The 121,896-nt window shown below is 43.6% G+C and overlaps 8 protein-coding genes across 8 annotated transcripts in view; all 8 read right to left on the reverse strand.

Annotated features, from left to right (window-relative positions):
- The window catches only part of LOC310776460 (extracellular calcium-sensing receptor-like), a gene marked incomplete at both ends in the record, with an annotated part of 10,474 nt that extends 1,272 nt beyond the window's left edge, over positions 1-9,202 (reverse strand). The window contains 4 exons of the mRNA XM_083636650.1: positions 7,254-7,377; positions 7,486-7,704; positions 7,897-8,694; positions 8,939-9,202. Coding sequence (XP_083492776.1) covers positions 7,254-7,377; positions 7,486-7,704; positions 7,897-8,694; positions 8,939-9,202 — 1,405 coding nt within the window. The remainder of the gene's footprint in view (positions 1-7,253; positions 7,378-7,485; positions 7,705-7,896; positions 8,695-8,938) is intronic.
- Positions 9,203-15,607: 6,405 nt separating this feature from the next.
- On the reverse strand, positions 15,608-21,136 carry LOC310777430 (extracellular calcium-sensing receptor-like; the record flags this gene model as incomplete). Its single annotated transcript, XM_083637760.1, has 6 exons — positions 15,608-16,509; positions 18,235-18,358; positions 18,941-19,168; positions 19,352-20,143; positions 20,416-20,713; positions 20,904-21,136. The coding sequence occupies 6 exons, from the start codon at positions 21,134-21,136 to the stop codon at positions 15,608-15,610; spliced, it is 2,577 nt and encodes an 858-aa protein (XP_083493886.1).
- Positions 21,137-38,706: 17,570 nt separating this feature from the next.
- Positions 38,707-43,800, reverse strand: LOC310777431 (extracellular calcium-sensing receptor-like; the record flags this gene model as incomplete). The annotated part of the gene is made up of 6 exons (XM_083637761.1): positions 43,682-43,800; positions 43,200-43,497; positions 42,136-42,930; positions 41,504-41,731; positions 40,784-40,907; positions 38,707-39,608 (listed from the first exon to the last, which is right to left on the reverse strand). Exons 1-6 carry the CDS (start codon positions 43,711-43,713, stop codon positions 38,707-38,709), a joined length of 2,379 nt encoding a protein of 792 aa, XP_083493887.1. The 5' UTR covers positions 43,714-43,800.
- A 9,445-nt stretch (positions 43,801-53,245) lies between these two features.
- LOC310776461 (extracellular calcium-sensing receptor-like) lies at positions 53,246-58,441 on the reverse strand (the record flags this gene model as incomplete). Its single annotated transcript, XM_083636651.1, has 6 exons — positions 53,246-54,159; positions 55,496-55,619; positions 56,199-56,426; positions 56,606-57,400; positions 57,722-58,019; positions 58,209-58,441. The coding sequence occupies 6 exons, from the start codon at positions 58,439-58,441 to the stop codon at positions 53,246-53,248; spliced, it is 2,592 nt and encodes an 863-aa protein (XP_083492777.1).
- Positions 58,442-61,482: 3,041 nt separating this feature from the next.
- Positions 61,483-74,462, reverse strand: LOC310776462 (extracellular calcium-sensing receptor-like; the record flags this gene model as incomplete). The annotated part of the gene is made up of 6 exons (XM_083636652.1): positions 61,483-62,396; positions 65,841-65,964; positions 72,173-72,400; positions 72,578-73,372; positions 73,738-74,035; positions 74,233-74,462. 6 exons carry the CDS (start codon positions 74,460-74,462, stop codon positions 61,483-61,485), a joined length of 2,589 nt encoding a protein of 862 aa, XP_083492778.1.
- Positions 74,463-80,234: 5,772 nt separating this feature from the next.
- On the reverse strand, positions 80,235-86,934 carry LOC310776463 (extracellular calcium-sensing receptor-like; the record flags this gene model as incomplete). Its single annotated transcript, XM_083636653.1, has 6 exons — positions 80,235-81,148; positions 83,592-83,715; positions 84,617-84,844; positions 85,026-85,820; positions 86,207-86,504; positions 86,702-86,934. The coding sequence occupies 6 exons, from the start codon at positions 86,932-86,934 to the stop codon at positions 80,235-80,237; spliced, it is 2,592 nt and encodes an 863-aa protein (XP_083492779.1).
- A 5,741-nt stretch (positions 86,935-92,675) lies between these two features.
- Positions 92,676-99,266, reverse strand: LOC310776464 (extracellular calcium-sensing receptor-like; the record flags this gene model as incomplete). The annotated part of the gene is made up of 6 exons (XM_083636654.1): positions 99,046-99,266; positions 98,552-98,849; positions 97,466-98,260; positions 97,057-97,284; positions 96,033-96,156; positions 92,676-93,589 (listed from the first exon to the last, which is right to left on the reverse strand). The coding sequence occupies exons 1-6, from the start codon at positions 99,075-99,077 to the stop codon at positions 92,676-92,678; spliced, it is 2,391 nt and encodes a 796-aa protein (XP_083492780.1). The 5' UTR covers positions 99,078-99,266.
- A 3,321-nt stretch (positions 99,267-102,587) lies between these two features.
- Positions 102,588-116,613, reverse strand: LOC310776465 (extracellular calcium-sensing receptor-like; the record flags this gene model as incomplete). Its single annotated transcript, XM_083636655.1, has 6 exons — positions 102,588-103,501; positions 113,093-113,216; positions 113,345-113,572; positions 114,846-115,640; positions 115,879-116,176; positions 116,381-116,613. The coding sequence occupies 6 exons, from the start codon at positions 116,611-116,613 to the stop codon at positions 102,588-102,590; spliced, it is 2,592 nt and encodes an 863-aa protein (XP_083492781.1).
- Positions 116,614-121,896: the final 5,283 nt, after the last annotated feature.

Here is a 121,896-nt window from a genome sequence, read left to right on the forward strand (position 1 = left end):
GGGAGGCGGTGTGGTGAGGGAAGGGGGCAATGCTAGGGAAAAGGGAATGTAGGAAGGTTGTAGAGAGTTGGAGTTTGAGTAGTCTCTTAAAATAGATGCATTGGCTCCCACAATTTGCAAATGCTTCCGCCTACTCGTCTGTGCTTCATAGAGGAGTTGGTCAAAATGGAAATAAGGCGGGACATCCACTGAAAGCGGGCACATCCGCTATAATTTCTCCAATCACCTGCATCAGTTTTGTTCCTGGAGTATTTGAAGATTGTGGAAAAGATAAGCTTGAGAGACTATGGTTTGAGGGGTGGCTAGGGGGGTGTGGGTGGTGGGAGGCGGTGGAGAGGGGTAAGGAAGGGGGCAGGGCAGGGGGAAAGGGGCCCTAGCCAGGGATAGGAAGGTCATAGAGAGTTGGGGATCAAGGGGTGGGTGAGGGGACTGGCTGTGGGGATGTGGGTGGGTTAGGCTTAGGCTAGGCTTAGGGGTAGGACCATTTGAAAACGAGCAGTGATGTTGAGGTACCCCAAAATATTGCCTAAAGAACCATAAGGGTGGGCTTCAAGCCAAGGTATTTGCACGTGTTAATTTCTTCTAGGCAGATAGATGGTTCAGTAACACTACATAACCACCAGTTAGCTATAGAAAGGAACCATGACCATGCCATGAGAGCTACATTGAACATTATTTTGTGAATACTGCTGATTCAATCCCGGAACCCCCGGCCGCCTTATCAGGGCCGGTTCCAGAACAAGATGACTAGGGGTGCATCCTAGATAGGAAGGGGTGCAGATGCCCCGCCCCTTCATAAATGTCTATGAGTGTGTGAGTGAGTGAGTGTACTGACTTTGTGGGCCGGGCCCACAAATTTGACATGCTATTTTACTAAAAATAATGCATTTGACCATCATTTCAAGTAGAATGATACCACCCAAGCAAGAGTATTTCAAGTGTTTCAAGTGCTTTACTGAAATATTTGGACCATATAATGATAATACAATTATCTCAACCTTAAAAGGTTACATATAGGTGCCAAAAAGCGATAAAATCACATCAAAGAACAAAGAAAAACAACAACTATAATTCAAGTTTAAGTAAGTGTGCAGCTGTAGCATTTATAATTTTTTTTTTTTTTTTTTACTTTTCAACTGAGCATGCAGACAATTAAAATGAGGGTGCAATGCATGCTTTTGCACCCCCGTAGAACCGGGCCTGCGCCTTATTATAGTAGTGAGATTATCCAACCAGAGAGCCTTAACCCAGCAGCAGTGTTGGGAAAGTTACTGAAAATTAGTAATTAGTTACAGTTACTAGTTACTTCCCTAAAAGTAATATAATTACTTTAAAGTTACTAGTTACTTCAAAGTAATTAGTTATGAGGGAAAGTAACTTTTGCATTTCTTTTAAAAGTCTGCTTTGATTGTCATATCCATTTAATCCCGAATTTTTCACACACATGAAAATATCTGAATCATGTGTCATTAGTAACCATTTGAAATAATCAATCATTTTTTGAAATTTTCATGGAAAAGTATGTGGGAAAAGTGAGTTGTATGGTCGGTCACAATTGTGACCGGTGGGATAACACAGGGCATTCAATGTGTATACTGAATTTACATATTTTTCCTATGCAGTCATCAAAAATGTTATATCCCAGCCTAGTTATTAACACATTAGGGGGTGGAGCCTCTGTGTTGGAGGGTGGGTCCTCCATGCTGGAGGGTGGAGCCTCTGTACTAGAGGGCAGAGCCTCCACGATGGACTGTACCGGCCCCTCCTCTTCTTCCTCCACTTCCTCCTCAGCAATGGGGGATTGGAAGCCGCTGTCGTCATGGGACGGTGGGGGGAAGTCCGGCGTGGCCTCTGGGGGCTCTATGGTATTGACGTGGGGCCCTGCTCCATTTCTGTGGCAGCGGCTGCAACACCTCTGAAGCTGCCGATGCCTCCTGGTTGGTGGGTGGGAGTTCGTCCAGCACCGCTGGCTTTCCTCTCCCTGCACGGCGTCATCTATTTCCTCTAGTGTGCTTCTTGTAGCACATTCACCCACTGATGGGACTTCTCTGGCTTCCTTCTCCTTCAGGATTCAATTGAACTGTTTGTCAGGGCTGGAGGGAGGGGACTGCTGGTTCTGTTCTCTCTGGCTTGGCTTGTCGGCTTGGCTGTCCTCATCCTCCCCTTCCTCCTCTTCCTCCTCCCCATCCTCCACGACTCACCGAGAAGAACCAGAGAATCCTCCACCTGGATCATGGACACCACTTGCTTCATCGTCCTCCTCTTCTGGGACTCCTCGCTCTTACCCTCGCCCTTGCCATCCTCCCCAGCTCCGTCCACCTCCTCCTGAGCTCCATACTCCCCGTCCCAGTCGATGGTAAGGTTTTCGCCCAGAAGGTGCAGGTTGGGGTCACAGGTTGTCTCCAGTGGACCACTGCCTCCTTCACAGCCATCATGATGTCCTTCATGATGGAGTGCAGCACCACCTCCTCGAAGATGTTCTCCAAGAAATTGGAGAATTTCTCAAAGATCAGTTCTTGGAAGCATGGCAGCTGGTAAGCGCAGCAGGGGCTGAGCTGCTCAGCATGTAGGTATGTAGAAGATCTGCAGGACAGCCCCGTAGAAGAAATGCTTCCGCACCGTGCTACTGTCATAGTCAAATTTCTTGATGGCTCGGTCCTGGCAGCACTGGATGGTCTTACAGAGCCCCTCCATATCGCGAGACTCCAAAATCTGGTGAAGGATCTGCTCAAAGGTTTATACTGCATCATCCATTTGATCTCTCATGACGATCTGGCCCATCTGGATGAACATAGTCTCGCTTGCCAGCCTCCGCTCCCTTCCGTGAGAGGAGTCTGGCTGCATGGAAACAGGCTGCTGGCATAAGCCCTCCCCTGTTCTACTGCTGCTCTCCCATTGGAGGTGACCATTTCAGTCGCTGCCGGATTTCCGCTCCCCGCTTACAAGCTCTGTGGTGGCGAAAGTGAAAACAACAATGCTAACTAGCTAGCAAGCTAACGGCAGAAACCTAGCTTGTTGCTACATGCTGAAAATGGCAAGTTTTGACGAAGATTTGGATTGTTGGAAACTATTTTCCAAGGGCACTGCCCTGGTTAAACCAAACAGGTCTTTTTTTTTGCAATTCCAGAATGTAGACCAGCGCTGCCAGCAGGGGCGGTTCTAGGCCTTTTTTGGGTGGGCTTTAGCCCACCCAAAAATAGTCTCAGCCCACCCAAAAAAATAGAGGCAATTTTATTTTTAATTTTAATTTTTTCAAATCCATGGTGCAAGGCAGATATTTAAACAGCCTTGTTTGTGTACAGTACCAGTGGCATGGTAGTAATAAAAAGGGATTAAGGACCAGGACCCCTGGTGGTCAGTAAGATGGGCTGGTTGAGCCAATGTTAAAATTATCTTTATTTATTATTTATTTTTGCTTTAAAACTATTTTTTAATTTTCTGCTTAAAGTTCATGAAAAAAAGTGGCATTCTTGTTTTTTCCCACAATAATTTCATAATACCATTTGTAATGCCACCGTTGTAGTGCTGTTGTTCAAAATTAAAGTACATTTTCTCAGATTTATTGGTGTCTTTCTAGTCACACAATTTAATAGTCAGTGTTTCCCATACACTGATCTATTTGTGGTGGTACACCCTACATAGATTTTGACCCCCACAAATACTGCCACATATTAAGTTCAACTAGTTGACTGCAAACTCCTGCTTTAGTGCTTACAGTATATTATTATCTTGTCGGAATATTATTCCAGCCAATAAGTTCGGAAGTTCCCTTTTGATTTAATTTTACTTTTGTTTTGTCTACAAAGCAAAATGTTACTTTACTTGAAACTCCCCTGAAGTGATTTTGGTAGCCTATTATTTATGCAAGCATAATTCTACCATATAGTAACCTGTATGCAGAATATATATAGTATATATAGGGAAACAATTATTTTTTAATCGCTGTAAAACCACAGAACGGTAAAGAAGATATTGATGTGTATAGTTCTTCATAGATCTAGTCTCTTCATTTTGATCTCAAAGTGCGCCAGTTTGATCCATTTTTACTTCAAACTGTACAAAATTATCTTGTCAGGGCGTCCAGGATGGAGCTGATCTAGGGCTGGGTGCCACCTTTAGCAGCTTCTCTGCCTTTGGGAGGACCACCACTCGCATCTGGTTGGTGACATGCTCCTTGGAGGTGATGATCTGGTCCATGTCTGTTCATATTGATGCGACGTCGCACCTCACACCGCTGCTCCACAGCCTTGTACTGGGCTTGGCACTGATGCTGCACCAGGCTGTATACACATCACTGATCAGCATCCAGTTCCTCTGTCTCTCATCTTTGAGTCGAGATGAGATGAGCTCCCTCAATTTGAGGAGGAGGCCCTCCATCACCAGGTTAGACAGAATCTGCGATGGTACACATCCGCCACATAACATGTCACAGGTGCCGTAGTGCCCATGAGCCTGGCAGTAGAGTCACACTGCATCGGTGAAGGCCGGCATCTAGACCTTGTTCTCCTCTGACAAACCATTGTTGGCCTGACTGACACAGATTCTAAAATCGGGAGCGTACCTATGTTCCCCGGGTCCTATATTCCCCGGGTCCTATGTTCCCCGTTTTTGTGGGACCGGGGAACATAGAACCCTTTCTATGAAAAAGGGTCCTATGTTCCCCGCTTTTCCCAAATAGGGTCCTATGTTCCCCGCTATGTTCCCTGGTCCGATGTGTCTCCCGAAATGCCAAAAACAGCCTACCTCATATGATCGCGTGATTCAATCAATGCATATGGGCTGCCTTAGCCTTCTGCGAGGCACATTCATTTACCCACTGGGATCAATAAAGTAGCCATTGATATATTGATGTATTGATTCATTGATTCATTCATTGATTGAAATCCGTTGTGGGGGAATCTCACGGAGGAGCAGGCTGCTCGCTCATCCATTCGACCACTGCTTCAGCCTGATGCGCTGAAAATAAGTCTGAAGTTTATTGCACAGGCCATGAGAACTGATTTGAAAAATACTCTTTCCATAAGGACACTGTGAAACGCGCCTTGCAGACAGCGGGAGCAGACTCGTTCCCTTATTTAGGCTACTAGGACTAGTTGAGTGAATAAAGTGGATTCGCTCAGTAGCAGCATCTCACCTACTCCTCATCTATTACGTGCCAGCGCCCAGCATACGTGTTTATTCTACCAGACAAACAATGGCTGCAAATGGCTGTATTATTTGAGCCACCTGTAGCCTAGTAGGCTATTGCACTGGCTGCCTGTGCGCTCCCGCATTGATTTTAAATTAGCCCTCACTGTTTTTAAAGCACTTAACGGCACGGCCCCATGCTTGTAAGCCCCGCTGTTGCGGGCATGTAGGCTATGTTAAAGCATATACAATGTCAAGCTTTATTGGGTTTAAAGGCCCGCTCATGTGCTCCGCCCCATAGAGGCATGTCGTAATAGGGATGAAGGCGCAGACAACACTCACATAATATTTAAAAAAGGCCTGGTAATCCCCGAGACAGAACTCAAAAATGATGGTGGGAAAAAAATTACCTAGTCGGCAGGCCCTTTCCAAATGTTACGGAGAGTGTTGTCTTTTGATTGAATCACGCGATCATATGAGGTAGGCTGTTTTTGGCATTTCGGGAGACACATCGGACCAGGGAACATAGCGGGGAACATAGGACCCTATTTGGGAAAAGCGGGGAACATAGGACTCTTTTTCATAGAAAGGGTTCTATGTTCCCCGGTCCCACAAAAACGGGGAACATAGGACCCGGGGAACATAGGACCCGGGGAACATAGGGATGACCCCCTAAAATCATTACCATCCTTCATGTAGCTATGTGTATAACTAGATGCACTGTGTTATCCCACCGGGCACTATTGTTGCCGTCGATATGTTTACTCATTCTATGACCACACTGAACAACCTTGAGTAATTGCAAATTCATACATCAATAGTAGACACCTTGAAGATGATGTGTACCAAAAATCATTGTCCTATCTTTATGTTGAAATAAACAAATAAAGGCCGCACACTGTAGCTCCCGTTTGCTTTTGTTTTATTCTTTTCTTTTTTTCTCTTTTCTTTTTTTTTCACTGTAGCAAACGGGAGCTACAGTGTTTATTTGTTTATTTCACTGTGTTTTCTATTAGGTCCAGCACCTGCCTTTTAAACTGGTTGGGATGTGCATATCTTTTTTCACTGTCCTATCTTTAAGTTAACATACTTTTAACCTTTTGTTTGGGAGCTTTGATGCTAATGAGCCTCTGGGGCTCTACTGTAGCTGCAGCTGTGGCCAGGAAGGGCCACATCTCTCCCTGGACTAGGTCTGAGGATCAGAAACCGGATAATCCTCTGAAGTTGTCCACCATTTTCATGACCTAAAGTAACTAGTAACTAGCCCACTGAAATTGAAAAAGAAATTAGTTCGATTACTAGTTAGGCTGCTATAAAAAGTAGTTAAGTTCCAGTAACTAGTAAGTAGGGGGACTGCCCCCTAGTCCGATACCTCACGAGTCCGATACCTCACGAGTCCGACACCTCATGGTTTTGGGTTAGGGTCTGGGGGAGGTTAGGTTTAGGCGTGGGGGTGGGAGAGGTTAGGTTTTGGGTTAGGGTCTGGGGGAGGTTAGGTTTAGGCGTGGGGGTGGGAGAGGTTAGGTTTTGGGTTAGGGTCTGGGGGAAGTTAGCCTCTTTTTTCGGACTCGTGAGGTGTCGGACTCGTGAGGTATCGGACTCGTGCCATGGCACCGTAAGTAGTTACTCCCAACTCAGCCTAGCAGTAGCTATGAATTTGTTTCCCCGCGCCCACCCCACAAAAGGGAGGGACTGAGGATTGTTCTCGGTCTGTCCATTACTTCATCTGCCCATTAGTCTAACTAGGGGGCAGCATTAACAATTAATGGGGACTGGAATGTCTCTCCTGATTCAAAATATAGCTGAATTGCTGGTTTGATGAAGTAAAATTATTTTTACAAGCATTCTACGAAATGTCTATAGTAAAATAAATATCATGGATTTGCATTTATTATGCTATGGGCACAGCTCTTTTGGGTGGAACCAAACTCATGGCAAAATTCGGCATTGCACTCTATTGGGTCCCCAGCGATAAACCATTTTTGTGTGGCGGTATGTCTATGCAAGTCTCCGAATTGCACAGAATTTGACACTTAAATACTGGTATTATATTTGAATATTTATGTCATTGCTCATATAGAATTTACAGGCGTTATACTCTGATCCATTACATGATACTAGAGTACCTGTGGTGTTGCTGATTTCTCCCTCTGCACATGGTATACAGTCATAGCAGCAGGCTGGCTTTCCTTTCTGGAGGACCTTACGTGTTCCTGGGGGACATGTCTCACTGCACACTGACACGGGCACCTGCATGAACAAAAAAGCAGTATGAGATACACTTTGATATGCTGTTGTCTTTACAAACCAACATTTGGAGTTCTGATTAAATCAACATACGATAGCTTACTATCTAACCTGTTCTGAGTTCTGTGCCCAAATTAAGGACTCAGTGTGTAGATTTAGTTGTTTTTCTGCAGGTAAAGATGCATCATAAAGACCAACGGTGACAAACTCCACAGTGCCATTTTCATTCGGCTGCCAGTTTATGATGTCATACTTTGCGGCTGGGTCTCCATTCTCATCAAAGTAAACGTCCTCCCCCTCCTTTGTCTTGAACTGAATCTTTTTTATGTGCTGCAAAATCTAAGTAGATAGATATTACTTTACGTATTCCATTAAATGTAAACCACCTCATATTCTGCAGAATGATGGAAATGCAACAATTTATTAAGTAGCTAATACAATTAAATTTTTTAAAAGCAAACAAAAAATCCTCATTTGAAGCACATAAGGTTGAACATGTTCAGTGTTCAGTGTTCAGCTCACCGTGAATGGATCTGGCTGTACCTTATTGCCACATGTGTCTTCTTTACAGCCAAGAATACTATGTAGTGCGTGAGCCACAGCATACACTCCTTTATAGACATTGTTAAAGATGGGCATGAGTGACATATCAGTGAAACTGTTTTGCTGCCCAGACACATCTTCAGAGCCTGTACAGTATCTCTGATTCCCTTCTGAGCCCTTCATCTGCTTGAACCTACAATCAAACATTGTCTCCCAGAATTCTGTGAACAATTCATTACTAGATGAATTGAGTGACTTTACATCCAACATGAACTCTCTCATCCCTGTGACATGGGCCCTGGTGATGGACAGCCCTATAGCACCATCCAGGATGTGGTGTCCATCCATAGTTGCAGTGTGGGAATCAATGATCCAGCCCTCACTGCCTACCCACTGGTACCCAGTCAGGTTGTGGGGGGCCATCTCATGTATTAGTACTTCTAAATCCATGTGGGAGATGAAAGCGACAATCACCTGGGAAGTAGAAGCTTTGATAATGTCAATTATTGCCTGTAATTTTTCTGGTGGATCTGTTCTGAAGAAGGATACAGAGTATTCTAGACAGATGCCCAGCTGTTGGGCGGTCTCTGTGAATATGGCCATACCGTTATTGCCATAATCATCATTGTTCCTAATTGCCCCGACCCAAGTCCAGCCAAAGTGCTTGACCAACTGGGCCAGAGCTCTGCTCTGGTAGAAGTCACTGGGTACTGTTCTGACGAAGGAAGGGTACCGGACTTTGTCACTGAGACAGGCACAGGTGGCAAAGTGGCTGATCTAGGGAGTAGAAAGGAATGATATTCCCAAGATGAGGACGCAAATTAAATGTACACTGGAAAACATAGAGCACATTAGAAATTATTTTAACTTTACTGTAAGCATTCAGATGAATTGCAGCATAATAAGTACTCATCATCAAGAAAGTAAAACTAAATAAATAAATCAAACTGTGGCCAAGGTCCGTTACACTATGTGATTATACATTTGTAAAAATAATAATAATAAAAGGAAAACTACCCACCAAAGGGATATGAAAGGGTCCAATGACAGTGGATATAGCCATGCAAGGAGAGGAGGAGGTCTCTCCTAGAATGGCCTGCACTTGGGCCGGTCTGGTGCAGGGTGCCTCAGAGGCTGTGGATATATCCTCATTACCGTTAGCCAAGGCCAGTGCCACCCTGACTCCCCTTGCAAGTGAGCCACATGCATCATAGATCTTGTAGCCCAGAAAGATGCCAGGCAGCAAGTCTGTGCTGTTGTTAATCTCCTCAATGGCAAAGAGCATAGCCTGAGCAAACTGGAACGCTCTGAAATTCAAACTTCACCCAAACACTTATAAATAGTTGGAGGCATAGCCAGTATGTCCTTAAAATGATACAAAATTAAAAGTGAATCTATATGAGCAAACATTTCTTAATAACAGTTTTTTTAATCCATTTGTATATCTACCCAGTTCTCATCTTCTGTCTTATGTTAAACAGCTACAGTGTGATTTACCTTGTGCACTGCAGTGGTGGTGGTCTGTACATGTAGGCATCCTGTCTGCCTTTCCAGCTGCTGTGGAAAGAGAAAATTCCACCCAAAATAATGTCCCCATTCTTAGACAGCTGGGGGATCTCCGGCTCACCTATCTGCCGACACACCGGCTCCTCGGCCCCAGAGAGAGATGCCACCAGCAGCAGCTGCAGAAGGGCACAACCCTGCTCTGTCCACCTATGGGTGGACATCATACTAAGAGACAAAAAAATGAAGACTAACCCTAAGAGACAAACTGCGGGGCAGCAGCAAATGCAGACAAGAGGCCCATGGTAGAGCTTGCATCAGTATTTATAGATATTAAAGCATGACAAATCGTTACGGAACAGTGGCTCCACAGGGAGGACAGGACAGAGGACGGAGGTGCAAAACTGGAAAGTTCTTAATGAGTTTTGGCTGTATCATCTTATAATAATAATAATCATAGGGTTAGGCTGTTATGTAGTGATTGTGATGTTAGGACCGCATTGAAAAGGAGATGGGGTTTTTCCTAATAAATTTGAACATACAACTGCATTCGATAACATTCAGTCTTCCAAGAGATATTTTACCTCTACTACAAGTCATAGATATTCTTGATTCAGGCATTAAAATAAATCCACAATGATGAGGTGTGAACATGATACAGTCATGTCAGTCAGTCAGTGTCGAATCTGATACTGTATCTGACCTTATGGATAAATCAGGGGCCTGATTTGTGATCAAATTTGAACTGAATGTAGCCATGTATGACAAAATAGTTATCTATAAATGTTGGCATTGGGATGGAAAATGTCCATGATGATTAAACTATTTGGTATTTTGAGGAATGCCATCATCATGCAGTCAGGACTGCAACAGTATGAATCAACAGCAATGTGAACTCTCTCAGCAAGCAAAATTACATCATAATGATGTTGACATGACGTCTTTCAGTGACTTGCAATACTAGGCTAGTCTTGCCAGACTATCTCCGTTTCGCGCTGTACCAGCACAGGAGAGAGTCTGGCTCCTCTTACTCTAACTCTGGTATAGCGGAAAGCTCCACCGAAAGTACCCTACCAAGCAGGCCTGCTTTATTGCACTGTTACGTCCCTTAAAAGATGTCTAGGGTGTAAAGGTGCAACATAAGAAAAGTCTAGGAAAAATGGAGTGAAACGGAATTAAAGTGCCCAGTATGAAGGGGCCCTTTTTTTGTATTATTATTTTTTGTCGGGCTCGACAGAACTATGACTCAAATCTAAGACCAATCAGAAAAGATTTAATTTGTTTCCAGGAAGATTAAAGTCTCCTGATTAAGTGGCATTGGATGGCTGTGGGCAAGTGGTGACCAGGGGCACAGGAAGTGGGGGTGCTTATGGTGCTGCAGCACCCTCTGTATATATATATATATATATATATATATATATATATATATATATATATATATATACATACAGAGGGTGCTGCAGCACCATAAACTCTATTGCAGCTGATTGGGCGTGATCAACAATTCCGCGGGCAACGTTGCAGACAGAGTAGGAAGGCTGATCCGTGAGCGGCTGCTTCTGGGACGCGGGTCGGGGTCGTAATCGGCCTCAGCTGGGTCTACTGGGCGAGGGTGTATGATGTTGACAGACCCGAAACACCCCACGACCCCAGTTAACATCACTGATGATGTGTCCCAGCGCATGCAATAGTATGTATACTTGAACCGAAACCCCTGGCTCCCCCTGGCCAGTGACACTTGGGAATAGACGAGGTGACAACCAAGTATAGTTTGGTGACAAGCTGGAGAGACAGTTGACGGTCGGAGAGACGGCGGTACGAGATGGGTTTTAGCACCCAGCCTGGCTCTCTCGTGAGGGAGAAATCCACAAACGCTACGGATCAGCCTCCTGAAAATCTGCGTAAACATCGGCGCGGCCTGTGGTCCTTCAGGCTAGAGCGAGGTGCTCGACGCAGGTGAATGACGTGCAGCGCACAGGCCTCCTTGAGGCATGCTCCCTGCCCATGGTACGGCATGGTAGGATTGCCTTTTTCCGCGGGAGGTTCTGGTGAGACGAAGGAGGTGCCCGGCCTGGAATCACCCCATAGGGCCTTAGACCTCCATGCACCGAAGGTCTCTCAATACTGCGGTGTAGCACTAAACTCTATTGCAGCGGATTGGGCGTGATCAACCCTTCGGCGGGCAACGTTGCAGACAGAGTAGGAAGGCTGATCCGTGAGCGGCTGCTTCTGGGACGCGGGTCGGGGTCGTAATCGGCCTCGGCTGGGTCTACTGGGTGAGGGTGTATGATGTTGACAGACCCGAAACACCCCACGACCCCAGTTAACATCACTGATGACGCGTCCCAGCGCATGCAATAGTATGTATACTTGAACCGTATGTATGTATGTATGTATGTATATATATATATATATATATAGATTGAAATGTTTATTTCTATAGGGACAGATACATAAACATAGAGCATTCACAGGAAACAGTCTTTGTTATATATCCTAACATTTATAGCCTAAGCTAGTTTGCAATGTTTGTCCCTAGATGTTATAAGGCAAATATAAAAACAGGGTACAGAATACAGACTATAGAATAGAGCTGTTAGGTTACACAAAATATAAAACATAAAACAAATATACATCTGTTATGTACAGTATACAAGATATGTAGTAAAAATACATTAGTGTGTTAATGTAATACATTAACGACATCAAGGATAACAACATAAGATTAGCAACTTAAAATGGGGAGTTTTATCCACACTCACACCCATCCACTCTCACACTTAGGCCTACTCAAATACACTCACTCACTTACTTACTTACTTACTTACTTACTCTTATATCCCGCCGGATCATAAAAATAAACATTCTGATTAGTGGATGGGTGTGAAATGATGTATCATTAATGAAGAACATTAATATCAATTACGTTATGTAGTCTATGAACGTATTTTAAGCTTAGTTTTTCATCATGCAGATGTTAGCCGCCTATGTTAGCCACCTATTGTTAGATGGCAAGGACCCCCAAAGATGCAAGGCAGAAGTAAACAAATAGCCACGCGATGGGATGCCTTCTTTCTTAACTCCTTATATGGTCAATGATGTCACCCGAACGTCAAACAGGAATCTCCACTGAAGACACGTTGGAAGAGAAGACGCAACGCGCCAGTATTATTTTCCCATACAGGTCAATCCAGTCTTAAAGCTATAGCGTTAGCCTAGTATGCTACATGGGCAAGTACTGGACTGGATTATAACACAGCATGGAAGTTTATTTGGAGTGGACTGCAGCGATTGCACCGACGGCAGCAGAAACAGTAAGTTAATCTACCCAAATCGCTCATAGCGTTGTGAAATGTGGGTGCACAGCGGCCCGGATCTATCAATAGTACGAAATAATTTGCGCGGATCTATGGCGGGTGGATGAATCATGCATACATGCAAGTAGGGTGGCATAAAAGCTCATCCGCGCATCTCAAATATATATATATAAATATATAATTTAGTTGTTTTATACTGCTGTATTTAGGGTTTAGTTGAAGACTATGAGCAAAGCAAAGAGGGTGATGTTATTTTTGATGTTTGGTTTATAATAATAAGATAATAAAATATAATACTAAATAAGTTCAGTGTTTTTGCCTGTGTTGCTTGCTGTCTGTTGTAGCTAGTGTAAAACGACCTAAAGGGAGAGCAGGTGGTGACATGAAAGTGAGTGAGAAAAGGAGAAAATACTGAATAATGCCATCACAACAGTAAACCTAATGTTAATTTAAAATTAGATATTCCTCTAAATATGTCTAAAAAACATCCAAACGTCCAAAAAACGTAAATTTTCTTTCCGGCGGCACCCACCGAGATGTCCCTTCCTTGCAGCACCCCCTACTTTAAAACTGTTCCAGCGTCCCTGGACATTTTGTAAAATGCTTATAAAAAATTAGATTTGCTTGGTCAAACTAAGCGATTCAGTTATATTTAGAATCCATGAGAGAATAACATTTTACTCTGACAAAAAAAAATGTTTTTTGTTAGCTTGTTTTCCCCCTTCTTGTGTCTGAGTGTAAAGGTAAGGTAAGGTAAAGTCCCAATGATTGTCACACACCTGAGTGTGTGAAATTTGTTCTCCGCATTTGACCCATCCCCTGGTGGAGCGGTGAGCAGCAGCAGTGCCGAGCTCGGGAATCATATGGTGATCTAACCCCCCAATTCCAACCCTTTTGATGCTGAGTGCCAAGCAGGGAGGCAATGGGTCCCATTTTTATAGTCTTTGGTATGACTCGGCCGGGGATCGAACTCACAACCTCCCAGTCTCAGGGCGGACACTCAAACCACAAGGCCACTGAGCTGGTAAAGCTGGTAAAGTTTGGGGAGGGGGGGACCCTGGGTGCTTCAGTGAACAGGGGCCCCTGGGGGTGTTCATTTGGCTTTGCGGCCAAGCCTAGGAATCTAGCGCATGTAGTGCGCGGGATTTCTAGTAAACAAGAAGACAATACTACTCCTCCTTAACCTAAAAAAAAAGCAGGAGAAAAGGGGGGAACAACAAAAAGGGTGACAGACCCCTACAGGGCTTCCTTAATTAACATTAAACAAGAATTAACAGGACTCAATAAATCAATAAACATAGTAGCAAAGTAGGCCAGCAAGAGAATACAGGCGTAACGTTAGGAGGGTACAACTAACAAAAAGCTGACGGCCTTGAGTACTGTATAAGCCAAGGCCAATAGGAAAGCTAAGTCAGCTACAGTAAAACAGCAAAGAGCCTGCAAATAGCCTGACAGCTATTTGAAGTAGCTGTAGCTTCAGTGCACACACAAATAAATAGTGCTGGCTGTGAAGTGGCCAAAAGGCCATCTAAGAAAAAAGGAGACATAAATGTATGTGTTATTCATTCTAACCTTTATTTAGAATCTCAAAGGATCATTGAGGTTTACCCTCATTTACAAGTGTAGCGTGCACAGCCTGCAGTAGGGCAGGGTTAACGTTCATCTCGAGCCTACGTTAACTTTACCTGCCACCCCCTGCACACCACAACACAGGCTAAATGACGAGACACGAATATATGTAATTGTAACGTTATGGCATAAACGTGTTTTTATATGTTCACAACAATTTCACTAATAAATTGTCAATCAAATGTCATATATTCAACTAAAACAAAGGCACATGCATAAGAATGGACCAGACAGAAAAATATGTGATTTGACCTCCATTACAACCATTTAGTTAATCTCGTGGAGATTTCATTGGCACAGTATTTATCTCTATGATTTATGTTTGCTGAAATAGGATTATCTTCTGGGCCAAATCTGACTAGTCATGATATGACTTGATCTGGACCCTATCAGGCTCTCATTGAGATCCGTGCTTGCTGGGATGCCATTGCTGATGCTGCTCCTCTTGGTCCTAGCTCTGCTCTGCTGTGCAGCCCAGGCTAAACAGCTCTACAGCTCAGAGCATGGCTCTTATGAATCTTCAAAAACAAGGGGGTTTAAACTCTCAAAACCTCAGGAGACTATAGACACCAGAGTTGTTTTTGTCATATAAAATAGTACAATACAATAAATACAATAATTTATTGTCCCAAAGAAACTTCAATTTCAGAATGAATTTGCGAATGAACAAACTATAGTAATGGCTCAATGGCTGACATTCCGATTCAAGTGTCAGATCATTGTTCTTCAATAAAATGAAGAAGAAGAAAAAAAGGCATTGGGTTTGCAAGAGCTAGTTTGCCAGTCTGAGAAATTAACCTCAACAACAACCTGTACAGAGGGGCGTTGGTGGGCGAGGTGGGTGGGGGGTGAAGGTTTGGGGTGACACAAACCACCACCGTCACATACCCCACCCGTTTAGCAAATAGGAAGAGTGAGAAATTCTAAATTTTAACTGCTACATTCAATTCCCCCTTTGTTTACCCAGACAGAATCAAACCCAGACCCCTAAATTCCTCAAATTTGCACTAAATGTCAGGATTTTGACCTGGATTAGTCAACAACACTACTAAATTCCCATATACATTGATTACGTGGGGAAAGTGCTGACTATCTCTTTAATGATTGGAATTCATGTCAATGACAGTAACTACCATTATTTATAATAGTACCCTATTGCAATTATGAATGAAATGTGTTTTTATTGAAACAGGTTCTTGTCATTCTAGGATGCCTATTATATTCACTCGTCATGATGATTTTTATGGCATTTTACTCATCATGTTCTTTTTTGTATTCTTTTCTGGCTTCATTAAGATTATGTAACATTTTGGAATAAAAATACAGATTAGCAGTGCAAAACTGGAGGCCAGAATTGCAAATATCTCCACAGCAACACTGAACTTCCCTGGAGAGCTGACATAGGCAGGGATAAAGGTGATCCAGACCGCACAGAATATCAGCATGCTGAAGGTGATAAATTTGGCTTCATTGAAATTATCAGGCAGTTTCCGAGCCAAAAAAGCTAGAAAGAAACATAACATAGCCAGGACTCCTATATACCCCAACACAGCCCAGAAGCCTAAAGTTGAGCCTAATGCACATTCTAGGATGATTTTGTCTTTAAAGTGTTTAAAATTCTTGAAAGGAAAAGGAGGAGAGATAGTTAGCCAAAGTATGCAAATCAAGACCTGTATGAGAGTGAAAGCCAGAACACTGAGTCTCTGCTGAGCAGGGCCGAACCACTTCATGATATTACTGCCTGGAAGTGTAGCCCTGAAGGCCAGTAACACCACCATAGTTTTCCCCAGCACACAAGACATGCAGAGGACAAAGGTGATTCCAAATGCTGTGTGTCGCAGCATGCAGGACCACTCAGAGGGCCGGCCGATGAAGGTCAGAGAACACAGGAAACACAGAGCCAGGGAGAAGAGCAGCAGGAAGCTCAGCTCAGAGTTATTGGCCTTGACTATGGGGCTGTTCCTGTATCTGAAGAAAATAAAAGCCACAATAGCAGTCATGCAAGTTCCTAACAGGGACGCTGTCGTGAGCACTGCCCCCATAACCTCTTCATATGATAGAAACTCTGTGTCCTTCTTTTCACAGTCATCTCTTTTCTCGTTTGACCAGAATTCAGGATGGCATCGCACACAGGTGATGGAATCTACAAGTTAAAATCAAAACAAATGTTAGATTTCCTGAGTCGCTCCCTAAATTTCCCACGGTGGTGGCAGCAGGCCAAGCCGGGGTAAGAAGATGCCAAAGTCAGTACACTCACTCAGTCACTCATAGACATTTAGCGAAGGGGTGGGGCTAGGGAATAGGGGGCGTCGCGAGGGATAGGTAGGTCGTCGAGTCGGGGTTCGACGGGTGGGTAGGGGCAGTGGCTATGGGGATGTGGGTGGTGGGAGGTAAGGCGCGTGGCTAGGGAAAAGGGACCATAGCTAGGGATAGGAAGGTCGTAGACAGTCAGGATTTTGAGTAGTGTCTTAAAACAGATGTGTTGGCTCCCGCAATTTGCAAATGCTTCCGAATATACCCATCTGTACTTCATAGAATAGCATCAAACTTCCTCCGGTCTCTCAAAACAGAATAACATGGGACATCCGCTGAAGACAGGCACATCCGCAAATTTCTCCAATCACCAGCATTGGTTTTGTCACATGTATCAGACTGTCTCTGGAGTAGAGCTGCAACGATTAATCGATTAATCGATTTGTCGATCGACAGAAAATTAATCGACAACTATTTTGATAATCGATTAAGCATTTTGAGTACAATTTTAAGAGAAAAGGTCTAAATTCTCTGATTCCAGCTTCGTAAATGTGAATATTTTCTGGTTTCTTTACTCCTGTATGACAGTAAACTGATATTATCTTTGAGTTGTGGACAAAACAAGACATTTGAGGGCGTCATCTTGGGCTTTGGGAAACACTGATCGTCATTTTCCACCATTTTCTGTCATTTTATAGACCAAACAACTAATCGATTAATCAAGAAAAGAATCGACAGATTAATCGATTATGAAAATAATCGTTAGTTGCAGCCCTACTCTGGAGTATTCGAAGATTGTGGAAGAGATAGACTGGCTTGAGAAACTAGGGTTCGAGGGGTGGCTGGGGGGATGTGAAGATGGGGAGGGGATGTGGAGGGGGTGGAGAGGGGTCACGTAAGGGTGTGGGGCTGCAGAAAAGACACCGTAGCCAGACAGTGGTGGCTGGTGTTTTTTTTTGTCCAGGGAGGGCTAACAAAAATAGGGCAGGACGATAATATGGTTGAAATCAATACCATGATAATCATAAGGACTTTTCTTGTTATCAATCCCCCTTTCCTGATTGACTGGTTCTTGATAATCTATTGATTCTGAAGCCACAACAACTGTAAAAGACAACTATTACAGAGATTATTACAGAAATTAGCGCATGCTTCTCGTGCTCATTTCTAGGGTGGAGTCTCTGGAGACGTTGCACTATGGGTGCACTTTTTTTGGGTGCGACCAAACTGATCCCGGAATTCGGCACTGCACTCTGTTGGGCCCCCAGCAGCACACCCCCCAAATTTGAAGTCGATTGGACAAACGGTTCTCGAGAAACGTGAAAGCCATATTCTGATTGGTCGAAATGCACAAAATTCTACACTGCACTTTCTTGGTTCCCCAGCGGCAGGTTCTCGAGGTAAACCAATTTTTGTGTTGCCAGTAGCAGTAGGTGACGGTATCACTGAGACTTCTACTCCCAAATTTGATATTCAAATGCCCTGATGATGTACTAATTTTTTTTTACTAGGAATTGTACACATAAATACTGGTATCATTTCAATATTTATTTGATTGCTGAAATTGAATTTACAGGCATTGTACTCTGATCCATTAATAATAATAATAGAGTACCTGTGGTGTTGCTGATTTCTCCTTCTGCACATGGTATACAATCATAGCAGCAGACCGGCTTTCCTTTCTGGAGAACTTTACGTGTTCCTGGGGGACAGGTCTCACTGCACACTGACACAGGCACCTGCATGAAGAAAAAAGCAGTATGAGATACATTTTGATATGCTGTTGTCATTACAAGCCACCATTTGGAATTCTTTCTTTCCAAGGTTTGTTTATTGGATGACAATGTGTAGAACATTCCAAATACAGTATGCATCCCCCCCATGTTAACCCACCCCCAGGCATCCCACTGGCAGGCACACAACATAAATCACAGACACATGGCCACATACAAAAGACATTGACCAGGAAGGTTGAATATACAGTGTGGAAATTACACACAGAGAGATAAACAAATAAATTAATAGATAAAACCCCACAGACCTAAGACAAAACAAAGATATACAAAACAAAAACAGAAAAAAGAACAAATAAATAAAAAAGATAATAAATAAGAATAAAGTAAATATTTAAAATTATGTTACGAGCGGTTACTCAGAGATGACAGTCTCAGGTTTCTCAAAAAAGGAAAGGAAAGGAAAGGACCCCATAGACAAGATGAGTGTATCTTGTTAAGGGCCAATTCCCAAACCATTTGGAATTCTGATCAAATCAACATTACGATACAATAATCCTGTAAGTTAACAATCCATATGGTATTAACCTGTTCTGAGTTCTGTGCCCAAATTAAGGACACAGTGTGCATATTTAGTTGTTTTTCTGCGGGTAAAGATGCGTCGTAAAGACCAACTGTGACAAACTCCACACTGTCATTTTCGTTCGGCTGCCAGTTTATGATGTCATACTTTGCTGCTGGGTCTCCATTCTCATCAAAGTAAACGTCCTCCCCCTCCTTTGTCTTGAACTGAACCTTTTTTATGTGCTGCAAAATCTAAGTAGATAGATATATTACTTTACTTCATATCCCTAAATGTAAACCTTGCATTCTGCAGAATGATGGACATGCAACAATTTATTAAACAATACTGTGAAAAGCAAAAAAAGCAAAACAAACAATTGTTCATGTGACGCACATAATGATGAACTATCATTCAGCCTTCAGTGTTCAACTCACCGTGAATGGATCTGGCTGTATCTTATTGCCACATACGTCTTTACAGCCAAGAATACTATGTAGTGCGTGAGCCACAGCATACACTCCTTTATAGACATTGTTAAAGATGGGCATGAGTGACATATCAGTGAAAATGTTTTGCTGCCCAGACACATCTTCAGAGCCTGTACAGTATCTCTGATTCCCTTCTGAGCCCTTCATCTGCTTGAACTTACAATCAAACATTGTCTCCCAGAATTCTGTGAACAATTCATTAGATGATTTGTGTGACTTTACATCCAACATGAACTCTCTCATGCCTGTGACATGGGCCCTGGTGATGGACAGCCCTATAGCACCATCCAGGATGTGGTGTCCATTCATAGTTGCAGTGTGGGAATCAATGATCCAGCTCTCACTGCCTACCCACTGGTACCCAGTCAGGTTGTGGGGGGCCATCTCATGTATTAGTACTTCCAAATCCATGTGGCAGAGGAAAGCGACAATCACCTGGGAAGTAGAAGCTTTGATAATGTCAATTATTGCCTGTAATTTTTCTGGTGGATCTGTTCTAAAGAAGGATACAGAGTATTCTAGACAGATGCCCAGCTGTTGGGCTCTCTCTGTGAATATGGCCATACCATTATTGCCATAATCATCATTGCCTCTAATTGCCCCAACCCAAGTCCAGCCAAAGTGCTTGACCAACTGGGCCAGAGCTCTGCTCTGGTAGAAGTCACTGGGTATTGTTCTGAGGAAGGAAGGGTACCGGACTTTGTCACTGAGACAAGCACAGGTGGCAAAGTGGCTGATCTAGGGAGTAGAAAGGAATGATATTCCAAAGATGAGGATGCAAATTAAATATACACAGGAAAACATAGAGCACATTTAGCAGTAATTCTAACTGTCTTTACTGTGAGCAGTCAGACAAATTGCAGTATACTGTAATAATTACTGTATTATCGAGAGGAAGAAATTGATCAAACTGGCCAAGGTTCAGTAGAGTACATGATTATATATTTGTAAAAAAATAAAAAATAAAAAAATAAAAGCAAAAAGAAAGAAAATGAAAAAAGCCTACCCACCAATGGGATATGAAAAGGTCCAATGACAGTGGATATCGCCATGGAAGGAGAGGAGGAGGTCTCTCCTATAATGGCCTGCACTTGGGCCGGTCTGGTGCAGGGTGCCTTGGAGGCTGTGGATATATCCTCATTACCGTTAGCCAAAGCCAGTGCCACACTTACTCCCCTTGCAATGGAGCCACATTCATCATAGATCTTGTAGCCCAGAAAGATGCCAGGCAGCAAGTCTGTGCTGTTGTTAATCTCCTCAATGGCAAAGAGCATAGCCTGAGCAAACTGGAACGCTCTGAAATTCAAACTTTAAACAGTTTTAAATCATTGGTGTTATAGCCAATATGTCCTTAAAATAATAAAAAATTAAAATGTGAAACTATATGAGCAAACATTTTTTAAGAACCCTTTTTTAATCCATTTATATATCTACCCAGCTCTTCTAATCTTCTATCTTACAGTACTTATGTCAAGCAGCTTGCTACATTGTGATTTACCTTGTGCACTGCAGTGGCGGTGGTCTGTACATGTAGGTGTCCTGTCTGCCTTTCCAGCTGCTGTGGAAAGAGAAGATTCCACCCAAAATAATGTCCCCATTCTTAGACAGCTGGGGGATCTCCGGCTCCCCTATCTGCTGACACACCGGCTCCTCAGCCCCAGAGAGAGATGCCACCAGCAGCAACTGCAGAAGGGCCCAACCCTGCTCTGTCCACCTTTGGGTGGACAGCATACTAAGAGACAAACTGTGCGGCAGCAGCAGATTGTGCCTAACAGGATCATGGTAGAGCTTGCATCAGTATTTATAGATATTAAAGCATGACAAATCAGGACATAGGAGGGAGGTGCAAAACTGGAAAGTTCCTAATGAGTTTTGGCTGTATCTTATGAGTAGTAGCAGCCTTTTCAGTCACATACATTTGTAGTGTTTTTGCATTCAGTCTGATTTGCAGTCATTAAGAAAATTATTGCAAATCAGACGTTCATTGGTTTCTTTCTGTAGAAATCGAGCGGGCTAACCGGGTTTCACACACATCAACACTGTACCTTACCAACTGAGTTTGTATGATTGTTAAGGCAAATGGCACCTTGAACGTTTAACGTAGGGGGCAAGCCGAATAATAATATAAGTTCAGTGTGCAATAAAGACAATTGGCACGTAAAGCTGGGCTCAGACTACAGGATTCTGACAATCCTAGCCGATTTTGAAATCTGGCTGTGACACGCACTACAGGAGAATCTTCCCAGATTATCTTCCCTAGAATCTCAAACATGCACACACTACAAGATTTGTAAATGTGGCGCACCACGCACTACAGGATATTATTAAGATTATCGGCAGGATAATCACATGATGCCCGGCCATACTCCGAACCTGTTTCGTTTTTGGGGTTCCAGCAGTGACCAAAGCGCTCCGCCCCCACCTCACCTCTCTCTCTTTCCTCATTTTCATGCCCGTCTCGCCAAACAAATGAATCTCACGGTAGTTAGCATGCGTGTAAACAACGCGACTCTATTGTCTGAAAGGCAGAGGAACCCCCACAAACACATGCGCTACCAAAATATATTCCCCTGCTGCATGTCATGAGATCGGCAAAAGTTTGGATAGACTGGATTGCTTCCCGCAGCAGAAATGCCTTTTTTCCCCACACTGCTCGATAGGAGATTACAGCCTCTGACTGGCAGGGGCTCAAAACTACGATATAACAACTTTTTATTCATTGGTCATTCATCGTGATATAAATTAGTGACATTTTCCCCCAAATCCTCATGGTTCTGTGCTGTTGGTATTTGGTAGCCTATCTGATGCCTGCAGCGCGCATCAAATGAGCCGCGTCAATTAACGATAATGACAGGAGTCTCCCGCAGCAGCAGAATGATGTATTCGCGCAGATTTTCAGTCCTAAATATCAAAACATGTTTGATATGATCGGGACGGCCCCGATGAGGCTTTGAGCAGATCGGGAGGCTTAAGATTGGATCTGCAAACAGCTCACACTACAAGATAATCGGTGCCGAAAATCGGGCCCGACCAAGCTTGGCAAGCTGCCAGGCCAGATTTCTCCTCCGATTCTCGGGAGGGGTGAATCGGGCATAAATCGGCCCGAAAATCCTGTAGTGTGAGCCAGCCTTAAGGTATACTTACTCTACGTATTTGCTTACTTAGACGTACTCCACTATTTTGCTCCTACCGCATTTAATACTGTTTACTATTTGTGTAGTCATAGACTGAATTTCAATCATGGAAGACCAAATAAGGCATTACTAGAGCACCCCATGCTGTCATAACCCTCAGCCCAAATGACGTCACTAAATGACGTCACCATCTCCGACGTCACCTTCTCCATGACGTCACCTTTGCAGTGTGACGTCAGTTGCCCAAATGACGTCAGTTATGACATCATAAATGCCCTTCTCCCGGTACTATATAAAGCCCCCATCACCACAGCTTAAATCACACTTGTGCAGTCATCACTCACCTCGTGTCAGCATCACGCATTCATCCAGCATCTCCAGAGCAAGAAGCTTCATTCAGTCCAGCACCATGTCCGAGTCCGAAAACGAGCAGCAAGGTTTCAGCTCCACCGTGGACGCTTTCCTCCAGAGCACATTCAACGCCCCGGCCAGCCTCGGGCAAATCCCCAATCCCCAGGCTTCATCTCCGGGCGTCACAGCGTCTCATGGGACGCTCCCCTCACCAGGGGCCGCGGCCGCAAAAGAAGATCCAACGTCACGGAGGTCCTCGTCTCGCCTGGATCTCAGTCCGCACAGCACTCCGGAGGCCGTGGCCGCGGCAAAAAGAGCCCAGAAGTCCACTTCCCCCGGATCTCAGTCCGCACAGCACTCCGGAGGCCGTGGCCGCAGCAAAAGAGCCCAGAAGTCCACCTCCAAGAAAGGCCCAGCGAAGCGCACCACGACCGCCGGCTCCTCGGCGGACCGCGCCAAGGCTTCCAGCCCCTCCAGGCCTCCAAGATCCCCTGATCGCAACGATGTCTTCACTGGTCGGGTCCCTCATCGACATCGATGCCCGGCTGAGGACGCTCGCGAGCCCCACGCTCCCCACGGCAGCAGCCCAAACAGCACCCAGGTTTCAGGCTTGTATCCCCCCTTTTCAGCCGGCATCTCTTCCGGCGGCCGCACTCATTGCAGGCCGGGTGCCAATCCCCGAGCAACTCTGCCCTGTTGCATACGGCCGCTTCCCTCTCCCGTGTCCGATCGGCTATTATCAAACATGCATTTAGTCCCTGGTTTCAGTCAACGTTGCGGCATTGCTGCTGCACTCATTTCAGGCCGGGTGCCAATCCCTGAGCAACTCTGTCCCTGCTGCATACGGCCGCTTCCCTCTCCCGTGTCCATTTGGGTTTTTAACAACATGCCTCTAGTCCCAGTTCCAGTCAACCTTTTCTTTTTCATAGCATGTTTCCTCTCTTACGCATCCAATCCATCGATCCAATCCCAGTCATTTAGATAAAGTTTTTTGTTTGTTTGTTTATTTGGATCCACCATTAGATACAGCAAATATGCAGTAGCTATTCTTCCTGGGGTCCTCATATCATACTTTTAAACAATTTTTTCATCTTAAACACAATACAGACAATACAACTTCCATAACATTCATACCTACATACATACATACAGTAGCTCTATTATTTACTTCTTAGTTGAAGAAAACTTAGTAAATAAATACAAAACAATACAGAAAGAAAAGTGGAGAGACAAAAAACATAACTCTCCTTACCTTTGTGATCATAGGATAGCTCAATTCACCAGTGAAAAACACAATTGTTTTCAGGGTATCCCATATGTAAACAGATACATCTTTAATTTTTTGTTAAAGCAACTTCTGTTACTATTTAATACTAAAAAGCTTGGTAATGAATTCCATGCCACCATTGCTCTGTAGTGAACCGTTCCTTTTATTAAATTTGTTCTGCATGGAGGCAGCCTAAATCGACCCTCTGATGCCTGCCGCGTACAGTGCTGATGTTCATCTGAAAAGAATGTTAGTTTATTATAGAGTACTTCTGGGATTTTATGTAAAATAATCTTTTTAATGAAAGACACAAGTGAGTAATGTAACTTACTTTTGACATTTAACCAGGCGAGTTGATTATGCATTTCCATGCCAGCTGTTCTATATGAACAATTCAGAGCTATACGAGCTGCTTTATTTTGGGCTACTTGTAGCTTGTTCAAATTACTTTGTGTTGTATTGGACCAGATGACTGCACCGTAATCTAGATGTGACAGAACTAGCGCCTGAATTAATTGTTTGATCAGGTATCTGGGCATACATTTTTTACAGTGTCTTACTACTGCCATGCCTCTGCCCATTTTTTTCACCTTCTGATCAATGTAGCTGTTCCACGACATTCTGTTATCAATAATTAATCCCAATAACTTCACCTCTGTCTTTTGTTCTATATGTTTATCTCCTATAATTAAGTTCAAAGCTGGTGCATATTTCAACTTGTATTTTGAGCCCAAAAGCATTGATTTCGTTTTCTCAATATTAAGAGCTAGTCTATTTCCTGTTACCCATTCCATAATTAACTTTAATTCTTTATTTAACACCTCCTCCAGCTCTTCTACTGTGTTTGCTGAAGCATATACTGTGGAATCGTCAGCATACATAACCATGGTGGCAGAATTCAGAACCAACGGCAAATCATTTGTGAAAATAGAAAATAAAAGTGGCCCAAGACAGCTTCCTTGCGGCACCCCAATATCCACAGCTCTCATCTCAGAGTAACTACCATTCAAATAAACAGAGCATTTCCTGTTGGTTAGATAACTCTTAATCCATTTCTTTGCAGAATCTTCAAATCCATAACAGCTTAATTTATTCAATAAGAGTGTATGATCCAATATATCAAAAGCTGCACTAAAATCTAATAATACAGTACCAATTAAATTTTGTTTATCTATATCTCTCAACCAATCATCCGTCATTTGAGTTAATGCTGTAGTTGTGGAGTGTCCCTTTTTATATGCATGTTGAAATACAGTGTTTAAATTATTATTACAGAAATACCCTTGGATTTGTTCATATACGATTCTTTCCCTTACAAGTATAACCCTTGTAAACTTTTCCGGCCATGCTGAGTAGCGCGCTAGCTACCTGGCTAGCCACCTGGCTAGCCACCGGCCTTCCATGCTATACTGCGCATGCGCGTGGCTGGTTTAGTGCTGCCAAAGATGCGCATTGCAAATGCAAGATGCGACACTATTAGGTCGGTCCGTCTCCCGTCGCATGCTTTCAGGCAAATGGCGATAATCATCAGTTCTGCGTTGCCTGTCCTTCAAAATATAAGAAAGTGTATAGCTCAGGGCGTAGAGTGGACTGGCTTGAATGTGGGAAAGCGGGGTTCGAATCCCGTGTGCGCGCTGATATTTTAATTTAAGATCCTGGTGAAATATGGGCTAAATCTGAACGTTCAATAAACGTCTGCAAATAGTGGGTGAAAAAACTTTCACTCTCAAACCTTCCTTGCACGTTTTTTTTTTTTTTTTTCTCAACGTTGACCCTAAACGTTTTTTAAACGTCTCGCGGGTGGTTCTGGCTTCAGCATATGCTTGAATTAAGTTTTTTGGGGGGTATTCTAGAGGTGAATGGTTGCAGAAAAGAGGCACCATGAGTTCCCTACTTTCTCCCAGTAGGGAATCGATCTTCCTCTACGAGATTTACTCTGGTATTGCAAATGCATACGAAGCTTCAGTCTCGATCATAAACAAAAGGTGCTCCTCCCAGTCCACCATGGCTTTAATGTGCAGTGCAGCATCACCCGGCTTTCCGTTATGCATAACTCGTCAGGTCAGCAGAGCTCACTCCCCGGTCACGGCGCAGTAGATTCAGCAGAGCACATCCCTGGTCACAGCACAGTGGCTACAGCAGAGCATATCCCGGCAGCGTTGCCAGACGTACGATAATTATCGTACCTGTACGATAATTTTGACCTCTGTACGATGTACGATCAATAATCCCCAAATCCCCCAAATGTATGATAATCTCATCATTTCGTGACACTTAGACGAATCCTACGTCTATCACTCTATCTGTTTATACAATCATCTCTTCAAACAAACATATTTGCAGCTAATACGTGCAGGGTGTTTCGTTGTTGTTGCAACGCAGGCTGAGACCACAGTGTTGAAAAATCATGCCAAGTCCAAAAAGTAGCCTGTGATCAGCCGCAGCCCCCCGACATAGGTGCGCCGAAGGCACGCCGCGCTGGGGAGGGGGCGTACGATAATTTCACTCCAAAAACGATAATTTTGACCCTCTGGTATGATAATTCAACATTTGCCATCTGGCAACACTGTATCCCGGTCACAGCAGTGGCTCAGCAGAGCATATCCCTGGTCACAGCTCAGTGGCTTCAGCAGAGCTCCTCCCCGGTCACAGCACAGTGGCTTCAGCAAAGCATATCCCTGGTCACAGCACAGTGGTTTCAGCAGAGCTCCTCCCTGGTCACAGCACAGTGGCTTCAGCAAAGCATATCCCCGGTCACAGCACAGTGGCTTCAGCAGAGCTCCTCCCTGGTCACAGCACAGTGGCTTCAGCAAAGCATATCCCCGGGCACAGCACAGTGGCTTCAGCAAAGCATACCCCCGGTCACAGCACAGTGGCTTCAGCAAAGCTTATCCCCGGTCACAGCACAGTGGCTTCAGCAAAGCATATTCCCGGTCACAGCACAGTGGCTTCAGCAAAGCATATCCCCGGTCACAGCACGTTGGCTTCAGCAGAGCACCACCCTGCCTCATCCAAACAGTACACGAGAGTCGCCATAGTTCCTGCCTCAATTCAGAGAGGTCATGGCACGGAAACCGTGCGTCTCCACAGCCAGTCTCTGCCTCAACTGAACTAAATCCACCGTACAACAGCTCAGCCGAGGGTGCGGGTGCAACTCTCCCGAAGTGACAGTACACGACTGTCAAAACAAATGAAAAAGGCCCATAATAGACATACTGTAGACACGCAACTTAGTCAAATCCAAGGGGAAAACGTACTTATTAACAATGGTCAGCCCACCTTTAATATTCCAAATGTCAAAATGCACAAATCAGAACGTGCATCTATTAGGAATAGAACAGATAGATAGGAAAACTATGAGAAAAATATCAAGCCCATCTTTGCCTCATACAATTTGGGATAAAGTAAGTGCACAACTAAAGAATATAACATTATGTCTACTCATTTTTAGACATTTTCATGCCATAATAATATAATGCTAAAGGTTAAATATTGCCTTTAAGCCATTGCTGGCTATGCTCATGCAGGTTGTTGCGACCTTGGTCATTACTGACCTTAAAAATGCAGGTCATCGCTGACCTTTTGGGGGGGGTGGTCCCCTCCCGGGGGGGTCCTCCCTTCAACAACTGGGCTGCTGTCCTCATCAGCCATGCGTCCTACATCCATCCAGAGCAAGCCGCTATATTATCAGCCCAAAGATGCCTCCTTCCATGATTGGTAGGAAGCATTAATGCATTTCGTTGGTGGCGGTCTTCTCTCCCAATCCCCGTTTGGTGCCCATGCCCGGGCAATTTGCATATAACCCCATAAGTGTCCTTGCCATTGCTTAACCTCAGTCAGCCCACGTCCTGACAATTTGCACAACCCATCATCCCTGCCTTCTGCTTAAACATCAGTCAGCCCATGTCCTGACAAGTCAGCCCCCGTCCTGACAATTTGCTCAACCCATTATCTCTGTATTCTGCTTAAACCTGTCAGCCCACGTCCTGAGAAGTCAGTCCACATCCTGACAACTTGCTCAACCCATTATCCCTGCATCCTGCTTAAACTTCAGTCAGCCCACGTCCTGACAAGTCAGCCAATGTCCCGACAATCTGCATAACCCATCATTCCGGCATTTGCATAAACCTCAATCAGCCCTTGGCCCCCTTTTCCTCTTTTCCTCATCTCTCCCCATCATCACATGACAGGATCCTGGTTCATCCTTCACTTCAAGACCACACTCCAGAAATGCAACATCCCTGCAGAGAACTATTCCAGTCACTCCTTCAGGATCGGAGCAGCCACATCAGCAGCCATGCAGGGGGCGTCCTCCGCCTCCCTTCAACAACTGGGGCGCTGGTCCTCATCCGCCTATGCATCTTTCATTCGACCAGAGCAAGACACCATATTATCAGCCCAAAGATCCCTCCTTCCATGACTAAAGAGGCAACAAGCACTTCGTTGGTGGTGATCAAACTCTCCTTTTCCTCATCAATGCGCCCATGCCCGGGCTATCCACATCCACTCCCTTGCATCCCCGCTTTGCCTTAAAAAACCCCGGTCAGCCCCTCATCTCCCGACATGCCTAAATTCTCCCCCCGTCAGCCCACGACCTGACTAAAGCATACCCCAGGCGAGCTCCATGACCCCCGTTTTCACTCTCACAGTTCCTGAAATAACTTTAAATTCCTTTGGGGGATGTCCTATCTCATACAGCACTGACGCCCCTCTCTCATAAGCAAGAGGAGCGTCACATCATGGAGTCATACGCCATACTCAAACTGTCTATTCTGATTCAATAAAGTTTGTTAAAATTATATTACGAGTCTCTCATGATTGAAGTGTAGTCATAGACTGAATTTCAATCATGGAAGACCAAATAAGGCATTACTAGAGCACCCCATGCTGTCATAACCCTCAGCCCAAATGACGTCACTAAATGACGTCTCCATCTCCGACGTCACCTTCTCCATGACGTCACCTTTGCAGTGTGACGTCAGTTGCCCAAATGACGTCAGTTATGACATCATAAATGCCCTTCTCCCGGTACTATATAAAGCCCCCATCACCACAGCTTAAATCACACTTGTGCAGTCATCACTCACCTCGTGTCAGCATCACGCATTCATCCAGCATCTCCAGAGCAAGAAGCTTCATCCCACCACCTCCCCAGATCACCACCAATGTTATGACTCCTGTTGGAAACAGATCCCCTTAAGGGGGATGTCCTATCTCATACAGCACTGACGCCCCTCTCTCATAAGCAAGAGGAGCGTCACATCATGGGGGGGGGGGGGGGTCCCCTCCCGGGGGGGTCCTCCCTTCAACAACTGGGCTGCTGTCTTCATCAGACATGCGTCCTACATCCATCCAGAGCAAGCTGCTATATTATCAGCCCAAAGATGCCTCCTTCCATGATTGGTAGGAAGTATTAATGCATTTCGTTGGTGGTGGTCTTCTCTCCCAATCCCCGTTTGGTGCCCATGCCCGGGCAATTTGCATATAACCCCATAAGGGTCCTTGCCATTGCTTAACCTCAGTCAGCCCACGTCCTGACAATTTGCACAACCCATTATCCCTGCATTCTGCTTAAACATCAGTCAGCCCTTGTCCCGACAAGTCAGCCCCGTCCTGACAATTTGCTCAACCCACTATCTCTGCATTCTGCTTAAACCTGTCAGCCCACGTCCTGAGAAGTCAGTCCACATCCCGACAACTTGCTCAACCCATTATCCCTGCATCCTGCTTAAACTTCAGTCAGCCCACGTCCTGACAAGTCAGCCAATGTCCTGACAATCTGCATAACCCATCATTCCGGCATTTGCATAAACCTCAATCAGCCCTTGGCCCCCTTTTCCTCATCTCTCCCCATCATCACATGACAAGATCCTGGTTCATCCTTCACTTCAAGACCACACTCCAGAAATGCAACATCCCTGCAGAGAACTATTCCAGTCACTCCTTCAGGATCGGAGCAGCCACATGAGCAGCCATGCAGGGGGCGTCCTCCGCCTCCCTTCAACAACTTGGGCGCTGGTCCTCATCCGCCTATGCATCTTACATTCGACCAGAGCAAGACACCATATTATCAGCCCAAAGATCCCTCCTTCCATGAGTAAAGAGGCAACAAGCACTTCGTTGGTGGTGATCAAACTCTCCTTTTCCTCATCAATGCGCCCATGCCCGGGCTATCCACATCCACTCCCTTGCATCCCCGCTTTGCCTTAAAAAACCCCGGTCAGCCCCTCATCTCCCGACATGCCTAAATTCTCCCCCTGTCAGCCCACGACCTGACTAAAGCATACCCCAGGCGAGCTCCATGACCCCCGTTTTCACTCTCCCAGTTCCTGAAATAACTTTAAATTCCTTTGTGTCCTATCTCATACAGCACTGACGCCCCTCTCTCATAAGCAAGAGGAGCGTCACATCATGGAGTCATACGCCATACTCAAACCGTCTACTCTGATTCAATAAAGTTTGTTAAAATTATACTACGAGTCTCTCATGATTGAAGTGTAGTCATAGACTGAATTTCAATCATGGAAGACCAAATAAGGCATTACTAGAGCACCCCATGCTGTCATAACCCTCAGCCCAAATGACGTCACTAAATGACGTCACCATCTCCGACGTCACCTTCTCCATGACGTCACCTTTGCAGTGTGACGTCAGTTGCCCAAATGACGTCAGTTATGACATCATAAATGCCCTTCTCCCGGTACTATATAAAGCCCCCATCACCACAGCTTAAATCACACTTGTGCAGTCATCACTCACCTCGTGTCAGCATCACGCATTCATCCAGCATCTCCAGAGCAAGAAGCTTCATCCTTCTACTCTGATTCAATAAAGTTTGTTAAAATTATACTACGAGTCTCTCATGATTGAAATACTGTTTATACTGTTTATTCCATGCTATGTTGTGTTCTTTCTTCTTATTCTGCTTATTTTACTATCGCATTACTGTATTTTATTTTATGCTATGTGTGTTATGTGAACGAGCAACTGTAACTTGTCCCAATTTCCCCCCGGGGATCATTAAAGTCTTTCTGATTCTGATTCTGATTCTGATTCTGAACTAATATTCAAAACATGGACTGCTGTTTACTTGTTCTTTTTAACAGTTTTTTCACATCCAATCTCTGAGTCGGGACAGTTTAAAAAACGAGACGTAAATGTATGCAGTAATCATTCTAACCTTTATTTAGAATCTCAAAACATCATTGACGTTTCCCTCATTTACAAGTGTTGCGTGCACAGCCAGCAGTAGGGCAGGGGTAATGTTAATCTCTAGCCTATGTTAACTTTACCTGCCGCCCCCTGCACAGCACACCACACAGGCTACATGACACCACGGATATACGTAACGTTATGGCATAGGCTAAACATGTTTTCATGCCTCCACCGGCGATAGCCAGGCCGGAGGCATTATGGATCCGGGTTGTCCGTACGTACGGACGTATGTACGTAACGTAGGTTCGTAACGTAGGATCGTTAACGCGATATCTGAGGAACGCCTTGACGGAATTTCATCAAATTTGGCTTAAACATCCACTTAGACTCAAGGATGATCGGATTAGATTTTGGTGGTCAAAGGTCAAGGTCACTGTGACCTCTCGAACGGCATTTTCAAGCTTGTTAACGCGATATCTCAGGAATGCCTTGACGGAATTTTATCAAATTTGCCTCAAACATCGACTTGGACTCAAGGATGAACTGATTAGATGTTGTCGTCTCCAGGCAGGTCGGTGTGTAGGCAGTGTTTCAAAAAATATGAAAAAGAAGCAATCTCGAGGCAGATGTTTCAGGTCTCAATCGAACAGGTTTTATTCGAAATGAAAACTTCAGCATACAAAAAGGACAAGGTGACTTCTAGCAGGTTGAATCACCGAGAGAAAATAAACTAAGTCTTGAGAGAGTTTTAGAAAGCCTAAGAAGATCTGAGAATCTCTAAAAATCTAAAAAAAATCAGGTTTAAGCTCTAGCCTTTCCTGCTCTGCGCTGAGTTAAATAACCTCTCACTTTCTTCAGCCCCTCCTATCTGACTCCACCTCTCCCTTCTACCTGACCACTCACTGTTCTCCCTTCTCTCCCCCTATCCAATCAAAAGTTTACTGAAAAATGTGTGTGCGTTTGCTCCGGGTGTGTTTTAGAGTGTGAGTTCCTTTGTTTCTCTTCCTCCCAATCTTTCTCTCCCATCCTGTCCTCTGCCTTTGATCCTTGCCTTAACAAAAGTTGAACATTTGCCTATCACATTCAGCTCTCTCTCACCCCAAAGACCCCCCTTTCTCTAACCTTTCAAGTTCCTTGCCCAGAGACCCCCCTTTCTCTCCCCTCTGGCCCTAGAACAATACAGCTGCTGTTTTTGGGTGTATGTGCTCTGCCTTCCTGCAGTTCTGTGTGTAAAATGTGTGACCTACACCCTCTTAGCAATCAAGTCTTTTGTTCTAACCTTAAGTGTCCCTGCATTTACTACCCTCTCTTCCTCCCCTAAAGGAGTCGGAATGTCTACATCTGCCCCCCTCTGCTCCTAGTTAGTTAAAAGGTTAAATGCTAGTCTGTTCTTTATACATCCTAACTTAATATTTAAGAATAAAAGACAACTACAAGATACTATAAGATAGTATAACTAATTATGATAGGCAGTGGGCAGACAGTGGGCCGATGATATACCACAATGTTGGTGGTCAAAGGTCAAGGTCACTGTGACCTCTCGAATGCCATTTTCAAGCTTGTTAACGCGATATCTCAGGAATGCCTTGACGGAATTTCTTCCAATTTGTCTCAACCATCGACTTGGACTCAAGGATGAACTGATTACATTTTGGTGGTCAAACTTCAAGGTCACTATGACCTCATGAACGCCATTCCCAAGTTCATTAACGCAATATCTCAAGAACGGCTTGATAGAATTTATTCTGATTTGGCTCAAACATCGACGTGGACGCAAGGATGAACTGATTCCATTTTGGTTATCAAAGGTCAAAGGTCAAGGTCACTGTGACCTCTCGAATGCTGTTTTCAAGCTTGTTAACGCGATATCTCAGGAATGTCTTGATGGAATTTCTTCGAATTTGCCTCAAACGTCCACTTGGACTCAAGGACATGTTGGTGGTCAAAGTTCAAGGTCACATGTGACCTCACACACCCAATTTTCAAGCTCTGTAACGCAACATCTCAGGAGCGCCTTGATGGAATTTCTTCCAATTTGCCTCAAATGGCGATTTGGACTGTAGAATTAACTAATGGCGGAGGCATAAGTCTGCGTTGCGGTCTTTCTAGTTATATAAAAAATGGGCATCGAGTTAAGTCTTTGTGAAGTGGACATCACAGTCTGACCGTCTGATCACAACATTTTCACAAATGATGAACGGAAATCCGCGCCTCAGCCGACGAACGTTGCAGACTGGTGCCTCTCAGACCAGGGACAAATTATTCAAAATGAGAGATGAGATCTGGAGCAAACAGTCAATTTTAGCTAATTTAATAGGTGCAACAAATAATGACTGACGTTTCGACACTAAACGTGTCTTCCTCAGAGTCAAACAGAGACATGGGAAGGATGACAGGTATAAATACTTCCCCTGCAGGTAAATCAGGACTTCTCATAGGCAGGGCATGGTTACTGCATCATCACTTCCCAGCCAATGAAAAGTTATTAAGTTATTAAGAGCCAACTGTCTGATGTCCATTGTTATGCTCCTCTCAATTCTGATCCCACTGTGGGTATCAAAGAAAAAATTGATGACCTCATTGATTCATCCTTCAAAAGAGGTTTTATCACTGAAAAAGAAAAGGACTTTTTGATCACTAAATTTCCTATTTGTCCTGTTTTCTATGGGCTTCCCAAAATACATAAAGGATTGGATAATCCCCCCTTGCGCCCTATTGTGGCCAGTATTGGGAGCCTTTTTGAACCGTTATCACAATTCGTGGATTCTTTCATTAAGAAATATGTTGTCACTCTGCCATCCTTTCTAAGCGACACCACTGATGTGATTAATATTGTAAAAGATTGGAAATGTGATCACAATGATTTATTAGTGTGTTAGTGTGTTCTTCATTAATGATGTATCATTAATGAAGAACATTAATATCAATTACGTTTGTAGTCTATGAATGTATTTTAAGCTTAGTTTTTCATCATGCAGATGTTAGCCGCCTATGTTAGCCACCTATTGTTAGATGGCAAGGACCCCCAAAGATGCAAGGCAGAAGTAAACAAATAGCCACGCGATGGGATGCCTTCTTTCCTAACTCCTTATATGGTCAATGATGTCACCAGAACGTCAAACAGGAATCTCCACTGAAGACATGTTGGAAGAGAAGACGCAACGCGCTAGTATTATTTTCCCATACAGGTCAATCCAGTCTTGATCTTAAAGCTATAGCGTTAGTCTAGTATGCTACATGGGCAAGTACTGGACTGGATTATAACACAGCATGGAAGTTTATTTGGAGTGGACTGCAGCGATCGCACCGACGGCAGCAGAAACACTAAGTTAATCTACCCAAATCGCTCATAGCGTTGTGAAATGTGGGTGCACAGCGGCCCGGATCTATCAATAGTACGAAATAATTTGCGCGGATCTATGGTGGGTGGATGGATCATGCATACACGCAGATTAGGTGGACATAAAAGCTCATCCGCGCATCTCTAATATATATATATATATATTAGGGATGGGCATCGAATTTCGAATTTTCGAATAATCGTTGTTATTATCAAGGTCGACTTTTATTATTGAAATTCGAAATTTGGAAAAAAAAAAAAAAAAAAAATTTTTTAGTGAAATGTTGCATTGTCTCCCCTGATTCTAAGTATAGTCAAATCGCTTGGTTTGAGCAAGTAAAACAATTTTTATAAGCATTTTAAGCAAGGTTTATGGAAAAATGAATGGCGGATGAAATCCCATGAAGAGGGAGAGGGGGTGACTTTGGCACCCCTTTGGCACTCAGACCTGAGCCTACTAAATATTTAATGAACCACTCATGATTGTCAAAACTGTTTTTTATTTTCGAAAATGTCAATGTCATGTAACATGTTCTTTACTTCAGTGGTGCAATGCTTGTTTGAGCTAAAAATCCACAGCAGAAGCTTTTTATATTAATTAATAAAGCCGTAGACTTAGAATCAGGGGAGACAATGCAACATTTCACTCACACAAAAAAAAAAAAAAAATTACATTTTTTTTTTTTTTTCGAATTTCGAATTAAATTCGAATTTGGCCAGCGAATTTCGAATAGTGTTTTTGCTAGAAATGCCCATCCCTAATATATATATATAGGCCTATATATATATATATATATATATATATATATATATATATATATATAATTAGTTGTATATGTTTTATACTGCTGTATTTAGGGTTTAGTTGAAGACTATGAGCAAAGCAAAGAGGGTGATGTTATTTTTGATGTTTGGTTTATAATAATAAGATAATAAAATATAATACTAAATAAGTTCAGTGTTTCTGCCTGTGTTGCTGTCTGTTGTAGTGTAAAACGACCTAAAGGGAGAGCAGGTGGTGACATGAAAGTGAGTGAGAAAAGGAGAAAATACTGAATAATGCCATCACAACAGTAAACCTAATGTTAATTTAAAATGAGATATTCCTCTAAATGTCTAAAAAACATCCAAGCGTCCAAAAAACGTAAATTTTCTTTCCGGCGGCACCCACCGAGATGTCCCTTCCTTGCAGCACCCCCTACTTTAAAACTGTTCCAGTGTCCCTGGACATTTTGTAAAATGCTTATAAAAAATTTGATTTGCTTGGTCAAACTAAGCGATTCAGTTATATTTAGAATCCATGAGAGAATAACATTTTACTCTGACAAAAAAAATAGTATTTTGTTAGCTTGTTTTCCCCCTTCTTGTGTCTGAGTGTAAAGGTAAGGTAAGGTAAAGTCCCAACGATTGTCACACACCTGAGTGTGTGAAATTTGTTCTCTGCATTTGACCCATCCCCTGATGGAGCGGTGAGCAGCAACAGTGCCGCGCTCGGGAATCATATGGTGATCTAACCCCCCAATTCCAACCCTTTTGATGCTGAGTGCCAAGCAGGGAGGCAATGGGTCCCATTTTTATAGTCTTTGGTATGACTCGGCCGGGGATCGAACTCACAACCTCCCAGTCTCAGGGCGGACACTCAAACCACAAGGCCACTGAGCTGGTAAAGCTGGTAAAGTTCGGGGAGGGGGGGACCCTGGGTGCTTCAGTGAACAGGGGCCCCTGGGGGTGTTAATTTGGCTTTGCGGCCAAGCCTAGGAATCTAGCGCATGTAGTGCGCGGGATTTCTAGTAAACAAGAAGACAATACTACTCCTTAACCTACAAAAAAAAGCAGGAGAAAAGGGTGGAACAACAAAAAGGGTGACAGACCCCTACAGGGCTTCCTTAATTAACATTAAACAAGAATTAACAGGACTCAATAAATCAATAAACATAGTAGCAAAGTAGGCCAGCAAGAGAATACAGGCGTAACGTTACAACTAACAAAAAGCTGGCGGCCTTGAGTACTGTATAAGCCAAGGCCAATAGACCAAATCACTGTGACGTCACCATGTAAACAAATTTACTTCCGGGTACCACTTGGGGAAGGCGGCAGGTTTAAATGTGCGTGTTGTCAAATAAATGCTGTCAAACCCTCTCGTTGTTTTCGGCCGACTACTTTCAATTTAAATGGTTAAACGGTTGGTAAACATGCTTGTCCGACGTATCTAGCCTTTCTTCTGTGTTTGTTTTATGTAGTGTTAGCTAGCTAATAACGTTTGTTTGTCTGTCAAACTCGCTGTTTTTTTGCAGACTCGTTAACATTACAGACAGAGCTACTGATGCGACGTTAATTTAATTTAGCTTCAAGTCTACTCTGGTCTGGTCCAACAGGTAAATTAGCTAGTCTGGTCTCCACTAACGTTAGTGAAAGTGTTGTTATGAATGATATTAAACAACAACACAACACGGACGAACCATTTTTGTCTTCTTTGTCTGTTTTTGTCTTCAACATGTCAGTTTGTGCCGTTCACCGCCATTATAATGTGTGGACCCAGGGGTACCCGGAAGTAAATGTAAACATCCCGCTGATTTGGTCTATAGGAAAGCTAAGTCAGCTACAGTAAAACAGCAAAGAGCCTGCAAATAGCCTGACAGCTAATTGAAGTAGCTGTAGCTTAAGTGCACACACAGATAAATAGTGCTGGCTGTGAAGTGGCCAAAAGGCCATCTAAGAAAAAACGAGACATAAATGTATGTGTTATTCATTCTAACCTTTATTTAGAATCTCAAAGGATCATTGAGGTTTACCCTCATTTACAAGTGTAGCGTGCACAGCCTCAACCCGACAGCCTGCAGTAGGGCAGGGTTAATGTTCATCTCGAGCCTACGTTAACTTTACCTGCCACCCCCTGCACATCACAACACAGGCTAAATGACGAGACACGAATATGTAATTGTAACGTTATGGCATAAACGTGTTTTTATATGTTCACAACAATTTCACTAATAAATTGTCAATCAAATGTCATATATTCAACTAAAACAAAGGCACATGCATAAGAATGGACCAGACAGAAAAATATGTGATTTGACCTCGATTACAACCATTTAGTTAATCTCGTGGAGATTTCATTGGCACAATATTTATCTCTATGATTTATGTTTGCTGAAATAGGATTATCTTCTGGGCCAAATCTGACTAGTCATGATATGACTTGATCTGGACCCTATCGGGCTCTCATTGAGATCCGTGCTTGCTGGGATGCCATTGCTGATGCTGCTCCTCTTGGTCCTAGCTCTGCTCTGCTGTGCAGCCCAGGCTAAACAGCTCTACAGCTCAGAGCATGGCTCTTATGAATCTTCAAAAACAAGGGGGTTTAAACTCTCAAAACCTCAGGAGACTATAGACACCAGAGTTGTTTTTGTCATATAAAATAGTACAATACAATAAATACAATAATTTATTGTCCCAAAGAAACTTCAATTTCAGAATGAATTTGCGAATGAACAAACTATAGTAATGGCTCAATGGCTGACATTCCGATTCAAGTGTCAGATCATTGTTCTTCAATAAAATAAAGAAGAAAAAAAGGCATTGGGTTTGCAAGAGCTAGTTTGCCAGTCTGAGAAATGAACCTCAACAACAACCTGTACAGAGGGGCGTTGGTGGGTGGGGGGTGAAGGTTTGGGGTGACACAAACCACCACCGTCACATACCCCACCCATTTAGCAAATAGGAAGAGTGAGAAATTCTAAATTTTAACTGCTACATTCAATTTCCCTTTTGTTTACGCAGACAGAATCAGACCCAGACCCCTAAATTCCTCAAATTTGCACTAAATGTCAGGATTTTGACCTGGATTAGTCAACAACACTACTAAATTCCCATATACATTGATTACGTGGGGAAAGTGCTGACTATCTCTTTAATGATTGGAATTCATGTCAATGACAGTAACTACCATTATTTATAATAGTACCCTATTGCAATTATGAATGAAATGTGTTTTTATTGAAACAGGTTATTGTCATTCTACGATGCCTATTATATTCACTTGTCATGATGATTTTTATGGCATTTTACTCATCATGTTCTTTTTTGTATTCTTTTCTGGCTTCATTAAGATTATGTAACATTTTGGAATAAAAATACAGATTAGCAGTGCAAAACTGGAGGCCAGAATTGCAAATATCTCCACAGCAACACTGAACTTTCCTGGAGAGCTGACATAGGCAGGGATAAAGGTGATCCAAACTGCACAGAATATCAGCATGCTGAAGGTGATAAATTTGGCTTCATTGAAATTATCAGGCAGTTTCCGAGCCAAAAAAGCTAGAAAGAAACATAACATAGCCAGGACTCCTATATACCCCAACACAGCCCAGAAGCCTACAGCTGAGCCTAATGCACATTCTAGGATGATTTTGTCTTTAAAGTGTTTAAAATTCTTGAAAGGAAAAGGAGGAGAGATAGTTAGCCAAAGTATGCAAATCAGGACCTGTATGAGAGTGAAAGCCAGAACACTGAGTCTCTGCTGAGCAGGGCCGAACCACTTCATGATATTACTGCCTGGAAGTGTAGCCCTGAAGGCCAGTAACACCACCATAGTTTTCCCCAGCACACAAGACATGCAGAGGACAAAGGTGATCCCAAATGCTGTGTGTCGCAGCATGCAGGACCACTCAGAGGGCCGGCCGATGAAGGTCAGAGAACACAGGAAACACAGAGCCAGGGAGAAGAGCAGCAGGAAGCTCAGCTCAGAGTTATTGGCCTTGACTATGGGGCTGTTCCTGTATCTGAAGAAAATAAAAGCCACGATAGCAGTCATGCAAGTTCCTAACAGGGATGCCGTCGTGAGCAGTGCCCCCATAATCTCTTCATATGATAGAAACTCTGTGTCTTTCTTTTCACAGTCATGTCTTCTCTCATTTGACCAGAATTCAGGATGGCATCGCACACAGGTGATGGAATCTACAAGTTAAAATCAAAACAGATGTTAGATTTCCTGAGTCGCTCCCACAATTTCCCACGGCGGTGGCAGCAGGCCAAGCCGGGGTAAGAAGATGCCAAAGTCAGTACACTCACTCAGTCACTCATAGACATTTAGCGAAGGGGTGGGGCTAGGGAATAGGGGGCGTCGCGAGGGATAGGTAGGTCGTGGAGTCGGGGTTCGACGGGTGGGTAGGGGCAGTGGCTATGGGGATGTGGGTGGTGGGAGGTAAGGCGCGTGGCTAGGGAAAAGGGACCATAGCTACAGAATAACATGGGACATCCGCTGAAGACAGGCACATCCGCAAATTTCTCCAATCACCAGCATCGGTTTTGTCACATGTATCAGACTGGCTTGAGAAACTAGGGTTCGAGGGGTGGCTGGGGGGATGTGAAGATGGGGAGGGGATGTCGAGGGGGTGGAGAGGGGTCACGTAAGGGTGTGGGGCTGCGGAAAAGACACTGTAGCCAGCAGTGGTGGCTGGTGTTTTTTTTTGTCCAGGGATGGCTAGCAAAAATAGGGCAGGACGATAATATGGTTGAAATCAATACCATGATAATCATAAGGATTTTTCTTGTTATCAATCCCCTTTTCCTGATTGACTGGTTCTTGATAATCTATTGATTCTGAAGCCACAACAACTGTAAAAGACAACTATTACAGAGATTATTACAGAAATTGTCGTATGCTTCTCGTGCTCATTTCTAGGGTGGAGTCTCTGGAGACGTTGCGCTATGGGTGCACTTTTTTTGGGTGCGACCAAACTGATCCCGGAATTCGGCACTGCACTCTGTTGGGCCCCCAGCAGCACACCCCCCAAATTTGAAGTGGATTGGACGAACGGTTCTCGAGAAACGTGAAAGCCTGATTCTGATTGGTCGAAATGCACAAAATTCTACACTGCACTTTCTTGGTTCCCCAGCAGCAGGTTCTCGAGGTAAACCAATTTTTTTGTTGCCAGTAGGTGACGCTATCACTGAGACTTCTACTCCCAAATTTGATATTCAAACGCACTGATGATGTACTTGATTTTTTTTTTTACTATGAATTGTACACATATGGTGTACAATTCATCCTGGTATCATTTCAGGATTTATTTGATTGCTGAAATTGAATTTACAGGCGTTGTACTCTGATCCATTAAATAATAGAGTACCTGTGGTGTTGCTGATTTCTCCTTCTGCACATGGTATACAATCATAGCAGCAGACCGGCTTTCCTTTCTGGAGAACTTTGCGTGTTCCTGGGGGACAGGTCTCACTGCACACTGACACAGGCACCTGCATGAAGAAAAAAGCAGTATGAGATACATTTTGATATGCTGTTGTCATTACAAGCCACCATTTGGAATTTGTTCTTTCCAAGGTTTGTTTATTGGATGACAATGTGTAGAACATTTCAAATACAGTATGCATCCCCCCCATGTTAACCCAACCCCAGGCATCCCACTGACAGGCACACAACATAAATCACAGACACATGGCCACATACAAAAGACATTGACCAGGAAGGTTGAATATACTGTACAGTGTGGAAATTACACACAGAGAGATAAACAAATAAATGAATAGATAAAACCCCACACACCTAAGACAAAACAAAGATATACAAAACAAAAACAGAAAAAAGAACAACAAATAAATAAAAAAGATAATAGATAAGAATAAGAATAAAGTAAATATGTAAAATTATGTTACGAGCGGTTACTCAGAGATGACAGTCTCAGGTTTCTCAAAAAAGGAAAGGAAAGGACCCCATAGAGAAGAGGAGTGTATCTTGCTAAGGGCCAATTCCCAAACCATTTGGAATTCTGATCAAATCGACATTACGATACAATAAATCTGTACGGTAAGTTAACAATCCATATGGTATTAACCTGTTCTGAGTTCTGTGCCCAAATTAAGGACTCAGTGTGCATATTTAGTTGTTTTTCTGCAGGTAAAGATGCGTCGTAAAGACCAACTGTGACAAACTCCACACTGTCATTTTCGTTCGGCTGCCAGTTTATGATGTCATACTTTGCTGCTGGGTCTCCATTCTCATCAAAGTAAATGGCCTCCCCCTCCTTTGTCTTGAACTGAACCTTTTTTATGTGCTGCAAAATCTAAGTAGATAGATATATTACTTTACTTCATATCCCTAAATGTAAACCTTGCATTCTGCAGAATGATGGACATGCAACAATTTATTAAACAATACTGTGAAAAGCAAAAAAAAAAAATGTTTTCATGTGAAGCACATAATGATGAACTATCATTCAGCCTTCAGAATCAGAATCAGAATCAGAAAGACTTTAATGATCCCCGGGGGGAAATTGGGACAAGTTACAGTAGCTCGCTCACATAACACACATAGCATAAAATAAAATAAAATACACAGTAGTAATGCGATAGTAAAATAAGCAGAATAAGAAGAAGAAAGAACACAACATAGCATGGGATAAACAGTATTAAATGCGATAGGAGCAAAATAGTGGAGTACGTCTAAGTACTCCACTATCCAACTCACCGTGAATGGATCTGGCTGTACCTTATTGCCACATGTGTCTTTACAGCCAAGAACACTATGTAGTGCGTGAGCCACAGCATACACTCCTTTATAGACATTGTTAAAGATGGGCATGAGTGACATATCAGTGAAAATGTTTTGCTGCTCAGACACATCTTCAGAGCCTGTACAGTATCTCTGATTCCCTTCTGAGCCCTTCATCTGCTTGAACCTACAATCAAACATTGTCTCCCAGAATTCTGTGAACAATTCATTACTAGATGAATTGAGTGAATTTACATCAAACATGAACTCTCTCATGCCTGTGACATAGGCCGTGGTGATGGACAGCCCTATAGCACCATCCAGGATGTGGTGTCCATTCATAGTTGCAGTGTGAGAATCAATGATCCAGCTCTCACTGCCTACCCACTGGTACCCAGTCAGGTTGTGGGGGGCCATCTCATGTATTAGTATTTCCAAATCCATGTGGGAGAGGAAAGCGACAATCACCTGGGAAGTGGAAGCTTTTATAATGTCAATTATTGCCTGTAATCTTTCTGGTGGATCTGTTCTAAAGAAGGATACAGAGTATTCTAGACAGATGCCCAGCTGTTGGGCTCTCTCTGTGAATATGGCCATACCGTTATTGCCATAATCATCATTGCCTCTAATTGCCCCAACCCAAGTCCAGCCAAAGTGCTTGACCAACTGGGCCAGAGCTCTGCTCTGGTAGAAGTCACTGGGTATTGTTCTGAGGAAGGAAGGGTACCGGACTTTGTCACTGAGACAGGCACAGGTGGCAAAGTGGCTGATCTAGGGAGTAGAGAGGAATGATATTCCAAAGATGAGGATGCAAATTAAATCTACACAGGAAAACATAGAGCACATTAGCAGTAATTCTAACTGTCTTTACTGTGAGCAGTCAGACAAATTGCAGTATACTGTAATAATTACTGTGTTATCAAGAGAGAAACATTGATCAAACTGGCCAAGGTTCAGTAGAGTACATGATTATACATTTGTTAAAAAAAAAAAGCAAAAAAAAAAAGCAAAAAGAAAGAAAACGAAAAAAGCCTACCCACCAATGGGATATGAAAAGGTCCAATGACAGTGGATATCGCCATGGAAGGAGAGGAGGAGGTCTCTCCTATAATGGCCTGCACTTGGGCCGGTCTGGTGCAGGGTGCCTTGGAGGCTGTGGATATATCCTCATTACCATTAGCCAAGGCCAGTGCCACCCTGACTCCCCTTGCAAGTGAGCCACATTCATCATAGATCTTGTAGCCCAGAAAGATGCCAGGTAGCAAGTCTATGCTGTTGTTAATCTCCTCAATGGCAAAGAGCATAGCCTGAGCAAACTGGAACGCTCTGAAATTCAAACTTTACCAAGTTTTAAATCATTGGTGTTATAGCCAATATGTCCTTAAAATGATACAAAATTTAATGTGAAACTATATGAGCAAACATTTCTTAAGAACCCTTTTTTAATCCATTTTGTATATCTACCCAGCTCCTCTAATCTTCATCTTACTTATGTCAAGCAGCTTGCTACAGTGTGATTTACCTTGTGCACTGCAGTGGCAGTGGTCTGTACATGTAGGTGTCCTGTCTGCCTTTCCAGCTGCTGTGGAAAGAGAAGATTCCACCCAAAATAATGTCCCCATTCTTAGACAGCTGGGGGATCTCCGGCTCCCCTATCTGCTGACACGCCGGCCCCTCAGCCCCAGAGAGAGATGCCACCAGCAGCAGCTGCAGAAGGGCCCCACCCTGCTCTGTCCACCTTTGGGTGGACATCATACTAATTAAGTATGCCATTAACATTGACATTAATTGAGACAAACTGTGGGACAGCAGCAGATGCAGCCTAACGGGAGCATGGTAGAGCTTGCATCAGTATTTATAGATATTAAAGCATGACAAATCATGACAATTGGCTCCACAGGGAGGACAGGACAGAGGAGGGAGGTGCAAAACTGGAAAGTTCCTAATGAGTTTTGGCTGTATCTTATGAGTAGTAGTGGCCTATTCAGTCACATACATTTGTAGTTCAGTCTGATTTGCAGTTATTTGAAAAATGACTGCAAATCAGACGTTCATTGTTTTCTTTCTGTAGAAATTCCTAGGCTCGCCCACCCTGCAGCTCGCCCGCTGCGCGGGCTGGCATACGCAGCTCGCCCGCAGCTCGGCTGCCCCGTGGCCTCGCCTGCCCTATGGCATGCGCAGCTAGAAAAGTATATTTTAAATGGGTTAACTGAAATGCCCCCCAACTGTATTGCCTAACATCTAGTCTTGGAAAACATATTTTACCTGTACTGTAGACATAGGTATTCCTGATTCAGGCATTAAAATAAATCCTATCTGTACCTTGTAATTTATTTATACCTGATTGTTTAATGCCTGATTTGGTGATCCATTCACACTTGACTGCAGGGCCGGTTTTAGACCCTTTTTGAAAAAAAGGGTCTAAAAATAATCTCAGCACACCCTAGAAAATTGAGGGTTAATTATTATTTTTTCTTTTTACAAACAACAGTTTTTACATACACATTAAATTGATATGGATGGATCTACATGTATACCTCTTATTAGATTATAAATACTCTGGTTGGTTGGTTGTTATATTTGCCTTTTGGTTGACAGCACAAAGAGGGAGAGAGGAGGATAGTGAGGGAGAGGAGGAGAGAGAGCAGGATGGAGTTGGTACAGAAAGAGAGAGAGCAAGAAACAGGTGAGAAGTAGTCAAGACCCAGAATATCTTTATTGTCAGATTTGATTTTGAATTTCATGAGTATCTGTATTGTATCACAGTTAACATGAGACTCTGACTCAAATAGTATTTTTTCTGCATTATCTAACAGTGTTAAGTTCTTGTACATTACATAATGAAGTTTAATAATTCTACATTTTGCTGGAGACCCTTAGAAACCCCTCAAGGACCCCTGGTGGTTGGTAAGATGGGCTGGTTGAGCCAATGTTAAAACAATCTTTATTTATTATTTATTTTTACTTATCTTTTAATTTGGTGCCAATACCATTTCTTTTTTTAATATATATTTTATTTTACAATTTTCAGAACAAAACAGAACAGAACAACAGGCTCAAACAAAGACAAAAACAAAAACATACATATATCAACTTTTCAGCATGCATAGTGATACCAGCCACATAAAGGGCCCTATCGTCGTACGGCGCTATCGTTTGCGCTGCGTTTGCGTGCCTCTTGCTATCTTCCCAGCGTCTTAAGCTATCGTCTGCCTCCACCGTCCAGTTTTGCGCTGAGATGACGGTGTAGGCGTGGCCCAGGCGTGTCCGTGGGCCTCTAGCCTTTCACCTGTCTTGCACAAGTGTCATTTAGCGCTCTGGCAAGATACCGTCGGTGTGTTCCGAGCAGGGTTGGGGAGTAACGGATTACATGTAACGCCGTTACGTAATCTGATTACAAAAAAACGGTAACTGTAATCTGTCACAGTACATTTTAAGATGTGTAATCTAGATTACAGTAACGGGGGTATAGTAACGACGTTACAGGCGGGATTACATTCGCCCTTGCCTCTTCATTAATTTTACAAAATAACAACAAAAAACGGTGTTGCCCACATCACAGTATAGCACATGACAGTAGAAGCGTGTTACGCTGTCACTTATCTAAATAACGTTAAATCAACGAGGGGTATATATAGGCCCAGGATGACATATATGTTTCACATAGGGTGGTCTTTTCATTTCGATGTTTTATTTGGTCCAATATTGAAATGTCCTACAATTGCAGGTTGTGTTACCATTACACATTATTTAGATCATTTGGTTGCTATTTAGTAGCGAAATGGAGAAACCCAATGCATGCTGGGACAGATGAGGACGAGCGAGGCGGAGCAACAGCAGCAGCTGCAGGCAGCAAACATGATGACAGAGGCACCAGCGCCTGTGGTGCCTCCTCCCACGAGTGCATTCACCACGTCATGGAAATATAACAAGCATTTCACTTTTACGTTCGCTCAGTGTTTAGACAGATCAAGCGTCTTCCACATGGATTCTACTGAAAATGATATTTTCAGTAGAATCCATGTGGAAGGCGCTTGTGTGTGGGGCTGTCAGCTGAACGTTACGAGCTGCCAGGCAGTGGAAAATCTGCATGCCAACTCTGCATGGGGCGAGAGGTTTTTACTTTCACTTAGTGTTTCACGTCGTGTTTCAAGATTAAAGCAACAAGCTGCGTCTTCCATTCCACATCATGAAAAATACCCATAACGTAAATTAAAGTGGTCTTAAAAATAACTTGTTGTATTCTCCTTAACTTCATGTTGGTATAAACATTCTTATCTGGTTATCAATGGTAAAACATGCTTCATCTAGTTAAATAAGGGTTTTAGCCAGGACTCTTGACCAGGACTCCCTGGAAGAAGAGATCTTGTATCCCAATGGGACATTCCTGGATTAAAAAAAAAAAAGTAATCCAAAAGTAACTGAAAGTAATCCCTACTTTACTTTTAAATAGTGGTAATCGGATTACGTTACTAAGTACAATTTTTAACAAGTAACAAGTAACTTTAAGGGATTCCTATTTAAAAGTAACCTACCCAACCCTGGTTCCGAGCGCAAAGAGAGGTCTGGGCGTTGCCCGTTCCAAAATAGGCATTCCAGCGCAATGTGTTAGAAAAAATCGCCTTGGGTGCTCTCAATTTTAACGCCAGGAAATAGCTGGTCTTAGCGCAAACGCAGACGTACGCCTGAGCGCAGACAGTCTCCACATCTCCGTGCAGTGCAGGAAATCCTTGCTTGCATCCATTTACGCACGGCATGGATGTCACTCTCCACTCGCGCCTGCACACACTCTTCTCTCCTCGGAATGCCACGTTGATTTTCAACTATAGCCTACATTGCAGAAAAAAACACACCTTGATTTAAAAATGAGAATTTCTTCGTCATGGTTTTATTAGGTTACATAATTCCCGACCATACAGGTTTGTGGTGTGAGGTAACAATAGATTGCTTTTGAGAAAGTTATAACGGTGTTATGCCAAGCTGCCTCTCCCCACCCTGCCCGGCCCAAAACACCCAGGGCACTGACCCACACCCACCTCACCACCAAGCCTGCATATCCGTCCAGCTCCCACCTTCTCGGGGGAGACCCCCCTACAGCACCCGGCGCACACAGACTCCCGCCCCGCCAGACCCTCGTTCCCCTAATCCAATTCAAAACGCATAATGTTTTCGCACAACACATGTGTCCGGCCAGTACAGTAACCTCTTTCCCTGCAATTGCATGCATGTAAGACCAGCTTCTCCACAGCGCGGATGGCAGCTGAAGTCCCTCTCGCCATCAAGCAGACAGTGACGGAAGCATGTGTCTTTATGTGCGCCAACGGGAAAATGACAGATTAAATTGGTGGGATTCGATGTAGCCTATATATATTTATAGAAACAAATAGAAAATAGCTGATGAATAAAATGTGTGCTCGTGGAATTAAATTCAACTTCTTCAAATAGAGCAGCATCACTCATTGCGGCTCTCAGTACGCTGCGTAATTGCGCATGCAGTATATTACCGCAGCGGAGATAGAAGAGAGCCCGAAAAGGAATAAGCATACAGACGTTTGGGCAGCAGCCCTTTTTCAGCGTCTGAAATGACAATAATACACAGGTGATTCCCAGGTGGGCATGAGCACGTTATTTGATTTCTATGCATGACAGCCTCACATCTCTCTCTCTCTCCCTCTCTCTCCCTCTCCCCATCTAGGCTATCTTTTCTCTCTTCTCTCTCTCACTCTAGTCCCTCTCAGTGAAGGAGGAAGCTGCTGACGTGACGCTGTGGTTTTATGGGCATGACCACACCTCCACAATGCTTTTGGGCATAAACACGCCTATACGGAGATGTGCGCCGAGATGACATGAAGCGCAGCGGGCCGACACACCCACAATTAGGGCTTTGCGTGGTGCTATTCCAGCGCAAAACGGGCGCTAACGCAAAATTACCACCGTTGGTAAGATAGAGCCCAAAGTGTCAATGTGCTAGCAAGAAATGTGCGTGGGATCCCGCGCAAGGGGTCCATAAAGAGTTAGCCAGGCGAGTCATCATGTCACCTCTAACCTCGTCCAAATAGGCCAGAAACGGATCCCAGACTTCAGAGAATTTCTTAAGTGAGAAACCAGAGTCTCTCCATATGTATAACTGAAATCATGTCCGTCAGCCACAGCTGGAAGGAAGGTGAAGAGGGGGACTTCCACTCCTTAAGAATAAGTCTCTTGGCGACAGTCGTCCCCTGTGTCAGAGACTGCTGCACAGCCAAAGGGAGGAACAGTGAGGATTCTGAACAGCCGAAGATGGCAAGTTCTGCCTCTGGCTGAAGGGCTACTTTGTAGGCCTTAGAGTACCAGTCAAATATCTTGGCCCAGAATCCGGAAAGTAAAGGACAAAACCAAAAAGCATAAATGTGTTTCACGGAATCCTGGCTAAATAAAGATATTCCGGACTTTAACGCATCAATTGATGGCTTCCAGACGATCCGAGCGGACCGGGATAGCACCTTGTGTGGTAAGAAGAAAGGAGGTGGCCTTGCCATTCTCGTAAACAATAGATGGTGCAATCCTGCTCATATCAGCATTAACGCTCGTGCTCACCGGACACGGAGCTACAGTACTAGCTGTGGGGCTTCGTCCATATTATTTACCAAGGGAGTTCTCGCATGTGATTGTAGTGACGATTTACATCCCCCCTTCCGCTAATCCGATATCAGCGTGTGACATTATCCACAACGCCATTGCTGGACTACAGACTAAGCATCCGAGTGCATTGGTATTGATATCGGGGGATTTTAATCACGTGACTATGACGAAGACACTGCCCAACTTTAAACAGTACGTGAGCTGTAGCAATAGGGGCGACAGAACAATAGACTTGCTGTATGCAAACGTGAATGATGCCTACTCCTCGTCACCCCTCCCCCCGCTTGGCCGCTCTGATCACAATCTGGTCTACCTCAGATCCAGATATACCCAGATGGTAAAAAAAACTGCCTGTGACCTCCAGGACAGTGAGGGTATGGTCAGAGGAAGGAACGGAGGCTCTTAGAGCCTGTTTTGAGGTGACAGACTGGCAGGCACTACTGTGCATTACTGACTACATCAACTTCTGTGTGGATTGCAACATACCCACTAAGGAAATAAAATGTTACCCTAATAACAAGCTGTGGGTAACTAAAGACATCAAGGCCATCCTGAACGCCAAGAAAAGAGCATTTAGGTCGGGGGATACAGATAGGATCAGAGCCATCCAGAGGGAGCTGAAAGTGAGCATCAGAGTGGCAAAGGAGGGCTACAGGGCGAAGCTAGAGGCGAAGCTCCAGGAGAACAACATGAGAGAGGTATGGAGGGGTGTGAAAGCCATTACGGGTTTCAATAGGGCTGGTGGCGGGGGGGTGGAGGGGGGGGTTGATCGGGCCAATGAATTGAATCAGTTCTTCAATAGATTTGATGCAGCTGGCCCGGGGGCCCCCTCCCCCGACGATCCTGACTGCAGCATACAAACAGCAGCCCCCACCACACGGCTCTCCCCCCCTCCCTCTCCCTCTGGCTCTGGCCCTGGCTGATGGCCCTCCAGACGTACCAGACGTATCACCTTCCCCTCCCCCTCATCCCCCAGGCCATACTCCGTCACCCAGAGACGAGGCTACACCCCCCCCCCACCCACCCACCCACGCTGACCATCACAGCGGACCAGGTGAGGAATCATATTTTGGGGGTCGGCAAAACTCCGATGGTGAAATAAGTTTGCTTGTCACACAATAAATCACACTCGTTTGTCTTAAGAGGGCATGTATGTTGTATCATTCACATTCGCTAACCAGTCTTTGAACTGAAATATTTGAAAAAGTTGGGATCCGTGTCTGAGAGAAATAGCCTGGCTGGTTCGATGTTTATCCGTTCACCTGCGTCGCGTTGAAGCACTTTTTACAGACTCGCTTCGTTTGATGTGTCCGGGCTTGCCTTCGCTGTCGGCAACGTAAGCAAAATACTTCCACATTTCGCTTCGTGCATTTGCTTTCTCAACAAGCGTTAGGCAGCTTGCAAGACTCTCAGAGCTGTCTGTGTCCCTGTCGGGCTGCTGACTGAAGGAGGAGGACTGAAGGACTGTCCAGAGAGCGAGCAGGCAGCAGAGAGGGGAGAGGGGGAAATCGGCACGCCCACACATGAAGCTGACATACCGCTCTTATTATCACAAGATCATTTCGCCAGTTTGCTTTAATGTGCGCGAATGATTAGATTATGCCCGCTGGAACATTAAGCAACGTGTGTACACCTCACCCATGAGAAGGACCGGCAAATGACTTGACACGTTTCACACTTGTGTCCCTGATCGCGCATACCGCTCTTCTGACTGGCTTGAAACTGGTGAAATGTCCACGATGACGGGGTCGCGCTTATACCGGAAAACAACTTTCACACATGAAGGCATTAGACCGCGTTCCGGTCATTTAGCGGTAAAAAGCGCATGTGGGAAAACGGCTATGGTGTGAGCAGAACCACCTGCAGCTCAACGTGTCAAAGACAAAGGAGCTGGTGGTGGACCTGAGGAGGGTCAAGGCTCCGGTGACCCCTGTTTCAATCCACGGGGTCAGTGTTGACATAGTGGAGGATTACAAGTACCTTAGTGTACATTGACAATAAACTAGACTGGGCTAAGAACTCTGATGCACTCTACAAGAAGGGGCAAAGCCGTCTCTACTTTCTGAGACGGCTGAGGTCCTTCAACGTCTGCCGGACCATGCTGAGGATGTTCTATGATTCGGTAGTGGCTAGTGCCTTCCTGTATGCTATTGTGTGCTGGGGCAGCAGGCTGAAGGCAGCGGACGCCAACAGACTCAACAAACTGATCCGTAAGGCCAGGGACATTGTGGGGCTGGATCTGGGCTCTCTGACTGCGGTGTCAGAGAAGAGAACGTTGTCCAGGCTACGCTCCATCATGAGCAACGACTCGCACCCACTCCACTGCGTGCTAGTCAAACATAGGAGTACGTTCAGTGAGAGACTGATTCCACCTAGATGCAATATGGAGAGGCACAGGAAATCATTCCTGCCTGTGGCCATTGGTCTATTTCATGTCTCTCTTAAAAGAGCACCTCGGAGACGCTCAGTCTCCCTGAGACTGAGCCAGCCGATAGGTTAACTGTGCCTGGCTGAGCCACGTGTAACGTATAGGGCAAGCCGACTTAATATAAGTCTGGTGTGTAATAAAGATAATTGCACGTAATGTATACTTACTCTACGTATTTTGCTCACTTAGACGTATTCTACTAATTTTTGCTTCTATCGCATTTACTACTGTTTATCCTATGCTATGTTGTGTTCTTATTCTTATTCTTATTCTTCTTATTCTGCTTATTTTGCATTTACTATTGTTTACTTCATGCTATGTGTGTTCTGTGAGCGAGCTACTGTAACTTGTCCCAATTTCCCCCCGGGGATCATTAAAGTCTTTCTGATTCTGATTCGGATTCTGATCTGATAGCCTAGATGGGGAGAGGGAGAGAGTCAGAGAGAGAGAGGGGGGGAGAGAATGAGAGAGGGAAGAGAGAATTGGAGGATGAACCAGTTCGGATTTGTAACAAAAATTGATGCTTTTGTAATTAGTAGCCTTTTAATTAGTCGTTTTGCTCATATAGGCTATAACATACACATTTAAAAATAGCCTATTCGTTTCTTTAACCCATTGATACCTGATGCAGCATTTGTGTGTGTATCGCTTTAAGACCGCGAACCACGTCACGCGGTTCGCGGTCTTAAAGGGAATTGAAAACCAGAATTAGGGAGCACAAAAGAGCTATCAGGAATGACGATCAGAAGTCATCCATTGCCAGACATTTCAATATGTGTAAACATGAGGTGAGTGCCTTGAGATTTATGGGGTGGTGAAGTCCCCACCTAGAGGAGGAGATACAGAGAACTTAATCCTTAAAAAAGAGGTTAGGTGGATTTTTGAGTTTAACACTTTGGTCCCAAAGGGGCTCAATGAAGAAATGTATTTAGTATGTTTTCTGTGAAGATGGTGGTGGTGTGTTTATTTGATGAACTATGGGCATGACATTGTGTGTAAAACGTGCAATGGTTTGGTTCAATGGTTTATGTGTTTTGCCTGTATGGTTAAATGTGTAAATTGTCTGGATTTGAAAATGGTCTATGGAGAAGCTTTGTTTTTTTTAAGTGTTTTTTGATATGCAATGTTAAATGTTTTGAATGACTGAAACTGTATTGATTGATGATGGAGTGATGAGCTTCAGGTGTGTGACTGACAGGGGAGGAGCCTGGCATAGATAGAGGCCCTGAGACCAATTGTGTGGTTACACTTGCAGCTACTGAAGAAGGCAATGGCTGAAACGTCTTGGCTGCACTGTTGGACATCATGTAAAGAAAAATAAAAGAAATCAACAGTTTTTCCTGAGTGCGGATCGTTTATATTCTATTGAAACCTCTTGCCATAGAGTGATCCAGCACCGGACTGAATTGAATCAAGACTTTTTTTGGGGTGAGCACATTGTTTGGTGAAAAGGCAAATGGTGGCACCTTGAACTAATATTCAAAACATGGACTGCTGTTTACTTGTTCTTTCAAACAGTTTTTCCACATCCAACCTCTGAGTCGGGACAGTTAAAAAAACAAGACGTAAATGTATGCGGTAATCATTCTAACCTTTATTTAGAATCTCAAAACATCATTGATGTTGCCCTCATTTACAAGTGTAGCATGCACAGCCAGCAGTAGGGCAGGGGTAACGTTAATCTCTAGCCTATGTTAACTTTACCTGCCGCCCCCTGCACAGCACACCACAGCACAGGCTACATGACGAGACACGGATATACTTAATGTTATGGCATAGGCTAAACGTGTTTTTATATAAAAAATGGGCGTCGAGTTAAGTCTTTGTGGAGTGGACATCACAGTCCACATCACAACATTTTCACAAATTAATTGTCAATCAAATATTCAACAAAAATCAAAGGCACATGGATAAGAATGGACCAGTCACCAGACAGAAAAATATGTGATTTGACCTCGATTACAACCATTTAGTTATCCTCGAGGATATTTCATTGGCTCTAGGTTCTTGCCATTCTATGCCTATTATATTCACTTGTCATGATGATTTTGATGGCATTTTACCCATCATGTTCTTTTTTGTATTCTTTTCTGGCTTCAATAAGATTATGTAACATTTTGGAACAAAAATACAAATTAGCAGTGCAAAACTGGAGGCCAGAATTGCAAATATCTCCACAGCAACACTGAACTTCCCTGGAGAGCTGACATAGGCAGGGATAAAGGTGATCCAAACCGCACAGAATATCAGCATGCTGAAGGTGATAAATTTGGCTTCATTGAAATTATCAGGCAGTTTCCGAGCCAAAAAAGCTAGAAAGAAACATAGCATAGCCAGGACTCCTATATACCCCAACACAGCCCAGAAGCCTACAGCTGAGCCTAATGCACATTCTAGGATGATTTTGTCTTTAAAGTGTTTAAAATTCTTGAAAGGAAAAGGAGGAGAGATAGTTAGCCAAAGTATGCAAATCAGGACCTGTATGAGAGTGAAAGCCAGAACACTGAGTCTCTGCTGAGCAGGGCCGAACCACTTCATGATATTACTGCCTGGAAGTGTAGCCCTGAAGGCCAGTAACACCACCATAGTTTTCCCCAGCACACAAGACATGCAGAGGACAAAGGTGATCCCAAATGCTGTGTGTCGCAGCATGCAGGACCACTCAGAGGGCCGGCCGATGAAGGTCAGAGAACACAGGAAACACAGAGCCAGGGAGAAGAGCAGCAGGAAGCTCAGCTCAGAGTTGTTGGCCTTGACTATGGGGCTGTTCCTGTATCTGAAGAAAATAAAAGCCACGATAGCAGTCATGCAAGTTCCTAACAGGGATGCCGTCGTGAGCAGTGCCCCCATAATCTCTTCATATGATAGAAACTCTGTGTCCTTCTTTTCACAGTCATCTCTTTTCTCGTTTGACCAGAATTCAGGATGGCATCGCACACAGGTGATGGAATCTACAAGTTAAAATCAAAACAGATGTTAGATTTCCTGAGTCGCTCCCTAAATTTCCCACGGCGGTGGCAGCAGGCCAAGCCGGGGTAAGAAGATGCCAAAGTCACTCACTCAGTCACTCATAGACATTTAGCGAAGGGGTGGGGCTAGGGAATAGGGGGCGTCGCGAGGGATAGGTAGGTCGTCGAGTCGGGGTTCGACGGGTGGGTAGGGGCAGTGGCTATGGGGATGTGGGTGGTGGGAGGTAAGGCGCATGGCTAGGGAAAAGGGACCATAGCTAGAGATAGGAAGATCGTAGACAGTCAGGATTTTGAGTAGTGTCTTAAAACAGATGTGTTGGCTCGCAATTTGCAAATGCTTCCAAATATACCCATCTGTACTTCATAGAATAGCATCAAACTTCCTCCGGTCTCTCAAAACAGAATAACATGGGACATCCGCTGAAGACAGGCACATCCGCAAATTTCTCCAATCACCAGCATCGGTTTTGTCACATGTATCAGACTGTCTCTGGAGTATTCGAAGATTGTGGAAGAGATAGACTGGCTTGAGAAACTAGGGTTCGAGGGGTGGCTGGGGGGATGTGAAGATGGGGAGGGGATGTGGAGGGGGTGGAGAGGGGTCACGTAAGGGTGTGGGGCTGCGGAAAAGACACTGTAGCCAGCAGTGGTGGCTGGTGTTTTTTTTGTCCAGGGAGGGCTAACAAAAATAGGGCAGGACGATAATATGGTTGAAATCAATACCATGATAATCATAAGGACTTTTCTTGTTATCAATCCCCCTTTCCTGATTGACTGGTTCTTGATAATCTATTGATTCTGAAGCCACAACAACTGTAAAAGACAACTATTACAGAGATTATTACAGAAATTAGCGCATGCTTCTCGTGCTCATTTCTAGGCTGGAGTCTCTGGAGACGTTGCACTATGGGTGCACTTTTTTTGGGTGCGACCAAACTGATCCCGGAATTCGGCACTGCACTCTGTTGGGCCCCCAGCAGCACACCCCCCAAATTTGAAGTCGATTGGACGAACGGTTCTCGAGAAACGTGAAAGCCATATTCTGATTGGTTGAAATGCACAAAATTCTACACTGCACTTTCTTGGTTCCCCAGCAGCAGGTTCTCGAGGTAAACCAATTTTTGTGTTGCCAGTAGGTGACGCTATCACTGAGACTTCTACTCCCAAATTTGATATTCAAATGCACTGATGATGTACTAATTTTTTTTTACTAGGAATTGTACACATAAATACTGGTATCATTTCAATATTTATTTGATTGCTGAAATTGAATTTACATGTGTTGTACTCTGATCCATTAATAATAATAATAGAGTACCTGTGGTGTTGCTGATTTCTCCTTCTGCACATGGTATACAATCATAGCAGCAGACCGGCTTTCCTTTCTGGAGAACTTTACGTGTTCCTGGGGGACAGCTCTCACTGCACACTGACACAGGTACCTGCATGAAGAAAAAAGCAGTATGAGATACATTTTGATATGCTGTTGTCATTACAAGCCACAATTTGGAATTCTTTCTTTCCAAGGTTTGTTTATTGGATGACAATGTGTAGAACATTCCAAATACAGTATGCATCCCCCCCATGTTAACCCAACCCCAGGCATCCCACTGACAAGCACACAACATAAATCCCAGACACATGGCCACATACAAAAGATATTGACCAGGGAGGTTGAATATACAGTGTGGAAATTACACACAGAGAGATAAACAAATAAATTAATAGATAAAACCCCACAGACCTAAGACAAAACAAAGATATACAAAACAAAAACAGAAAAAGAACAACAAATAAATAAAAAAGATAATAAATAAGAATAAAGTAAATATGTAAAATTATGTTACGAGCGGTTACTCAGAGATGACAGTCTCAGGTTTCTCAAAAAAGGAAAGGAAAGGACCCCATAGAGAAGAGGAGTGTATCTTGCTAAGGGCCAATTCCCAAACCATTTGGAATTCTGATCAAATCGACATTACGATACAATAATCCTGTAAGTTAACAATCCATATGGTATTAACCTGTTCTGAGTTCTGTGCCCAAATTAAGGACACAGTGTGCATATTTAGTTGTTTTTCTGCAGGTAAAGATGCGTCGTAAAGACCAACTGTGACAAACTCCACACTGTCATTTTCGTTCGGCTGCCAGTTTATGATGTCATACTTTGCTGCTGGGTCTCCATTCTCATCAAAGTGAACGTCCTCCCCCTCCTTTGTCTTGAACTGAACCTTTTTTATGTGCTGCAAAATCTAAGTAGATATATTACTTTACTTCATATCCCTAAATGTAAACCTTGCATTCTGCAGAATGATGGACATGCAACAATGTATTAAACAATACTGTGAAAAGCAAAAAACAAAAAACAAACAATTGTTCATGTGAAGCACATAATGATGAACTATCATTCAGCCTTCAGTGTTCAACTCACCATGAATGGATCTGGCTGTACCTTATTGCCACATGTGCCTTTACAGCCAAGAATACTATGTAGTGCGTGAGCCACAGCATACACTCCTTTATAGACATTGTTAAAGATGGGCATGAGTGACATATCAGTGAAAATGTTTTGCTGCCCAGACACATCTTCAGACCCTGTACAGTATCTCTGATTCCCTTCTGAGCCCTTCATCTGCTTGAACCTACAATCAAACATTGTCTCCCAGAATTCTGTGAACAATTCATTACTAGACGAATTGTGTGACTTTACATCCAACATGAACTCTCTCATGCCTGTGACATGGGCCCTGGTGATGGACAGCCCTATAGCACCATCCAGGATGTGGTGTCCATTCATAGTTGCAGTGTGAGAATCAATGATCCAGCCCTCACTGCCTACCCACTGGTACCCAGTCAGGTTGTGGGGGGCCATCTCATGTATTAGTACTTCCAAATCCATGTGGGAGAGGAAAGCGACAATCACCTGTGAAGTAGAAGCTTTGATAATGTCAATTATTGCCTGTAATTCTTCTGGTGGATCTGTTCTAAAGAAGGATACAGAGTACTCTAGACAGATGCCCAGCTGTTGGGCTCTCTCTGTGAATATGGCCATACCATTATTGCCATAATCATCATTGCCTCTAATTGCCCCAACCCAAGTCCAGCCAAAATGCTTGACCAACTGGGCCAGAGCTCTGCTCTGGTAGAAGTCACTGGGTATTGTTCTGAGGAAGGAAGGGTACCGGACTTTGTCACTGAGACAAGCACAGGTGGCAAAGTGGCTGATCTAGGGAGTAGAAAGGAATGATATTCCAAAGATGAGGATGCAAATTCAATCTACACAGGAAAACATAGAGCACATTAGCAGTAATTCTAACTGTCTTTACTGTGAGCAGTCAGACAAATTGCAGTATACTGTAATAATTACTGTATTATCGAGAGAGAAAAATTGATCAAACTGGCCAAGGTTCAGTAGAGTACATGATTGTATATTTGTAAAATAAATAAATAAAATAAAATAAAATAAAATAAAATAAAATAAAATAAAATAAAATAAAATAAAATAAAATAAAAGCAAAAAGAAAGAAAACGAAAAAAGCCTACCCACCAATGGGATATGAAAAGGTCCAATGACAGTGGATATCGCCATGGAAGGAGAGGAGGAGGTCTCTCCTATAATGGCCTGCACTTGGGCCGGTCTGGTGCAGGGTGCCTTGGAGGCTGTGGATATATCCTCATTACCGTTAGCCAAGGCCAGTGCCACCCTGACTCCCCTTGCAATGGAGCCACATTCATCATAGATCTTGTAGCCCAGAAAGATGCCAGGCAGCAAGGCTGTGCTGTTGTTAATCTCCTCAATGGCAAAGAGCATAGCCTGAGCAAACTGGAACGCTCTGAAATTCAAACTTTACCAAGTTATAAATCATTGGTGTTATAGCCAGTATGTCCTTAAAATGATACAACATTAAATGTGAAACTATATGAGCAAACATTTCTTAAGAACCCTTTTTTAATCCATTTATATATCGACCCAGCTCTTCTAATCTTCTATCTTACAGTACTTATGTCAAGCAGCTTGCTACATTGTGATTTACCTTGTGCACTGCAGTGGCGGTGGTCTGTACATGTAGGTGTCCTGTCTGCCTTTCCAGCTGCTGTGGAAAGAGAAGATTCCACCCAAAATAATGTCCCCATTCTTAGACAGCTGGGGGATCTCCGGCTCCCCTCTCTGCCGACACACCGGCTCCTCAGCCCCAGAGAGAGATGCCACCAGCAGCAGCTGCAGAAGGGCCCAACCCTGCTCTGTCCACCTTTGGGTGGACAGCATACTAAGAGACAAACTGTGGGGCAGCAGCAGATTGTGCCTAACAGGATCATGGTAGAGCTTGCATCAGTATTTATAGATATTAAAGCATGACAAATCAGGACATAGGAGGGAGGTGCAAAACTGGAAAGTTCCTAATGAGTTTTGGCTGTATCTTATGAGTAGTAGCAGCCTATTCAGTCACATACATTTGTAGTGTTTTTGCATTCAGTCTGATTTGCAGTAATTAAAAAAATTATTGCAAATCAGACGTTCATTGTTTTCTTTCTGTAGAAATCCAGTGGGCTAACCGGGTTTCACACACATCAACACTGTACCTTACCAACTGAGTTTGTATGATTGTTAAGGCAAATGGCACCTTGAACTAATATTCAAAACATGGACTGCTGTTTACTGGTTCTTTCCAACAGTTTTTTCACATCCAATCTCTGAGTCCGGACAGTTTAAAAAATGAGACGTAAATGTATGCAGTAATCATTCTAACCTTTATTTAGAATCTCAAAACATCATTGACGTTTCCCTCATTTACAAGTGTAGCGTGCACAGCCAGCAGTAGGGCAGGGGTAACGTTAATCTCTAGCCTATGTTAACTTTACCTGCCGCCCCTTGCACAGCACACCACAGCACAGGCTACATGACATACGTAATGTTATGGCATAGGCTAAACATGTTCTTATATAAAAAAAATGGGCGTCGAGTTAAGCCTTTGTGGAATGGACATCACAGTCCACATCACAACATTTTCACAAATGAATTGTCAATTAAATATTCAACAAAAATCATGCACATGCATAAGAATGTGTGAGTGCAAAATTATTGATTGACTGCTTATTGATTGGTTGTTGATCATTATGGTATCTGTTCCATAATGATCTATGGCTGTCTCATTTTAAGACGTCTCTCAGGTGGACTCTCTTCTCCATCTGGAGAGCATTCCTAGGGATAGATAACATTGTATTGTCTCTTATGAAAGATCAAGGTTGTATTGTGTTTTTTGAGAACATCAGATGGAACTTACTGGCGTAATGCAAACTTACTGGGTTAAAGGAGAATTTCGTTTTTTTTAACCTGGACCCCTCTCCTCACATTAATTATGATCTGACGACTCACCCAGCGATCTCCGCGGCGTTTCTGGCCGTCCTATGTGTTGTTTTGAGATCAATACTCTCCAATCCAGTCGTAAAATAGAGCTCCCTGGGGGCCAAGTGGCAGCCTGTCTTTCCTGCATCTAAATAGCCAGTTTTATTCCCGTTTTCGCCACATATCGTCATAATCTCATCCCTCAACAACCACCAGACTGATATTCCCCCTGGGGCTGTTTCCTGGTGTCTCCCAGGGATCAAATGACCTCATTCGTGATCTCGGTCACCAAGTCTCGTCAAGTCCCGCGATACTTTCCTGCCGGCTGGCCAGTTGGCCAGTTGTTACGACTGGATTGGAGAGTATTGATCTCAAAACAACGCGCCGCGGAGATCGCTGGGTGAGTCGTCAGATCATAATTAATGTGAGGAGAGGGGTCCAGGTATAAAAAAAAAACGAAATTCTCCTTTAATGGAAGTTCTGTGAGCCAGTGGAAACTTACTGGCTTCCAAAAGTTGGGGGATGGTGCTCACTACAGTATATGATGGGTAGATGCCTTTGCTCATGGCACACTCCTGACTATCTTTACTGGGAGTGTGACCCTCTGTGCGCACAGTGGAACTTTTGGAATAAAATCCTCCTAATATACATTTTAAACGAGCAACTCATTAATTGAAGAATCAACAAAGCATTTTAGTCATTTTTCCATTACAAATGGACCAGTCACCAGACAGAAAAATATGTGATTTGACCTCGATTACAACCATTTAGTTATCCTCGTGGAAATTTCATTGGCACAGTATTTGTCTCTTTGAAATATTTGTTGAAATAGGGTTATCATTTGGGCCAGATCTGACTAGTCATGATATGACTTGATCTGGACCCTATCGGGCTCTCTGTGCTTGCTGGGATGCCATCAAGTTCAAGTTCAAGTTCAAGTTTATTAGTGTCCCAAAGGGCAAATTGAGTTGCAGCATATAGACATACAAATAAGAACATTGACAAGAAACAACACAAGTAGCATGTTAAATGTTACATGCCTATAGTTAAAATAAATAAAAGGCTAAATAAAACATCAAGGACCTTGTTTGTGGCACACAATGACCGATAATGTGCAAGGTAGCATTAAAGTGCACAGCAATCGGTAAAGTGCACAGCGATCGGTAAAGTGCACAGCGATCCGTAAAGTGCACAGCGATCCGTAAAGTGCACAGCGATCCGTAAAGTGGTTGGTGATGCTGCTCCTTTTGGTCCTAGCTCTGCTCTGCTGTGAAGGCCAGGCTAAACAGGTAAACTCAGGGCATGGCTCTTATAAACCTTCAAAAACAAGGGGGTTTGAACTCTCAAAACCTCAGGAGACTATAGACACCAGACATTTGTCATATCAAATAGTAAAAATAAAAAAAAGAAGAAGAAAAAAGAAACTACAATACAATAAATACAATAATTTATTGTCCCCAAGAAACTTCAATTTGCGAATGAATTTGCGAATGAACAAACTATAGTAATGGCTCAATGGCTGACATTCTGATTCAAGTGTCAGATCATTCTGACAAATGAACCTCAACAACAACACAGTGTACAGAGGGGTGTTGGTGGGTGAGAGGTGAGGGTTTGGTGGTGAAACAAAGCACCAATGTCACATACCCCACCTGTTTAGCACATAGGAAGAGTGAGAAATTCAAAATGTTAACTGCTACATTAAATTTCCCCTTTGTTTACCCAGACAAAAATCAAATTTGCACTAAATGTCAGGATTTTTACCTGGATCATTCAACAACACTACTAAATTCCCATATACATTGATTAAGTGGGAAAAAGTGCTGACTATCTCTTTAATGATTGGAATTAATGTCAATGACAGTAACTACCATTATTTATAATAGTACCATATTGCAATTATGAAAGAAATGTTTTTTATTGAAACAGGTTCTTGTCATTCTACTATGCATTATATTCAGTCGTCATGATGATTTTGATGGCATTTTACCCATCATGTTCTTTTTTGTATTCTTTTCTGGCTTCAATAAGATTATGTAACATTTTGGAACAAAAATACAAATTAGCAGTGCAAAACTGGAGGCCAGAATTGCAAATATCTCCACAGCAACACTGAACTTCCCTGGAGAGCTGACATAGGCAGGGATAAAGGTGATCCAAACCGCACAGAATATCAACATGCTGAAGGTGATAAATTTTGCTTCATTGAAATTATCAGGCAGTTTCCGAGCCAAAAAAGCTAGAAAGAAACATAACATAGCCAGGACTCCTATATACCCCAACACAGCCCAGAAGCCTACAGCTGAGCCTAATGCACATTCTAGGATGATTTTGTCTTTAAAGTGTTTAACATTCTTGAAAGGAAAAGGAGGAGAGATAGTTAGCCAAAGTATGCAAATCAGGACCTGTATGAGAGTGAACGCCAGAACACTGAGTCTCTGCTGAGCAGGGCCGAACCATTTCATGATATTACTCCCTGGAAGTGTAGCCCTGAAGGCCAGTAACACCACCATAGTTTTCCCCAGCACACAAGACATGCAGAGGACAAAGGTGATCCCAAATGCTGTGTGTCGCAGCATGCAGGACCACTCAGAGGGCCGGCCGATGAAGGTCAGAGAACACAGGAAACACAGAGCCAGGGAGAAGAGCAGCAGGAAGCTCAGCTCAGAGTTGTTGGCCTTCACTATGGGGCTGTTCCTGTATCTGAAGAAAATAAAAGCCACGATAGCAGTCATGCAAGTTCCTAACAGGGACGCCGTCGTGAGCAGTGCCCCCATAACCTCTTCATATGATAGAAACTCTGTGTCCTTCTTTTCACAGTCATCTCTTCTCTCATTTGACCAGAATTCAGGATGGCATCGCACACAGGTGATGGAATCTACAAGTTAAAATCAAAACAGATGTTAGATTTCCTAGTCGCTCCCTTATTTTCCCACAGCAGTGGCAGCAGGCCAAGCCAGGGTCAGAAGATACCAACGTCAAGACACTCACTCAGTCAATCATAGACATTTAGTGAAGGGGGCGCCGGGGCGGGGCTAGGGAATAGGGGGCATAGCGAGGAGGGATGTAGGTAGTTGAGTCGGGGTTCGACGGGTGCATAGGGGGAGTGGCTATGGGGATGTGGGTGGTGGGCACTGACCTAATAATATGGACAAACCCATCCACTATTTTTGGGATTTACGTTTTGCAGGAAAGTGTTGTCTGTTGCCATCTTGGGGTCCTTGCGCGGCAGCTCACGTGAGATGGGGTATCCCAGAGCCGCAGCTCCGCCTAATATTGGTCCATGATCAGCAAGCTGCGCAATCACTGGACAGGTGACCTGTCAATCACCCCCTTTTATATCTATCTTACTCCAAACGGGCGACTCATAAGAAATGTACAGTTGTTATGAAAAGGGGAAATTATCTATATAGACCAAAACCGTGTTTCGGTCCAGGCTGTAAAAATGCTTAATCACTGTTACAAAGTGGGTAATTTTAACATGGGGGTGAACGGGAATGACGGGACTTCTGTGTCCTGCCTCAAGTGGCCATTCGCGGAATTACAGCTTTCAGGGTTACTTCCGCATCATTGAGTATCATAAAGTCTTTCTGATTCTGATTCTGATTCTGATTGTGGGAAAACCTCAGAGCTTGCCCACTGGTGGTGGAAGGGAACGGGGCGGGGCTGGGGTAAAGGGACCGTAGCTGGGATAGGAAGGTCGTAGAGAGGCGGAGTTCGAATAGTCTCTTAAAACAGATGGGTTGGCTCTCGCAATTTGCAAATGCTTCCAGAATCGCACAGAATTTGGCACTGTATTCCACCAGGTTCCCGTCAGCCAGAGGCGGTCCTTGAACCAGGCCGAACAGGCAGCCGCCTGGAGCCCCGTCCACTAGAGGGCCTCGCAGAATTTTTTTTTTTTTTTTTTTTTTTATATTAACTGATAGACCGACAGCAATAACCGAACAACGACGTTAGCGACGGTTAATCGATTAACGGTTAACCGTTGACATCTCTAGTCCAAGGAACAAGTGAGTGTTATTATTTGTTGTTGTCTGTGTGGAATGACGTTTATACTGTGTTCTACATGCGGTGGATTCGTCCGCCATGTGGCTCCTTGTTCATGCTAAATTGCAGTGCCCGTTCGCTGTCCACTGATAGTGCCTTCATTTGAGTTATTGATGTTTCTTTGTATTGTGGGAGTGCCTTATTGTTTACTTATTATTTACACATTGATGTTTATTTGTAGATTGATGTTGAGTTGAATGAGTGATCTATATTTGGTTTACTGTATAAAGATGACAAGTGACAAAGATAAAGATATGATTATGAAGATTACAAGTGATAAAGATATAAAGATGACAAAGATAAAGATATGATTATGAAGATTACAAGTGACAAAGATAAAGATATAAAGATGACAAGTGACAAAGATATAAAGATTACAAGATTCACAAAGAGAATGAGAGAGGATGCAGAGGGTCATGCCCATTGAATCTGTGGGGGGATGTAACTTCAAACAGCCTCTAAATATGGCAAAAATACGTCCAAAAAAGGTCAAATTTTCGCCGGAAGGGACCCCGCGGCCGGCGCCCCTTCGGGGCGCCACCGGTAGGGGCCTCCTTCGTGGCTTGGCCTGGAGCCTCCAGATGCCTAGGACCCCCTCTGCCGTCAGCGCACAAGTTTGAAGTCGATCAGATGAACAGTTCTCAAGAGAAATCGCTTTTTGTGTTGCCAGTAGGTGGTGCTATGACTGCGTGTGTCCAAAACTTTGTCGGGATCCCAGCAGCCCACCCCAAGTTGGAAGTCGATCGGATGAACGGTTCTTGAGATAAAGAGTTTTTTGTGTTGCAAGTAGGTGGTGCTATGACTATGCATGTGTCCCTAATTGTACAGAATTTGGCACTGTACAACACACTCCCCAAGTTAGAAGTAGATCGGATGAACGTTCTCAAGATTAATCACTTTTGTGTTCCAGTAGGTAGCGCTATGACTCTGTGCATGTCCGAAATTGGGCATCGCACTCTGTCGGGTTCCCAGCAGCTCACTCCCCAAGGTTGAAGTCGATTCAATGGATGAATGGTTCTTGAGATAAACCGCATTTTGTGTTGCCAATAGTTGGCGGTATGACTATGTGTCTAACTGTAATTGGCGACCCCACTCCTTCGGGTTCCCGGCAGCACACTCCCCAAGTTTGAAGTTGATCAGATGAACGTTCTCTAGATAAACAGCTATTTGTTTTGTCACTAGGTGGCATTGTGACTATGCACGTGTCCGACAATTGAGTACCGCACTCCGTCAAGTTCCTGGCAGCACACTCCCCAAGTTTGAACTCAATCGGAGGAACGGTCCTCAAGACAAACCGCTTTTTGTGTTGCCAGTAGGTGGCGCTATGACTATGTGTGTATCTAAATTTGGGCACAGCAAATTTAGGTGGCACTGTCCCAACAGACCCTTTTCACGGGGGCATTTTGTGTCGAGAAGGCAGGGTAAACACAGATGCAAGCAAAACAGGGGTTTCCAACTTCCAATCATGCACTTCACAGTACTCCCAAATTGGATATTCAAATGCTCTGATGATGAACTCACTTTTTACTATGAATTGTACTTGTACTGTGTATATAAAAATATAAATACTGATATTATATCAGAATATTTATTTGATTGCTGATATTGAATTTACAGGTGTTATCCTCTGATCCATCTCACCACACTATAATTGGAGAGGGAGTGACGGCGTGGCGCACAATTGCCCAACTGCACTTGCACAAAGCGCAGGCCAGTTGAGCAGGTAAGGCCGCGTAGCGGGCAAGGCTGAGCAGCAGGCGAGCTCCGTATGTGAGCCCGCGGGGCTGGGCGAGCGCGAGGCCAGGCGAGTAGCGAAGTGGTCAAGACCTTGACGGCAAACCAACGAGAGAAGGAGGGTGAGGCTGCTCACCATCCAAGCCGGGTATGTGAGCCAAACGGTAGAAATGGGCAGTGAGGAGAAGGACGGGAAGGGGGGTCATCCCTATGTTCCCCGGGTCCTATGTTCCCCGGGTCCTATGTTCCCCGCTTTTCCCAAATAGGGTCCTATGTTCCCCGCTATGTTCCCTGGGAGAGGTTAGGTTTTGGGTTAGGGTCTGGGGGAGGTTAGGTTTAGGCGTGGGGGGTGGGAGAGGTTAGGTTTTGGGTTAGGGTCTGGGGGAGGTTAGGTGTAGGGTTAGTGAAAAACGGGGAATATAGAACCCGGGGAACATAGAACCCGGGGAACATAGACATGATCCCCGGGAAGGAGGATGAGGACGAGGCACAGGGCTAGAAAGAGCGTGCTCTGTTTCTAGTTAAAATAATACTCTAGTACCTGTGGTGTTGCTGATTTCTCCCTCTGCACATGGTATACAGTCATAGCAGCAGACCGGCTTTCCTTTCTGGAGGACCTTACTTGTTCCTGGGGGACATGTCTCACTGCACACTGACACAGGCACCTGAATGAACAAAAAAGCAGTAGGAGATACACTTTGATATGCTGTTGTCTTTACGTCACCATTTAAGTCACCATTTGGAATTCTGATGAAATTGACATTTCCATACAATAATCCCGCAAGTTAAAGTCGAACTGAAATGAAAAAGGACTTTAACTATTTCAGATCACATCCCTGGTTGTACAGTGCCCCTATTTAGCAATGCATGCTGCTGAGCGTCGACCCTACATCTGGATTTGTCCTGAAGGATCATTCACCAATTTAGGAACCACTTCTGTTGAGTGACATCTGCTGCACACCAATCCAAGGAAGCCTTTCAGCCTTTGGGTGGGATGCTGCGGTACTCTAAGCCAATCACAAATGCCTGGCAAACGGCAGCAAACTTGGGTGCGAGAGATTGCTGCCTTAAAAGTATTGCATTTTGTTTAGAAAGCTCTTAAATTTGTTCTTGTTACTTCGCACATGACAACAGCCAGTCAGTCCGCAGTGTTTGGCTTGCACGTCGAAGTAAACACCCATTTTCTACCTCATTGTTTGAGCTACCACCAGTGAAGTGGAAAACAGACAGAGAAGCTAACTGGACAGCTAATCTAACGAGTAAATACTATGTAAGTGCATGCGCGCATGACAGCCACCGAGACATGTAAACGGCGGTGTCCGTCTGTCCGATGCAGGAGTGTACTGAAAACAGCAGGCCAGAGAGCAGAGAAACAGCGTTTCAACATGCTGCTGAACGATGCCGAGATGTTTACAGTAGTCTGGGCACCTTTCACCCCACTTTTTGTCATGGGGGCGTAAACCACAGAACCAGAATGAACACCAGAAGGAAGTGCACCAAAAAACGTCTTTGTTGCCGTTAGCTTGACGTCTCTTTCCTCGATTAATTGTCTGATGCAAAGCTTCTGTATTGGCTTAAAAGATGTGAGATTGTGAATCCGCAATGTTTCTACAAGAACTTCTTCAAAAACTTTGTTCGGTACGTCCATCTTTTGTTTTGTTGTTTGCCGTTCTGATGCGTTGTGTCTAATTGTCAAGTTCGTAAAAGTTGACGCTGTTACTTCCTGTCTAGGGCGGGCCGGAACTAACCTTGCATGCAAGATGGCTAACCTTGCGAGATCAAAAGAGAATTTATTCTCTCGACGTAATCCATCTTGTCATGCACAGGCAGGGGCGGACTGGGATCATAATTCAGGCCGGGCATTAGATACCAAGCAGGCCAGGCCGATACGGGCCGACGTGTGTGCCGGCGTCCGTAGGGCGGCGGCGAAAAATTTGGACCGTTTGAAGCTAAATTTGGACCGTTTGAAGCCCAATTTGGGCCGTTTGAAGCCAGATTTGGGCCGTTTGAAGCCCGATTTGGGTCGTTTAAAGCCAGATTTGGGCCGCTTGAAGCCCGATTTGGGCCGTTTGAAGCCCAATTTGGGCCAAGTCCAATTTTACAATGAGATGCACCCATTTTAAACCTGAATAAAGTAATAAAACCACTAGTAAACCAGTAGGCGGCGCCTGGCCTGCTGTTCAGTGAGTGGCCTGGCCTGGCCTGCAAAAAAAAAAAAAAAAAAAAAAATTGCTTTTTTTTTTTTTTTTTTTTTTTTTGCAGGCCAGGCCAGGCCAGGCCACCGGGCATTTGCCCGACGTGCCCGATTATGCAGTCCGCCACTGTGCACAGGCAGTTAAGATGATTGGCTGAGAAACCCGAACCATGGCCGGCTCGACGAATCAGCGGCAGCCTTAGGCGGGCTTTCTGTGTGACGCACATGTTCTTTGTAGTTCTTTTCACTCATCAACATGGCTGCCGCCGCGGAAGTGACAGGAAGTCTGAATGAAATTGAATGTTACGTTCCCAATTCTATGTATTAAATTCTAAAAAACGACCCTCAACATTTGGGAAGGCTAAGCCACACAACTAGTTCATTATAATCGAACGTCATGCTTCGAAGGCGACTTTACGATGATGAGGACGGTGAGGACTCAATCACTCTTACAGGCACAGCCACCTTCCTCCGGTCGCAAACGTGACGTCAGAGGCATGGCGATCTGATTGGTTGAAGTTAACACACACCAGCGGTGATAGACAGATGGGTCATCCAATCACCTGTCAAGTAGCTTGGAAAAAGTGCCCGCCTCCGTCAACGGGTTGGATTACTGCATTGCCAGATGGACTGGTTTAGTGAAACGTAATGTGAAGCTAACCCGTCCATCTGGCAGCGTCAGGTGAGGCCGGAACCATGCAGGGTGACAAAATCAATTGTGAACGGAGGCCAGGCTCTTTCTCGCCGAGAAGAGCCTGGTGACGCGAGGTTAGTTTACAGCAACCATTGAACCAGCGTCAAACTATATACCGCTAGCGAATATAAGTTTTCCGGTGGATGATTTTCAAAGTAAAATAATGATTTTGCACAAGTACAGCACACACAGAAGCCACTGAGAAATTATTATTTTGCCCATTAAAAACAATTAATTAAGCATTTAAACCAAGCTATACCCTACAAATTATGTTTCTCTATGACAATAATAACATTGAGAATGTTCTTCTCAGTATCTAAATGGTAGCTGGTCTCAGGACAAGACTTACTGTCAATGTTTTTTTTTCTTTTTTCAAAATAAGATGAATGTATGGTCTGACAATTGCCAGTTGTGGCACTTTTGACAGTAATCTACAGGTGTATTTCAAGTAGAAGTAGAAATCTGCAGCACAAAAAAGAGAAAAGGAAAATCTCTAATTATATTGTGACGATTCAGGTATTCGTCCAGGAACAGGAGACTTATAGTTGGTACAGGCTTTTATTCACGGCTCACACTCATAGCTTCACAGCTCTTAGCCAACTCGGCTACGCTCCTAGCTTCACATACGTCCACTCATCTTCCCCACATATTCAGACTGACCTCATGCCCAGACAGGAAGTGCCACTTACACCCCGTTCCCCCCAGGAACAACCCCCCCACATCAGTTCCTAGCTAAACACCGAATCACCCCATTACATGTCAAAACCCTGGGTCGCTACATTATCACCTCCCGACATAGCCAGCTCCCACGCTGGCACCCACAAACCACACATCCCCCTGTACCAAAACACACCAACACTTTTTTTCCGTCACCACATCAAATTCCATTCCCATTCAAATAGTCCCTTCTTTTTTTAACACACCACTTAACTCTTCGTTCCACCACCACCATCATTTCCTTACTTCACATTATCACACTTCAATTAACATTCCCCTCAACAACATTCCCATTCAACCCGTCACATTTTCCCTCTTTTCACCAACATTTAAATTCAACTCCAACCCGACCCATTTACATTATTTCTCTTCTTTTTTTACACACATTCCAATTCAACAATAACCCCAACATTTACATTATTCCTTTTCCATTATTTCTTTTTCCCTTTTCCCTTCCTTTCGACCACCACCATTTCCATCCCCCCTTTCAAAGCTTCTGTCCCACCTGAAGCACACTAGTCCCTCTCAACTCTCTTCGGTCCCCCCCCTGTGTCCCACAGCCATCGCACGCACTGCAGTAGCTCCGCACATCCTCCTTGTGTTTGCCCCAGTAGAAAAGTTTACGAACATCGCAGAGCATCTTCTCAGGCCCGTCATGATCCTTACCGCTGCGGCCCCTGTGCGCCCACTGCAACACCAATTTCCGCAGGCACCTGGGCACAACCGTCTGGAACCCCCTCATCCCGTGCCTTCCTTTCCTCTCCAAAAGCCCATCTTCACCCAGACGCAGGTCCGTAAACATGTTCCACAGTCCCTTCGTGGCACCGGAACACAGGTGAATCTCCTCCACAGGGGGCCGGCGTCCGGCCGCCACCCACGCGAGCATCGGACTGATATCCGCGTCCTCCGCCTGTTTGCGTATCCACTCACCCATTTTGACATCCGTGATGTGCCTGTCCTCGTCTGTCGGGTCAACCTCTAAACAGTACTCCTCGTCTTCCTCCACCTCTTGCACTCGCTCGTCCTCCCGTCCCCCTCCCCCAGGGGGCGGCGTTTTCAGGACAGCAGGGGGAACACCACCGGCAGCGATCTCCACCTCGGCTTTCTGCGCAGCAACCGTGGGGGGTGTGGAGCAGCTAGGCTGGGCCGGCTCCTCCGGCACTAACCCCTCTCGCTCACCTGGAGACACGAGCGCCGCTCTCCCGACTGTAACAGCGTTGCAGATGATGTCTCTCTCTTCCCTCTGGCTGCTCAACACGATCCCCGCTCTCCTGATTGTCTCGTTGCTGATGATGATGTCTCCCTCTTCCGTCGCGGGTGCAGAGCAGCTAGGCTGGGCCGGCTCCTCCGGCGTTAGCAACACCCGCCCATCTGGACACACAACCCACACTCTCCTGACCGTAACAACGTTCTCTTCTCCCCGGCCGCTCACCTCCTCCCCAGCCTGTGTCTCTCCCCTGTCCTCTACAGTCTCAGTGCAGTCTCTGGCTAAGTGCTCAGGCAAACGGCAAGTCCAACAGAGTCTCACCTGCCCGCCGCCTGCACGTCTCTCCTCTCGCGCTGTCCTCTGGTCTCCGACAGCCTCTCGACACTCCCTGGCTAGGTGCCCAAATGCTCCGCACGACCAGCAGACACCCGACCGTCCCCAGTACCGTTGCTCCGCGTACCTGGTCTGTCCCCCGGGACCGCCGCGACACCACCTCGCTAGGTGACCAGGTTCCCCACAAGTCCAACACAGTCTCTGCGGCTCCTCCGGCCGTTCCCCACGCTGCGTTACCTCTGTGCTCAACAAGTCCCCACGCTGCATGACTTCCCGCAGCGTCCGCATCAGCTCCACTGCCCAGGCAGGCGTAGCTTCCAACAGCCGTCTGACTTCTTTCAACAAACGGGCTTCCATGCCCGCAAGCACCGAGCTGATCACCGTCGTCAGCTCCTCTTTCCTCCAGTTCAGCGACGGCCATTCTCCGTCGCACACCATCGCACGTGGTGCTCCTAGCAGCTAGCACATGCAGCTATACCGCTAGGTCGCTCGAGCCCTCAAGCCGTCAATTCCAACTTTCTCCACCGTTCCTTCTCACTCTCTCCCCTCTCGGCCGACGCGGAGGCAATACTTCCCGCTTAACTTCTGACACCAATGTGACGATTCAGGTATTCGTCCAGGAACTGGAGACTTATAGTTGGTACAGGCTTTTATTCACGGCTCACACTCATAGCTTCACAGCTCTTAGCCAACTCGGCTACGCTCCTAGCTTCACATACGTCCACTCACCTTCCCCACATATTCAGACTGACCTCATGCCCAGACAGGAAGTGCCACTTACACCCCGTTCCCCCCAGGAACAACCCCCCACATCAGTTCCTAGCTAAACACCGAATCACCCCATAACATGTCAAAACCCCGGGTCGCTACAATATATTTAGCAAAATGTTTAACAATGCTGCTGCTGCTACAGTAGGCTCACCAATGCGTTCCCGCTTCGGCCATATGCTAGGTTTCGACCTAACCATTTTTTTCCTGACAAAAATATTTTTTGTTTTTTCACATCAAAAGTCAACCATGCTGTGTTCATTCATAACGATATCTACAGTGTGCTGACATCAGGTAGTACTATCAAATTTCAACCCAATTTCAACCAATACTATCATGATATGACAGCTGCCAATCGATCGTCATGGCTAGGAGAAGAGTCTGAGCAGGCAACATGGCTGCCTACATCGGCAGACTTTTCTAGCCCATAAATGTTAATATACTTTGCAAAGGACATGTAACTGGCTTGTTAACTCGCATTCGACTCATCGGATGCTTCAAGGCAGGCAGCCAGCACTCTCCCTCAGGAAGAAGGAGGCCCGGAGAGAGCCAACCATCGGTCCTCTGCTCTGGGGCTTGGTGCAGTGAACCAGCCAGCAAACATGCAGTGCACAGGCCTGTATACATTATATTGTGTTTGTACATAGACTGTTATTGAAACGTGACCGGTAGGGTTCAGATTTGTCTGGTAAAAAAAACATTATTTTGCAGACAGTTGCTGTCTCGCACTGCTCCAAGGCACAGATCACTCGCCTCACAATGCTCGCACCGCCCCATTCAGTCTCATCAACTCCAGTCACAAACACACCCACTTTCCAATGGTGAAATCAAACTCCTACACTTATGCCCCGCTTCTCTACCCTGTTTCCGTCAAAATAAGTCATGATAAGGAATCACAGACCATGAGAATCCCATTTCAGCACGACTTTAACAATCCATAAATGATCATACGGTATTAACCTTTTCTGAGTTCTGTGCCCAAATTAAGGACTCAGTGTGCAGATTCAGCTGTTTTTCTGCAGGTAAAGATGCATCGTAAAGACCAAAGGTGGCAAACTCCACACTGCCATTTTTGTTTGGTTGCCAGTTTATGATTTCATACTTTGCTGCTGGGTCTCCATTCTCATCAAAGTAAACGTCCTCCCCCTCCTTTGTCTTGAATTGAACCTTTTTTATGTGCTGCAAAATCTAAGTAGATAGATATTACTTTACTTATTCCATTAAATGTAAACCACCTCGTATTAGCTCTGCAGAATGATGGACATGCAACAATTTATTTAACAATACTGTAAAAAAGGCAAAAAAAACTGTTCATGTAAAGCACATAATGATGAACTATCATTCAGCCTTCAGTGTTCAACTCACCATGAATGGATCTGGCTGTACCTTATTGCCACATACGTCTTTACAGCCAAGAATACTATGTAGTGCGTGAGCCACAGCATACACTCCTTTATAGACATTGTTAAAGATGGGCATGAGTGACATATCAGTGAAAATGTTTTGCTGCCCAGACACATCTTCAGAGCCTGTACAGTATCTCTGATTCCCTTCTGAGCCCTTCGTCTGCTTGAACCTACAATCAAACATTGTCTCCCAGAATTCTGTGAACAATTCATGACTAGATGAATTTAGTGATTTTACATCCAACATGAACTCTCTCATGCCTGTGACATGGGCCCTGGTGATGGACAGCCCTATAGCACCATCCAGGATGTGGTGTCCATTCATAGTTGCAGTGTGATAATCAATGATCCAGCTTTCAGTGCCTACCCACTGGTACCCAGTCAGATTGTGGGAGGCCATCTCATGTATTAGTATTTCCATATCCATGTGGGAGAGGAAAGCGACAATCACCTGGGAAGTGGAAGCTTTGATAATGTCAATTATTGCCTGTAATTTTTCTGGTGGATCTGTTCTAAATACTGATAGAGAGTATTCTAGACAGATGCCCAGCTGTTGGGCCGCCTGTGTGAATATGGCCATACCGTTATTGCCATAATCATTATTGCTGCTAATTGCCCCGACCCAAGTCCAGCCAAAATGCTTGACCAACTGGGCCAGAGCTCTGCTCTGGTAGAAGTCACTGGGTATTGTTCTGAGGAAGGAAGGGTACCGGACTTTGTCACTGAGACAAGCACAGGTGGCAAAGTGGCTGATCTAGGGAGTAGAAAGGAATGATATTCCAAAGATGAGGATGCAAATTCAATCTACACAGGAAAACATAGAGCACATTAGCAGTGATTCTCTTAAAACTGCCTTTACTGTGAGCTGTCAGACAAATGGCAGTATACTGTAATAATTACTGTATTAGCGGCAAAAGAAAACAAAATAGATCAAACTGTGGCCAACTGTCTGGACCCCAGGAAGAGTAGTCGCTACCTTGGTAGTGGCTATAATGGGGATCCAAATAAATCAATCAAAAGGTCATTACAGTACATGATACATTTGTTTAAAAAGAAAGAAAGAAAGAAAGAAAGACAGACAGACAGACAGACAGACAGACAGACAGACAGACTACCCACCAATGGGATATGAAAAGGTCCAATGACGGTGGATACAGCCATGGAAGGAGAGGAGGAGGCCGGTCCTATAATAGCCTGCACTTGGGCCGGTCTGGTGCAGGGTGCCTCGGAGGCTGTGGATATATCCTCATTACCGTTAGCCAAGGCCAGTGTCACCCTGACTCCCCTTGCAAGTGAGCCACATTCATCATAGATCTTGTAGCCCAGAAAGATGCCAGGCAGCAAGTCTGTGCTGTTGTTAATCTCCTCAATGGCAAAGAGCATAGCCTGAGCAAACTGGAACCCTGCGAAATTCAAACTTGACCCAAACCATTATAAATAGTTGGTGTTATATAACAGTCCTTGGAATGAAACAAAATTACAATTTAAATTAAATGAGCAAACATTTCTTATTTCACAATTCAACATGATTTTTTTTGTATCCATTTTGTATATCTACCCAACTCTTCTAATGTTCTATCTTACTTCTGTCAAACAGCTAACATTGTGAATTACCTTGTGCAGTGCAGTGGCGGTGGTCTGTACATGTAGGTTTCCTGTCTGCCTTTCCAGCTCCTGTGGAAAGAGAAGATTCCACCCAAAATAATGTCCCCATTCTTAGACAGCTGGGGGATCTCCGGCTCCCCTCTCTGCTGACACACTGGCTCCTCAGCCCCAGAGAGAGATGCCACCAGCAGAAGCTGCAGAAGGGCCCAACCCTGCTCTGTCCACCTTTGGGTGGACATCATACTAAAGACTGTTAGACACCAAGAGTGATGTGAATATATAGCCTAGGTAAACCCAGCCCCCACGTGACCTGCTCTCTCAGTTCCCAGTCACTTACATCATCTGCAGATCACCAGTTACTCGTGTCAATATTTTACCCTAAAATGTTTTAGCATTGATTTTAAAAGAATTGCAAAGAATAACAGTTTTATGTTCTCCTGTAGGATGTGTTTTGGAGAGCATTGATAAGGACTACTACCGGTTATGCATTGTCATTTATGCTGTGATGGTAAATAAAAGCCACTGATGTAAATGTCCCCATTTATTACAGGTAAAACCAAACATGAAACTATACTAACAAGTACTGTACATAAAATGTAATTGTTGCACAATTGCAGTTTTATAAAATTTAATAATATGTCCAGGTGATCCATATAGTCAGGGTCCCTACACATCTCCAATTGAAAAAATTCCAGAGCTTGATTTGTTTTGAAGGTTTTGTCTGGTACTATTCAATATGATTTATGCAGATAAGACAGCGTGTCCCTGATAACTAGATCATATCACTGTATAGATGATGACTGTTCTTCACAGCCACAAATATCTCTCCAGATCTGCGGCCATCTGCAGCAGGGATCGAGGTTTGGGTCCGTGTAGAGTGTAGACAGTTGTCCTGTTCCTCTTTCATTCCCTGACCACCGTCACAGGAGTCATTGGCAGAGGCAATGTTCTCTCTTCTTGGAAGCTCTAATAATATAAAACGTATTAGTTACTGTATGTTACACGTGGCTAACATTAGCTAGCTTCTGACATGTTTTTCTAGAATTCATTAGATCGTTAAATGCTCCCGTAATCTAGCTAACGTTACCTCGCTAACCCACTACAGCCGATGAGGAAAAGTCAGTCATTTATCGAATGTCTTTCTTACCAAACACAATTACGCTAGTTTCTGAGATAATAGTGTGGCATATACCTGTGAATAACATATTCTTACCTGGAAATCACACATCGATCCGTAGGCCAGCTCTGAGTCTGTTTACATTTCGGGCGGAGGGGCTGCATCATGGCTGCATGGTTGTAGCCATTGCATGCTAGCAGTACTGAAATGAAAAGTGTTAGCTGCTGTGCTAACAACAAAGGTCGCAGAGTGATGACGCCATCTGTTGCACTGCGCATGTGCTCTGTGTGCTAAGCTGGTTGGCTGATGGAGTGGTCTATTAAGGGAGGTACACCCGCCCCTCCCCGACGGCAGAAACCGGTTTGAATGGCTCGTTCGCCAGACCCTAGTGACTGAGAACAGGTCTGAGAGCAGGTCACGTGGGGGATGGGTTTACCCAGGCTAGTGAATATACAGCACGTAATTGCGATGCGAATTTTGACCCACCTGTCAATCACAGCAACAGATCGGAAGCGAATTTCTGACAAATCGAGCCTGATCCTAGAAAAAAAGCAATATCGCTCAGTGGAATTTTGGCCCGTTGGTATGACTGATATAGGTTTACAAAATATTATTGATGTGCGAATTAATCACACAAAAGTAAGGACCTTAAGAGACAAACTGCGGACAGGGCAGAGCTTGCAGCAGTATTTATAGATATTAAAGCATGACAAATAGTAATGGAACAGTGATGTTCCATGCCTCCACCAGGGGAACAGGACAGAGGAGGGAGGTGCAAAACTGGAAAGTTCTTAATGAGATTGGCAGTATTCAGTCAGATGAAATTGTGGTCTTTATGCATCCAATATTTGAATGTCTAATTGCACTAATTTGAACAAATAATTGGGGATGAAGGAGCGGTAAGGCCTGAAAAATTATATATTTTAAAAATAACAACTAACCCTAACCCTTCCCCCCCCCCCGTTGTTACTTTTTGTTCTGGCTTACCCAAATGTTTTATGGTCACTCAAGATTCTCTGGATCACGTGTTGGCTTGGTTCGAGCCTTAAAACTCGTTATATTTGGATTTATCGAAATGTCTATGGAGAAAATGGAACTTACTTCCGGGGCAAATTACGTCACGAAAAGTCACGTGCCTGTTGAGCTCTATAACACATTGAATACAGGGGGGTATATATAGAGTTGTGTCTGATGTCTACTATAGCGTGCGTGCGTCAAGTCAATACAAGAAGTAAGACTGGACATGATTACAATTCATCAGCACTTCCTCCCACCCTTCAAAATAAAATAGCCATTTATTTCTACCCAGACTGCTTCGTGGGACTGATCTGAAAGATCAAATCCAGAAAGAAGCAAACGCGTTTCCCAATTGCTTCTTAGCGCTAAGGAGCTTCTTTGACCCTTCTTAAGGCTCCCGTAAGAAGCCAACGAAGCCAACGCGTTTCCCGATTGCTTCTTAGCCTAAGATGATCTTTCGTTAAGAAGGTTTTGTAAGAAGGGTCTGGGGCATTCCTAACACCTTCTTAACGATGAAACGCTCGGAGATTCAGCCGCGTCAGGCAAAAGGAGATAATAATATAGTGTCCACTGTTGTGTTTTTCCCTTTTTCCTTTCTTTCATGCACCCTTTAGTGTTTAAAATTGGGGAACACTTGAAAATCTCTCCTCTATGTAATATGGTTACTTGTGTTTTAAATGTTTTACCGTAGGCTATATTCCTCTAATCAGAATGGATTCCTTTTATAATAAGAATGTTGTGGATTTATATAGCACCTTTCACAGAACCCTTCTTAAGAGCCTTCTTTAGCGATGTGTTAAGAAGGAGTTTAGGAAACACTTCTTTGGAGCCTTCTTAACTCCTTCTTAACTCCTTAAGAAGCTTCTTAACGCCTTAAGAAGCTTCTTTGTTGGGAAACGCAGCCAATGTGTGTGAGTGTGTGTGATGATGTAAGAATTATGAGGGACAGGTAGTGAATGCTGCTATAGCGCCCCCTATAGGCGAAATGACAATCTTTTTCCTATCAGCTCAGAGTAGATCCCTACACACCTGTAGCAAAAAAAACGCGCTTAATCGCGAATAACGCCCAAACCACTTGACAAAACCCTTAGCGACGTCATCCAAACCCTGTCATCAATGAGCCGCACGTTTTGAGGTCTGGTGCGAAAAATGTGGGTGGCATAACGTGCCAAAAAAGTGTCAGATACAGTATAATAATTAGTATGGGGACTTTATAGATTGCGACTTGCTTTCAGCAAGCATAATACTAAAGACAACTGCATGCGTGCAAGTGTCAGAAGTAAGGTTGGACATAATTACAATGAATCAGCACTTCCTCCTGCCCTTCAAAATAAAGTAACCATTTATTTCTCCCCAGACTGCTTCCTGTGCCTTCCAGGAAAATCTTATTTTTTATTTTCAAATATTTTTATTGATTTTTCCAAACAGACAAAACAAAAACTCACAAAACGTAAACCCCCCTTTCCCACATGAAGACAAAAACAAAACAAAACAAAAAACAAACAAAAAACAGCAACATATAACTTTTGACCACTACCTCACACAGTTCCATCACCACCTTATTATAGAAACATAAAAAAGTAGACAGAATATCATTTTACTCTATTGTAGCTGTAGCATATTGGGATTCAAAATAATTTAAAAATGGTTGCCAGACTTTAAAAAACTTTTGCACAGACCCTCGAATTGAGTATTTCAACTTTTCAAGTTTTAGATGAGCCATCACTTCACCAACCCATTGTTTATGTGTAGGAGGTATAACCGACTTCCAATTGAGCAGGATGAGGCGTCTCCTTCCAGAAAATCTGAAAGTTCAAATCCGCTGTTATAGTGCTACCACCAGGTCAATCAATTGGTGTAATTCTTTCGTGGATATAAAGGCCTATCTGTGAACCTTCCTACCAAGTTAGGTCGCTCTGTATGGTTTCTGAGATACAGCTAATTTAATGCAAGATTTTTCAAAACCCCATTCAAGTGAATGGGGAAAAAACTTGCGCTTAATCGCGAATAGCGCCCAAACCGCTTGATGAAACCCTTAGCGATGTCATACAACCCCTGTCATCAATAAGCCGCACGTTTTGAGGTCTGGCATGTCTATGTGGTGCGAAAAATGTGGGCGGCATAACGTGCCAAACAAAGTGGCAGATATAATAATAATAAATATGGGGGACTTTATAGATTGCCCCTTGCTTTCAGCAAGCACAATAATAAAGATAACTGCATGCATGCAAGAGTCAGAAGTAAGGTTGGACATAATTACAATGAATCAGCACTTCCTCCCGCCCTTCAAAATAAAATAACCATTTATTTATCCCCAGACTGCTTCCTGTGCCTTCTGGGAAAATCTGAAAGTTCAAATTCGCTGTTATAGGGCCACCACCAGGTCAATTCATTGGTGTAATTTTTTCGTGGATAGTAAAAGGCCTATCTGTGAACCTTCCTACCAAGTTAGGTCGCTCTGTATGGTTTCTGAGATACAGCTAATTTAATGCAAGATTTTTCTAAACCCCATTCAAGTGAATGGGGAAAAAACTTGCGCTTAATCGTGAATAGCGCCCAAACCGCTTGACGAAACCCTTAGCGACGACGTCATACAACCCCGGTGCCTTCCGGGAAAATCTGAAAGATCAAATCCAGAAAGAAAAGAAAGTGTGTGAGTGTGTGTGTGTGATGGATGTAAGAATTGGGAGGTACAGGTATAGTGCCCCCTATAGGCGAAATGACAATCCTTTTCCTATGAGCTCAGAGTACATCCCTACCCAAGTTTGGTTAGGATCTATTAGATCGTTTGGTCTTTTTGGAAGGAAAGGAGGTAGCCGGCACTACTTTCCAAACATGACCACCGACCTCTTTTCCTTCCAAAAAGACCGATTATGTGTATTTTGGATTAATATTTCATCGTGTGGTGAGTAGCCGAAGCACAACATGCATTTGGTACCATGAGATGTGTGTTTTGCCAGATTTTTAACAGCTGTACCATTAGCCTTCATTTTATGGCGATACTCAACTAACTTCACGACTGTGGCTCACTGTAAACTAAAAAAAAATAGTTTGTCACACCATGAGCTTTTTCATATTTGGTTGAGAATTGTGAAAAAGTGAGTGATGAATTGCAGGAATGTTCAGTATGTTCACATAAAGCAGTATGCTTTGAACAATATAAAAGACATTTTTGACAAATGTAATTTTTATTTATTTGTGTTTGACACTTGGGACAAAAAAGGCCATGTCACATCAACCACCCATTGGTATACAGTGTAAACGTAGTGTATATGTTCACTCTACAGTTCACACTATCCTGAGATTTTATCTTGCTGATGTACTTTATTTGATCTAGGTTAGGGGTACAGTATGTAAAAGCCTTCCCATGTCTCCTCTCCCCATTAGCACGACCAAGAGGAGCAGCATCAGCAATGGCATAGTTCTGCTGTGCAGGCCAGGCTAAACAGCTCTACAGCTCATGGCATGGCTCTTATAAATGTTTCAAAGCCTCAGGAGACTACCGGACACCAGAGTTGTTTTTGTCATATAATAAAATAGTAAAATACAATAAATACAATAATTTATTGTCCCAAAGAAACTCAATTTGAGAATGAAGAAATTAATGTCTCAATGGCTGACATTCGGCTGATAGATAATTTGTTCTTCAATAAAATAAAGAGGACTAAAAAGAAGAAGAAGAAGAAAAAGCATTGGGTTTGCAAGAGCTAGTTTGCCAGTCTGAGAAATGAACCTCAACAGAACACATAGTGTGCTGTATTAATAATTGGGATTAATGTAAATGTCAGCAACCACAGTTAATTATAATAGTACCCGATTGCATTCACCAATGAAATAAAAGTTCTTGTCATTCTACGATGCCTATTGTATTCACTTGTCATGATGATTTTGATGGCATTTTACTCATCATGTTCTTTTTTGTATTCTTTTCTGGCTTCAATAAGATTATGTAACATTTTGGAACAAAAATACAGATTAGCAGTGCAAAACTGGAGGCCAGAATTGCAAATATCTCCACAGCAACACTGAACTTCCCTGGAGAGCTGACATAGGCAGGGATAAAGGTGATCCAAACTGCACAGAATATCAGCATGCTGAAGGTGATAAATTTGGCTTCATTGAAATTATCAGGCAGTTTCCGAGCCAAAAAAGCTAGAAAGAAACATAACATAGCCAGGACTCCTATATACCCCAACACAGCCCAGAAGCCTACAGCTGAGCCTAATGCACATTCTAGGATGATTTTGTCTTTAAAGTGTTTAAAATTCTTGAAAGGAAAAGGAGGAGAGATAGTTAGCCAAAGTATGCAAATCAGGACCTGTATGAGAGTGAAAGCCAGAACACTGAGTCTCTGCTGAGCAGGGCCGAACCACTTCATGATATTACTGCCTGGAAGTGTAGCCCTGAAGGCCAGTAACACCACCATAGTTTTCCCCAGCACACAAGACATGCAGAGGACAAAGGTGATCCCAAATGCTGTGTGTCGCAGAATGCAGGACCACTCAGAGGGACGGCCGATGAAGGTCAGAGAACACAGGAAACACAGAGCCAGGGAGAAGAGCAGCAGGAAGCTCAGCTCAGAGTTGTTGGCCTTGACTATGGGGCTGTTCCTGTATCTGAAGAAAATGAAAGCCACGATAGCAGTCATGCAAGTTCCTAACAGGGACGCTGCCGTGAGCAGTGCCCCCATAACCTCTTCATATGATAGAAACTCTGTGTCCTTCTTTTCACAGTCATCTCTTTTCTCGTTTGACCAGAATTCAGGATGGCATCGCACACAGGTGATGGAATCTACAAGTTAAAATCAAAACAGATATTAGATTCCCTGAGTAGCTCCCTTAATTTCCCACGGCGGTGGTAGTAGGCCAAGCCGGGGTCAGAAGTTGCTAAAGTCATAAACGGTAAATGGCCTGCATTTATATAGCACCTTTATCCAAAGCGCTTTACAATCAGTAGGTAAATTCACCCATTCATACACCAATGGCGGCAGGGGGGAGCAATTTGGGGTTCAGTATCTTGCCCAAGGACACTTCGACATGCAGACTGGAGGAGCCGGGAATCGAACCACCGACCTCTTTTATCAAAGCGATTAGTGGACGACTCGCTCTACCTCCTGAGCTACAGCCGCCCCTACAGTCATCACTCAGTTAGTCACTCATAGACATTTAGCGAAGGGGGCGTGGCTAAGGAATAGGGGGCGTAGCAAGGGATTGGTAGGTCATCAAGTCGGGGTTCGACGGGTGGGTAGGGGGAGTGTCTATGGGGATGTGGGTGGTGGGAGGGAAGGGAGCATGATAGCGGGCACTTTTGTGGGTGCAACCAAACTGATCCCGAAATTCAGTTCTCGAGAAACGTGAAAGCCATGTTCTGATTGGATGAATTGCACAAAATTCGAAACTGCACTTTCTTGGGTCCCCAGCAGCTGTTTCTCGAGGTAAACCATTTTTTGTGTTGCCAGTAGGTGGCGCTATGACATGTCCAAATTGCACAGAATGTTTCCACTGTACACCATCGTGTTCCTGGCAGCGCACTCCCCAAGTTTGAAGTTGATCAGATGAACAGTTCTCAGGTTTTTATGTTGCCAATAGTTGGCGCTATGCCTATGCGTGTCTCCAAAATTGATCACCGCACTCCGCAGGGTTCCCAGAAGTGCACTCCCCATGTTTGAAGTCGATCGGATGAATGGTTCTCGAGATAAACCATTGTTTGTGTTGCCAGTAGGCTGTGCTATGACTATGCACCTGTACGAAATGCACATAATTTGGCACTGTACTCCATCAGGTTCCTGTCAGCGCACTCCCCAGGTTTGAAGTCGATCGGATGAACAGTTCTCGAGATAAATCACTTTTTATGTTGCCAGTAGGTGGCGCTATGACTACGCACGTCTCCAAAATTGGGCACCACTCTCCAAAGGGTTCCCAGCAGCGCACCTCTCAAGTTTGAAGTCGATCTGACGTCGGTTCGCAAAATACACAGGTTTTGTCTTGTCAGTAGGTGGCGCTATGACTCTGCTGCATGTGTCCGAAATTGGGCATCGCCCTCCATCAGGTTTACAGCAGCGCACTCCCCAAGGTTGAAGTCAATCGGATGAACGGTTTTTGAGATAAACCACTTTTTGTGTTGCCAATAGTTGACACTATGACCATGTCTCCCAAATTTGCACTGCACTCCACAGGGTTCCCGTCAGCGCACTCGCCAAGTTTGAAGTCGATCGGATAAACGGTTCTTGAGATAAACCTGCGAGCCTGCAAAGCAGGCGAGACCTTGAGGGCGACCAACGAGGTACAGTAGAAATGAATGATGAGGAGGAGGAGGGGAAGGAGGACAAGGACGAGACACTGTAGGAGGGACACTAGAAAGAGCGCGCTCCGTTTCTAGTACTAATTAAATGTAGCCGATATTACTGTTGGAAAAAACTGGCATGGTCATTTTCAAAGAGGTCCCTTGACCTCTCACCTCAAGATATCTGAATGAGAATGGGTTCTGGGTAGGGTTAGGGCTACACCCCTTTAAATATGTTTTTGTGCTTTTTTTACAATCAACTCTAAATCTAACTAATGAAATTACTGTTAAGCAGATAAAAGGGTAATGTTTTTATTAGTTTGAAAATGTATCTTAGATTTAGAATGTAAATTGTCTATCAAATATCAAATATAATACATTTTAATGTACAGTAATTTAATTTTAACATCAACATTTATTTGGACAGACATACATATACGCATACAGCTTCCCAATTATGGTAGTAGGATGTTATATTCTAGTGATTGATGGGGGTGGGTAGATAATGACTGAATTTTTATTTTTGGGTGAACATATTTAAAGTTGTGGTGGTAGGCCAAATGTGATAATTTTGGCCATACAAGAAATAGTGTATATTTGACTAGGGGAGAAAATATATAAGGAGGGAGAATGTAAGCTACTTATTTACATAAGTAATTGATTCATAATTTTACACCCAATGTATGCTTGGATAGGTTCCAGCCCCCTGTTCCCCTGAAAAGGCTTCAGCAAGTAGTCAAAAAAAAAGTGATTGATGCATACTAGTTGTTCCAAACTAATTTACATGTTGACAGTATAATCACATACTGTAATGCAACTCAACCATTTTCTATAAATCAGAAGAAGACTTCACACACTACTCCCAAATTTGATATTCAAATGTCCTAATGATGAACTCAATTTTTATTACTTTTTACTATCCTCTCATCCATTAAATAATAGAGTAGGCTACCTGTGGTGTTGCTGATTTCTCCTTCTGCACATGCTATACAGTCATAGCAGCAGACCGGCTTTCCTTTCTGGAGGACCTTACGTGTTCCTGGGGGACAGGTCTCACTGCACACTGACACAGGCACCTGCATGAACAAAAAAGCAGTATGAGATATACTTTGTCACCTTTTGGAATTCGGATGAAATCGACATTACCATACAATAATCCCACAAGTTAAAGTCAAACTGAAATGACAAAGGACTTTTTAACTATTTCAGATCACATCCCTGGTTGTACAGTGCCCCTATTTAACAATGTATGCTTTATTTTTTATTTTATTTTATTTTTTTACAAAAATCAAATTTCTTTGGTTTTTCAAATCAAAAGTAAAACATGCTGTGTTGATATCGACATCGAATAATTATCATGATATGACAGCTGTCAATCAATCCTCATGGCTAGGAGAAAACTTTGAGCAGGCAACAAGGCTGCCTATATGGAAAGAATTTTCTAGCCCATAAATGTTAATATACGTTGCAAAAGACATGTAACTGGCTCGTTAACTCGCATTTGGCTCGTAGGATGCTTCAAGGCGGGCAGCCAGCACTCTCCCTCAGGAAGGAAGAGGCTGTATGCCCGGAGAGAGCCAACCGTTGGTCCTCTGCTCTGGGGCTTGGTTCAGTGAACCAGCCAGCAAGCATGCAGTGCACAAGCCTCTATACATTATATTGTGTTTGTACATAGACTGGTATTGGAACATGACTGGAAGGTTTCAGATTTGTCCAGTAAAATTCATAATTTTGCGGAGAGCTGCTGTCTCGCGCTGCACAGTCCACTCGCCTCACAAGGCTTGCATCGCCCCATTCAGTCTCATCAACTCCAGTCACAAACACACCCACTTTCCAATGGTGAAATCAAACTCCTACACTTATGCCCTGCTTCTCTACCCTGTTTCAGTCAAAATAAGTCATGATAAGGAATCACAGACCATGGGAATCCCATTTCAGCTCGACTTTAACAATCCATAATGATCATACGGTATTAACCTTTTCTGAGTTCTGTGCCCAAATTAAGGACTCAGTGTGCAGATTTAGCTGTTTTTCTGCAGGTAAAGATGCATCGTAAAGACCAAAGGTGGCAAACTCCACACTGCCATTTTTGTTTGGCTGCCAGTTTATGATTTCATACTTTGCTGCTGGGTCTCCATTCTCATCAAAGTAAACGTCCTCCCCCTCTTTTGTCTTGAACTGAACCTTTTTTATGTGCTGCAAAATCTAAGTGGATAGATATATTACTTTACTTCATATCCCATTCAATGTAAACCACCTCGTATTAGTTCTGCAGAATGATGGACATGCAACAATTTATTAAATAATACTGTAAAAAAGGCAAAAAAAAAGTTCATGTGAAGCACATAATGATGAACTATCATTCAGCCTTCAGTGTTCAACTCACCATGAATGGATCTGGCTGTACCTTATTGCCACATACGTCTTTACAGCCAAGAATACTATGTAGTGCGTGAGCCACAGCATACACTCCTTTATAGATATTGTTAAAGATGGGCATGAGTGACATATCAGTGAAAATGTTTTGCTGCCCAGACACATCTTCAGAGCCTGTACAGTATCTCTGATTCCCTTCTGAGCCCTTCATCTGCTTAAACCTACAATCAAACATTGTCTCCCAGAATTCTGTGAACAATTCATTACTAGATGAATTCAGTGAATTTACATCCAAGATGAACTCTCTCATCCCTGTGACATGGGCCCTGGTGATGGACAGCCCTATAGCACCATCCAGGATGTGGTGTCCATTCATAGTTGCAGTGTGATAATCAATGATCCAGCTTTCACTGCCTACCCACTGGTACCCAGTCAGATTGTGGGAGGCCATCTCATGTAGTAGTATTTCCATATCCATGCTGGAGAGGAAAGTGACAATCACCTGGGAAGTGGAAGCTTTGATAATGTCAATTATTGCCTGTAATTTTTCTGGTGGATCTGTTCTAAATACTGATAGAGAGTATTCTAGACAGATGCCCAGCTGTTGGGCCGCCTGTGTGAATATGGCCATACCGTTATTGCCATAATCATTATTGCTCCTAATTGCCCCGACCCAAGTCCAGCCAAAATGCTTGACCAACTGGGCCAGAGCTCTGCTCTGGTAGAAGTCACTGGGTATTGTTCTGAGGAAGGAAGGGTACCGGACTTTGTCACTGAGACAAGCACAGGTGGCAAAGTGGCTGATCTAGGGAGTAGAAAGGAATGATATTCCAAAGATGAGGATGCAAATTCAATCTACACAGGAAAACATAGAGCACATTAGCAGTGATTCTCTTAAAACTGCCTTTACTGTGAGCTGTCAGACAAATGGCAGTATACTGTAATAATTACTGTATTAGCGGCAAAAGAAAACAAAATAGATCAAACTGTGGCCAACTGTCTGGACCCCAGGAAGAGTAGTCGCTACCTTGGTAGTGGCTATAATGGGGATCCAAATAAATAAATCAAAAGGTCATTACAGTACATGATACATTTGTTTAAAAAAGAAAGAAAGAAAGAAAGAAAGACAGACAGACAGACAGACAGACAGACAGACAGACAGACAGACAGACAGACAGACAGACTACCCACCAATGGGATATGAAAAGGTCCAATGACGGTGGATACAGCCATGGAAGGAGAGGAGGAGGCCGGTCCTATAATAGCCTGCACTTGGGCCGGTCTGGTGCAGGGTGCCTCGGAGGCTGTGGATATATCCTCATTACCGTTAGCCAAGGCCAGTGTCACCCTGACTCCCCTTGCAAGTGAGCCACATTCATCATAGATCTTGTAGCCCAGAAAGATGCCAGGCAGCAAGTCTGTGCTGTTGTTAATCTCCTCAATGGCAAAGAGCATAGCCTGAGCAAACTGGAACCCTGCGAAATTCAAACTTGACCCAAACCATTATAAATAGTTGGTGTTATATAACAGTCCTTGGAATGAAACAAAATTACAATTTAAATTAAATGAGCAAACATTTCTTATTTCACAATTCAACATGATTTTTTTTGTATCCATTTTGTATATCTACCCAACTCTTCTAATGTTCTATCTTACTTCTGTCAAACAGCTAACATTGTGAATTACCTTGTGCAGTGCAGTGGCGGTGGTCTGTACATGTAGGTTTCCTGTCTGCCTTTATAGCTCCTGTGGAAAGAGAAGATTCCACCCAAAATAATGTCCCCATTCTTAGACAGCTGGGGGATCTCCGGCTCCCATCTCTGCTGACACACCGGCTCCTCAGCCCCAGAGAGAGATGCCACCAGCAGAAGCTGCAGAAGGGCCCAACCCTGCTCTGTCCACCTTTGGGTGGACATCATACTAAAGACTGTTAGACACCAAGAGTGATGTGAATATATAGCCTAGGTAAACCCAGCCCCCACGTGACGTGCTCTCTCAGTTCCCAGTCACTTACATCATCTGCAGATCACCAGTTACTCGTGTCAATATTTTACCCTAAAATGTTTTAGCATTGATTTTAAAAGAATTGCAAAGAATAACAGTTTTATGTTCTCCTGTAGGATGTGTTTTGGAGAGCATTGATAAGGACTACTACCGGTTATGCATTGTCATTTATGCTGTGATGGTAAATAAAAGCCACTGATGTAAATGTCCCCATTTATTACAGGTAAAACCAAACATGAAACTATACTAACAAGTACTGTACATAAAATGTAATTGTTGCACAATTGCAGTTTTATAAAATTTAATAATATGTCCAGGTGATCCATATAGTCAGGGTCCCTACACATCTCCAATTGAAAAAATTCCAGAGCTTGATTTGTTTTGAAGGTTTTGTCTGGTACTATTCAATATGATTTATGCAGATAAGACAGCGTGTCCCTGATAACTAGATCATATCACTGTATAGATGATGACTGTTCTTCACAGCCACAAATATCTCTCCAGATCTGCGGCCATCTGCAGCAGGGATCGAGGTTTGGGTCCGTGTAGAGTGTAGACAGTTGTCCTGTTCCTCTTTCATTCCCTGACCACCGTCACAGGAGTCATTGGCAGAGGCAATGTTCTCTCTTCTTGGAAGCTCTAATAATATAAAACGTATTAGTTACTGTATGTTACACGTGGCTAACGTTAGCTAGCTTCTGACATGTTTTTCTAGAATTCATTAGATCGTTAAATGCTCCCGTAATCTAGCTAACGTTACCTCGCTAACCCACTACAGCCGATGAGGAAAAGTCAGTCATTTATCGAATGTCTTTCTTACCAAACACAATTACGCTAGTTTCTGAGATAATAGTGTGGCATATACCTGTGAATAACATATTCTTACCTGGAAATCACACATCGATCCGTAGGCCAGCTCTGAGTCTGTTTACATTTCGGGCGGAGGGGCTGCATCATGGCTGCATGGTTGTAGCCATTGCGTGCTAGCAGTACTGAAATGAAAAGTGTTAGCTGCTGTGCTAACAACAAAGGTCGCAGAGTGATGACGCCATCTGTTGCACTGCGCATGTGCTCTGTGTGCTAAGCTGGTTGGCTGATGGAGTGGTCTATTAAGGGAGGTACACCCGCCCCTCCCCGACGGCAGAAACCGGTTTGAATGGCTCGTTCGCCAGACCCTAGTGACTGAGAACAGGTCTGAGAGCAGGTCACGTGGGGGATGGGTTTACCCAGGCTAGTGAATATACAGCACGTAATTGCGATGCGAATTTTGACCCACCTGTCAATCACAGCAACAGATCGGAAGCGAATTTCTGACAAATCGAGCCTGATCCTAGAAAAAAAGCAATATCGCTCAGTGGAATTTTGGCCCGTTGCCGTTGGTATGACTGATATAGGTTTACAAAATATTATTGATGTGCGAATTAATCACACAAAAGTAAGGACCTTAAGAGACAAACTGCGGGCAGGGCAGAGCTTGCAGCAGTATTTATAGATATTAAAGCATGACAAATAGTAATGGAACAGTGATGTTCCATGCCTCCACCAGGGTTCTTAATGAGATTGGCAGTATTCAGTCAGATGAAATTGTGGTCTTTATGCATCCAATATTTGAATGTCTAATTGCACTAATTTGAACAAATAATTGGGGATGAAGGAGCGGTAAGGCCTGAAAAATTATATATTTTAAAAATAACAACTAACCCTAACCCTTCCCCCCCCCCCCCGTTGTTACTTTTTGTTCTGGCTTACCCAAATGTTTTATGGTCACTCAAGATTCTCTGGATCACGTGTTGGCTTGGTTCGAGCCTTAAAACTCGTTATATTTGGATTTATCGAAATGTCTATGGAGAAAATGGAACTTACTTCCGGGGCAAATTACGTCACGAAAAGTCACGTGCCTGTTGAGCTCTATAACACATTGAATACAGGGGGGTATATATAGAGTTGTGTCTGATGTCTACTATAGCGTGCGTGCGTCAAGTCAATACAAGAAGTAAGACTGGACATGATTACAATTCATCAGCACTTCCTCCCACCCTTCAAAATAAAATAGCCATTTATTTCTACCCAGACTGCTTCGTGGGACTGATCTGAAAGATCAAATCCAGAAAGAAGCAAACGCGTTTCCCAATTGCTTCTTAGCGCTAAGGAGCTTATTTGACCCTTCTTAAGGCTCCCGTAAGAAGCCAACGAAGCCAACGCGTTTCCCGATTGCTTCTTAGCCTAAGATGATCTTTCGTTAAGAAGGTTTTGTAAGAAGGGTCTGGGGCATTCCTAACACCTTCTTAACGATGAAACGCTCGGAGATTCAGCCGCGTCAGGCAAAAGGAGATAATAATATAGTGTCCACTGTTGTGTTTTTCCCTTTTTCCTTTCTTTCATGCACCCTTTAGTGTTTAAAATTGGGGAACACTTGAAAATCTCTCCTCTATGTAATATGGTTACTTGTGTTTTAAATGTTTTACCGTAGGCTATATTCCTCTAATCAGAATGGATTCCTTTTATAATAAGAATGTTGTGGATTTATATAGCACCTTTCACAGAACCCTTCTTAAGAGCCTTCTTTAGCGATGTGTTAAGAAGGAGTTTAGGAAACACTTCTTTGGAGCCTTCTTAACTCCTTCTTAACTCCTTAAGAAGCTTCTTAACGCCTTAAGAAGCTTCTTTGTTGGGAAACGCAGCCAATGTGTGTGAGTGTGTGTGATGATGTAAGAATTATGAGGGACAGGTAGTGAATGCTGCTATAGCGCCCCCTATAGGCGAAATGACAATCTTTTTCCTATCAGCTCAGAGTAGATCCCTACACACCTGTAGCAAAAAAAACGCGCTTAATCGCGAATAACGCCCAAACCACTTGACAAAACCCTTAGCGACGTCATCCAAACCCTGTCATCAATGAGCCGCACGTTTTGAGGTCTGGTGCGAAAAATGTGGGTGGCATAACGTGCCAAAAAAGTGTCAGATACAGTATAATAATTAGTATGGGGACTTTATAGATTGCGACTTGCTTTCAGCAAGCATAATACTAAAGACAACTGCATGCGTGCAAGTGTCAGAAGTAAGGTTGGACATAATTACAATGAATCAGCACTTCCTCCTGCCCTTCAAAATAAAGTAACCATTTATTTCTCCCCAGACTGCTTCCTGTGCCTTCCAGGAAAATCTTATTTTTTATTTTCAAATATTTTTATTGATTTTTCCAAACAGACAAAACAAAAACTCACAAAACGTAAACCCCCCTTTCCCACATGAAGACAAAAACAAAACAAAACAAAAAACAAACAAAAAACAGCAACATATAACTTTTGACCACTACCTCACACAGTTCCATCACCACCTTATTATAGAAACATAAAAAAGTAGACAGAATATCATTTTACTCTATTGTAGCTGTAGCATATTGGGATTCAAAATAATTTAAAAATGGTTGCCAGACTTTAAAAAACTTTTGCACAGACCCTCGAATTGAGTATTTCAACTTTTCAAGTTTTAGATGAGCCATCACTTCACCAACCCATTGTTTATGTGTAGGAGGTATAACCGACTTCCAATTGAGCAGGATGAGGCGTCTCCTTCCAGAAAATCTGAAAGTTCAAATCCGCTGTTATAGTGCTACCACCAGGTCAATCAATTGGTGTAATTCTTTCGTGGATATAAAGGCCTATCTGTGAACCTTCCTACCAAGTTAGGTCGCTCTGTATGGTTTCTGAGATACAGCTAATTTAATGCAAGATTTTTCAAAACCCCATTCAAGTGAATGGGGAAAAAACTTGCGCTTAATCGCGAATAGCGCCCAAACCGCTTGATGAAACCCTTAGCGATGTCATACAACCCCTGTCATCAATAAGCCGCACGTTTTGAGGTCTGGCATGTCTATGTGGTGCGAAAAATGTGGGCGGCATAACGTGCCAAACAAAGTGGCAGATATAATAATAATAAATATGGGGGACTTTATAGATTGCCCCTTGCTTTCAGCAAGCACAATAATAAAGATAACTGCATGCATGCAAGAGTCAGAAGTAAGGTTGGACATAATTACAATGAATCAGCACTTCCTCCCGCCCTTCAAAATAAAATAACCATTTATTTATCCCCAGACTGCTTCCTGTGCCTTCTGGGAAAATCTGAAAGTTCAAATTCGCTGTTATAGGGCCACCACCAGGTCAATTCATTGGTGTAATTTTTTCGTGGATAGTAAAAGGCCTATCTGTGAACCTTCCTACCAAGTTAGGTCGCTCTGTATGGTTTCTGAGATACAGCTAATTTAATGCAAGATTTTTCTAAACCCCATTCAAGTGAATGGGGAAAAAACTTGCGCTTAATCGTGAATAGCGCCCAAACCGCTTGACGAAACCCTTAGCGACGACGTCATACAACCCCGGTGCCTTCCGGGAAAATCTGAAAGATCAAATCCAGAAAGAAAAGAAAGTGTGTGAGTGTGTGTGTGTGATGGATGTAAGAATTGGGAGGTACAGGTATAGTGCCCCCTATAGGCGAAATGACAATCCTTTTCCTATGAGCTCAGAGTACATCCCTACCCAAGTTTGGTTAGGATCTATTAGATCGTTTGGTCTTTTTGGAAGGAAAGGAGGTAGCCGGCACTACTTTCCAAACATGACCACCGACCTCTTTTCCTTCCAAAAAGACCGATTATGTGTATTTTGGATTAATATTTCATCGTGTGGTGAGTAGCCGAAGCACAACATGCATTTGGTACCATGAGATGTGTGTTTTGCCAGATTTTTAACAGCTGTACCATTAGCCTTCATTTTATGGCGATACTCAACTAACTTCACGACTGTGGCTCACTGTAAACTAAAAAAAAATAGTTTGTCACACCATGAGCTTTTTCATATTTGGTTGAGAATTGTGAAAAAGTGAGTGATGAATTGCAGGAATGTTCAGTATGTTCACATAAAGCAGTATGCTTTGAACAATATAAAAGACATTTTTGACAAATGTAATTTTTATTTATTTGTGTTTGACACTTGGGACAAAAAAGGCCATGTCACATCAACCACCCATTGGTATACAGTGTAAACGTAGTGTATATGTTCACTCTACAGTTCACACTATCCTGAGATTTTATCTTGCTGATGTACTTTATTTGATCTAGGTTAGGGGTACAGTATGTAAAAGCCTTCCCATGTCTCCTCTCCCCATTAGCACGACCAAGAGGAGCAGCATCAGCAATGGCATAGTTCTGCTGTGCAGGCCAGGCTAAACAGCTCTACAGCTCATGGCATGGCTCTTATAAATGTTTCAAAGCCTCAGGAGACTACCGGACACCAGAGTTGTTTTTGTCATATAATAAAATAGTAAAATACAATAAATACAATAATTTATTGTCCCAAAGAAACTCAATTTGAGAATGAAGAAAGTAATGTCTCAATGGCTGACATTCGGCTGATAGATAATTTGTTCTTCAATAAAATAAAGAGGACTAAAAAGAAGAAGAAGAAGAAAAAGCATTGGGTTTGCAAGAGCTAGTTTGCCAGTCTGAGAAATGAACCTCAACAGAACACATAGTGTGCTGTATTAATAATTGGGATTAATGTAAATGTCAGCAACTACAGTTAATTATAATAGTACCCGATTGCATTCACCAATGAAATAAAAGTTCTTGTCATTCTACGATGCCTATTGTATTCACTTGTCATGATGATTTTGATGGCATTTTACTCATCATGTTCTTTTTTGTATTCTTTTCTGGCTTCAATAAGATTATGTAACATTTTGGAACAAAAATACAGATTAGCAGTGCAAAACTGGAGGCCAGAATTGCAAATATCTCCACAGCAACACTGAACTTCCCTGGAGAGCTGACATAGGCAGGGATAAAGGTGATCCAAACTGCACAGAATATCAGCATGCTGAAGGTGATAAATTTGGCTTCATTGAAATTATCAGGCAGTTTCCGAGCCAAAAAAGCTAGAAAGAAACATAACATAGCCAGGACTCCTATATACCCCAACACAGCCCAGAAGCCTACAGCTGAGCCTAATGCACATTCTAGGATGATTTTGTCTTTAAAGTGTTTAAAATTCTTGAAAGGAAAAGGAGGAGAGATAGTTAGCCAAAGTATGCAAATCAGGACCTGTATGAGAGTGAAAGCCAGAACACTGAGTCTCTGCTGAGCAGGGCCGAACCACTTCATGATATTACTGCCTGGAAGTGTAGCCCTGAAGGCCAGTAACACCACCATAGTTTTCCCCAGCACACAAGACATGCAGAGGACAAAGGTGATCCCAAATGCTGTGTGTCGCAGAATGCAGGACCACTCAGAGGGACGGCCGATGAAGGTCAGAGAACACAGGAAACACAGAGCCAGGGAGAAGAGCAGCAGGAAGCTCAGCTCAGAGTTGTTGGCCTTGACTATGGGGCTGTTCCTGTATCTGAAGAAAATGAAAGCCACGATAGCAGTCATGCAAGTTCCTAACAGGGACGCTGCCGTGAGCAGTGCCCCCATAACCTCTTCATATGATAGAAACTCTGTGTCCTTCTTTTCACAGTCATCTCTTTTCTCGTTTGACCAGAATTCAGGATGGCATCGCACACAGGTGATGGAATCTACAAGTTAAAATCAAAACAGATATTAGATTCCCTGAGTAGCTCCCTTAATTTCCCACGGCGGTGGTAGTAGGCCAAGCCGGGGTCAGAAGTTGCTAAAGTCATAAACGGTAAATGGCCTGCATTTATATAGCACCTTTATCCAAAGCGCTTTACAATCAGTAGGTAAATTCACCCATTCATACACCAATGGCGGCAGGGGGGAGCAATTTGGGGTTCAGTATCTTGCCCAAGGACACTTCGACATGCAGACTGGAGGAGCCGGGAATCGAACCACCGACCTCTTTTATCAAAGCGATTAGTGGACGACTCGCTCTACCTCCTGAGCTACAGCCGCCCCTACAGTCATCACTCAGTTAGTCACTCATAGACATTTAGCGAAGGGGGCGTGGCTAAGGAATAGGGGGCGTAGCAAGGGATTGGTAGGTCATCAAGTCGGGGTTCGACGGGTGGGTAGGGGGAGTGTCTATGGGGATGTGGGTGGTGGGAGGGAAGGGAGCATGATAGCGGGCACTTTTGTGGGTGCAACCAAACTGATCCCGAAATTCAGTTCTCGAGAAACGTGAAAGCCATGTTCTGATTGGATGAATTGCACAAAATTCGAAACTGCACTTTCTTGGGTCCCCAGCAGCTGTTTCTCGAGGTAAACCATTTTTTGTGTTGCCAGTAGGTGGCGCTATGACATGTCCAAATTGCACAGAATGTTTCCACTGTACACCATCGTGTTCCTGGCAGCGCACTCCCCAAGTTTGAAGTTGATCAGATGAACAGTTCTCAGGTTTTTATGTTGCCAATAGTTGGCGCTATGCCTATGCGTGTCTCCAAAATTGATCACCGCACTCCGCAGGGTTCCCAGAAGTGCACTCCCCATGTTTGAAGTCGATCGGATGAATGGTTCTCGAGATAAACCATTGTTTGTGTTGCCAGTAGGCTGTGCTATGACTATGCACCTGTACGAAATGCACATAATTTGGCACTGTACTCCATCAGGTTCCTGTCAGCGCACTCCCCAGGTTTGAAGTCGATCGGATGAACAGTTCTCGAGATAAATCACTTTTTATGTTGCCAGTAGGTGGCGCTATGACTACGCACGTCTCCAAAATTGGGCACCACTCTCCAAAGGGTTCCCAGCAGCGCACCTCTCAAGTTTGAAGTCGATCTGACGTCGGTTCGCAAAATACACAGGTTTTGTCTTGTCAGTAGGTGGCGCTATGACTCTGCTGCATGTGTCCGAAATTGGGCATCGCCCTCCATCAGGTTTACAGCAGCGCACTCCCCAAGGTTGAAGTCAATCGGATGAACGGTTTTTGAGATAAACCACTTTTTGTGTTGCCAATAGTTGACACTATGACCATGTCTCCCAAATTTGCACTGCACTCCACAGGGTTCCCGTCAGCGCACTCGCCAAGTTTGAAGTCGATCGGATAAACGGTTCTTGAGATAAACCTGCGAGCCTGCAAAGCAGGCGAGACCTTGAGGGCGACCAACGAGGTACAGTAGAAATGAATGATGAGGAGGAGGAGGGGAAGGAGGACAAGGACGAGACACTGTAGGAGGGACACTAGAAAGAGCGCGCTCCGTTTCTAGTACTAATTAAATGTAGCCGATATTACTGTTGGAAAAAACTGGCATGGTCATTTTCAAAGAGGTCCCTTGACCTCTCACCTCAAGATATCTGAATGAGAATGGGTTCTGGGTAGGGTTAGGGCTACACCCCTTTAAATATGTTTTTGTGCTTTTTTTACAATCAACTCTAAATCTAACTAATGAAATTACTGTTAAGCAGATAAAAGGGTAATGTTTTTATTAGTTTGAAAATGTATCTTAGATTTAGAATGTAAATTGTCTATCAAATATCAAATATAATACATTTTAATGTACAGTAATTTAATTTTAACATCAACATTTATTTGGACAGACATACATATACGCATACAGCTTCCCAATTATGGTAGTAGGATGTTATATTCTAGTGATTGATGGGGGTGGGTAGATAATGACTGAATTTTTATTTTTGGGTGAACATATTTAAAGTTGTGGTGGTAGGCCAAATGTGATAATTTTGGCCATACAAGAAATAGTGTATATTTGACTAGGGGAGAAAATATATAAGGAGGGAGAATGTAAGCTACTTATTTACATAAGTAATTGATTCATAATTTTACACCCAATGTATGCTTGGATAGGTTCCAGCCCCCTGTTCCCCTGAAAAGGCTTCAGCAAGTAGTCAAAAAAAAAGTGATTGATGCATACTAGTTGTTCCAAACTAATTTACATGTTGACAGTATAATCACATACTGTAATGCAACTCAACCATTTTCTATAAATCAGAAGAAGACTTCACACACTACTCCCAAATTTGATATTCAAATGTCCTAATGATGAACTCAATTTTTATTACTTTTTACTATCCTCTCATCCATTAAATAATAGAGTAGGCTACCTGTGGTGTTGCTGATTTCTCCTTCTGCACATGCTATACAGTCATAGCAGCAGACCGGCTTTCCTTTCTGGAGGACCTTACGTGTTCCTGGGGGACAGGTCTCACTGCACACTGACACAGGCACCTGCATGAACAAAAAAGCAGTATGAGATATACTTTGTCACCTTTTGGAATTCGGATGAAATCGACATTACCATACAATAATCCCACAAGTTAAAGTCAAACTGAAATGACAAAGGACTTTTTAACTATTTCAGATCACATCCCTGGTTGTACAGTGCCCCTATTTAACAATGTATGCTTTATTTTTTATTTTTTTTATTTTTTTACAAAAATCAAATTTCTTTGGTTTTTCAAATCAAAAGTAAAACATGCTGTGTTGATATCGACATCGAATAATTATCATGATATGACAGCTGTCAATCAATCCTCATGGCTAGGAGAAAACTTTGAGCAGGCAACAAGGCTGCCTATATGGAAAGAATTTTCTAGCCCATAAATGTTAATATACGTTGCAAAAGACATGTAACTGGCTCGTTAACTCGCATTTGGCTCGTAGGATGCTTCAAGGCGGGCAGCCAGCACTCTCCCTCAGGAAGGAAGAGGCTGTATGCCCGGAGAGAGCCAACCGTTGGTCCTCTGCTCTGGGGCTTGGTTCAGTGAACCAGCCAGCAAGCATGCAGTGCACAAGCCTCTATACATTATATTGTGTTTGTACATAGACTGGTATTGGAACATGACTGGAAGGTTTCAGATTTGTCCAGTAAAATTCATAATTTTGCAGAGAGCTGCTGTCTCGCGCTGCACAGTCCACTCGCCTCACAAGGCTTGCATCGCCCCATTCAGTCTCATCAACTCCAGTCACAAACACACCCACTTTCCAATGGTGAAATCAAACTCCTACACTTATGCCCTGCTTCTCTACCCTGTTTCAGTCAAAATAAGTCATGATAAGGAATCACAGACCATGGGAATCCCATTTCAGCTCGACTTTAACAATCCATAATGATCATACGGTATTAACCTTTTCTGAGTTCTGTGCCCAAATTAAGGACTCAGTGTGCAGATTTAGCTGTTTTTCTGCAGGTAAAGATGCATCGTAAAGACCAAAGGTGGCAAACTCCACACTGCCATTTTTGTTTGGCTGCCAGTTTATGATTTCATACTTTGCTGCTGGGTCTCCATTCTCATCAAAGTAAACGTCCTCCCCCTCTTTTGTCTTGAACTGAACCTTTTTTATGTGCTGCAAAATCTAAGTGGATAGATATATTACTTTACTTCATATCCCATTCAATGTAAACCACCTCGTATTAGTTCTGCAGAATGATGGACATGCAACAATTTATTAAAGAATACTGTAAAAAAGGCAAAAAAAAAGTTCATGTGAAGCACATAATGATGAACTATCATTCAGCCTTCAGTGTTCAACTCACCATGAATGGATCTGGCTGTACCTTATTGCCACATACGTCTTTACAGCCAAGAATACTATGTAGTGCGTGAACCACAGCATACACTCCTTTATAGACATTGTTAAAGATGGGCATGAGTGACATATCAGTGAAAATGTTTTGCTGCCCAGACACATCTTCAGAGCCTGTACAGTATCTCTGATTCCCTTCTGAGCCCTTCATCTGCTTAAACCTACAATCAAACATTGTCTCCCAGAATTCTGTGAACAATTCATTACTAGATGAATTCAGTGAATTTACATCCAAGATGAACTCTCTCATCCCTGTGACATGGGCCCTGGTGATGGACAGCCCTATAGCACCATCCAGGATGTGGTGTCCATTCATAGTTGCAGTGTGATAATCAATGATCCAGCTTTCACTGCCTACCCACTGGTACCCAGTCAGATTGTGGGAGGCCATCTCATGTAGTAGTATTTCCATATCCATGCGGGAGAGGAAAGTGACAATCACCTGGGAAGTGGAAGCTTTGATAATGTCAATTATTGCTTGTAATTTTTCTGGTGGATCTGTTCTAAATACTGATAGAGAGTATTCTAGACAGATGCCCAGCTGTTGGGCCGTCTCTGTGAATATGGCCATACCGTTATTGCCATAATCATTATTGCTCCTAATTGCTCCGACCCAAGTCCAGCCAAAGTGCTTGACCAACTGGGCCAGAGCTCTGCTCTGGTAGAAGTCACTGGGTATTGTTCTGAGGAAGGAAGGGTACCGGACTTTGTCACTGAGACAAGCACAGGTGGCAAAGTGGCTGATCTAGGGAGTAGAAAGGAATGATATTCCCAAGAAAACATAGAGCTCATTAGCAGTAATTATCTTAAAACTGCCTTTACTGTGTGTCAGACAAATGGCAGTATACTGTAATTAAATACTGTATTATTGAGAAAATAAAACAAAATAGATCAAACTGTGGCAAACTGTCTGGACCCCAGGAAGAGTAGTCACTACCAGTACCTTGGTAGCGGCTAATGAGAATCCAAATAAATAAATAAATAAAAAGGTCCATTACAGTACATGCTACATTTGTTTAAAAGAAAAACTACCCACCAATGGGATATGAAAAGGTCCAATGACAGTGGATATAGCCATGCAAGGAGAGGAGGAGGCTGGTCCTATAATGGCCTGCACTTGGGCTGGTCTGGTGCAGGGTGCCTCGGAGGCTGTGGATATATCCTTATTACCGTTAGCCAAGGCCAGTGTCACCCTGACTCCCCTTGCACGTGAGCCACAGTCATCATAGATCTTGTAGCCCAGAAAGATGCCAGGCAGCAAGTCTGTGCTGTTGTTAATCTCCTCAATGGCAAAAAGCATAGCCTGAGCAAACTGGAACCCTGCGAAAGTCAAACTTGACCCAAACCATTATAAATAGTTGGTGTTATGTCCTTGGAATCAAACAAAATTACAATTGAAATTATATGAGCAAACATTTCTCATTTCACAACTCAATGTGACTTTTTTTTTAATCCATTTTGTATATCTTCCCAGCACATCTGAACGTCTATTTTACTTATGTCAAACAGCTACTGTACAGTGTGATTTACCTTGTGCACTGCAGTGGCAGTGGTCTGTACATGTAGGTGTCCTGTCTGCCTTTCCAGCTGGTGTGGAAAGAGAAGATTCCTCCCAAAATAATGTCCCCATTCTTAGACAGCTGGGGGATCTCCGGCTCCCCTATCTGCTGACACACTGGCTCCTCAGCCCCAGAGAGAGATGCCACCAGCAGGAGCTGCAGAAGGGCCCAACCCTGCTCTGTCCACCTTTGGGTGGACATACTAAAGGCCGTTAGACACCAAGAGCGATGTGAATATACAGCACGAAATTGTGATGCGAATTTTGACCCACCTGTCAATCACAGCAACAGATGTGTACACGTCGGAAGCTAATTTCTGAAAAATCGACCCTGGTCCTAGAAAACAATATCGCTCAGCGATTGACTGATATACGTTTAAAAATATTATTGACGTGCGAATGAATCGCACAAAGGTAAGGACCTTAAAAGACAAAGTGCGGGGCAGCAGCAGATGTGGCCTAACAGTAGCAGGGCAGAGCTTGCATCAGCATTTATAGATATTAAAGCATGACAAAATAATGGAACAGTGATGTTCGATGGCTCCACCGGGGGAACAGGACAGAGGGAGGTGCAAAACTGGAAAGTTCTTAATGAGATTGGCAGTATTCAGCAGACATGGGACCAAGTCACATTGGTCCAAGTTTCAAATAAGTCCCAAGTCATTTGGTCCAAGTCTCAAGCAAGTCCCAAGTCATTTTGTTTTGGGCAAGTCATGTCAAGTCAGAGGTTTTGTCAAGTCGAGTCGAGTCCTTAGTTAAGGCAAGTCAAGTCCCAAGTCAAGTCACTTCCCACCCCCCACCCCCGACCTGTCTAATAGTGATATTGGCCAATGTACACTGGCGCCGGAACAAGGGGGACATGGGGACATTTTGTCCCCCTTAAAATTTGGTCCCCCTAAAAATCTGAGGGGGCAACTGCCCCTGACGCTTAGAGCCCACTTTACACTGTTTACACAGCCTGTGATGCTTGTTAAAGCCGTGATCATTGTGGGATTATTACACCTGGGCGGACTGGGATCATAATTCAGGCTGGGCATTAGATACCAGGCAGGCCAGGCCGATACGGGCCGACGCGCGGGGAATTTTTTGGGCCGTTTGAAGCCCAATTTGGGCCGTTTGAAGCCCAACTTGAACCGTTTGAAGCCCAATTTGAGTCGTTTGAAGCCAGATTTGGGCCCTTTGTAGCCCAATTGGGGTCGTTTGAAGCCCAATTTGGGTCGTTTGAAGCCAGATTTGGGCCGTATGAAGCCCAATTTGGGTCGTTTGAAGCCCAATTTGGGTCGTTTGAAGCCAGATTTGGGCCGTTTGAAGCCCAATTTGGGTTGTTTGAAGCCAGATTTAGTGAATATAATGCTAACACGATGATACATGTTACCTATTTGTTCATTAATAGAAACATCAACATTGCCTAGATAACTGCAAGTATAATATGAAGAAGTAAAACCAAAAACATGCCTCTGTACAAACGCTTCACAGCAAACTTAATTTAAGGAAGAGTGATCAGATCGTGCATACTGCGTTATTCTCCACAGGCTTAACCCTAGAACACTAACGTGATTTAAAGTCACACCATCACTAACGTCGGGTGTATTTCACCCGATGCAATATACCCCATAAAACATACTTCTCATCAAAATATCTTAAAGTACAACAATACATGGCAAATTGAGGTACTCTTCTTTTGTTTTTAAATGTGAAATATCACAAAAAACACAAAAAAGTTTATTATGGGGGACACTATAAAAAATATGTCAAATTCGGGAAAAATGAGGTAATCGTTACAAACCCCCCCCCCCCCCCCCCCCCCCCAAAAAAAAAAGGAGCTCCCAACTTCTCCTTCGGTCCACCCATTCATGGGACTTGTGTGGTAAAAATCACCACACAAGTCACCACAATACCATAAACCCTAACCCGAAGATATTTTACCCTCTATCACTAACGTCGGGTGAAAATCACCTGAACACGTAGCCGGTAGAAAAAACCATGAATGGGAGCAGGGAAACAAACCTACATTCAATGACGTCAGTGAGCATCCTGAAGGTACCTAATGACCCGCCCACCTCAGACAGCAGCAAGACAATGAAAATCATGTGAATTCAATTGTCCGGGTGAAAATCACCCGACATTAGTGTCCTAGGGTTAAGAACTACACGTCATAACAATAACAATAATAATAAACATTGACATATTCTCAGTTTCATTAAACATCTTCCTGTTTAAGCAAACCCCTATAGACATGGTAGTGTGTTCTGCTCAAGCCCCAACTTTTGTTTCTGAAAAATTAGGCCAACAATGGTTTTAGTCTCTATAGCCTATAGCCAAGTGTTGAGCAATGCAAAACTCAAGGCTCCAACACAAGACTCCACACGGTGGCTCTGTCCATATTTTCATGGTTCCGAGCTTCTGAGTCCAATTTTACAATGAGATGCACCCACTTTAACCCTGAAGTGTAATTATTACTTCAGACTAATTAATAAAGTAATAAAACCACTAGTAAACAAAAAAACAAAAAACAAACAAAATGGCAGGCCAGGCCAGGCCAGGCCAGGCCACCGGGCATTTGCCCGACGTGCCCGATTATGCAGTCCGCGCCTGGGTACTGATCATTAAACTATTACTGTGTGCATGACAGAATGTGTAAATGTGCACAGTATAGACTATTTACACAATGCTCATTCTCGCCCATAAATTAACATCAAATGATTTTGCCACATTTACATATAATCGGACAATATTTTATTATACATGTCACTTCATTTTTGAGGGAATTATGCACCTGGCTAAGGGGATTAAAATTACATTTTTGACAGTCGCTCCAAATAAACAATTAAATCACCACAACTGATTCACTGTAGCAAGGTGTTGGACCGTGTGATATTTAATTTGCTCTTGTTATTTTTGCGCCATTGGGCTGTTTAATAGCCTGCTGATGCCTCTTAGGCCAGGTTTAATTAAAGATATAGTTGTGGAGATGATTGATCCCAGAACTTATGATGACACTTCTATTTGACCATGGTGTCGCCTTTTGAACTCAAAGAAACTGCACAGAAAAAAAAAAAAAAAAAAAAAAAAATGTACCTTCTCTGTTGTACACTATGTATTTATATCGTACTGCTATAATTGGAGAGTGGTATGTATGTCCATCCATATGTATGTCCAGAGTTGCAAGTGCAATGTTGCTCCGATCAGCTCCAAAATTTACCGGAACACTTTTCAGCGGTCTGGCATTAATCTGGGACGGGGGGGAATGAAAAAATTGCGGCAATGTTTTAGATTTTAAATGGATAGATAATTTGTTCTTCAATAAAATGAAGAGGACTAAGAAGAAGAAAAGGCACTGGGTTTGCAAGAGCTAGTTTGCCAGTCTGAGAAATTAACCTCAACAACACATAGTATACTGTATTAATAATTGGAATTAATGTCAGCAACCACAGTTAATTATAATAGTACCCTATTGCATTCATCAATGAAATAAAAGTTCTTGTCATTCTACGATGCCTATTGTATTCACTTGTCATGATGATTTTGATGGCATTTTACCCATCATGTTCTTTTTTGTATTCTTTTCTGGCTTCAATAAGATTATGCAACATTTTGGAATAAAAATGCTAATTAGCAGTGCAAAACTGGAGGCCAGAATTGCAAATATCTCCACAGCAACACTGAACTTCCCTGGAGAGCTGACATAGGCAGGGATAAAGGTGATCCAAACCGCACAGAATATCAGCATGCTGAAGGTGATAAATTTGGCTTCATTGAAATTATCAGGCAGTTTCCGAGCCAAAAAAGCTAGAAAGAAACATAACATAGCCAGGACTCCTATATACCCCAACACAGCCCAGAAGCCTACAGCTGAGCCTAATGCACATTCTAGGATGATTTTGTCTTTAAAGTGTTTAAAATTCTTGAAAGGAAAAGGAGGAGAGATAGTTAGCCAAAGTATGCAAATCAGGACCTGTATGAGAGTGAAAGCCAGAACACTGAGTCTCTGCTGAGCAGGGCCGAACCATTTCATGATATTACTCCCTGGAAGTGTAGCCCTGAAGGCCAGTAACACCACAATAGTTTTCCCCAGCACACAAGACATGCAGAGGACAAATGTGATTCCAAATGCTGTGTGTCGCAGCATGCAGGACAACTCAGAGGGCCGGCCGATGAAGGTCAGAGAACACAGGAAACACAGAGACAGGGAGAAGAGCAGCAGGAAGCTCAGTTCAGAGTTGTTGGCCTTGACTATGGGGCTGTTCCTGTATCTGAAGAAAATGAAAGCCACGATAGCAGTCATGCAAGTTCCTAACAGGGACGCCGCCGTAAGCAGTGCCCCCATAATCTCTTCATATGATAGAAACTCTGTGTCCTTCTTTTCACAGTCATCTCTTTTCTCATTTGACCAGAATTCAGGATGGCATCGCACACAGGTGATGGAATCTACAAGTTAAAATCAAAACAGATATTAGATTTTCTCAGTCGCTCCTTTATTTTCCCCACGGCGGTGGCAGCATGCCAGGCCGGGGTCAGAAGATGCCAAAGTTAGGACCCACTCAGTCACTCATAGACATTTAGTGAAGGGAGCTAGAGATAGCAAGGTTGGAGAGTCGGGATTCGAGGGCTGGCTATGGGGGAGGGGGTGTGGTGAGGGAAGGCTAGGGAAAAGGGATGGTAGCTAGGGATAGGAAGGTTGTAGCTGTAGAGATTCTGGGTTCAAGTAGTCTCTTAAGACACATGCCTTGCCTTGCAAATGCCTACCCGTTTGTACTTCATAGAGAAATTTGGTCAAAACGAAAATAAAGCGGGCAGTAGGTGGTGCTATGACTATGCATGTCTGAAATTGAGCACCGCACTCTGTCAGGTTCCCAGCAGCACACGCTGCAGCGCATCGGATGAACGGTTCACGAGATAAACCGCTTTTTGTGTTGCCTCCGAAATGGGACACCGCACTCGTTCAGTTTCCTGGCAGCGCTCTGCCCATGTTTGAAGTTGATTGGATGAATGGTTCACGAAATAAACAGCTTTTTGTGTTGCCAATATGTGGCACTATGACTATGTGTGTGTCCAAGATTTGGCACTGCACTGTGTCGGGTTCCCGGCATCGCACTCACGTCTCTCGAGATAAAACACTTTGTGCTGCCAGTAGGTGGCGCTGTCCAAATTTCCCGAACTTCGGCACTGCACATCGTCAGGTCCTCCTATGCGCACTACTCAAGTTTTGGATGTGATCGGAGCAATGTTGTGCGAAGTTATGGCTATTTAAAATCACTTTATATTTCATATAAAAATATCTTTTCCACACCTGTTTCATGCGAGACCCCTGAAAAGTGTTTCAGCAAAGTTTGGAGGCGATCGGTGCAATGGTGTGCCTTGCAACTCCGGACAGACAAATGCATGTCTGTTTATTATACTATTAGGATGTTATATTCTCGCGATTGATTGGGGTGGGTAGATAATGACTGAAGTTTCATTTTTGGGTGAACATACCCTTCAACATCAACCAACCAACCTACATCAATTTCCTTGATGGAAGTCACTGAGGTAGACAAACAACTCCACAGTGCCAAAGCCCTGGGGATTGATAAGATCCGTCCAGAAATGCTGAAGGCTCTGTGTTGAGGGGCTGTCATGGATGACATGTCTCATCAGCATTGCGTGGAAGTCTGGGGCAGTGCCAAATGAGTGGTAGACCAGGGTGGTGGTTCCCCTGTTCAAAAAGGGGCACCATAAGGTGTGTGCCAACTACAGAGGCATCACATTACTCAGCCTCCCTGGAGTGGGCCTGGGAGTATGCCCAGGTCTACATGTGTTTTGTGGATTTGGAGAAGGCTTGAGACCGGGTTCCCCGGCAGATACTGTAGGATGTGCTGCGGGAGTATGGGGTAAGGAGGTCACTACCAGGGGTGGTTTTAGACCCTTTTTGGGTGGGCACCCAAAAATAATCTCAGCCCACCCTAAACAATTGAGGGTATTTTTTTTAACAGTACAGTTTTTACATACATCATTAAATTGATATGGATGGATCTATACCTCTTATTAGACTATAAATACTCTGGTTGGTTGGTTGGTTGGTTGGTTGGTTGGTTGTTATATTTGCCTTTTGGTTGACAGCACAAAGAGGGAGAGAGGAGGATAGTGAGGGAGAGGAGGAGAGAGAGCAGGATGGAGTTGGCACAGAAAGAGAGAGAGAGAACAGGTGAGAAGTAGTCAAGACCCAGAATATCTTTATTGTCAGATTTGATTTTGAATGGGCTACATGCACAACTCCACTACTTCCTGAAATTAGTACAGCTTCTTTATTTCCTGTCATCACTATTGGATGAACTGATTAATGTCAGGTGTGCTGCAGTCACAACAATGATCAGGCACACCTGATTAATCAGTTCATCCAATAGTGTAGGACAGGAAATAAAGAAGCTGTACTAATTTCAGGAAGTAAAAAAGTTGTGCATGTAGCCTATTCCATGAGTATCTGTATTGTATCACAGTTAACATGAGACTGCGGGCTCTATCGTTGCAACGGCCTTAAAACAGTGCTTAGTGCCAGGCGCAGCGCAGATTAGTGGGTGTGGACCAGCGCACTCGATATTTTGGTGTCGGCACTACATGCGGCCTTAAGCATTATAACCACGCCTTTTAAGCGTAAAATTATGCACAGCCTGCTCATTGGAGAAGTGCAGTAAACAAATCACAAGCTTCCCTTTTAAGCTCCAATTCCATGGAGCGATCCAGTCCGGCTTCAGAAAAGCAGAGGCGCTCTGAGCTCCCCCCCTCCCCCCCTCCCCCCCAATCTCACTGCAGTTTAAATACTGCAAGCATGTAAATATGCTACACTATAGCAAGATCAAAGTGAAAAGAATGTTCTAAACGCATCGGCTAGAAAAATCTAGCCTATCCCTATATGTCATGATGAGATTAGATTGGTGAAAGTTTGTCCAGAATGATATCGTTTTCTCTCGCTACCCTTTCTTCTCCCCTGCTGCACAGGTAGGATGTGCACATAAATATAGCCTACATTATGTAAAGTCATTGCATAAATGTGTTTTTATTGTAAAAGTAAATGTGAAGTAAGCCCAGTCTTATTGGAGCGGACATCACAGCAGGACATCACAGTAGAACCGTGTTACGGCTGTCACTCATCTAAATCACGTTACAGTAAATCTGCGAGGGATAGATATACCACCTGGATTACATACATGTTTCACATAGGGTTGTGTTTTGATTTCTATGTTTTATTTTGTCCAATATTGAAATGTTCTAGAATTGCATGTTGTGTTAACAGAAACATTATTTATATCTACCACTTAGCCTATTTAGGCTGATTTGGTTGCTATTTCTTATCGAAATGTATTAGCCTCAATGCATGCTGGGAGATTTCACAAGTGGCTCAACAGCCTCTGAATGACAGGAGCTCAAAACTACGATATAACAACTTTTTATGACAGGGGCTCAAAACTACGATATAACAACTTTTGTTATATTTGTGCCTCTCTGACGCACGAGAGAGAGGGAGTGAGAGAGAGAGAGGGGGGGAGAAAGTGTGAGATCGGCCTGACGCGTGAGAGAGAGGGAGTGAGAACCATGATGGTATCTTCCCGAGGCAGGCGCAAGGCGCGTTTTTTTGCGTTTGGCTGTGGCTCTAAATAGTATTTTTCTGCATTATCTAACAGTGTTAAGTTCTTGTACATTACATAATGATGAAGTTTAATAATTCTACATTTTGCTGGAGAGCCCTAGAAACCCCTCAAGGACCCCTGGTGGTTGGTAAGATGGGCTGGTTGAGCCAATGCTAAAACAAGCTTTATTTATTATTTATTTTTACTTTAAAACTCTATCTTTTAATTTGGTGCCAATACCATTTGTAATGACACCTTTGTAAATGAAGTGATGGCTTTGTTGCTCAACATTAAAGTACATTTTATCAGATTTGTTGGTGTCTTTCTAGTCACACAATTGAATAGTCAGTGTTTCCCATACACTGATCTATTTGTGGCGGTACACCCCAAATAGATTTTGACCACCACAAATACTGCCACATATTCATTTCAACTATAGTTGACTGCAAACTCCTGCTTTAGGGCTTACAGTATATTATTATCTTGTCTGAATATTATTCTAGCCAATAAGTTAGGAAGTTCCCGTTTGATTTCATGTTACTGTTATTTTCAAAGCAATTGTTACTTCAGTTGAGTTCTCCCCTGGAAGTGATTTTGGTATATGGGTCACTGTATTATTTAAGCAAGCAGAATTCTACCATATACCTGTATGCAGAATATATATATAGGGAGACTTATTATTTTTTCATCATTTTAAAGCCACAGAACAGTAAAGAGGATATTAACTCATTCACCGCCAAAGACGTCTTTGACGTGTTATCAGAAATAGCCCTCCCCGCCAATGACGTGTTTGACGTGTTTTTGTTTTTATTAGTGCAGCGCGTAGTTCAAACACTTCCCCAGCCTGTGACATGTTATCAGGTCCCTAGCCTCAAAGCCAAGCCGACAACACGCGATCAAACACATGCCGCAGCTGTTGTTTTGAAATGAGCAGGAGCAAAAACAGAAAACAGAGAAACGCGCTTCCTTGTGCACAGAGGAGAAACGCCATTGAAACACACCCCTCGGCGCGCTGCACGAGCTGATCGGCTTGCTGCAGGGCAGCGGACATCGATCGTTCGCGCTAGTCAAACCCGTGACCAACATGATCGATCCTGGTCCCTGGACCCCGTTACTGTGTCCCAGCCAGAAAGAGACGAGACGGAGTCACAACTGTGTGAGGAGGAGAACAGCAGCCTCGCCACAGAAATGGCTTTCACACAGAGCAAAGCAGCACGGCCACTTTCCTGTCGAGGGCGAGGAAGACTGGATTCCAATGCGACAGGACCCGGATGATCTCGCGGTAAGGAGTGTGTGTGTGTGTGTGTGTGTGTGTGTGAGAGAGAGACTACACTGATCTCTGCATTCTATTCTATGATCACACTCACTCACACTGAGAAAACTGTATTGTTGAATGTAAAAAAAGCACTTCATGTATATATATATATATATATATATATATATATATATATTTGTCATTTGTGTCATAACGAATAATATTTACATGTCTGATGTCAATACAGTTCAAAATAAAAGAATTGAGAGCGAGTTCTGCCTGAGATTGTGTGATTTACAAAAATGCCATTTTCTGCAATTTCTTTCTCAGAGAGACCTTTTTGGTGAAAACAGGGTGTATATAAATGGCTATAAGTAGAGTAGAGAACATGCTAAAAGCTCACTTTTTTTTCCTGGTGAACCCAGAGATGTACATCTTCATTTTGAGGTATTGCAAATCACTTTGGTGCTAATAGATAATTTACTGTGGGTCTTGAAAATGACCAACAATTATGAAAATATTTGGCCTGTGCTAAATATTGGCAGTCCTAAACTGGCCATGAATGAGTTAATGTGATGTGTGTAGTTCTTCATAGATCTAGTCTCTTCATTTTGATCTCAAAGTGCACCAGATTGATTAATTTTTACTTTAAAATGTAAAAAAAAATCTCCCGGGGGGGCATGACCCCGAACCCCCCTAGGGGGTCTGCGGTCCACCCTATATTCTCTTTGGGGGAAAGCTCTGATCCTAAAACCGCCCCTGGTCATACTCAGGGCCATACAATCTATGTAGGCCGAAAGAAAGCGAGAGCTGTGTCCGGGTTCTCGGCAGTAAGTCGGACTCATTCAAGGTGGGGTTTGGCCTCTGCCAGGGCTGCGTCTTGTCACCTGTCCTGTTTGTGATATTTCTGGACAGGATTTTGAGGCGTAGTCGTGGGGGGGTTGCAGTTTGATGAGCTAAGGTTTACATCGCTACTTTTCGTGGACGATGTGGTCCCTGATGGCATCATCGGTCTGTGACCTTCAGCACTCACTTGATCGTTTCCCAGCTCAGTGTGAAGCGGCTGAGATGAGGATCAGCACCTCTAAATCTGAGGCCATGGTTCTCAGCAGGAAACCGGTGGACTGTCTACTCCAGGTATGGAATGAGTCCTTAGCCCAGGTGAAGGAGTTCAAGTATCTCAGGGTCTTGTTCTTGAGTGAGGAGACAATGGAGATGGAGATGCGCTGGAGAGTCGGACCAGCAGGAGCGGTATTGTGCTCGCTTTACAGAGCGGCCCTTTCCACCCGCTCCAGCACTCACGGCCACTCACAGCCACTCCGCTCCAGACCGCTCCCTGCTCGATACAGATTTCACCCACTCGCACTCACCGCTCCGCTCAAAAGAATAAAAAAGATAAAAATGCCAGGGTGTTTTAATTTGCGTTTAAACGCCTGGGCCAGGGGCGTCATGCAAGCCAAAAATCTGAGGGGGCGAACTCTGGCGCCGCCCGGAGGGCGGCAAAAAATTTGGGGGGTTGGAAGCCAGATTTAGAGGAATATCTAATTTTAAATTAACAGACTGAGCAGGTGTAACCATAAGGCTATTTTCCAAACTGCTCAGCCTCCTGGAAAGATCCATAATCACCAGACTAAGTACATTGCCACTGCCCAGGCTCAATGGACTTGACAAAAAAGGGAGACCACATGTTTCAAAGCAATGTAACACAATGTTTATTTTGGCTGGTATTGCCTTTTCACAAGGTAGAAATCTTTCCTCTAGAGCAGGGGTTCCCAACCTTTTTTGTGCCAAGGACTGGTAGATACATGGGAAAAAAAAGTCGCGGACCGGTTGTCAATTCTAATGGTTTTAGTTATATATATTTACTCACCAGGTGGCGACAAAGGGTAAATAACAGCCTTTTGTGTTGTACTGTATGTAGCCTATACAGTATTTATGTTTTTGTTTTAACTACAAACATAGATAAACGTAAACTTGAAACTATGTTTCAACTACCATACACAGCCTATAATAATATAGCCTATGTTTATTAAAAAAAAAAAAAAAAAAAATTTTTTTTTTTTTTTTTTTTTTTACCTCTCAAAAATCTGAGGGGGCAATTGCCCCCTCAGTTACAATGGGCATGACGCTTCTGGCCTGGGCAATGGGCATTGCTCACTACAAATAACATGAGCTCAGCAGAGTCAGCTGGATGTTCGTTTCTCTTTCTTCTCGTCTCGCAGCAGCTGGCAAGAAAATAGTGGCCGTGCATATGGCCACGCACCGATGCATTCTGGTTCGAACACGTTGTGATCGAAACTGGAGCGGGACTGAGCGGGTGATCGGTGCCGCTCCAACTTCCCCTCCGGTACCACTCTCGTCCCTGCTCACCGATCAAGCGAAAATCCCCCCGCTCGCTCCACGCTCCGCTCCGCTCACATACTCTGGATGAAAAGAGAGCTGAGCCAGAAGGCAAAGCTCTCGATCTACCGGTCGATCTTCGTTCCTACCCTCACCTATGGTCATGAAGGATGGGTCATGACCTAAAGAACAATATCGCCGAAGCAGACGAAATGGGTTTTCTCAGGAGGGTGGCTGGCATCTCCCTTAGGGATAAGGTGAGAAGTTCAGTCATCCGTGAGGGACTCGGAGTAGAGCCACTGCTCCTTTGCATATAAAGGAGCCAGTTGAGGTGGATCTGGTAAGGATGGCACGTGGTTGCCTCCCTAGGGAGGTGTTCCAGGCACGTCCAGCTGGGAGGAGACCACAAGGCAAACCGAGGGCTAGGTGTTGAGATTATATCTCCACGCTGACCTGGGAATGCCTCGGGATCCCCTGGCTAATGTGGCCAGGGAAAGGGAAGTTTCCCAGACAAACGGTTGGAGATTGATGGATGGATATCCTTTAAAGTCGTGTGGTAGGCCAAATGATAATCATGCATGAAATAGTATATTTAAGCAATATATCACGAGAGCAAGTGTGTTGTGGTGAATATATCCCGCTGATAAGCTGTTATGCCGAGTGGGATAACAGCTTATCAGCGGGATATATTCCACAACACACGCTGCTCGAGTGCTATATTGCTTTTATAAAACGGTTTCCAAGTATAATAATATAATAATAATAATACTATAAGTCCGACTGGCATCGTATTCTGATAGAGTCAGTTGAAACACTACTGTAAGGCGGGACCTCTAGCAAGAAGATAGACGTGCGGGTGATTTGATTGGATCATTCTGGAGACTGAAGTCGACATTGGCCAATCCTGGCGCTTGCTGAGAGCTTTTTGCAAAGCTCGACACCAGAGCCGTATGCCGACACCAAGTAACGTTACGTCTTATTTAGAAATGCGGGGTTAAGAGTGAGGGCGCGCGAGAGAGGGGTTAAGACATTAGCCCGCGTCTATTCTTGTACAAAACATCATTTTCTGCGAAGTATTAGTAAAGTTATAAGCGAAGATCGATTCACAAGGATCTGAAAACTGTCTCCGCCATTTTGTTTTTGAGGTAACCAAAGCCTAAGAGAGTTGCACCATCATGCGTCTGGCTGCAAGTGAGTAGCTTTTTGTTTTGACACTACTGTAAGGCGGGACCTCTAGCAAGAAGATAGATGTGCGGGTGATTTGATTGGATCGTTCTGGAGACTGAAGTTGACATTGGCCAATCCTGGCGCTTGCTGAGAAGCTGAGAGCTTTCTGGAAAGCCCACGGAGCTCGAGCGCAGAGCTGCCTTTTAGTAAGAGAGTTGCCATGGCAACCAATAACCCATGGCCATGGGTTATTGAACTCGGTTACTGGAATTATACAATGGCTGTGAACCAATCAGATTGCTTGATTTGAGAGAGCCGTTTTATAATATATATTATAATAGTTTATACCATGGTCTGGGTGAATACTCGATTCTGATTGGCTGCAGGGTGTCCATTAAAAAGTGATAATGTACAGTTGGTAAAGTCATTCAGCCAAATGGTCTGTTCACCATTCATATCAATGCGCCATAGTTTCAACAGTGTTCTCAAGAGAGCTGTTTGAGCTCTATATCCCCGTTAAGGGTTAATATGACAATTTTGGAAGTTGAGAAAAAAATGGAGTCGGTCAAAGTAACTATTTAAATCACCCCTGTGTGCTCAGTTTATCAAAAATAACTCTTATTTACAATTTTGATTTTCGTTTCGGAGATTTCTAACCTCGCGTCACCAGGCTCTTCTCGGCGAGAAAGAGGAGATTTCCCTCAGGGGCGAGCCCGGCGCGAGCCGGGCATTTGACAGAGAGAGAGAGAGAGAGAGAGAGAGAGAGAGAGAGAGAGAGAGAGAGAGAGAGAGACAACCTCTCTGCATTTCACTTGAATCCATTCTCATCACTTCCTGAAACTCTTCGCTCTTAAATGTTAATATACTTGGCCAATACATATCTATCATACAAAATAAAGCAAGTGGCCAAACGGTAATGTCTTCATTTAATGTAGAACGTAAAACATCGTTAAACCCACATTCCTGTGATAAAGTTAGCGTTTGAGTCGGCTTTAAAACGGAGGGTGGTGGAGGTGGGAGGGACTATTTTATTTCGTGGAAGACTGATTTACAGTATGAATAACAGACATTTAGCCATTTAGATTGCTTTATTTATTACACATGGAAATATAAATGACTGGTCTTATTGTTTTGTTGGCAAGTGACCATGGTATAAGCGGGTTAATGCACTTCGAGGTGTACATTATCACTTTTTAAGGGACGACGCGAGAGGCGTGAACCGTCCGAGGCGAAGCCGAGGATGGTTGCGAAGATAATGTACACCTCGTCGTGCATTAACCCTTACATATTTGACTAGGGGAGAAAATATATAAGGAGGGAGAATGTAAGCTACCGTACTTATTTGCATAATTAATTGATTGATTCATCATTTTACACCCAATGCATGCCTGGATAGGTTCCAGCCTGCTGTGACCCTGAAAAGAATTAAGCAGCTCGTAAAAATTAATGATGCATATTAGTTGTTTGTTACCTACAACTAATTTAGATGTTGTTTACACTACTAAAAAAAAAAAAAAAAATGTTTTTTTACTGATGATGAATTGTACTGTATATAAACATATAAATACTGTTGTTGTATTTGAACATTTATTTAATTGCTGATATTAAATGTACAGGTGTTATACTCTGATCCATTAAATAATACTAGAGTACCTGTGGTGTTGCTGATTTCTCCCTCTGCACATGCTATACAGTCATAGCAGCAGACCGGCTTTCCTTTCTGGAGAACTTTATGGGTTCCTGGGGAACATGTCTCACTGCACACTGACACAGGCACCTGCATGAACAAAAAAGCAGTATGAAATGCTGTTGTCTTTACAAGTCACCATTTGGAATGCTGGTGAAATCATTACCATACAATAAACCTGCAAGTTAACAATCCATGAATGATCATATGGTATTAACCTGTTCTGAGTTCTGTTCCCAAATTAAGGACTCAGTGTGCAGATAAAACTGTTTTTCTGTAGGTAAAGATGCGTCGTAAAGACCAACTGTGACAAACTCCACAGTGCCATTTTTGTTCAGCTGCCAGTTTATGATTTCAAACTTTGCTGCTGGGTCTCCATTCTCATCAAAGTAAACTTCTTCCTCTTCCTTCGTCTTGAACTGAACCTTTTTTATGTGCTGCAAAATCTAAGCAGATAGATATATTACTTTACTTATTCCATTAAAAGCAAACCACCTCGTATTAGCTCTGCAGAATGATGGACATGCAAAATGTTATTAAACAAGGCCAGGTGGAAACCTGGCATAGGGCCGGTGCATGGTAGCCTATTGCCTATTACTTATCCTACTGCATAGGCTAAAATACCCGCTAACGTTCACGTAGCATATTAATTAATTAATCGTTCGGGGAATAGCTTAGTATACGCTGTAACGTTATGGACTGCTAACGTTCACGTAGCATATTAATTAATCGTTCGGGCAATTGGTTATTATACGCTATTATACGCTGTAACGTTATGGAGATTTCATTTAAATTACTGCCTGTCTATTGTGTTATGTTATACAACTGCTACGGACTCCACTCGCCAGCACCCCCCTCCCCCCAGCTCTTTCTAAACAAAGACTCCTCATGTCTCCACTCGGCGAGTGCATATAGTGGAGACATCCCTAGCAACAATGAGATGATAGCCTATTACTTAGCCTACTGCATAGGCTAAAGTACCTGCTAACGTTCACGTAGCATATTCATTACCCTTACTGTGGCATGTCAAGCTGCAGCGTCCTCCGTGTAACGAGCAAAAAAGTATTGTGGAGCTGCAGCATCCTCCGTGTCCGTGTAACGAGCTAGCCACAGTATACCTGGGCCGTTTCTCAATACCAAGAATGCATTCTTGTTCTTGTGTTCTTGGGGAGAACGTTCTTGCTAGTCGTTCTTGGAAGAATTAACTTGCTAGGTCACAAGCACACATGACGCTGTTGGCAGTTTGAGACGATGCGTTCTTGAGGGTATTGCGCAATACCAGCGCAGAGGCCGCCTGCAGTACTACACAAATAAAAAGCGTGCTCTGGAACTTTTTGCCATTTTTCGCCATAAATGTTCGTAAAGTGGCACTTATTGAAACCTACTACCCTGCTTGTAGGCATCAAAAGTCATCAGAAATTAATTTAGTGATGAAATAAAACTTTAAATTGTAAAAAACTTTCCGGAGCTTATGTCGTCTTCTCTGCTGCGTTCTGCCTCTGCTTATGCCGAAATGCATGCTGGGAGTGTGGAAAGACATTTAGAACCTGAATCCGTGCTCAAATCTGGGCGACAGAGTCGAATGTAGGGGCCCTGCTGTGCATGCACACCGGCCCCAACAATACTGTTTAAACAAAGAGCAAAAAATGAAAAAGAAAAAACGGTTAATCTGAAACACATAATGTTAAACTATCATTCAGCCTTCAGTGTTCAACTCACCGTGAATGGATCTGGCTGTACCTTATTGCCACATGTGTCTTTACAGCCAAGAATACTATGTAGTGCGTGAGCCACAGCATACACTCCTTTATAGACATTGTTAAAGATGGGCATGAGTGACATATCAGTGAAACTGTTTTGCTGCCCAGATACATCTTCAGACCCTGTACAGTATGTCTGATTCCCTTCTGAACCCTTCGTTTGCTTGAACCTACAATCAAACATTGTCTCCCAGAATTCTGTGAACAATTCATGACTAGATGAATTGAGTGACTTTATATCCAGCATGAACTCTCTCATGCCTGTGACATGGGCCTTGGGCATGGAAAGCCCTATAGCACCATCCAGGATGTGGTGTCCATTCATAGTTGCAGTGTGGGAATCAATAATCCAGGCCTCAATGCCTACCCACTGGTACCCAGTCAGGTTGTGGGCAGCCATCTCATGTATTAGTATTTCCATCTCAAAGGGGGATTGGAAAGCGACAATCACCTGGGAAGTGGAAGCTTTGATAATATCAATTAGTGCCTCTAATCTTTCTGGTGGGTTTGTTACTCTGAAGGATTCAGAGTATTCTAGACAGATGCCCAGCTGTTGGGCCGTCTCTGTGAATATCGCAATACCGTTATTGCCATAATCCGGTCCGGACCTAATTACCCCGACCCAAGTCCAGCCAAAGTGCTTGACCAACTGGGCCAGAGCTCTGCTCTGGTAGAAGTCACTGGGCATTGTTCTGAGGAAGGAAGGGTACCGGACTTTGTCACTGAGACAAGCACAGGTGGCAGAGTGGCTGATCTAGGGAGTAGAAAGGAATGATATTCCCAAGATGAGGACGCAAGTTCTAAAAAAATGTACACAGGAAAACATTAGTACTTTAGCAGTAATTATCTTAAAACTGCCTTTACTGAGAACAGTCAGATGAATTGCAGTATATTAATTACTGTATTATCGAAAAAATAAAACAAATAAATAGCTCAAACTGTGGCCAATCTTTACAGTACATCATTATACATTTGTGTAAAAAAAAGCCCACCAATGGGATATGAAAAGGTCCAATGACAGTGGATATCGCCATGGAATGAGGGGAGGAGGACACTCCTATAATGGCCTGCACTTGGGCCGGTCTGGTGCAGGGTGCCTTGGAGGCTGTGGATATATCCTCATTACCGTTAGCCAAGGCCAGTGCCACCCTTACTCCCCTTGCAATGGAGCGACATTCATCATAGATCTTGTAGCCCAGAAAGATGCCAGGCAGCAGGTCTGTGCTGTTGTTAATCTCCTCGATGGCAAAGAGCATAGCCTGAGCAAACTGGAACCCTGTGAAAGTCAAACTTAACCCAAAATGTTATAAATGGTTGGTGTTATAGCAGTATGTCCTTGAAATGAAACGAAATTAAAGGTGAAATTAAATGAGCAAACATTTTGTATTTCGCAACTCAGCGTGATAACCTTTTTTTAATCAATTTTATATATCTACCCAGCTCCTGTAATCTTCATCTTACTTATGTTAAGCAGCTTGCTACATTGTGATTTACCTTGTGCACTGCAGTGGCGGTGGTCTGTACATGTAGGCATCCTGTCTGTCTTTCCAGCTGGTGTGGAAAGAGAAGATTCCACCCAAAATAATGTCCCCATTCTTAGACAGCTGGGGGATCTCCGGCTCCCCTCTCTGCCGACACACCGGCTCCTCAGCCCCAGAGAGAGATGCCACCAGCAGAAGCTGCAGAAGGGCCCAACCCTGCTTTGTCCACGTTTGGGTGGACATCATACTAAAGGCCGTTAGACACCAAGAGCGATGTGAATATACAGCACGAAATTGCGATCTGAATTTTGACCTACCAGTCAACAGACGTCGGAAGCGAATTTCTGAAAAATTTACCTTGGTCCAAAAAATTAAATGCTGCAATATCACTCAGTGAAACTTCGCCATTTGTATGCACGGTTGCATTGACTGATATTGGCTCAAAAACTACTATTGACGTGCATATTAATCGCACGAAAAAGAAAAAACATGTGTGTGAGGACCGAGACAAAGTGCTCGGCAGCAGCAAAGGTGGCCTAACAGGAGCAGGGCAGACCTTGCATCAGTATTTATAGATATTAAAGCATGACAAATAGTAATGGAACAGTGACGTTCCATGGCTCCACAGGGGGGACAGGACAGAGGAGGGAGGTGCAAAACTGGAAACTTCTTAATGAGTTTTGGCTGTATCTTATGAGTAGTAGCCTAGCCTAGGTCTGATTTGCACTAATTTGAAAAAATAATGGGGGATGAAGGAGCGGTAAAGCCTAGACATTTATATTTTAAATGGGTTAACTGAAATGCATTCCATAAATATATATATTACCTGATATACAAGTCATACTGTAGGTGTTCCTGATTCAGGCATTAAAATAACGGAAGTACGGGGTGTCTGTTAACCAGGTACGAATAGACACGCCGTGCGGCAGTTGCTCTAGATACAGTCAATGTCTCGTCATAGACGCTGCTGGTTGGGGATGTGGTCAGAGTGGGGTAAATCATCCCATTCAGCATAGCATTTAGCTGCTAGCCCAGCCCAGGCAGACATGATTGGTGATTCAACCACCGCAGTAAACGTACATCTGAACAGACAATGGCCCCTATCTTCCCACTGGCCTTAGGCGCTAAAACTGGCGTTAAACGCAAAGAAAATGCGCCTTGCGCCTGCCTCAGGAAGATAGCATCATGGTTTCGCCAAAGAGGCGTGGCGCAGTCAGTGGCGCTGGAAGTACTTTTAGGTAGGGGGTGCTGTAAGGAAGGGACTCCCTTAGGGACTTGATGTTTTTTGGACTTTTAGCCATATTTAGAGGAATATTTCATTTTAAATTAACATTACGATTATACTGTTATATGTCATTGTTCAGTATCTTCTCCTTTTCTCACTCACTTTCATGTAACCACTTGTTCTCCCTTTAGTCGTTTTACACTACAACAGACAGCAACACAGGCATAAACACTGAACTTATTATTATTATTATGGAAAACCAGATTATGATGAAAATCAAACACTTTTGAAGAGAGAGCGTATGAAATAAGATTAGAGCTGGGAAGCACAAACTGTTTTTGAATGCATTTTGTTGCTGTTATAAACACAAGACAGCCAAATCCAACAATTTCGAAAATCCCATCTCTTGCCACCAGGGGGTGCTGCAGCTCCCTTGGGCGCAGTGCCAGAATAGGCCAGAATGGGCGTTTCGGCCTTAAATACCGGCCTAACGCTATCTTCCCCCCTGGCGTTAATTTAGCGCTTAGCGCTTTTCAAAACCAGGCCTTATTCAGTGCGCCGGTTATATTACTGTGCGTAATTGCGCGGAGCTCTCCTCTGCCATCTCACTCTCTCTCCCCCTCTCTCTCTCTCTCACTCCCTCTCTCTCGCACGTCAGACAGGCACAATGAAAAAAAAGTTGTTATACCGTAGTTTTGAGCCCCTGTCATTCAGAGGCTGTTGCATCATCCTACCTGTGCGCTCCCCTACCAAAGCCACACATGTGAAATCTCCCAGCATGCATTGAGGCTAATACATTTCGACAAGAAATAGCAACCAAATCAGCCTAAATAGGCTAAGTGGTAGATATAAATAATATGTATGTTAACACAAGATGCAATTCTGGAACATTTCAATATTGGACAAAATAAAACATAAAAATCAAAACACAACCCTATGTGAAACATATATGTAATCCAGGTGGTATATATATCCCTCACAAATACAACATGATATAGATGGGTGACAGCCGTAACACGGTTCTACTGTGATGTCCGCTCCAGCAAGACTTGGCTTAAGCTTCTGGCATACTCTTTGCGCCCAGCCAAGCGCATAGAGCGCGCGGCGATTATGACGTCATCGCACGGGGCGTGTCGGGGGGCGAGGCCTGAGCGCAGTGCGGCGCGTCCATGGAGATTTTTCTATCAGCGCGTCGGGTTTTGCTGCCTGTGCCTGTGAGATCTCCGTGGTAGGCTATCAGCGGATATCTGCTGTGATTGAGTCCTCACCGTCGTACAGTCGCCTTCAAAAGCATAATGTTCGATTATAACGAACTAGTTGTGTGGCTTAGCCTTCCCAAATGTTGAGGGTCGTTTTTTAGAATTTAATATATAGAATTGGGAACGTTACATTCAATTTCATTCAGACTGCCTTTCACTGATCGCCGCCATTTCTGGAGCACTCACTATGTTCTGTTTTGGCCTGCGCAGAGTGCGCGCGCCCTCCATGGAGCCCCGCCTCCAGCGCGTGCGCGAAGAGTATGCCAGAAGCTTTAGGCTACTTCACACATACTTTTACAATAAAAACACATTTATGCAATGACTTTACATAATGTAGGCTATATGTATGTGCATCATTTAGCCTGTACAGCAGGTAGTCTACAAGTTATAAAACTACCTGCCCTGAATGAGCCGAGTGGGGGTGCTTGTTCACTATTGTGAATGTTATGTGTTAACAACATAAAGATCATGGAATTGGATGGTCTCAGGAATGTCACTGATAGTTAACGTTCTATATTGTAGGCTACAGGGAGACTGCATCAGCCCTGCTGAACAGATCTGTATTTGTCTGGCTGTAGGTTGAATAGTTTTATTCAGGTTATGATCTGTGATGTTGTGAATAATTCTACGCTTAAAAGGCGTGGTTATAATGGTTAAGGCCACGTATAGCGCCGGCACGAGAATAGCCAGTGCGCCGGTCCACGCCCATTAATATGCGCTGCGCCTGGCGCTAAGTGCTAATTTAAGGCCATTGCAATGATAGAGCCCTATGTATCTGCTCTAGAAACCCCAATCCTGTAGTGTAGAGCTACAGCACTGTCCTTTGGTGAGTCAGCCCATTGATATATACAGTATGTTTTTTTTACCCCACTCACGCGGCAGCCATATAACATTTTGTGGGCGTTCCCACACAGACCGACTGTATCTAGGAAAGAAGTTTGATGAACAAGCACAAAACGACCGGAACACGGGAACGACAGCGACTACAGAAGTGACAGCAAAGCCAGTAACAGCGAGGGTGACAGCACATAGGTGAGTAACAACATAGTAAAAACATGGACTCTGATATACACCGGTTAGGCGATTGGCTCAGCAGAAAAGCAAGGGAAAGTTGAGCTTATTGGCTATTGCCAGAGCGGGGAGGCGTGGGAGGCTGTGAATGGACAGGGAGAGAGACATGAATGAAAGGGGTGTGCATAGCAATGAATGGGGTGATATAACCTGGACTTGACGTTTGCTGCAGAGGTCTTCATTATTGAAATTAGTCTAAGACATCATCACTTAGTTGTACCACTATAGCGCTGGCTTATGTTGTATTGTATATTTTGATTTTGTGTGTCTTGTAGGCCCATGTGGGGTGGGCATTGTCAAAAGTGCATGACACAATGAATAAAACAATCAATCAATCAATCAATCAATCAATCAATCAATCAATCAATCAATATATTTGTGTGGTGTCAAACATGGCTTACAAGATATTGCTTTATAATCTAGATTCATGGTCTAGCCGTGTAATTGTTTTTCTCCACATGGCAGCAACTTATTTTGAATGGTTTCAGAGCTGGAGTAATCAAAATCATATTGATCCTTCCCACTGGCATTCATTCATCGAGGCCATGAGGATCAGGACCAGGTGTTAAGCTAGGTTAGGTTAGGTTAGTTTATTTGATATGGACATCACAGAGCATTGGAGATGAAACATACAGTACATGTATGCACAACAACCAGATACACAGTGTTTAGTGTTTATAGCGGAACGCTAATTTTCAACACCTGTCCACAGGCGACTCCTACACCAAAACACAACCCAAATGGACATACCCCAAAAGAAACACAATCAAATATAAAACCACAAGAGTAAAGCTATACATGCAAATTAATGTATTGATAATAAAGTCACCCAAGAAAGTCACTAAAATACACCCCAGAGGACATACCCGAAAAGAAACATAATCAAATATAAAACCACATGAGCAAAGCTATACATGCAAATATTCAAGGATGTGGGCCTACATACAATACAGTACACACAATGTACACACGTTGTACACACAATACAGACTAGAGTACCACCCAGGGCTGCCGCACCCTATACGCAGAGTACGCAGACTGCGTAGGGCATCATGTGGGGCCTGCAAAAAAAAAGAAAAAGAAAATTGGTGCCCACCGTCAGGCCACTCACTGAACAGCAGGCCAGGCGCCGCCTACTGGTTTACTAGTGGTTTTATTACTTTATTCAGGGTTAAAGTGGGTGCATCTCATTGTAAAATTGGACTCGGCCCAAATTGGGCTTCAAACGGCCCAAATTGGGCTTCAAACGGCCCAAATATGGCTTCAACCGGCCCAAATCTGGCTTCAACTGGCCCAAATCTGGCTTCAAACGACCCAAATCGGGCTTCAAATGGCCCAAATCTGGATTCAAACGGCCCAAATTGGGCTTCAAACGGCCCAAATTTTTCGCCACCGCCCTTCGGACGCCGGCACGCGCGTCGGCCCGTATCGGCCTGGCCTGCTTGGTATCTAATGCCCGGCCTGAATTATGATCCCAGTCCACCCCTGCTTGCATGTACAGTAATTCTAACAATTGTTTGTTTGCCACATGTAATGTAATGTGAGAGATACACTAGTATCGTTCATAATTAATGATTTTGCAGTCTTTCGTTTGACAGTTATTGAAAGTTTTGCAGTCATTCAGTTAGTTTGACAGTTACTTATAGTTTCACAAACTATAAATATACTGTATGAATAAGTATTCGGTTTTATGATGCAGTTGTGTAGGGGGGGGGGGGGGCACCACAAAACAATTACGCTTAGGGCACCCAAATGGCCAGCAGCGGCCCTGGTACCACCAGAGGTCTAGAAGGGTATTAAGTGTGAGAACACAGTTGTTTCTCTTTTAACCGTGACTTAATACCCCTGTTAAAAACATTAAAATTGTGTTGTGTTTTCAGCTCAGTAGCTAGACTGTTCCATAGTTTTTCTCCTTTAACAGAGAAAACTGATTGTCCAAACGAGGTTTTACACACCGGGACACGACAGTCTCCG

This window comes from Poromitra crassiceps (assembly GCF_964638095.1).
Source record: "Poromitra crassiceps genome assembly, chromosome: 5".
Classification (NCBI taxonomy): Eukaryota; Metazoa; Chordata; class Actinopteri; order Beryciformes; family Melamphaidae; genus Poromitra; species Poromitra crassiceps.